Source organism: Phascolarctos cinereus, unplaced genomic scaffold (assembly GCF_003287225.1).
Source record: "Phascolarctos cinereus isolate Bilbo 61053 unplaced genomic scaffold, phaCin_HiC Scaffold_5;HRSCAF=322, whole genome shotgun sequence".
NCBI classification, from domain to species: Eukaryota; Metazoa; Chordata; class Mammalia; order Diprotodontia; family Phascolarctidae; genus Phascolarctos; species Phascolarctos cinereus.
In genome coordinates this window covers 56,665,014-56,782,751 of record NW_027555958.1, presented here as the reverse complement: position 1 = coordinate 56,782,751, position 117,738 = coordinate 56,665,014, and the positions used below count along the sequence as shown (strand labels likewise).

The window sequence follows — 117,738 nt, the reverse complement described above, 5'->3', positions numbered from 1 at the left end:
ACTCCAACACAGCCGAATTTGCCTTGTTCTGTTCCTCACAAAGGACCCTCCATCTCTAGTCTCCATGCTTTTACCCTGGCTGCACCTTGCATTTAACTTCTTTGCACATATTTCTAGCCTGGTTCACTTGGGGTTTACTGGCAATATCTCTCTCAAAGACCAATCACTCTAGAACTCATAGATTGCACAACAATAGGTCCCTGACCAAGTACCACTTAATGGTTGGTGTTGGGGCCCTCCTGGCTCAAAGTGAATGTAAACAGCAACTGTTTCTTTTTTGGCCGGCAACCCTGAGGGTCTTCCCCTTCCAGTTTGGTTTTTTTTTTATTAAAGGGGCCATCCTTTGACTCCCTTTTTTTTTTTTGTTTTGCTTTTAGGTTAGGGTTAAATGACTTGCCTAGGGTATCTGAGCCAGAATTTGAACTCAGGTCCCCCTGACTCCAAGGCCAGAGCTCTATCCACTGCACCACCTAGCTGCCCCCCCCTTAACTCACTTCTTAGAGAGGCCTATTCATTGAATGGGCATTACCTCACTCAAAGTGAGAACCTGAAAAGATCTTAGCTTAAAGGACCAGGGTCTCCCTTTGCATCCTGAGCCTTCTTCAGTCCTCCTGATGAATATCTGGCCTCTGGATCCAGATGGCTCTGGAGGAGAAAGTGAGGCTGGTAATCTTGCACAGCCCTCCCTCACTCAAAACAAAGTCAATTTCAAGTCATGTCACCATTCTGATGCCATGATCTTCAAATACGAAGGAGAAACACAATTTATTTACTTTATATTAATGCTTAATATATTTATAAATGCACCTGTCTTCCCCTTCTCCCTTCACCCACCATGAGATGATTGAAAGCTTCCTGAGAGTAGGGATTGTTTCATTTTTGTACATGTATGTCCAGTGCACTTACATCCCCAGTGCCTGGAACATAGTAGGTTCTTAATAAATGCTTGGTGATTGATGGATTCTCCCTATGGTTGAACTCAGCTCCTATAATAAAGCATGTTATAGTAGATGGTGTTAGTGTTGGAGTCAGGAAAATCATGGTTCAAATTACATTTCTGACACTGTGATTATGGACAAATCACTCTTTCCTAATTTATCTTATCTGGAAAAGAGCAATGGCCATAGTGCACTACATATCTCAGAGTGGGGAAGAAAACACTTTAAAAAAATTTTTTTAAATCATTTTTAGCATTCTTTTCTTTTTAAATTTTGAGTTCCAAATTTTCTTCCTCCCTCCCACCCCTCCCCCACACAATGAGAAGGTAAGCAATATGATATCAATTACACATGTGAAGTCATGCAAAAGATGAGCTATATTATAAACAATAATAAAGTGAGAAAATTGTATTTCAATTTTTGCTCAGAGTTCATTATTTCTCTCTTTGGAATTGTCTTGGATCATTGTATTGATCAGAGTAGCCAAGTCTTTCACAGTTGCTCATCGAACAATATTACTGTGCATGATCATCTCCCAGTTCTTCACATTCCACTTTGCATCAGTTAATATAGGTCTTCTCATGTTTTGTTTTTTCTGAAACCATCCCCCTGGTCATTTCTTATAGCATAACAGAACTCCATCACAATCGTGTGCCACAATTTGTTCAGCCATTCCCCAGCTCATGAGCATCTTCTTGATTTCCAGTTCTTTGCCATCACCAAATGAGCTGCTGTGAATATTTTTGTATGTATAGGTCCTTTTCCTTTCTCTTTGATCTCTTTGTGGTACAGAGGGTAGTAGTGGCGTTTCTCAGTCAAAAGATCATGCACAGTTTTATAGGCCTTTGGGCATAGTTCCAAATTGTTCTCTAGAATGGTTGAACCGGTCCACAACTGTACCAACAGTACACTAGTGTGCCTGTTTTCCCCCATCCCCTGCAGCATTTGTCATTTCTGATAGGTGGGAGGTGGTACTTCAGAGTTTTTTTAAACTTATATCTCTCTAATCAACAGTGATGTAGGGCATTTTTTCATATGACTATGAATACTATTATTTCTTGTAAAAACTGCCTATTCATATCCTTTGGCCGTTATCAATTGGAGAATTGTTCTTATTTTTATAAATTGGATTTATTTCCCTATGTATTTGAGAATATATTAGCAGAAAAGCTTGCTGTAAACATTTTTGATATTACTTCATTGTATGATACCTTTTAGCAAAATGTAATTTCCCTGATTATCTCTTTTAATTAGGTCTGTTTTTTGCTTTCGCTTTGTCTCAGGTCATGATTGCTATTCCTGACCTTTTTACTTCAGATGAAGCATATTAGATTCTGCTCCAGCCAGTTGTTTTAACTGCCTTTCTGTTTCAAGTGTGTCTCTTGTAAACGACGTATTGTTGGATTCTAATTTCTAATCCGTTCTGCTATTTACTTCCATTTTATGGGTGAACTCATACTATTCACATTCACAGTTAGGGTTAGTGTATATTTCCCCCTGCCATTTTCTTCTGTTTATTCTCCTGTTCCTCTTCAAATGTTTATTTTATTTCTAACCACTGTCTCCCTTAATCTGCCCTCCCTTTCATCAGTCCTCACCTCCCTCCCATCTCCCTTATCCCCTTCCCTTCCTATTTCCCTATTTGGTAAGATAGATTTCTATACCCAACTGAGTGTATAGCTATAGTCTTCCCCTTTTGAACTAATTCCAATGAGAGTGAGGTGTAAGCATTGTTTGCCATCCCTTCCATTTTCCCCTCCACTGTAAAAGCACTTCCTTGCATCCTTCTTTCTCACCCTTTCATTTTTTTTTTTTGGAGATTATCCCAACATACTCAACTTAACATTTGTGCCTTCTGTCTAGGTAAACTTCTAACTGCCCTAAAAATGAGTTACATGTATCATTTTCCCCTATAGGAATGTAAACAGTTTAACTTTATTGAGTACCCTATGATCGCTCTTTGATGTTTCCTTTTTTATGCTTCGCTTGAATCTTCTGTTTAAATGTCAGCTCTGGTCAGGAGTGCTTGAAAATCCTCCATTTCATTGAATGACTATTTTTTCCCCTAAAGATTATACTCAGTTTTGCTACAAAAGTTATTCTTGGTTACAGTCCTAGCTCCTTTACCTAATGGAATATCGTATTCCAAGCCCTCCACTCCTTTAACACGGAAGCCACAAATCTGGTGCGATCCTGACTGTGGCTCCACAATATTTTTGATTTAAAGTAAGTTGAGCCATTCCACAGACCTCTATGTAAATCGATTTTTACATAATGCAGATTTACTCCCAGAAGTGAGGAAGGGAGGGAGGCAAGAAGGGGGCTGTGGGTGGTGCAGAGAGGTGGCCAAAACGCAATTCAAGAACTTGGGGGGGGCGGAGTGCAAGGAGCAGGGACAGAAGCAAGAGCAAGAGGAGGCAGTCAAGGCCTGGCCAGAACCAAGAAAAAGAACAAGGGTGGGAGGGGCAGACAGACACAAAGGGGCTGGACCCAGATACATAGAGGAGAGGACAGGTGACACACAGGGGCTGGGTACAGATACATAGCACTGAGCACAGATGGGAGGAAGAAGACACACAGAGCCCGATAGGTAGGCAGGTAGGCAGAGCGAGACCAGGGCCTTGTCTCTCAGTGCCAAAGGTCTCAAGCCAAGCCCCTGATCTGACGGTGGTCTGTTCTTTTGCTTTCATTTGGAGTTTTGCTTTTTTTGTTTGGTTGTTTGTTTTGGTGGAGGGAGACTGTGGAATGCCAAGCTGAGGGACAGGAGTAAAGAGAGAGAGCGCACAGCACTTTCAGTAAAGTTAACGTTGGTGACTTTTGGGAATATGGATTTCTTTCGGATTCTTTATGTAAAGTCAGGTTTGCTTAATGCAAACGTATGTGACAGGAGAAGTGTCTTTGGCAGTTTTCACATTATTGGCTCCTGAGTTTATGTCTTGGTCTTCCCTGACATTGTAGTAGGCTCGTACAGTCAAATTCTTTTTCTGTTGTTTACAACCCGTTTTTTTCTCCAGCCCATTTCTTGACTTTGAACTTCATGTTAAAGTTGGGCTCTGCTCCCCTGGGGGTGGGAAGGCACTGTTCCAAGCTTCAGGCGCTTTTGCGCTGCTGTTTTCACAGCTGGTTCTGGGGGTCTGTGAGTTTTTGGTGCTTCCAAGGTGATATGATCCGAGAAGAGGTGTGGTCACTGCTCCCCTGGTCTGCTCTCTGGTCTTTACTCAGGAAGGGCCCTTGCTTTCCTGAAGCCACAGATGCTAGTGCTCCTCCTTGCCTTATAACTACTCCCTAATGACGGACCACAAGTGCTCCTTTATTCCCTGGAACTGCAATCCAGAACTGTGTACAGGCGATAGAGTTTTCAATCAGTGCCAGCTGTACCCGGTGCCAGCAAAGGGGCCCCTGTAATCTCTTTGTGACCACTTTTCCAACCCCTTTACCATCTTTGGGCTGAAAACTCCAGAAGCTACTGCTGCTGTTGCCATTGTTACAGTTGTGACCAAGGTCTGTCCCTGGTACTTCCACCTGGCCTCCATCTTGGTGTCACAGACCTCTGCTGCCAATCTCCTGAGTTTTCTTAGGCTCAAAAAACATCTCACCCTAACTTTGTGTTGGTTCTACCACTCTATTATTTAATTTGAGGCCTTATTTTACAGTTATTTAGAGGAGAATGTTGAGAGAGTTCAGCTGAGTTACTTCCTCTAATCCATCATCTTAGTTCTGCCCCCAAGAAAACACTTTTTAAACCTCAAAACACTATATAAATGTGCCTAATTATTTTTTTTACCCTTTCCAGCCTAAAGACTGAACTATCTGCCATACCTACTACTTAAGTGAAAAAGTTCTTGCAAAAGTCCTTAAATAGTTTGACTTTAAGAGCCCTTTTTTTGGCCACATTCTCCTTGACTTCAGCATGTGGCATCTCCTGATCACCTCTTTGTGAAACTTGGATTTGAAGACATTCTATGATCCTAGCTTTTCTACAGTCTTGGACTCCTCTAAGATTTTTTCCTTCTTCCACACCTTAAGAATGAGTGTCTCAAAGCCTAAGTACTTGTACTTGGCCACCTGGTTTTTGCAAAATAAAAAGGGTTCATCACTCTTGACGAACTCTTCCATTTAAAGTGATTATGGATGGGCGGAGCCAAGATGGCAGAGTGAAAGCAGTGACTTGCTTGAGCTCTTCTCCAAACCCCTCCAAATACTCATAAAAAATGGCTCTAAACAAGTTCTGAAGCAGCAGAACCTACAAGAAGACAGAGTGAAACAAATTTCCAGCCCAAGACAACCTAGATGATTGATCAGAAAGGAGCGCAGCACAGCACGGCGTGGGTGCACAGGGCACAGTGAACCTGGAGCAGGCCTCAGAGGACTGAATCTCAGGCAGCTGTGGCAGTTTCCAGACTCCTCAATCCACAAATGCCAAAGTCAACTTAGAAGGTCAGTGGGAAAAGTCTGTTTCTATCGGTGCTGAGACAGGAAGGTGGGGTTTCAGCTCCATTCCCCAAAAGCATGGCCCTGGGGAGCAGCAGCTGCTTCCCGAGCTTCCGGCCCACAGACTGAGGGGGAATCCAGTGGCTGATCAGAGAGGGACTGCAGGGATCTCTTTGCCAGTGCTGAGGCAGGAATCTCTTGCTTTGCCCGTGTTTGGATCTGGGTCACAGTTCTGGGCAGCGGTGCTGGGGTGAGGAGGAATGCTGGTGTGGTAGAGCTTGGAGTGGCTGTGGAGAGGAACCCTTCCTCACAGTTACAGGACAGAAAGGAATACTTGTGGTCACAGGCCAGGAAAGGAGTAAACACCTTGCCCCTTATCATACCACCTTGGAAGAACTGAAAATTTACAGGTCCCTACAAGTATCTCTGAAAACAGCTGTACAAACCCCAAGCTTGGGACAGTACATTCTCCACATTGGAAGCAGACTCTTACCTTAACAAAGAGTTTAAAACTCAAGTAATTGGCTGGGATCATGAGCAAGCAGCGCAAAAAGAGTCAGACCATAGAATCTTACTTTGGTGAAAAAGAAGATCAAAATATACAACCAGAAGAAGACAACAAAGTCAAAGCTCCTACATCCAAAGCCTCCAAGAAAAATATGAATCAGTCTCAGGCCTTGGAAGAGCTCAAAAGGGATTTTGAGAAGCAAGTAAGGGAAGTAGAGGAAAAACTGAGAGTGATGCAAGAAAATCATGAAAAACAAGTCAACAGCTTGCTAAAGGAGACCCAAAAAAATACTGAAGAAAATAACACCTTAAAAATAGCCTAACCCAAATGGCAAAAGAGGTCCAAAAAGCCAATGAGGAGAAAAATGCCCTAAAAAGCAAAATTGGCCAAATGGAAAAGGAAGTCCAAAAGCTTACTGAAGAAAATACTTCCTTAAAAATTAGAATAGAGCAATTGGAAGATAGTGACTTTATGAGAAATCATGACACAGTAGAACAAATCCAAAAGAATGAAAAATTAGAAAACAATGTGAAATATCTCATTGGAAAAACAACTGACCTGGAAAATAGATCCAGGAGAGAGAATTTAAAAATTATGGACTATCTGAAAGCCATGATCAAAAAAAGAGCCTAGACATCATCTTTCAAGAAATTATCAAGGAAAACTGCCCTGATATAGTAGAACCAGAGGGCAAAATAGAAATTGAAAGAATCCACAGATCTCCTCCTGAAAGAGATCCCCAAAGGAAAACTCCTAGGAATATTGTAGCCAAATTCCAGAGTTCCCAGGTCAAGAGAAAATATTACAAGCTGCCAGAAGGAAACAGTTCAAGTACTGTGGAAACACAATCAGGATAACACAAGATTTAGCAGCTTCTACATTAAAGGACCACAGGGCATGGAATATAATATTCTGGAGGGCAAAGGAGATAGGATTACAACCAAGAATCACCTACCCAGCAAAACTGAGTATAATCCTTCAGGGGAAAAAATGGTCATTCAGTGAAATAGAGGACTTTCAAGCATTCTTGATGAAAAGACCAGAGCTGAATAGAAAATTTGACTTTCAAATACAGGACTCAAGTGGAACATGAAGAGGTAAACAGGAAAGAGAAATCATAAGAGACTTATTAAGATTGAACTGTTTACATTCCTGCATGGAAAGATGATATTTATAACTCATGAGACCTTTGTCAGTATTAGGGTAGTTGGAGGAAAAAATTATATGTATGTATATGTAGATAGATAGATAAAGGGCACAGGATGAGTTGAAGATTAAGGGGTCATATCTGGAGAATAAAATTAAGGGATGAGAGAGGATTATACTTGAAGAAGAAGAAAGGGAGAGGTAGAATGGGGTAAACTATCTCACAAAAAAAAACAGAAAAGTCTCTTACAGTGGAGGGGAAACAGGGGAAGGTGAGAGAGAATGAGTGAATCTTATTCTCATAGGATTTGGCTTAAGGAGGGAATAACATACACATTCAATTGGGTATGGAAATCTGTCTTACCCTACAGGAAAATAGGGGGAGAAGGGGACAAGAGAGCAGGGGGATGATAGAGAGGAGGGCAGATTGGAAAGGGGGTGATCAGAAGCAAATACTTCTGAGGAGGGACAGAGTCAAAAGAAAGAATAGAATAAATGGGAGGGCAGGATAGGATTAAGGGAAATAGAGTTAGTTTTTCACAACATGTCTACTATGGATGTTTTGCATAACTGCACATGTACAACCTATATTGAGTTGCTTGCCTTTTCAATGAGGGTGGGTGGGGAGGGAGGAAGAGAGAAAATTTGAAACCTAAAGTTTTAAAAACATATGTTAAAAAAAATGTTTTCACATGCTACTGGGAAATAAGAAATACAGGAAATGGGGTACAGAAGTCTCTCCTGCCCTACAGGAAAATAGAAGGGGAAGGGATAAGAGAAGGGGAGAGAGATAGAAGAGAGGGCAGACTAGGGGAAGGGATATTCAGAATGCATGCCATCTTGGGGTGGGAGGAGGGGGGAGATGGGGTATAAATTTGGAATTCAAAAACTTGTGGGAGTGAATGTTGAAAGCTAAAAATAAATTTATATTAAAAAAATTTTAAAAATAAAAAATAAAGTGATTATGACATCTGTCTTAAAGACTTCCAGTTGAAGGCTGGATGACCACTTGTCAAAGATATGAAAATGATTCTCAGTCAGATACAGAGTGTGGTAGAGTACAGGGGGGTCAAACTCAAATAGAAATGAGGACCACTGAATGATACATAAGGATTCTTGTGGGCACCTACTGCCTTAGAAAACCATACATTTAAATTACTGCTTTTATTTTGTTCTGTTAACCACTTTCCAATGTCATTTTAAGCCCGCCAGCCATGCGTTTGACACTTTTGGCATAGTGCACTAACTGACAACGTGCTGGACTTGGAATCCAAAAGACTTAGATTCAGATCCTGCTTTGGACACCCCCAAGTTGTGTGATATTGGGAAGCTTACGTAACCTTTCAGACTCTGTTTCCTTTTCTGTGAAATGGTGATAAGGTCTGTATTTTATCAAGTTATGAGGCCCAGTTGAGATAATGTACATGAAAGTACTTTACCAACGCTGAAGTGCTATATGAAGCTGTGATTATTATGGCCTCTGAAAGTTCCTTCCCAATCTAAAATTCTATGGCTCCCCTTCAAGCCTTGATTCCATAGTTTTAGACTTGTGGATATTTAGAGCCACAGATCAAGAGCTGGAAGGGTCTTCGAACCTTTGTGCTGTTTCACAAACAAGACCCTCCATCTCTCAGCTTCAGGCATTGTCTCTGGCTGTCCACCATGCCTGGAACACTTTCCCTACTCTACTCTAATTACTGACTTCCTTTAAGCCTCAATAAAATCTTAACTTTTTACCGAAAGACTTCCCCAATCCTTAATTGCTGTGCCTTTCCTTTGTTAATTATTTCCTATTTATCCAGTATATAGGTTGCGCTCTCTCTCTCTCTCTCTCTCTCTCTCTCTCTCTCTCTCTCTCTCTCTCTCTCTCTCTCTCTCTCTGTGTATGCATGTTATTGCATGTTATCTCCCTCATTAGATTGTAAGCTCCTTGAGGACAGGGACTGTCTTTGGCCTCTTTTTATATCCCCAGATAACAGCAGAGTGCCCGGCCCATTTATTGATTGATTGATGTGGCTGCTCTTCAAATACCTGTAGATGGTTATCATGTCCCTTTTTCCAATTCCTTCAACTGATCTTCAAATGGCCTGGACTCCAGTCCCCTCACATTTCTAGTTGTCCTCTTCTGGACCATCTCCAGTTTATCAAAGGCCTTCCTAAATTTTGGTGCTCTAAACTGGGTTCCCTGATTTCCTTCAAGTCCCAACTAAAATCTCATCTTAAAGCCTTTCCCAACCCCTTAATTTTAGGGCCTTCCCCCTGTTATTTCCCATTTATCCTGTATATAGCTTGCTTTGTATATATTTGCATTTTCTGTCCCTCTTCCCCCATTAGAACTACTTGAGGTCAGAGACTGTCTTATGCCTCTCCTTGTATCCCAGTACTTAGCACAGTGCCTGGCACATAACAGGTGCTTAATAAATGTTTATTGACTGACTGAGCTGAATATAATACTCTAGTTATGGTCTGACCAGACCAAGATGACAGCAGGACTATCACATTAGAGCAGCAGGAGATCATAAGGAGGAGAAGGGAGGCAGTATATGTTCTGGCTGAGTCCAACCACCACCAGCACCACCAATACCACCCCGGCTCTGACTACCATCTCCCCTTAGGCCCTGATGGAGACACCCAAGAGCCTAGGAATAGTAATGCTTCCAGACCAGCATCCTCAGCTGTCGTCCTGGGAAGCAAACTCTGGAGATGCAGCTGGCATAGGTGCTACAACCACAGCTACTGAAGACCCAGGAGAGGAAGGTCTTGTCACCACGGTCCTTGGATTGTCCAATTGTTCAACGTTAGAAACTGGTATTTCATTTAAAAAAAAATTTTTTTTTTAGGCAATTGGGGTTAAGTGACTTGCCCAGGGTCACACAGCTAGTAATGTTGCAGCGTAAGAGGTTGAGAGGTTGTGACCCCTCAAAGACTGGAGTACAGGACGGGTCGTCTGGAATGAATTCACAGACTCAAGCATTCTTCAAGCCAAGGTGGCAAAGTTTATTGTTACGCTTTTCAGCAGGCAAGGATTCTTAAGGATCCTGCGAGAGACTGAGAATGCAGCTAGGGTTCATATGGAAAAGAGCATGGGAAAGGAATGCCAGGGACACTGATGAAGTAATCCAAAGGTGCAGGTGTCTTTGGGGGCTATGGATGGGAAAGTACAGGGAGTATACCGGACAGGGAGGGAGATGATAGAGGTATGGATCTTTGGAGTCTGGCAGGAGGAAGAGTCCTTGGGCTGGCCAAGGACAAAATCCTTGGGCTGGGCAAGGCACCCCTCTCCCTCTGTCTTGATGAGAGAATGTTCTGCAACAAGGGAAAGCTTTCTTACAAGACAGGAACTACTAAAGAATTGCGAGGCTTCCAGAGACATGATCTGAGGGCTGGGGCCTGAGCAGCCCAGCTGTGTAGCTGTACCAGGGAGAGAGATAAGAGTCGTGCTGAGGCCCATGCATGAATAACTGCTAGGCACAGCGTCCTTGGGCTGGGGAGTGGTTGTCAGAGACAGTGTTTCTGAGGCTAGGGAGAAATTGGGGTACAAGTACAAGCACCCAAACACAAGTACCAAAGCACCCCATCAGTAAGTTATGTGTTATGTGTCTGAGGCCGGATTTGAAACTGATATTTTAACAGTGGAAATGACATTAGAGAAGAAGCATTAATACTGCACTGTCACTTCATCCTGAGGACCATGGGAGAAGGAAGACAATGCCTTAAATCCAATTCAGTCAGGCTCTCACAGATTGGACAACAATAGGTCCAGGCCCAAGCACTACTTAATGGTTACTTTTTGAGCTCCCCTGGCTCAGAGTGAATGTAAATAGTAATTGTTTCTCTTTTGGCCACCAACCCTGAGGGTCTTCCCCTCCCAGTTTGATTTTTTTTTAAATTAAAGGGGCCATCCTTTGGCTCACATCTTAAACCGGCCTGTTCACTGAATGGGCATTGCCTCAGGCAAACTGAGACCTATTAAAGACCTCAGCTTCAAGAGGCCAAGGTCTCCCAAGTGCTTCCTGGGCCTTCTCCAACTGAACTGATCTATGTCTTGCTACTGGATCCAGATGGCTCCAGAGGAGAAAGTGAGGCTGGTGACTTTGCACAGCCCTCCCTCACTCAAATCTAATTCACTTCCATGTCATGGCATCATCATCCTGATGTGATGGTCCTCTTTATGAACAAAAAAGATAAACCACACACAAGGACCATCCATGGGACCTTTCCATCTACCTGGCAGCTAAAGTACAGGAATTGTCTTACTTTTCTATTTGTGTCTCTCCAGCATTTACCACAGTGCTTTGCTCCTCCCCCCCTCCCCATTCATTCATTATGCCTCTCTTAATGTAGCCCAAGAATGAATTAGCTTTTTTGGTGCATATCTCACAGTTGTCTCCTTGAGTTTGCAGTCTTCTAAAACCCTCAGATATTTTTCAGAGAAACTGCCTAACGATGATTTCTCCATCTTGTACTTGTGAAATCTGCTCTGTGAACCCAACAAGGCTTTACATTTACTACTACTATTCAGCTGCTTAAACTCAACACAATGTTCTAGCCTGGGATCTTTTTGATTCTTGTCTGTCATCTAGAATTCTTTCCAAATGACCTGCTGCCTAGCTATGCCTGCCCCATCTTTACTTGTGAAGTTTATGTTTGAATCCAAGTGTCTTTACACTAACCTGTTAAATTACCTCTTAGCACATCTGGCCCTGGCTCTTGACAGGTTCTAGCCTCTCAAGGTCTTTTCAAGAACTGATTCTTTCATCTATTAGGTAAGTTATCTCTGCTAGTTTTGTGTCAGCTCTAAGCAGGATAAGCATGCCATCTATGCCTTTATCCAAGTCCTTGATAAAACAAAGGAAACATGTTAATTAGCCTCCAGAGTCAAGCTTAGGTCCCGGAAGGATCCACTGAAGACCTCCTTCTGTCTTGTTGCTTGGTCAATTAGTTGTGTGTGACTCTTTGTGACCCAGTTGAGAGTTTTCTTGGCAAAGATACTGCAGTGGTTTGCCATTTCCTTCTCCAGCTCATTTTACACGTGAGAAAACTGAGGCAAACAGGGTTAAATGACTTGCCCAGGGCCATACAGCTAGTAAGTATCTGAGGTTGAATTTGAACTCAGGTCTTCCTGACACTGTTGAGGTTTAAGGGTTTAGGAGTGCTGGGACCCCAAAATCACCACACAGGTCCTGCCTGAAAGAATTCGACCCAAGCCTTCTTTCGGCCAAAGATAAGATTTATTAGAACATCCGTCATATTGGGCAAACTTTTAAGGAATCTAAGCATTTGTATCTTGCACTGATTTTTCTGGATCTTGTCTTCTCAACTATCACCTCTAGGATACAAATTCCTCTGGCAGTTAAAGCTGTTGTGAGCAAAGTCTGACTGAGCCTAATCCCCTTATTCTTTGGGTTTTAAATTGTAAATTAGACACTTGCAATTTATCTAGTAGTTTGTTTTGGTTTTTTTTTTTAAATAAGGTTCACTTAGCCATCATTGGGAAGGGATATTCATAGTGAGGGAGGGATTATTCATTCAGGATAAAACATTGACATTCAATTGAACACAGTTTCCAGAGTGATTCATGCTCTTGGCCTGTGGTCATAAACCAGAGGGAGAAGCTTCAGCCCTTCACATCGTGGCTGTTTTGTTCCCACTAAAGTAGTTGTTTACCCTTAGTTCTCAAAGAGGACCATGACATCAGGGAGGTGACGCCATGACATGAAAGTGAATTGGATTTAAGTGAAAGAGGGCTGTGCAAAGTCACCAGCTTTGTTTTCTTCTCTGGAGCCATCTGGGTCCAGGGGCAAGATAGAGATCAGGATGACTGGAAATGGCCCTGGATGTGATAACAGACTTTGGCCTTTTTAAGCTAAGGTCTTTAACAGGTCTCAGTTTGACTGAGGCAATGCCCAGTCAGTAATTAAACTGCATCAATTAAGTCACATCTCACAAATTAGTTAATTTTTTTAGGAATTTAGATGTAAGGTTATTTGGGTCATCTAAGTTTAATATTCATATTGGTTTTCTGGTGTTTCTTTAAGCATAACATAATTTCCATGTTTATTTCTGCACATATTATGAATTTTTACTTTTGCTTTGTTTTATAGTGTGATTGCTATTCCTGCTTTTTGGATATATCTAGTGTATAGTCAATTTTGTTCCAACCTTTTATTTTGTATTCTATGTATGTCTTTGTTTTTTAGATATATTTCTTGCAAGCAACAGACTATGGGGTTTCATTTTCTTATCCAACCTGTCATTTTTTGCTTTTACTGGACTGTTGGATACATTCACACTTCAAGTCACGAGTTAAATTTCTGCTCTCTTCCATTCGTGTCTCTTGTATTGCTTGAGTTTGGTTTTTTGGTTTGGAGTTTTTTTTTTTTAATTAGGCTTTTTCTTTGGTTCCTCTTTCTCTTTTAAGGCAGCCTTTTGTCTCTTAAATTAATCTGTTTTGTTCAATCTACCTTGATGCAACCCTATTCCCATAGTCTCTCTTCCGAACTCTCCACCTGTTTCGTGGATTTATTTATTGATGTTGTTCTTTAGTTATCTAATTCTTTCTTTTCCCCTCTTTCCTCTATGAGTGATTAGTTCAAAATCTCCCCTCCTTCCTCTTCTTTGCTTTTGTTAGTTTTTTTCCCTTTTCTGCCCCTTTTTCCCAAGAAGGACGGCTTTTTTTTATCTTGCTCTCCATTAATTCTCTTCTCTTTCTATTCTGAACTTTTATTCTTTGATTCATAGTGTGACTAGTACTTCTTTCATCTTTGTGTTCTTCATGTAATTAAAGTTTCTGAAGCACCAAGTCTGAGCTACTTTTAAAAACTTCTGTTTTGTCTTCATAGATCATATTCCATTGTCCCTTTTTTCTCTTGCGTTTCACTCATAGAAGCTGGAAGTAATGCGGATGGAAGCATCGTACCACAGTAGAAATTACTCTGTGTCGCAAATTATGTGGTTCTGTTTTAGCTCCTGGTCTCCCCAGGATCATTCTCCTTTCCATCTGCCATGCAGTCTCCTTCCTGGGTCCATGTTCTGTTCTCTCACCCTCCTGAGTGTCAGTCGCCCCCAGGAGCCCCAATTTCCCTTCCCCTGAGGCAGGATATTGTCCAGAGAGACATAACACTCTCTCCAATGAAACGGTCTCTCTAGCTGTCAACTCCCCCCTGACTAGAGGTCCCTATCTTCCATTACCATAGGAAAGCTTTTCCGTGGAAACCTCATGCCCCCTTTCTTTCCCCTTGTTCTAATCTCTCTCTTTTGCTACCTCTCCCCTTCTTCTATACCTTCTCTTCTTGTCCAGTTACCTCAAGGGTAGGTTATCTTCTTCTCATTGTTTACCCATGAAATTGATTACAATACATCACACACTCTGTGCTCCTCTTCTTTTCTTCCCACTTATGCACCTTCCTGTTCTACAGTTTAATTCCATAAAATATATTGATTCATCTATGGGGAGGTGGGGAAGGTTGTGAGGTTTAGTCCATGGTGTTTCAGGCCTGCTCTTCCATTTTACAGATGAGGAAATGACTTCCTTAACATCACTCAGATACTATTGAAGGCTGGATTTGAACTTGGGTGTTCCTTGACTCCAGGCCCAGCGTTCTATCTATTGTGCCACTTAGCTAGCTAGAAGGGGAACTAAACTTGTTATTTAGCTCCAGGGGGTGGAACAAGGAACAATGCATGGTTGGAAAATGCAAAGAGAAAACTTGGACTTGATGTGAGAAAAAATTCCTCACAGATGCAGCTCTCTTTCTCTTTCTGACTCCTTCCCCTTTAATTGATTTAATTACCATTTCCATGCTGATGATTCTTAAATCTAACTATCCTGCCCCAATTTCTCTACTAATCTTCAATCTCACATCTCCATTTGCCTTTCAGACATATTGAACTAGACATCCAGTAAACATCCTAAACTCAACATGTCCAAAACAGAACTTATCAACTTTCCCCCTAAACCTTCTCCCCCCGCCCCTTATCATCCCTATTACTATAGAGGGCAACACCATCCTCCCATCCCTCAGGCTTACAACCTAAGAATCATCCTGGGTTCCTCACTATCTCTGAACTCACCCCATACCCCAGCTATTATTGCCTGTTGATTTCACCTTTGCAACTTGAATGGGATGTCCCAGTGAAGGCTCCTCAGTGTAATTAAGGTTTGGGATAAGGCTGAGTGGGATGAGGGGTCCCGTGAAAACTTCCTAGAAGAATAAATAGAAATTGTATTACCTCAAGGCAGGCATAGCAGCCCAACAGGCCTAAGTTTCAATTTACTAGAAATCACCTGATATACAGAATTCAACCCCAAGTACCTCCCCGCCCATGCCATTGTTCAGTAGTTAAAGTTTGCCAAGCCTGAAACTCCCAAAGAAGCCCCCTCTGTATCTTGACCTGACTATACAGTACAGTGTCTAGTTTGATGGCACATCTTTAATCGCTTCTTTGGTATTACTTCAGCAAACTAAGGGGCTAAATACAGAAATGTATATTGTTCTCTATGTTATGTTTTCTGTTTCCATAGATTGTGAGCCAAAACATTGGCCAGTTGGTGGGAGGGGGGATTTGCCCATTAGGGCTATTTAACCAGGTCCTTTGCTCCTGTACTTTGTTTCCCCTCATCAGAGCATTCTGGTGGAGGGACACCCAAATCTCGAGATTTGAAATAATAATAATAATAATAATAATAATAATAATAATAATAATAATAAATTAACTTTCTGTTTCTCCTTGGATACCTCTGTGTGTTTTTTAATTTGAGTGGCATCCCACACAAACTTCTTGGAATACCATCCCTGCTTCTCCCCTCTGACACAGCCACCACTCTGGGACCGACCTTCATCACCTCACACTTTGATTATTGCAATAGCCTGTCTGAAGTCTCCCCCCATTCTAATCTATCCTCCATTCAGCCACTAAAGTGATTTTTCTAAAGTGTAGGTCTGACCATATCACTCTCTCCTACTCAGTAAATGCCAGTAACTCCCTATTGACTTCAGAATCAAATACAAAATGCCAGTAGCTTTTTATTACCTCCTTCATAACCTGCCCCCTTCTACCTTTCCCCTCTTCTGACACCTCACTCCCTGACACAGACTCTTTGATCTAGTGACATTTGTCTTCTAGCTGTTACATGAACAAGACACTCTATCTCTCAGCTCTGGGCATTCTCTCTGGCTATCCCCTATTCCTGGAGTGCTCTTCCTCCTCTGCTCCAACTACTGACCTCCCTGGCTTCACTCATCTACCCCCATTCCCTATCCTCTTGCAGTGGCAAAGCAGAGTAAATGTGTTTTGCTTGTTACAGCTGAGAGGTGGATGGGCAGGGGATGAGACATTCTGGCAGAATCTCTGCAGTGTGGAGAGAATCCCTGAGTGGGTCTCAAAACACAAGCCTGTGCAGTAGGTGCTGACCCTGGGGCACAGAGAAGTCTCTAGCTTAGGCAGCCCAAGCTCCAGTCGCAGCCACAGTCTCAGCCATCCCTCTATCTCCTCTCCACCAACATGGCTCTCTTTCCAGCAAACTGACCTTGCACAAGGTGGACCTGAACGGGATAAGAGTCATCATGCGGGTGGATTTTTATGTTCCCATGAGGAACAAAGATATAAACAGCAACTAGAGTCAGGACTACTCTTCCTAGCATCGATTACTTCTTGGATAATGGAGCCAAGCCCATTGTTCTGATGAGCCACTCAGGCCAACCTGATGTTTTCTCCATGCCTGACAAATACTCGTTGGAGCCCGTGGCTGCAGAGCTCAAACCCTTGCTGGGCAAAGGTATTCTGTTCCTGAAGGATTGGGTGGGTCTAGCAGTGGAGAAAGCTTGTGCTAACCCACCTAACAGTTCTATCATTTTGCTAGAGAATCGTCGCTTCCATGTAGAAGAAGGAAAAGGCAAAGATGCTTCTGGGAACAAGATCAAAGCTGAGCCAGCCAAAGTAGAATCCTTCTACGTATCCCTCTCCAAGCGACAGGGTGTCTATGTTAATGACGCTTTTGGTACTGCTCACCACACCCACGGTTCTGTAGTGGGAGTGGCTCTGACTCAGGAGGCACGTGGTTTCCTCACAGAAAAAGGAGCTGACTTATTTTGTCCAGGTGGAGATCCCAAAGAGGCCTTTCCTGGCCATCTTGGGTGGAGCTAAAGTTGCTGACAAAATCCAGTTGATCAACAATGTGCTAGATAAAGTCAAGGAGACTTTATTATAGGTGGTGGAATGAGTTTCATCTTCCTCAAGGTGCTCGACAACAGAACTTCCCTTTTTGGTGAAGAGGGGGCCAAGATTGTCTTTGACCAATGGCTGAGAAGAATGGCGTCAAGATCGCTTTGCCTATTGACTTCATTACAATGCACAAGTTTGATGAGAATGCCAAGACTGGACAAGCCACATTGGCCCCTGGCATCACTGCTGGATGGATGGATTTGGACTGTGGCCCTGAGAGCAGCTAGAAGTACTTGGAAGCTGTGGCCCCAGGCCAAATATATTGTGTGGAATGCACCCGTTGGAGAATTTGAGTGGGAAGCCTCTGTTCCAGGAACCAAAGAGCTAATGAACAATGTGGCAGAGGCCAAGTGATGAGGATACTACTGCTTGCTGTACCAAACGGAACACTGAGGACAAAGTCAGCTGTGTAAGCACTGGGGGTGGTGCCAGTCTAGAGCTGCTGGAGGGCAAAGTCCTCCCTGGGGGAGCCACCCTGAGCAATGCCTAATGGATTCCACTGTCCCGCCTGCTGGTGCCTGTGCACAACCCTTCCAAGGTGACCTTGCATTGCTTCCTGTCCCTTTCCTTGGCGTTAGGCAATTTTCTCCCTCAGGCCTCAAGCAGTGGCCAGAAGATGGGGCAATGAGAGCCCTAGAAGCAGCTCAACTCAACTTTGTGGTTCCTGGGTATGCCTGTTGTCAGATCTCACTTGAGCTCATTTAGTGTGTCTAAACCATTGTTGTGATATGTATTATATACATGGATATGTATATATATAGCATATATGTATATAATACATATCACATATTTGTATTATATATGTATCTATACATTGTGTATATGTATAGATGTATATGTACATATATTTTATAAATACATGTATTTATTTCTATTTTGCCTTTAGAAAGAGAAAAAAAAGCTGACGCTGCTGTTAGCTATACTCTCTTGAAATAGTTCTGTTCAGCTTTGTCAGCAGCTGTTTTTGTCATTACCCATACACAGTATGGAAACAAGAAGAAACTCCAGTTTGGGGGGAGGGGGGAAGGTTGATATGTTAAATAAACTTTTCATAAAAGTTCAAGCTCAAAACACACACACACACACACACAACACACACACACACACACACACACACATACAAACAAGCCTGTGAGTCAGTTTGAGGACCCCATCTGAACATGGAATTTGGTTGGGGAGGGGTACTAAGTGAGTTTAGCATTCTTCTATGTTAATTCATAAGGCTGCTGCCTTGTTGGGTTTCTTGTTTTCTTTTCCTCTAGTTTCAGCTGTGTTCTAAATGGTACATCATCCCTCTTTAGGGGATTTTGGAATCAGTGGGGTTTGGAGAAAATGTTTAGTCCACCATCTTGTTGGTCACATGACCTTTAAATCGAGCAAATTAAATCCTGAGCAGTTTCAATTTGTTTTAAGGAAAAACCAGTCTATATTTAAGGGGTGGGGTGGGGTATGACATTAGGGCATTACTCCCACCACAAAATGTCTTCATACTTGACTCTCATCTGTCTTTCCAAACTGACTTCACATTTCTCTCCCTCTCATCTACCATGTTCTGGAAAGCAATTTGAAATTATACTAAAAAATGAATAAGATGCTTGTATTCTTCAACCCAGGGCCTCCAAAGATCAGAAGGTCCCATAGCACATATCCATCATGGCACTTTCTGTGGTAGCAAAGAGCTAGAAACAAAGTAGATTGACTAGGGAATGGCTAAATAAATTATACATGAATGTAGTGGATTACTACCACATTATAAGGAATGATGAGTGGGAAGAATTCAGAGAAGAATGGGGAGAGATATATGAAGTGAAGCAGAGTTAAGTGAGCCTCACCAAGGAGAACAATATACATTATTGCAATATTGTAAACAGAAAGAATGACGTCTAAAAATCCTAAATATTGTCTTGTAACGACCAAGTATGGCCTAGAAGAAGAGATGAGAAATACCTCCCTTCTTTACATTTGAAAAAGAAAAAAGCCAACTTGCTTGCTGCCTCCGTGTCTCTGCAGAGGCTATCTTCACATGGGAAGTGCTCACACTTCTCACGTCCTCACCTCTTCAATCAATCAACAAGCATGGATCTGTTGCTGTGTGCCAGGGACTGTGTATAGAGGAGCCCTTGTAGACCCCGGCCCCCTGATCCTGCCCTCCTGGAGCTTACATTCTACTTCTCAAAATCCCTAGTTCTCTTCAAGGCTTCTCTGATCCTCCTCAGTCTTTAGTAATTTCCCACCTGGTGCCAGGTACTGGGGCAAGAAAGGGATGAGGAGAGAGAGGCAAAAATGAAAACAGCCCCTGCCCTCCAGGACCTTACATTTTTCTGCCTTTTGTGTTTTTAACTAATTTACTAATTACATATTTCCTAATCGGTGGCAGTGTTGTCTTCCTTCCCTCGCTGGAATTGAGGACGAGGACTGGGTTTGCTTTTGTCTTTGAATCACCGATGCCTATGCACAAGCATTTAATAAATGCTTCTTGAATTATATTCAACTGGCTTCTAAGGATTCTCAGAGCAGGGATCACGTCTTATTTCTGTATCCCTGGGTTGGATGCTGCAAACAAAGTAGGATCATCAGTTTGTGGAGTTAGAGACAGAAGGGATATTAGAAATTGCCTAGTCCAGGGGTGGGGAACCAGCGGCCTCGAGGCCACATGTGGCCCTCTAGGTCCTTGGGTGTGGCCTTTTGATTGAGTCCAAGTTTTACAGAACCCCTGGCCTAGTCCAAGGCCCATGTTTTACAGATGAGGAAACTGAGGCACTGAGCAGGAACGCAACTTGCCCACAGTCGCACAAAGAATAAATGGCAGAACCAGGATCAAAACCAGGGTCACCTGACCCTAAACCTAGTGGTCCTCCCACTGCACCATGCTGCTGAGGCATTCAATAAACACTTGGCTGAATAACACAATGGTCCTTTTCTATTCTTCTTTTCTTTTCTTTTTTTCTTTCTTTCTTTTTTTTTTTTTAGGATAGGCAATGGGGTCAAGTGACTTGCCCAGGGTCACACAGCTAGTAAGTGTTATGTGTCTAAGGCCAGATTTGAATTCAGGTCCTCCTGACTCCACGGCCAGTCCTCTATACACTGTACCACCTAGCTGTCCCTCTATTCTTCTTCTGTGTTCCTGTTTCAAGTCAGATTGACAAGCGACTATTGGGACATTTAAGGACCAAAATGGTTCGGTAAGAAGCCCTGCTTATGAAACAAAGCCACTTGACAGCACTTTCCCTGTGACTTACTTGTAATGAGAAGTCTGAAGCTGAAGGCATATGGGAACTTTGTAGCATGTCCCCGGCTACTTTGATTGGTGGTTTAACTACAGTATTTCATCATTGTTGCAAAAATGAGCTGAGTCCCTAAAAAGGAAGTAAGTACAACAATGCAGTCCAACGTTTTTTCAGTCATTTTACCAGAGTTTTGCTTCTAAGGTAAACTCATTTTTTACACTTCTTTCTTCATTAGTCTAAAAGAAATTGTTCTCCTAAAGAAATCATCAGCTAAGTAGCCTTTCTGTTCGTTTAAGTGGTAAAATCTTGCCTGTTTATATATATTTTGTTTTGTTTTTTAGGAAGAGGTTCTCTTTAAATGGTTGGGAAATACCATCGTCCTAAAGGGTGAAGTTTGTATGACTGAAGCGCTCCAGGATTTAGTCAAACAAAAATTGTTTTAAGGTATATTTCACTTTATCAATGCTTTGATTTTGCCAAATATTTGGGGTTTTGAAATTAATTTTCAGTTGTTTCCTCTTTTTTCTCTGTGTGCATAAGTAAGAAACAAGCTCTTGGGGGGAATTACATGGCTTTCTCCTTTTTTATGACTTCGGAGAATGAGTTCAGTGGCTTTAAATTTATTTCACAGGGATAATGTTAAACCAATCAATGAATCAACAAACATGTATTAATCATCTGCTTTGTGGCAGGCACTCTGCTAAGTGCTACAAACACAAAGCAACAGTAAAACCAGTCCTCTGCCTTTATGCCTTCTAAAAAGAGAAATACCACATACATCTTGTATCTGTACATACAAGATACAGAGTACATGAAAGCCACAGAGGGGAAAGCACTTGTACCTGGTGGGTCTAGAATAAGTCTCCCACGGAAGGTAGCACTTCAACTGAGTCCTGAAGGAAGCCAGGGAGTCTAAGAGGTGGAGGAAAGGAAGAAGGGAGATAGCCAGTGCAGAGACACAATGTGGTTTGTGAAAAACAGTAAGTGGCCCAGTGGACCATAGAGAGCATAGTGTGGAATAATGGGTTCAACAGTTGGAAAAGTAGGAAAGGGCCAAGTTGTGAGGAGTCTTAAATGCTAAACAAAGAAATATACATATATACATATGTATACATATATATTTGTAAATAGTTATTTTATTTTTTCCAGTTGCATGTAGTCTTCAACATTCATTTTTATAAGATTTTGAGTTTCAAATATTTTTTCCCTGTCCCCTCCCCAAGATGGCAAGCAATCTGATATAGGTTATACATGTGCAATCATGGAAACATAATTCCACATTGGTCATATTGTGAGAGAAGAAAGTTATTTTAATTTGCATTTCTCTAATCAATAGCGATTTGGAGCATTTTTATATGACTATAGATGGCTTTAATTTCTTCATCTGAAAATTGCCTATTCATACCATTTATCGATTGGCAAGTGACTCGTATTCTTATAAATTTGACTCAGTTCTCTACATATATTTGAGAAATGAGGTCTTTATCAGAAACACTTGCTGTAAACATTGTTTCCAGTCTTTCTGTTTTCCTTCTAATCCTGGTTGTGTTGATTTTGTTTGTGCAAAATCTTTTTAATTTAATGTAATTAAAATTATCCATTTTGCATTTCATAATGTTCTCTATCTCTTGTTTGGTCATAAATTCTTCCCTTCTCCATAGATCTGACAAGTAAATTATTCCTTGTTCTCCTAATTTGCTTATGGTATTACCCTTTATGTCTTAATCATGTACGCATTTTGACCTTATCTTGACAGAAGGTGTAGGATGTTGGTCTAGTTTCTGCCATACTATTTTCCAGTTTTCCCAGTAGTTTTTTGTCAAATAGTGAGTTCTTATCCAGAAGCTGGTTTATCAAACAGTAGATTACTATAGTCATTCACTACTGTAACTTGTGTACCTAATCTATTCCACTGGTTCACCACTCTATTTCTTAGCCAGTACCAAATAATTTTGATGATTGCTGCTTTATAATATAGCTTTAGATCTGGTATGGCTAGACCATCTTCTCTTGCATTTTTTTTTATTAATTCCCCTGATATCTTGAACTTTTGTTCTTCCAGATGAATCTTATTATTTTTCTAGCTCTATAAAATAATTTTTGGTAGTTTGGTATGGCGCCGCATAAGTAAATTAATTTAGGTAGAATTGTCATTTTTATTATATTAGTTCAGCTTATCCATGAGCAATTGATATTTTTCCAATTGTTTAGATCTTACTTCATTTGTGTGAAAAGTGTTTTGTAATTGTGTTCATACAGTTTCTGGGTTAGTCTTGTCAAGTAGACTCCCAAATATTTTATATTGTCTACAGTTATTTTCTTGCTGCTGGGCTTTGTTAGTAAAATATAGAAATGCCGATGATTTGTGTGGGTTTATTTTATATCCTGAAACTTTGCTAAAGTTGTTCATTATTTCAAGAATTTTTTTAGTTGATTCGCTAAGTATACCATCATATCATCTGCAAAGAGTGATAGTTTCGTCTACTTGTTGCCTATTCTAAATCCTTTCATTTCTTTTTCTTATTGCTAAAGCTAAAATTTCTAGTACAATATCGAATAATAGTGGTGACAAGGGGCATCCTTGTTTCATCCCCAATTTTTTTGGAAAGGCTTCTAGCTTATCACCATTACAGATAATGCTTTCTGATGGTTTTAGATAGATTCTACTTGTCATTTTAAAAGAAAGCTCCATTTATTCCTATCCTCTCTAGTGTTTTTAATAGGAATGGGTGCTATATTTTGTCAAAAGCTTTTTTTTGCACCTATTGAGATAATTGTATGATTTCTGTTGGTTTTCTTGTTGATATGATCAATTATGCTAATAGTTTTCCTATTATTGAACCATCCCTGCATTCCTGGTATAAATCCCACCTGGTCATAGTGCATTATCCTGGTAATAAATTGCTGTAATCTCTTTTATAATATTTTATTTAAAATTTTTACAACAATATTCATCAGGCAAATTGGTCTATAATTTTCTTTCTCTGTTTTGGCTCTCCCTGGTTTAGGTATCAGCACCATATTTGTGTCATAAAAGGAATTTGGTAGGACTCCTTCTTCACCTATTTTTCTAAGTAGTTTATATAGCATTAGAATTAATTGTTTTTTAAATGTTTGGTAGAATTCACTTGTAAATCCATCTGGCCACCTGATTTTTTCTTAGGGAGTTCATTGATGGTGAGTTCAATTTCTTTTTCTAAAGTAGGGTTATTAAAGTATTTTATTTCCTCTTCTGTTAATCTGGGAAGTTTATATATTTTTATAAATATTCATCCATTTCACTTAGATTGTTAGATTTATTGACATACAGTTGGACAAAATAGCTCCTAATATTTGCTTTAATTTCCTCTTCATTGGTGATGAATTCACCCTTTTCATTTTTGATACTGGTAATTTGGTTTTCTTTTTTTTTTAAATTAAATTAACCAAAGGTTTATTTATTTTATTGTGTTTTTTTTATAAAACCAGCTCTTAGTCTTATTTATTAGTTCAATAGTTTTTCTACTTTCAACAGAGGAATTTGCATTTGATCCTAGAGGTAATGGGGAGCCACTGAAGTTTATCGAGTAGGGGACTGGGGGAGGTAGTTATACAGTCACACACATCTTCATGTTAGGAAAATCACTATTAGCTGTGTTGAGGATGGATTTGTAGTGGAGAGAGGAATCCATTAGCAGCTATAGCAATGGTCCAAGCAAGAGGTAATAAGGGTCCAACTGGCATGGTAGTTTTGTGAGTAGAAAGAGAGGAGTATATGTGTGTGTATGTATACGTATATGGGTACAATATTGAAGAGAAAAGAATTCCAAGATTTGGCAACTGATTGGATGTGTAGAGTAAGCAAGAAAAAGAAAGTCTGGGATAACACTGAGGTTTCAAAAGCATGTAATAGTTGCATGACCTTGGGCAAGTCCTTGCTCTTCAAATATGTCATCTGCAACATGAGGGAGTTGGGCTAGGTCTTCCTTAAGGTTTCCTTCAGCTCTCAAAAGACAGATTTGATTCTATGATTCTTGCATACAATCTCAGACACAGGCAACTGAGAACATCTCTACCTGCCAAGTTTTGACCCTGTCCTTTTCTTTTTTTGCTTCAGAGGAACAAAAAAAAATGGGATCAAGTGTCTCCAAACCAATGACAAGCACTGGTAAGTTCTGGACACGCAACCCCACTGTCTTTTTCAGTCAGCCCTTGTCATGAGCCTCTTGGAAGAGCCTGGGCTCGGGGGCAGTTAGGTGGTGCAGCAGATAGAGCACCGGCCCTGCAGCCAGGAGGATCTGAGTTCAAATCGGCCTCAGACCAAACACTTGACACTCATAAAATAAATAAATAAAGAGAAGAGCCTGGGTTCTTTTGATTTAACAGGCTATGGTCACTGGGAACAAGCGCTTGAGCAACATAATGGGAAACCACTGATCGTTATATCCCTGCAGATGTGAAAATAATTTCACTATGGCCCTAAGAGGTGAAAAGAGGGAAATGAGAGTGACACTGCCCTTGGTCTGTGAATATGGGATGGGTCCTGTTCTCACTTATGTAACAGCTAGAGGAGATCTAGGGTACAGTTCATTTGTCCCCCTGCTGCCTTGAGTGGTCACAGGTTTTCTAGTTATTTCTTATATGTGGGGTGGGGGAGGGGGGATATTTTCAGAATAGGTGTTTTCCCCTTCGACTCTGCTATATCTTCTTCTTCTACTGTCAAATAGTGCTCATGGAATACAAATAACCCTGCCCACTAAATAGGAACTTTAGCCTTTGGAAATGACGTGTCACATGTCCTCAGTTCTCAGTAGGTTAAGGACAAGAACTATAGAAGAGGATGGGAATAGGCAGTCAGTCTAGCACAGGGGGTCCAGGAATTAGTTTTCTTTTTCTTTTTTTTTTTTAGTATCTTAACTACATTTCATTAGGTTTCTTTAGCAATTCTGCCCATTTTGTGCATTTAAAAACATTCTGAGTAATTCTGGGTAAGCCATAGGTTTCAACAGGCTGCCAAAGGGGTTCTTGATACAAAAGCTTAAGGACCCATAGTCTAGCAGAAACAAAAAATGAGCTAGAAATTGAGGCAGATGGGGTGGGAAGAACCCTAGCCTTGGTTCTTACGGTCCATTACATTCCCATATAAACTCAGAAGACATAGGTTTGAATCCTGGCTTGACCACTTACTGGTTGTATCAGCTTGAACAAGTCAGTTACCATCTCTCTCTGGTTTCATGACTGTAAAACAAGTTTGCATGAGTTTCCTCAGTTTTCAAGACTAAAAAAAACAAGTGGGTTGCACTAGATGGCTTCTGCAGTCTGTTCCATTTGTAAATTGATCTATGAGCCCACAACCTCAAAAATTTCCTCATTTGTAAAATGAGGGGGTTAGACCAAGTGATTTGGTTTTTTTGGCTTCCAACTCTAACATCCCATGATTCTGACATCGAACTTAGTCCTGGTTTTGTTACTAGGCTTAGGAAAGTCACTTTTATTATTTTTAATTATTTATCACTATTATTATATTCAATTTTATTATTAGCTAAATAAAACCATATTAGGAATGCACATCTACTGTCCCTTTTCCTAACCAACAAGAAAAAAAATCCTATATTGCATTTCAATTACAATTATTTGTTCTTTTTTGGCTTATCCACATTGTGCCATTCTATTTCTGCAGATAACTGGCAGTTGATTACATTCAGTTCAATTTAATAAGCATTTTTTGAGCACCTCCTATGGGACAGGCATTATATTACCTGTTGGGAATACAAAGACAAAAATGAAATAGTCCCTGCTGTCAAAAGCTTACATTCTACTGGGGAGAAACAAAATGCACTTGTATACAGAAGATATGCTGAGTAAATTCAAAGTAATTGGGGGGGAGGGTGCAGCGGAGAGAGGCAGAGAATTAAAGAGAGACAACCAGAGAGAGAGAGAGAATCAGAGCCAAGGTAAAAGACAGTGAGAGGAGAGAGAGAGAGAGAGAGAGAGAGAGAGAGAGAGAGAGAGAGAGACAGAGAGAGACAGAGAGAGACAGAGACAGAGACAGAGACAGAGACAGAGACAGAGAGAGCACTACAAATGTGAAAATAGGAAAAAGGCCTGCTGGAGGTAGAAGGTAAGCTGAGCTAAAGCTAGGGATTCTCTGAGGCAGAGGAGAAAGCATTCCAGCCTGTACAAACACATGGAAAAGTAGGTAGGTCAATTTGGCTGGAATACAGAGCACATGAGGGGGAGTCACGTATAATCACTCTAGAAAGAGAGATTGTGAAGGTCTCTGATTGACAGACAAGAGGCTGTTTTTTATCCCAGGATCCACAAGAGCGTCTTGGGCAGGGGAGCAGGACGATCCGGCGTGTTCTTTTAGACATATTTTGGCACCTGTGAGGGTGGGTTGGAGCAGAATGAGGCTGGAGGCAGGAAGACCATTTGGGAGGCTCATGCCGTAAATCTAGGCAAGAAATTATGAGGGACTGCACTAAAATGATGGTGTGTGAATAAACAGAAAAGGGCATGTGGGAGAGCCCTGGGGAGATAGAATTGACAGGACTTGGCAAATGGACATAGAGGGGTGGGGGAAGGGAAGAGTCAAAGGTGACTGATTCTGAGGTTACCATCTTGGTTCTAGATGGACAAAATAGCTAATGTGTAACACAGAGCATAACATGATAAGGTCTTTGTGATTACATAGTCCCAACTGGCCTTTATCCCATCCTCTCCCATCTTCTCCAGAGGTTTGCTCTGTTGATCATCGTCCCCCTCCTCCCCAACTCTTTAAAATCTTTAGTCTTTTTTATCTAATACCTTCTTCCCTACTGTGAAAGAATAATGACTCCATGACAGAAATAGGGAGGAGGGAGGGAGCAGCTTTGGACATGGAGAGTTTGAGATGCTTATGGGACAGCCAGTAATGCAGGATTAGTATTGAGGCAATGAGATTAGGGAGGATGTACAGATTTGGGAGTCCTCTACATGGAGGGAATTGACAGTCTCTAGGTCCTGATGAGGTCTCTCTAAAAGAGCTTGGAAAGAAGAGGAGTCAGGATGGAGCCCTTTAGTCAATTAGTAAGTGTTTGTTAAATGCTTGCCCTGTGCTAGGAACAAATAGCTCTGAATCACTTCTAAGTGCTAGGGATATAAGCAACAACAGCCCCTCTCCTCAAAGTTTACAGTCTAACAGGAGACAGGCTATACACACAGAAGCATGTACAGTAAAGGTAACCTGAGAGGGAAGGCACTAGGCATTGGGGGGCAGGAGGGCCTTCCACACAAAGGGCCTTGAGCTGAGTCTTAAAGGAACCCAGGAATTCCAAGAGGTGGCATTGAGGAAGGAAGAGATTTCAGGCATATGGGTCAGCCAGCACAAAGCCGCAGAGAGAAGGGATTTGGAGCATTGTGAAAACAGCAAGAAGAGGCAGGAAGGCAGGAGGGGGCTAGGGGGTGAAGAGCTTTACCTACCAAAGAGTTCCTATAGGGTGACCCAGAGGTCTCGGTGCAGTTTTAAACTTTAATAGTGATAAAGCTCTAAGACTTGTGCGACACCCTGTATTTGATTCTGGAGGTTGCAGGGAGCCCCTAGAATGTATTGAGAAGATGGGTGCAAGTCAGGAAAACTACTTTGGTGACTGTATGTGTGGAAGAGGGATTGGAGACCTGAGGCAGGGTGAGCAGGGTGGAGGCTGTGGGAATGGAGATAAAAGGAGTAGATGACCCCCAAAATGTTGTGAAGGCACAACAAAGGACTGGACAAGATAGGTGAGGGCAAGCAGTCAAGGATGGCAGTCTCAACCTGGATGATTAGGATGACAGTGTTTCCCTTGGTAGGGAAGTTAGGATGAGGAACGGGTTTGGGGATGGGAGATAACGGGGGTCTGTCTTGGTCTCCACAGAGAGTAATGCCTTGATGATGACCCAGGGAGCTTAGAAGCAGTCAGATGGACAGAAAGAACTAGGAGAGGGCAGCGTAACGAAAAGCCAGGTAGAAGAATGAATCCAGGGAGGACGGAGACTGGGGAGAGCCCGCTGAGTTTAGCATTGGCAGCCTTGGAAGCCAGATCCAAGCTGAGGAAGGCGAGGCGGAGACAACTAGGATAGACAGCTTTTTCTAGGAGTTTGGCGGTGAAAGAGAGGATGACAGCTTGAGAGGCTAACAGGGCCAACGGGTACTTTTTTTTAAAGGCTAGGAGAGACCTAGGCACATTTGTACACAGTAGGGAAGAAGGTATTGGATAAAAAAAGACTGAAGATTTTAAAGAGTTGGGGAGGAGGGGGACGATGATCAACGGAACAGACCTCTGGAGAAGATAGGAGAGGATGGGACAAAGGCCCGTTGGGACTATGTAATCACAAAGGCCTTATCATGCTATGCTCCATTAGTTAGTTTATCCATCTAGAACCAAGACCGATGAGCGACCTGGTAGTTCAGAGTGGGGGGAACCATACTGGAGCAAGTAAGAATTGATTGCTGTAGCCTTTGGTGGATATGTATGGGCATATATGTATATGTGTGTATAAATGTGCATATATATACCCATATATATGCAATATTCAAACACATGTACATTCCCATACTATGTGTGTGTGTGTGTATATATGTTTATATATACACACATGCATATACATGATTATTTCTCCTTTTCCTGTGTCAGCCAAGGTGAAAGATACAGGGCAATATCAAAACCTGAATGAACTATGTGCCCTTACTCATTTGCACAAATACTGTATGAAAGTAGAATGTAAGCTCCTTGAGGAAAGGAATTTTGTTTTTGTCTGTTTCCCCACTTCATGCTTGTAAATTTTACTTGTAACAGCTGACATTTATATAGCACTTCGTGGCTCATGATTCTTCACTCGCTTCTCATTTGATCCCAACAGCCCTCTAAGACAGGTATTCTTATCCCCATTTTACAGATGAGGAAATTGAGGCTGAAAGAGCTTAAATGTCCTGCCCAGGGCTGTAGTAAGTATCTGGGGCAGAATTGGCATCCAAGTGCTTCCTAAGACTAGTGTACTCTCTAGTGTGGCCTTCTGTCTTTTAAAGATGTTTTTGTTTGTTTTTATAGCTAGTCAAGAATTTGAGAGTCCCTACTGATCTAATTCCCGGTTCCACTGGCATTAAGTCTTCACCTGCAGCCATCTTCTGAGGTACGGTGGAGCCCCTCACTGGACAAAGGGTTCCTTAACATATATTTGTAATTCCATTGTAGAAAAACCACACGGCACATCAACAGAAGCCACACACACTGATATACCAGATTGCCCAACTATTGCTCTCGAGAAGTAAGTTATCTCTGGTCCTCTTTACCTGGGGTCAAGGATGTGTGTGGTTTTGTGTGGGGAGATAACAGCTCAGAGACGAAAGGGATATTGAAACCTCGTTAGTTCTCCAGACCTTCCCTACCCTGCAATTTTATACCTTGTCTTCCTCCATTAGAATGTAAGCTCCTTGAGGGCAGAGACTGTCTTTCTGGTATTTGTATCCCCAGGGCTTAGTTCAGGGGTGGTATGCACTTAATGCTTGTTGACTTGAACTTTAACAATTTATGCCTGTGATTCAGTGATGGCTAAGAGAGGTAAGATTAGGGTGATAAGGATAAATTCAGTGAATAAGGTTTATATTTTGTGAGTGTTCTCATAGTAAAACAAGGCTACATTCTGGCTTGGATTTCAAAGGGCTCATTTATCCCCTGTTTGCCAAAACAGAATATACCCCTACTTATTTATGGCATTTGCTGCTGGGGTCCTTCTGACGCTTCTGGTCACTGCCATCATCTGCCTCATCAAGAAGAGCTGCCCCAAATGTAAGTGGTCCCTAAAAGAGGTTCGAAGACCCTTCTCTCTCTATAGAACAGCACTTGTAAAGTGATCTTCCTAAAGTCAAGTCCTCCCCACCCCACAATTCCAGTGGTTCCCTGTTACTTCCAGGATCAAACAAATTCCTCAGTTTGGCTTTTAAATCCCTTTACAAGCTGGCCTCTTCCTAGCTTTCCAGTCTTTTTATAGTCTATGATCCAGTGACATCGACCTTCATGTTATTCTTCACATAGAAGGTTCCATCCCCCACCTGTGTGCCTCCTCAGTCTTACCTTCTAGCTGACCTGGCTTCCTTTAAGACTCAGAAGTCACCTTCCTTAAGAGGCTTTTACCGTCCCGACCACTAGTTCCTCCCCTTTGAAACTCCATTTATCCTGTGTGTATCTCACGTGCATATAGTTGTTGGCATGGAGTCTCCGTTATAGAGTCAGCTCCTTGAAAGCAGGGACTGCGCTTTTGCCTGTCACCAGTACGCAGTGATATGTGGCATATATTCTAAACTAAGAACTCCACTACTTTTTTAGTGAGTAGATGACTGGAAAAAAAACCCCAAAAAACCCACAAACCACGCTGCCTTATCTCTCCTCACCACTCCCTCAGGACTGGAGATTCCTATTCCCGACTTCTCCCATCAGAGCCCCTAAGTAGGTGCCAGAGGGAAGCTAGCTTCCTCTTTCTCCAGGCCCCGTTTGTAAGGTCTGTGCCTCTTTCTCTTTGATCTTCTGACAGATCCAACCAGCAGCTCCCAGGCAATTTCCCGGGCCTCAGACCCTTCCCACAAGGTAAGAGAATTCTGTGATCAGAGGACATTAAGCCAAAATGCCTTTATTTACTGCATGGAATGAGCAAGTTTAAGATCATCTGAGCCTTGACACTTCCATCTGGACTTTATAGCACCAGAAGTAGGAGCAGCTTGGGCTTTTTGGGAAGCTAAGGGAAAGGACTCCGAGAAGGACTCTTTCTAATGCCTTTACATGGCCATTAACCCTGCAATCCAAAGCTTTCCAGACCTCTGGTTCCTGCTACCCTAATGTCCTGTTTCCTCGGACAGGTTTTGCTCCAATGGCCCCCAACTCTGAATCTCAGTCACTTCTTCTATTCCATATCTTCCCTACAGTGTTGCCCCACTGCTGAGGAAGCCCTTACCTGTGCTGATGTGTCTCTCAAAGATTCAGAAGAAGACAGAGTCTGCTTTGCGCAAAACCAGCGAGAAGAATTGGAACCCATTGTCTATGCACAAATCAAAGTGCAAACCAAAACCAGCCCTGCCACCAGTGGAAGTGGGGAGATCCGCTAGACCTGATGGCCCTAGCCCGGGACCGTTTTCTCTTTTCCAGATTTTGGTCCCCTTCATCCTGTGCGTCCCAACAATCCCTATATGGTTGTGACATATTTAAATACTTAATCTAGTAATTTTTTTTTTTGCTTTTTTGGTGAGGCAATCAGGGTTACGTGACTTGCCCAGGGTCAAGTCTGAGGCCAGACTTGAACTCGGGTCCTCCTGAGCTACCCCTTATCTAGTAATTTCAAAAGTAGCCGTAGAAGGGATTGCAGATCCTCTGGCTTTGACTCAGTCTGTAAGATCATGGAAGGTAGGGACTGTGTCTCTTTTGTAGACTATTACAGCTATATATAGCATATAAAGTTCAGTGAGTGCAGTTAATGGTGTTAAGTGACTTTGGAGGAGCAGCTGGAAAATTCACAATAAAGACACCTTACACAAACTTGGATTGTTTCTTGATAGCCTGTGCCTGAGCCCTCCAAACTTTCTCTAAAGCTCAGAACCACAAGATCACAGGCCCTTAGGAAAGGGAGTCAGTTACCACAATGGTGAGGAAAAGCCAGAAGCCGGAAATGGGACCAAGTGCAATTTCTAAGGAATTAGGAATCTGAGGTAGAAAAGAGACAGAGGAAGAATAATCTGAGTAAAAGTCATTACACCCTTCCTCTAACAGCAGACTCATAGGCAAAGAAGAGGCTACCGTGAGGGAAACCAAGTTTGGGAAAATGGTTAATACTAAGCAGGAAAATGGAACATAAGCTAACCCCACCAGCCCCATGATGGCAGTGGAACCTAAGAGAATGTTCCCCTTTGTTTCTGCTGGGCTGTTTGTCTAAGCAAGGGAGCTGGGGTTTTTCCCTAACTTCTGTGTGAGGTCCAATTCCTTATCCTCCTCTGTTGAAGGAACATACCTTATAAAGATATGAAAAAACGGAACCATCCCGTGATTCTCTGCTGCTTGTTGAGAAATGAATCAAGCTCCTCTTTCCTCCGCTTTCTTGAAGAGGGCTCAAGGTTCTGCTTGTTTATTGGAATCAGCAAGCCCTTATATAGGGGGGCATCTCACCTGTTTTCTTTCTCCGTGGTTGTGGGACCTGAGGTAAGATTGGCCCCTATGAGGATTAGAAAATTTCTAGCTCAAAAGCCCACAGTTCTTAAAACTGGCCCCAGATGCAGCAGGCTTTGTCCAGTCACCTCTAGCTTTTTGTTGTTTGCTTCTAAGACAGCCAAACAGAATCATAGGGTTCCAGGCACCTTGACGGGTCATTTGGCCTGCTAGTTTAAGAAGTGTGATTGTAAGATTCTCTAGGTGATCAGCAGTCTGGCGTCCCCTGGTGTTAATGTTTGTAATCTGACTTCTGTTTCCAGAATGAATTTATAGTTTACTCATGATATCCCTTACAGGTTATCTCACTCATCAAAAGCTGTGCCATTTAATTCTGGTGAAAGTTGGTGGCCTACACAGCCCTGTGCTCTGCTGAAGGAGTCTGCACACCAAAAAAGTATAAGAAATAAATAGCCCCATCCATCCACCAGACTCCAGATAGGGTTAATCCCTAATCATCTCTTAAGATTTAATGGTATTATGACCTCCTACCTAGGATTCATGGAGCTATTTTCAAGAAAAATTTCTGTTGAAATAACCTATTGAGATTCCTAGAGAAACCTATGGTACCCTCCAGTACATTACTGTTTTATCCAGGAATTTAACGGCTTACAGAAAAAATGTAGACATTCCTCTGGGCCAAATAATCAGATTTCACCCCCTTGACCATTTCTACTAATAGAAAGTACCTAAGTAGAGAGGTCTTTGGGTTGTTTTCTGGTTGCAGCCTTGATGAAGATGTTTTGCCTACCTGTAACCATCATTTATAATCATTTGCAAATGGAGTTAAAGGCTGAGAGATTGGTATCAATTCCTGAGACCTGAGCCAGTAACCATGTGATTCTGCTACGGCATTATTTTATTTCTGATTTCTGTTTTTTGAGAAATCTTCCATCACATCTGTTCCCATGAGCCTTTTCTTGCATAGTCAGTTGGCCCAAGAAGGACTTCATAGAGTCATCTACTTTGCTGGAGAAAGAAAGAGATGGTTGAATTGAGATATATCACCTGCCACTACATACAAAGAGCCACAAACTTTTTGCATATACCTATTAAGGGAAATGAATTTGCAAAGCTATGCCTCAGGACTTCAGTCAAAGGCCACTTTTCCAGCCTCATCAATGCAAGAGAAAGCTTGCTTATTCTGAATTGCTCTGGCTTAGGCCCTGAATATATCACTAGTTTTCGGAAAGAAGCATTCAACTGAGCTCATTCAGAAAATTTTCAGGGTTTTAATAGAGAAGAGTTTGGGGAAACAAGTCACAGCTATTAGCACCACTCCTCACTGCACCACTTAACTAACGCCCCCTCATGCTCCCCAGAATGTAAACTGGACTAGAGCAAAGACTGTCTGATCTAAATTTTGTACATCCCTCAGCACCTAGCCCAGGGCTCTGCACATGAATGCCTCCATTTCATAGGTGACTAACCAGGCTCAGACACTGTACCGTGCCTAGGGTCCCACCGAGATTAGTGATGGAGCTGGAGGACTCAGAGCTCCTAGCCACTGGAACATCCTTAGTTAGGTCTTCTGCTAAGCTACCCTGATGCCCTTAGGTAATCGCTAGGAGCTTTCAATCAGAACTGAGAAAGGTCAAGACCTCTAGCCCCAGCTCGGCACAGTAAGGGGGGAGAAAGCCCAGGGCCTTCTCTTTTAGCTGCTAAGGGCTCTTCATTTGACCTACAGCTTTGGGGGATAGTTCCAGGGGTTCTGAACCCAAAGCATAGAGTTAGCTGAAAGCATAAATCATGACATTCCCCATGGTTAGGGCCTAGCTACTACAGAGTAACATAGTCAATAGAGTATTGAGCTTAGAGTTGGGAAAGTCAACCCCAAATCCCACCTCCATACTTCCTACTTCTGTGACCAGGGGCAAACCTATGGCCTTGAGGTCCTCAAGTGAGGCTCTTTGATTGAATCCTTCACCGAACAAATCCCTACAGATCTAGAGGGCCACAAGTGGCCTCTAGGCCACAGGTTCCCCACCTTGACCTAGTCTCTCCTGGCCTCCATTTTGTCATTTGTAAAATAGGGATAATAATATTCCCAAAGAGTCCTTGTGAGGCTCAAATGAGCTAAGTCATAAAAGCACTTTGCAAATCTTAAAGGATTTAAAAAATATCAGTTCTTATCATTCAGCTATAATAAAAACCTTTGAAGATTTTGTTTTGTTTTCTGATGTCTGGGGGATTTACTGTGTTAAGGTTCCATCATTTCCATTTCTATAGAGGGGGTCTCAGGCTAACTGGCCTCTCTCCCCTCCTCCCCCTCCTCACATCCCCAGCTTCTACAGATGAGGCCTCCAGGGTGTAGTGTAGGCCTTGTGCTAAATTCAGCCCACCTGACCCTGGGCTGTTACAGGTCACCTAAAACTTAAAAAAAAAAAATTACCAAATTAGCTAGCACAGAGGATTTAGCAGGCTATCAGGACCTAATGACTTGTCTAACACTACAGCTGTGTAACTAGATGGTAGTAGGGTTAGATCAATGAGTAATTATCCTTGAAGTTGAATGTAATTAATTCTAAAATTACATTTGTGTGGGCTGCATAAATAGAGATTTCTGATTATGTGGTTCATTACTGGAAAAATGTGGATGTCTGCATTCTAGAGCCTCTTCATCCAGGCCAGGCTATTTCTGGGTTATTGGGATTAGTCACCCACCAACAACCAGCTACCAAGCATTAGAATGAGCACTTGTGTCTAAAGTTGTTCCTCTCCCCTATAAATACTAGAAGTATTGGGAAAAGCATTGCATAGCTAGCCTACGAGAGCTGCTAGACAACGAAGCTTCCCTTCCTCAAGAGGATTTTTATGTGAGGGATGATAAAATAGCTGGGCTATGACACAGGCCTTCTTGGTTGTCCCAGCATGCTCCCTCTCTCTGTGTGTCCATATGGAAAAAGAAGATAAATACACTTAGTACTTTCTGATACTTAAGTGCCAGGAATTTTGTACTAACTGGAGGCCCAGAATTAGTTCTGGGGCACATCAAAATGTAAATAACTGGAAGCAGAAGCAAACCTTCTAGTTGAAGCACCCCAGAGGCCCCTTTGTGGTCAGGGCCTTAATACCGTTCTCTGCTGAGGAACAGAGAAACTTCTGAGGCCCACGCAAAGAGCCACTGTCAGGCTGGGGCCTGGAATAGAACAGCAAATCTGGAGGCTTACCAGAGGCTTGGGTACCATGGGAGACGAACCAAGGCTGTGATCTCCGAGTTTAATCAGGACCTTACCTGTGGAAGCATAAGGACACAGGGAACTTTAGAACATAGTAACTCTGGATGGCAAAGCCTACAGCTGCCTCCTCCTCCTCCCCCTACTCACAATTTCAATCTGGTTTGCCGGAGGCATAAAAGGGCCCTGAAAATCTTCACTCCTGCAGTATCACCAGGAGTAAATACTCTAATCTCCATTGGATGGGGCCTGAACTTCTTTAAAGGGAGCAACCAGCCCCTTCTAGACAAGGGTAGAAACTCCTCCCACAGCTCTTGGGCTGAGAAAGCCTTTGGCCTCTGGTTGGCATTGTGGAGACAAACTGAATTCATATATGCAAAGAGAGCACTTTGCAAACTTTTATATCATCTAAATACCCAGGACCTGCATATTTTCCCTGGATCTCAGGCTGGCTTGCTCAGGTCTCCAGAGCCAGGTGGCTAAAGAGAAGCTTTCCTTCACTTGTCTGGGAGCCAACCCTTTGCCGTGGGAACCATTAGCAGGGGTGCCCTTGTGGCTTCTCCTGCTTCCTCCTATCCCTGCTCCCACTACTTACAACTTACCCCAATGATGCTTTTGAATTCGCTTCCTCTTGAGTAAAACAGCTGCAGTGGTGATGACCCCCATCCCCATCATCAGGATGCAGATGGACAGGATAGACAGCCTCAAAAGGATCACGGGCTGGTGACATGTTCTAAAGAAAAAAAAATTGTCTACCTCATTCAAAAGTTCACAGCCAATACACTCATATGTTTATTGCTTGCTTCTCCTTTTCATGACATACACATCTTCACTTCCACCCCTCATGCCCTACCGTACCCAAGCCAACCCCTCTCTGTGCACTAACTGGAAGTTACAAGGACTTCAGGGAAAAGGAAAAAAAATCCTGATTTATCAGTTACACTCATGAGTACAGTAGTAGGGGCTGAGAAGATGATAAAAGAAGAGAAAGCTCAGTGGCCATCCCTGAGGAGTTGACAGTCTAGGCAGGGAACAGGTCATCGACAAAAGCAATGAGTCAGAAGGGAATGTCTTGAGAAACGCACTGGATCTGGTGTCACATGGTTTGGGTTCAAATCCAATTCTACTACTACTGATGTGACTGTGGACAAGTAATTTTCTCTCTCTAAGGCTGTTTTCTTATCTATAAAGCTTTTAATAGTGGAACCATCAGGGACAGGGAATGGGACAATAGGGGTGGGCTCGTTGGAGTAGATCAGGAATTCTAAACACAGACACCCCCCCACCCCCCCTCTTTGGCACTCTGCTGAAATCTATGGACCTTTTCTCAGAATAATATTTTTAAATGTGTGAAATAAAATATATCATATTACAAAGGAAACCAATTATATTGAAACAAAGATGCTAAGTTTTCCCATCCAAGTCCACAGATCTCCTTAAATCCATCTGTCCACGGCCCCTTTGAGACTTCAGGTTAGGGACCCTTGGATTCAACAATCTCTAAGGTCTCTTCTAACTTCTGATCCTACAACCTTCTCTTTCCATGCCTAACTTTCCCTTCAGTTCTTGACGCACCTGCTGCGATTTCCACTATAGCCAACACCACTGTCCTTGCAGGTTCTGTTCTGCCTCCTTTGTAGATCTGCATCAAAGAGAAGTTTGTGTTAGCCTTTGCCACTTCCCTCCAGGGCCCTTTTACCTGGAGGCTAATACTCAGCTTGCTACCAACTAGTGCCCTGGGAGCATCGACCCTGGACTTGGCGCTGCGTGAAGGGAAAAGCTGAAGGCGTGGGAGCCAAATGCTGTCCTCCAGGGGTCTGCAGTCTTGGCTAAACGTTAGTCTGACAGCACCTATTATGTCCTCCTTAAGCCCATCATCAAGGAGTAGGCAACACAGCTTGTGCAGACAGAGAAGAAGGGGAAGAGTCTACCAGGTGCCAAGCACTGGGCTACGTGCCTTATAAATATTGCCTCTTTTGATACTGTTTGTCATCAGGTGCAGGCTATCGGCACCAAGGGTAGACATCATCAGACTGGGTCTTGGAAGAACAATTTTCCTACTACAATGGAGAGGATCAGAAGCCAGCAGCAGCTGAAGGGAGAGGTTAGAGTCCTTCCAGTGAAAAGTCAGGGACTCTGAAATAAGCGGCACTGACAGAGGCTTGAAGTTTCCCAGAACACCAGTCCCAGGCAATGCCGAGCCTCCACTGGCAGAAACAGACTCGGGTCCTCAGATTCGACAAAAGAAACACAGAGTCAGCTTTGATGAGTCTTGCCTTGTTTTGCTTTAGCGTATTCACCAATCAGCTTTTTGACCTTAACTCTGTTCCCTAACTTGGCCTCCCTACTGGGAAGACTCAATTAATTGCTAAGTAACCACTGTGAAAGTCAGTTGCTTGTTTCTGTTTCCCAGTGTAAACTACTAAATAGGTTGTCCCACCCAAATCAGCATGAATCACTTTTTTTCAGGGCCTAATCATCCCTGGGTGGATTAGTCATTGAGGCTCCAGATGTGCAAGGCCAGACCTGGGAGTATAGCATTCACTTAGCCACCATCATCAACCTCCCCATACACCCAACTCCAAAGTACTATAAGGCTCACATAATTATTACTACCCAAAAAAGTATTTCCCATTACACATATACACATATAGATATTTTTGTTATTGTTCAGTCTGTCCAACTCTTCATGACCCCATGGACCATAGTGTATCAGGCCCTTCTGTCCTCCATTATCTCTCAAAGTCTGTCCAAGTTCACATTTGTTGTTTCCATGACACTATTTATCTATCTCCTCTGTCATCACCTTTTCATTTTGCCTTCAATCTTTCCCAACATCAGGGTCTTTTCCAATGAGTCCCATCTTCTCATTACTGGTCAAAGTACTTAAGCTTCAGTATTTGGCCTTCCAGTGAATAGCCTGAATTAATTTCTTTAAGGATTGACTGATTTGATCTCCTTGCTCTTCAAGGGACTCCTGAAAGTTTCTGCAGCACCATAATTCAAAAGTGTCAATTCTGCTGTGCTCAGCTTTCCTTATAGTCTTACTGAACAAAGGTGGAGAAAATCACTCAGCCATTCTGGCTGGATCCACTATGAACTTAGGTTATATAACCTCAACTGGGCTTTCATTGCTGCCAGGCAATCTTACTGTACCTCCCTTATCAACCATGATCCCACTCTTCACAACAACTCTTCCAAAAATTTTCATCCCTCCTCAAAGCTCCCGTGGCTCCTCCTTCCTCTACTTTTAGCTGAAGACCTGGCCTCATATTTTACAGATCAAATTAAGGTCATTTACCCACGAACTCCCTGTTCTCCTCTCTTCTTCATTTCCTATTGTTCAGGTACCTCTTGTCCTTTTTTCCTCCTTCACCTCTGTTTCACTAGATGAAGTAGCCTTACTCCTTTCCAAGGTTAACCCTTCTACTTGTTCAAGTGATTCCATTCCATTCCCTTCTGTTTCCTCTAATGATAGCCCCCTCTGTCATATCCATTTTTTCACTTATTTTCTCTCTCCTTGTCTACTGGCTCCTTCCCTACTGCTTCCAAATATGCCCATGACTTTCCCAACCTGAAAAAACCTTCACTTGATCTTTCCATCCCTGCCAATAATCATCCTCAATCTATTCTGCCCTTTGTAGTTAAATTCCTCCACTTTTTCCTCCTCTCACTCTCTCCTTAGCCCCTTACAATCTGGCTTCCAGTCTTATTCCACTGAAACTGCTCTCTCCTAAGTTGCCAATGATCTCTTAGTTGCCAAAATCAGTGATCTTTTCTCAGTCTTCATTCTCCTTGACTTCTCTGTAGAATTTGACACTGTTGATAACTCCCTTCCTTGACACCCTTATCTCTCTAGGTTTCAGGACACTGCTGTCTCCCAATTTTCCTCCTACCTATTGACCATTCCTTCTCAGTCACCTTTGCTGGCTCCTCCTCCAGATCCTCCTTAACTAGAAGTGTCCCTCAGAGTTCTGTAGTCTTGGGCCTTCTTCTCTTTTACTCCTACACTACTTCAATTGGTGATCTCATCAGCTCCCGTGGATTTAATTATCATTTCTATGCTGATTATTTTCAGATCTACCTATCTTGCCCCCGTGTCTTTGCTGATCTCCAATCTTGCATCTCCAACTACTTTTCTGACATCTTTGAACTGGATGTTCAGTAGACATCTTAAATTCAATATATTTGGAACATAACTTCCTTCCTCCTAAACCTTCCCCCATTCCTACCTTCCTTATTACTGGGCAACACCATCCTCCCATCCTGCAGGCTCACAACTAGGAATCATCCTTGATTTTTCACTATTTCTCACCCCGCCCCATTTCCGCCCCCCCCCCCCATACAAGCTGTTGCCAAGGCCTTTCAATTTCACCTTTACAACATCTCTTGAATATGCCCCCTTCTCTCCTCTGACATTGCCACCCCTCACCCCCCTGACCTGTCCGAGCCCTTATCACCTCATGCCTGGATTACTGCAATAGCTGCTGGTGGTTGGGGCAGGGGGAGAGACAGTCTGCCTGCCTCAAGGTTCTCCCCATTCCAATCCATCCTGCATTCAGCCACTAAAGTACACTGACCTCCCTATCATCTCCAGGACCAAATTCCTAAATGCTGTTTGGCATTCAAAGTCCTTTACAACCTAGCTCCCTCCCACCTTTCCAGGTACTTTCTGATCCAGTAACACTGACCTCCTTGCTATTCCTCAAACAAGACACTCCATCTCTTGGCTCTGGGCAAATTCTCTGCCTGTCCCCCATGCCCAGAAGGCTCTCCCTCCTCTTCTCTGACTTCTGGTCTCCCTGGCTTCCTTTAAGTCCCATTTTCTACAGGAAGCTTTCCCTAACCCCTCTTAACTCCAGTGTTTTCATTATTTCCCATTTATCTCTACGAAGCTTGCTTTGTATATATTTGTTTGCCTACTGTCTCCCTGGTTAGACGGTAAGTTCCTTGAGGGCAGGGATTGTTATTTTGTTTCTTTTAGCAGAGTGCCTGGCACACAGTAGGGACTTAATGTTTAATGAATGAATGAGCGAAATGCAGAGTGCTGAAAAAGAAAAGCAACCAATTTGGGGGTGACTGTGCATCTGCTGTGGGTTTCCCCCTGACTCTTCCTCGTTTTCAGCCCAAGGCTACCTGCCGTGTCTCTCACACCATCGACCACGACCAATTCTGTATAATCCATGTAGTCCCTGGCATAGTCCCTCTGTATGCCACACCAGTACCACCCTGTGTCCTCCTTGGCAAGACATGTCAGGGTGATGATGAATTTCATTCCCGTGTCCTTCAGAGCCACACAGTCGGTGCTGTTAGATGTGGAAGCAATGACAGTGCAGTCGTTGCGATAATAGCCTCTGCACCAATATTTGGGATAGTCCTTGTAGAACGGGTCATAGCTGCAGGTGACAGAAGCCTTATCCTGTACAAAAGCTTCCTTGACCTTTCCATCCATGACCATAGCATCTGCAGGGTTAAAAAAAGAAAGGAAAAAACCCACTTTTCACCCTTTCAAGCATCATGGTGGGCCCTGTCCTCCCAGTTTGCAAATCATTTAATACCTTTCCCTGCCTTTATCAAATGTTTTTATTCCAGCATTCCAGCTAAGTCTATTCTCTACATAGGGAGTAAGTTTGTCCATCCGTATTTGGCCTGTTGTCAATTGCCTCATTCAGACTTGAGGTTAGAAATTATTGCTTTTTCTCTCTCCTTCATGTCTGATTTCAACACTGTACCTAGGTAGCATCAGTTTAGAATTTGCTAACAATTCTGCAGGTCGAAGGTCATCCAGTTTTCTCAACCCCAAGGTTCTTTTGGTCTCCCATGCAAAGAATAAGGAAGAAAAAGTAAGCCCACTTATATCTTATTTCCCAACCATATCTCTACCTTTGTTATGAATATGTGTTGGCCAAAACCCTTTTCCAGACTTAGAACCAACATGATTTAGAAGACAGAGTTCTCCACACTATGAATTTGGAAAGATTCAAATTATGTCTTAATAAGGAGTCTTGAAAAGCATGTACTATCCATTGTCCCCTCACCATCCTCCTATTTCCTAACCTCATAGATAAAAAAAAAATTAAAAATATTGCCTCTTTCACATAGTGCCATAGAAAAGGGAAATGAGAAAGGTTGGGGATTTTTTTTTCTTCCTGTGACTACAAAAAGTTTAAAACAGTATGTGTAGGAAAGCCTTTGTTGTGCAGTTTCCCTAGTTTGGGTTTCAAGATGCATACAGTTTGGTGTTGAGATTCTACTGTACAGCGTATATCAGCTAGTGAAAGAGCCACACAAAATGGTCTTTCTCACCCAAAGTTTAGGAAACAGTCTCAAGAAGGAAAAACAATAGTAAAAAGATCATAGCTTTGAAAAGGGTCATCTAGTCCAACCCCATCATTCTACAGTTGTGGAAACTGGGTTTTAAGAGCTTAAATGACTGGCACAAGGTCACAAAGTTAATGAGTGCAGCATGACTTATGTGTTTTGCATGACTACACATGCATAATCTATGTCAAATTACTTGCTTTGTCAATGGGAAAGGAAGGGGAGAAGAAGAGAATTTGGAACTCAAAATTTGAAAAAATAGAAAGTTAAAATTGTTTTTACATGTAATTGGGAAAAAAATAAAATTTTAAACTAAAAAAAAAACACAGCAAAGTTAGTGAGTAGCACATCTGAGATGTGAACCCAGGTCCCCTACTTCCAAAGCACCAGGAGAAGCACACAGCTCCCAGCCCAGTCTATCATAGCCATCTCTGCTCATCACCCTGCCTAATATGGCCTGTTGGCCTTCTCGAGCTGTCCTAAGTGAGGCTCACTTTGAGTGGCATCTCTCAGAAGTTCTGAGCTGGGTCCCTGAAGGGGATGAATATAAAGAGATAAGATTTTGAACTGGAATAGACCTTGGAAGTTATCGAGTTCAATGTGCTCACTTTAAAATGAGGTTCAGCGAGGTTGTGACTAGTCCATAGACACACAACTGGAGAGTGTTGGTGCCAATATTAAAACTCATGTCTCTGAACCCCAAACCCAATGCTGTTTCCACTTCTGAGAATCACATTCCACTTTTTGTGTATGAGTGTGCTAACATTAGACAGGGGGAGCCTGGAGAACTGAAAAAGAGTGACTCTCAACCCTCACTTTGGCCAACGGTTCCAAATTGCTTCCCCTACTTAACCTCTTGTCAGAGCTAGGAATGGGGAGTCGTATGGACCATCCTGTGTTGGTATAGTCTGCAAACATAATCGGCGGCCCCTGAATCCCTGGCCCTCCGTTACTGCGCTGGGAATGCTCCTTCCTGGACTCTTACCTGTACAAAGAGCACCCAGAAGCACAACGAAGAGCTGCATCGTTCAAGAACAAACTCCTGGCAGGAAAGACGTGAAAGCAGTCTGGAGGGACTCCCAGCCTCTGTGGATCGCTGGATCTGTTCAAGGGAACACAGACACATCCGAGCTCAAGTTCCATCCTTTTTGTCCTTGAAACAAACCTCAGAGGACAGTATCTCACTGAGAAACCAAAGAAAATGTCTTGGACGATTTGCACGTGGCTGTGCTGTCCCAGTGTATTGCTTTGGCTGCTACCCTCATTTATGCCATTTTCACTCCTCAGACATGACTATGCCCTCCTAATTGGCCTCCTGGTCTCCAGCCTTGGTATACAATTAGGCTTCTTACTATGTGACCCTTGGCAAACCTCATACCCTGAGCCCGAGCTTCCTCATTTGCACAGTAAAGTGGTTAGAATTAACCAGGGGATCTCCATGTTTCCTGCCACCTCTAAATCCTATGAAAATTCCTTTGAATACTCAGCAAAATTATTGGTTGGGTAAATTCTTTTGTCACCTTCCCTCTGCATATGACTAATTCTTTGAAGCAGAAAATAGCAATTACCAACCATCATGCCAACCTTCTAGAAATGTTAAAATGTCAGGCTTTATTTATTTATTTATTTTTGGTCTGGGTTGTCTCTTAAACTGAGCAAGTTCTTTTGATTTATAAATCTTGCCTTCCTCTGTTCAGATGGCAGGACCTATCCACCCTCAGTGGAGGGTATAATGGAGGGACATAAAACACTCCATCTTCCCCCTTCAGGCATTTTCCCTGGCTGTCCCCCACACCTAGAATGCTTACTTCCGTTCGTCCCTGGCTTTCTTCAAGTCCCAGATAAAGTCTCACCTTGTAAAGGAAGCTTTTCCCAAGCCCCCTTGCCTTCCCACTGGTGATTACCGCCCCCCCCCTTCAATTTACTCTCTATATATCTGGTTCAGAAATAGTTGCTTGCATGTTTTCTCTCCCATTAGATTGTGAGCTCCCTCAGAGCAAGGATTCAGTTTCATCTTTTTGTGTGTTTCAGGAGGGTTTGGTTTTTGTTTTTGTTTTTCTTTATCTCTTCAGCACTTAGCACAGTGCTTGCTATTTAGTAGGCACCTAATAAATGCATTTTTCACTAATTCCATGATACAAAAATAGGATCGTCGATTTTGAGCTGGAAGGGATCTTAAAGGCCACAGAGTTCAACCCCCCCCCTTTATTTTTTGGTGAGGCAATTGGGGTTAAGTGACTTGCCCAGGGTCATACAGCTAGTAAGTGTCAAATGTTTGGTCTGAAGCCATATTTGAACTCAGGTCCTCCTGACTTCAGGGCTGGTGCTCTATCCACTGCGCCACCTAGCTGCCCCCTCAACCCCTTCTTTTGACAGAGAAGGAGGCTGAGACTCTGGGAGATAAAGATGACTTGTCCAGTTAGCCTATAGCTAATGAGCATCTGAGGCAGAATTTGACTGACACCGAGTCTGCTTCCTGCACTGCCTCTCATTTGCTGACTCCCTGTCAGTTTTACCTCCATGTTTCTCACACCCATTCCCATCACCTCTTGCCTTGACAGTTATAATAACCTAATTGCTCTCCCCTTCTCCAATCCATCCTCCATACAACTGCCCAATTAATCTTCCTAAGAGACAGATCTGACCATATCATGCCACTGGTCCAAAATCTTCCTTCAGCAGGTCCCTATGTTGGCTCTAGGAAAAGATAACACGCTCCTTCGACCAAACGAGATCCTATTTGTGAAGCACTTGCCACAATGCCTGGTGCACACATAGCAGCTGCTCTATAAATGCTTGTTCCTTTCTTTCTTTTTGCCTCCTCCACCACCCCCTAGTCTGACATTTAAAACCTCTCCACAATCTAGCTTCCTCCTACCTTTCCTGGCTTATTCTACACCACTCCCCTTCATGCATTCTATCTTCCAGCCAAACTGACTGTCTCCCAAGCTGGACATTTCATCTTCTAACCCCGTGACTTTGCTGCACAGGTTGTCTTCCCCCCCTTTGAATGCAGTCTCTCTTCACCTCCACATGCATCTTAGACAGCTTGGCTTCCCTTTTCAGTTCTAAATCCATGGTCCTTCAAGGCTCAGCTTAGGGACCATCTCCAACACAAAGACTTTTCCCATCCTCTTTATCATTAGTACTCCTCCCCCCTTCAAATTACCTTGTCAGTCAGTCAATAAGCATTTGCTAAAGGTCTCCTAGGTGCCAGGCACTGTGCTAAGCACTGGGGATACAAAGAAAGACCAAAGACAGTCCCTGCCCTCAGGAAGCTTACAATCTAATGGGGAAGACAACATGAAAACAGAAGTTGAAAGTGAGGGAGGGAGGGAAGGATGGCAGAAAGAAGATACCTGGCTCAGGAGCATGATGAACAAGTCCAAAGAAGTGTAGATGAATGGGAAATGAAGAAACGGCTGGCCTGGGTGCCCTCCTCCAATGGACCGTTGGAGAGAAGTTCAGAACTCCAGCATCCAGTCAGAGGGAGGGAGGGTCAGTAAGGGATACTGACAAAGCCTGAGCTGAAGGATCTTATTATATTTACTTTGTCAAAACATTTGGGAGGCACCCTGTTTCCCAGAGCTAAGGCCCAGTAAGCAGGCTATTCTTTGAGCCTGGCATGACAACAATCCTTTGCACTCTGGATGATCTCATCCTCTGGCAAAGCGTATTGTTTTGACCAAGCACCAGGCATTCACTGCCCCTTATTTCCCAGGGACTTGAGAACCATCCATCACCTTGCTCGACTTGTTCACAATCCCTATTCCTTGTAGCAACTAAGTGAACCAAACCAGGTACTGTACCCTGCTGTGAGACAATCAACTTGGAGACTGCTCCCACAGAACCTAGGAACATGTGTGAGCCTTCCATGGGAACAGCTACTCAACACCTAAAAAAGATTATGTCACAATCTAGCCCGCTTACATATATAAGCATTGCCTGTACCCTAACATGTTAAGCCCTTCTTCTCAGGAGGGGGGACTTCTTTGCTTCCAAGTAATTTTCCTCACTCTGAAATAAAGTATACTGCTACTTTGCATGCTGACACACCTGACTCTAGCCTGCTCCGTTTGGCTCAGCCATTCTCAGGTTAAAGACCAGCCCAGTCTGCACTGCATTCAAAATTCTGTTGACAACTTATAATTACATCCACTCAAGTAGAAGGTAAGCCTTTTTAAGGACAGGGGCTGGTTTTCATTTTTTTGTTTTTGAATTCTTAGAGCCTAGTATCTTGTACTTTGGAATGCATTTTGGTATGTACCTGACTGTGGAAAATCTGCCCTCAAATGTAATTCTTCCAAAATTTATTGTTCTGCTATGCCCAAAGGGCTATAAAACTGTGCATACCTTTTGACCCAGCAATACCACTTCTAGGTCTGTATGCCAAAGAGATCATAAAAGTGAAGCACCCACATGTTCATAAATATTTACAGCAGCTCTTTTTGTGGTGGCCAAAAATTGGAAATTGAGGGGATGCCTATCAATTGGGGAATGGCTGAACAAGTTGTGGCATATGAATGTAATGGAATACTATTGTGCTATAAGAAATGATGAGCAGGCAGACTTCAGAAAAACCTGGAAAGACTTACATGAACTGATGCTGAGTGAAGTGAGCAGAACCAGGAGAATGTTGTACCCAGTAACAGCCACATTGTGTCATGACTGACGTTGATAGACTTAGCTCTTCTCAGCAATGCAAGGATCTAAAGCAACTCCAAAAGACTCCACATCCAGAGAAAGAACCTTGGAGTCTGAATGTAGATCGAAGCACACTATTTGACCTCTTTTTTTCTTTTGTTGTTGTTTTTTTTGCTTGTTTCTTCTTTCTCATTATTCCTCCCATTGGTTCTAATACTTCTTTACAACATGATTAATGTGAAAATATGTTTAATATGAATGTATAAGTAGAGCCTATATCAGATTGCATGCTGTCTTGGGGAGGGGGAAGGGGAGGGAAGGGAAGAAAATTGAAAACTCAAAAGCTTATGGAAGTGAATGTTGAAAACTAAAAATAAATAAATTAATTTAAAAGTTTATTGTTCTAAAATAGGAGTTCTTCACCTTTTCTTGTGTTGTGGACCCCTTTGGCAGTCTGGTGAAGCCCAAGAATCTCTTCTCAGAATAATGCTTTTAAATTAATAAAAAAAATACATATGTATAGGATTACAAAGGAAACCAATACTGTTATGTATATAAACAAAATACTGTTATAAAATATGTGTGTATATATATATACATATATATGTGTGTATATATATACACATACGTGTGTGTATATATATATACATATATGTGTGTGTATATGTATATACAAACACACACACACATATATGTTTATGGACCAGAATTTAGAACCTCTGTTAGAGGATTACCTGTGGCACTGAGAGATTAAGTGATCTGCCTATGGTTCCACAGCTAGTACACATACCATGCACAGTTTGATCCCAAGATTTCCAAGGACATTTCCAAGGGGTTCAAATCCAGCTCTTTGGACTTCCTATTCCACTACTCTTTCCACTATTCCATGTTGAGGAAGGACATGGGTTTGGGGGTCTGTTTCCTTAATGCTTCTCAGACAATTTTACATCTTCCTTGGGGAACTAGAGAGGGTGGCATGGACTATTTTGGCCAAAAGGTAGTTCATAGGATGGGTACTAGGCAGTGCCACAGTGCACAGAGTGCTGGGTCTAGAGTCAGGAACACTCATCTTCCTGAACTCAAATCTGGCTTCAAACACTTAGTAGCTGTGTGACCCTGCACAAGTCACTTACCCTGTTTGCCTCAGTTTACTCATCTGTAAAATGAACTGGAGAAGGAAATGGTAAACAACTCCAGTATTTTTGCCAAGAAAACCCCAAATGGGGTCACAAAGAGTCGGACACAACTAAAAAATGACTGAACAACAATGAAGTTCATAGGAGGTAAACATTTTCCCTTTGATTGGCTAGAGAAAAACCAGCACAGATAAGCAGCCCAGAGTTTGTTACATAAAATGAGGATAGAGGGTGAATTAGGATGCTAATGATGGTCTGGGAATAAGATTAGAATTAAAATAAACTCTTATGGTTAAATATTAATGAGCAAGGTCTGCTTTCAGGTTTCTTTGCTTTTAAAGTAGAATGTAAGTTTTTTTATTTTTGGTCTTTGCACTTAAAGTGCCTTGTACAATTTTCACATTTATTGAGTTGGTTTTTAAAGAACAATCTTCTCTGTGTTATTTAATCTTTGATCTCTTTTTTTTTCAATAAAGTAATAATTTTAATATGAAAGTGAAAACCTATGCATGGTACAGAGGAGAAACACTGACTCCAAAGTCAGAGGAACTGGGTTCAAATCCCACCTATGATTCTTACTATTCATATAACCTTAAGCAGGTCCCTTACCTTCTAGGGCCTCAGTCTCCACATCTGTAAAGTGAGAGGGTTATACTAGATGACCCCTGAGGTCTTTTCTAGCTGTTAACCCCATGATCCTGGCAGACTCCAACAGAAGAATACCCCCTCCCCATTCTTCAGGTATTTCCAGGGCAATGAGATCACAGGATTTTAGAGTCACAGTCCACTTCCTTCATTTTACAGATGTGGAGACTGAAGCCACAAAGGGATCTTAGGATTTTACGACTAGAAGTAGCTTGAATTCATAGAGGCACCAAGGGGAAGAGCCAGGATTCAACCTCAGGTTTTCTGACTCCAAATCTGGGGCTTCCCATTATATCATAGAGCCTTAAGGTGACAACTTTGTGACAACCTATCTACCTGTCTTAATACACACACACACACACACACACACACACACACACACACACACACACACCCCTTAAGTTAGGATTGTTGTTTGGTTATTTCAGTTGTATTGAGTCTTCTTGACCCCATTTGGAGTTTTCTTGGCAAAGATACTGGAATGGTATTTCATTCTGCCATTTCCTTCTGCAGGTCATTTTACAGATGAGGAAACTGAGGCAAACGGTGTTGAATGACTTGCCCAGGGTCACACAGCTAGTAACTGTCTGAGGCCAGATTGCTGCTTCCTTTTAAAAATCAATTGTACTTACTGCTGCTTAGCCTGAGGTATGAGGTAGCAGTGATAGCGCTGCCTACTCTACTGTTGCCTAAGTTCCTTCCATGAGATGAGAAGTGAAGCCATGAAATAGGGCTGGGGTTGGGGAGAAAGCTCAGCACCCTGCAGTAGAGAGGTTCCGTCCTATGGTTTGGGATATAGGGGAATGGCTCATGGGATTGAAATGTGCTCCTTTTAGCCCAGGAACAAGGATCCAGAGGTTGTGGGGAAGAGGACGAGAAATACCCCCTCTCTCCTTCTCTCTCTCTTTCTCTCTCTCTCAATCTCTGTGTCTCTGTCTCTTCTTTCTTTCTTTCTTTCTTTCTTTCTTTCTTTCTTTCTTTCTTTCTTTCTTTCTTTCTTTTCTTTCTTTCTTTCTTCCTTCCTTCCTTCCTTCCTTCCTTCCTTCTTCCTTTCTTTCTTTCTTTCTTTCTTTCTTTCTTTCTTTCTTTCTTTCTTTCTTTCTTTCTTTCTTTCTTTCTTTCTTTCTTTCTTTCTTTCTTTTTTTCTTTTTCACAGAATCATAGGGCTCTAAGCTGGCCATGCGCTGGCTGCAACCAGCTGTGCTGCTGTTTCTCAGGCAACCCTTCCCCAGGCAAGCAGCTGTGCTATGTGTTAAGGTATCATCTTTTATTTGATCAAGTATGCCCATAAGTTAACTCAGTAGGTCAAACCATCATTCTATTCAGTCTACTTCCCACCCATCCTTCCCAGTAGGTATTAAGAACAGGGCTATTGTTAGGAGAAGGGTGGATACAATGGGACAGAACTCAATCATTGTCCAACATGTTTACCACCTACTGAGTCTTGTGGTTCCCATTTTAGAGATAAAGAAATGGAGCAAACTCTGGCACTTATTGCTCAGATTTCCCATAAGATCAGAGGAGAGCAGCGTACTGGTGGGTGAGTTTTCTAATAGCTGCCGTCTGGAGTCCTATCCTCTTCAGAACAAAGACAGAGGGGGACGCGTAGATCCAGTCAATGAGATGATGAGCCAAAGGACCCCCTCAGTCTCCAGCACGGGAAGTGATGAGGTCAAAGGGACTGGCAATTGTCATTCCCAGGCTTTCTATTCCTAAGTTTGCTCCGTGCTCGAGGAGTCAGAAGGTACGCATAGGATATAGGATTTGAGGATCAGGAGGTAGGTCTCCTTGAACTTTTTTATTTTGCAAGCATACACAATGGGATTCATCATGGAGTTGGCATGAGACAGCAGGATACCCAAGCAGAGCAATTCTTGGGGTACGTTCGTGTTAGGGAAGAAATAAGAAACACAGTTGATGGTGGACAGAGGCAGCCAGGATAGAGCAAACAAGAAGAGGATAAGAAGCAGGGACTTGGCTGTCCTGAATTCCCTCCCATAGAATGCTCCTGTCTCTTTAGAGCCAGAGAAGTTCTGTCTGAGCTTGTTGCGGATAACGTAGAAAATGTCAACATAGATGGCGCACATCATGACCAACGGGATGAGGATCCAGGTGAAAAAGCTGAAATAGACCATGTAGTCCATCCTCATAACCGAGCGGAAGCGGCACGGGAGGAAGCTGGCATTCCCAGAGGAGCCCGGGCTCATTCTCTCATTCCAACCAAACATAGGGACCAGCCCAACCAAGATCGACACCAGCCAGCAGAACCCCAGGGCCATCCATATTACTCTCTGAGTGATCACTCTCTTGTATCTGTTGGGAGGGGAAAGAACTGATAGTTTTAAGGCAGAAATTCCTAGAGGTGGAAAGTAGAGGAGAGAAGGAGAGACGGGGAGGAAGGAGACCATGTATTTATCCTCAGCACTTTCTAAAGAGCAGGCTGAAATTCTCTTGTTTCCAAGCTCGAATAGTATAGATACCAGAGCAGGAGGAACAGAGGAGTTTTAAATAAAAATTTCCACATCCTTCTTTGGGGATATTTCCTTAAGGCAAGAGTCATATTTGGAATGGATAGGGAGCCAGCCCGATGATGTCACTACAACATTTGCAGCATAGGAGTTGTGAAAACAACACTGGGCCTGTAGCCAGAAGGCCTGGACTTGAATCCTGGCTCTGACAGTTAATAACCTGTGTGATCTTAGGAAGGGATCGTCACTTGTGTGGGCCTCAGTTTCCTCATCTGTAATAGGAGGAGTTTGGACTTGATCTCTAAATCTTATGGCTCCCAAGAATTTTCAAAATTCATGAAGATATTTTCTCCAAGAACTCTTCCATCTGCTGTCTTTGGTGAAAGGGGTGAGTTTCTAGAAGGGAGAGAAGAAGTGACTGGGGCCAAGCAATATTTACTGCAGTGGGGCTCTCCACTCCCACTTCGTATCTTCCTAGACTGTGGCTAGGTTAAGGCAGTTAAGAAAGAAGGATGTAGAATGGTAGGACTGCATCATTTGGGGAATTAGCCAAACATGGTGTGATACACAAATGCAATAGAATATTACTGTGCCATGAGAAAGGACAAGTGTGGCCAATTCAGAAAATGTCAGAAGACATAGTAACTGATAGTGAGCAAAGCAAACAGAACCAAGAAGACAAGATAACAACTACAACAACGTGAATGGAAAGATGAATACAAGGCAACTAACTATTATGTAATTATAGTGACCAAGCTTGGCCCAAGGGAGTAGAAAAGAAAATGCACACTCTCATTTGTGAAGTAGGGAATAATTATGGGAATAAAATATCATATATGATGCAAGATATAATCTACATTTCATCTGGTTTTGCTGAGCTCTTTTATTAAATCCTTATGTCTAGGTAAAACTTGCTGGGGAGGGGAATAGGAGTATATTCAGAACTGAATGTAATATTAAAATAAAAGAAATCAATAACACTTCAAAAAAAAGAGATGGAACCCAACTGATCTCTTGAGCAAGTTTGACTTTTCCACTTGGAATCCTGTTCTTTTTGCCACTTAATCAAGATTTAAACCACTCAAGAGAGAGGAAGAATTTGGTTTGGGGGACACATTTTCAAAGGACAGAACAAATAGAAAACTTTCTTGTGAGACTGAGTACCCAGTTGGGGAATGAAAGGGGGGAAAGTTGCATTTTTATAGCAGGAGACCAATTAGCATCACCTGGACTTTTTGTCTCTTTATCATTGGCCTGGGCAAATAGTTTTCTGTCACTTAAAAATTCTAGAAAATTTCATTTGAATGAAATGCTTTTGATTAGAAGATACATCGATTAGGGAGCCAATCAATCTGTGAGAACAGAGCTGAGAAGAAAGAACGCCAGGCCTTCCCTGGAGTGGGCACAGGGAGTAGGATGAACACAAATAGAGATGGCAAAGTGCAGAGTTGGGAGTGGGGGTGGAGACAGAGGGAGGTTTAGTGAAGTTATGCTTAAGCAGCAAAACTATAAATGTGGGGAGGAAAAGGTTCTAGTTCTCTCTTCCCTCCTGCTACCTCCACTGTCAGCTGGAGTCTCTTCTCCCATACTGGGAATTCATAGATTTGGAGGGCAAAGGACCTCAGAGGAGATCTATTCCATTCCTCTCATTTTATAGATAAAGAAACTGTGGCTCAGGTAGGTGAACTGACTTGCCCAAGATCACAGGTAGTACATTTCCAAGGCAGGATTTGAATCTTCTGACTCTGAAGCCAGTGCACTAGCCACCATACCACGCTTCCTACCTAGTCCCAGAGCAGAGCTTTGCATATGCCACCCTCACTCCCCATAGCAACCTCACCCTCCCCAATCCCCATCCTCCTCCCCAACTCCACAGCACAGGCAGGCAAATAGTACCTGATCGTAAGCTTGACCCTCAGGTAGCGGTCCACAGCAATGGCGAGCAAGGACATGATGGAGGCATGGGTAAAGACCAGCAGCAGACAGGTCATAAAAAGGCAGTTGTAGAAGTGAATGGTGATGCCCAAGCTAATCACAATGGCAAGAGGCATGACCAGCACACCCACAGCGATGTCAGCCAGGGCCAGAGAGACAATGAAGTAGAAGGTGGTATTCTGCAGGCCTGGGTTCAGCTTTACCACCCAGATGACTAGTACGTTGCCTACAATGGCACAAAGTCCAATAACAATCTCTACAGTGATGTATACTATGCTTCCTGCTGTCAGAGTTGTGTCGTTTCCAAGCATTTTTTTTCCAGTTGGGAGATGAGTAGGGGGTGTAGGCAAAGAACCACTTGGAGGTGGTGAGGCTGGCACTAAGATAGCAATTCTATAAAGGACCTCCCCAGAAGCCCAAGATCAGCAATTGACAAGACTCATAATTCACCCGTTTCTGTTCCTTGCCGGTGGAGGCGAGCACTCTTGGAGACACCAGGACCCTTACAGAGTATCCACTGAAGAGCAAAGCCATATAACCTGCTCTCTAAAGACTGTATCCCCACTAAGATCCTGGAAGTCTTGACGTAAGGTTCTTTGCAGACTGGAGTCTTCTGAATGTGGCTCTCCAAAGCTATTGCTGTTGCTTCTCCAAACTGACAGTTTCGAGCACTTTGTTTACTGCTACAGCTTAGACTTCTCTCCGGGGTCCATCAAGATAAGCTGCACTCTGGTGGTATTTCAGGAAGTGAGATAATCAAGGGGAAGTATTGGAACAAGAAAGATCTCTGTCTGAAGACCAGAGGGGAGGAGAGAAGAATTAGGGAAAGGAGAGAAGCTGAGTTTGTTGTAGAGATTGTTGCATATTTGAAACCCCACCAGGGTTACGAGGGAAGTGTGGAACTGGGCATGAGTCTAGATTTGGGGAACAAGGGACAAACACGTGATCGTCAAGCAGGACTCTTGGCTTTTTGCTGACTTTGCAAGAGAAGTTCTATTCAATAAACACAAATGAAACGCCTTCTATGTGCAAAGCCCAATGCCAGGTGCTGGGGAAAATACAAAGGTTGGATGACACGTGATCACTGCCTTCCAAGAGTTTATAATACATAATAAATGCATAAGAATCCTCAAGGAGCTTATACTCTAATGGAGAGGTAACACATAAGAGAGCTGAAAAACAGGGTGGCAAGAAGGGTGCAGGTGCTCAGGGAAATCACCAGCTGGTTATTGGATGTTTCAACTGGAGATCCCAAAAGGCATCTTAAACTCAACACAGCCAAAGCAGAACTCATTGCCTCCCACCATCACCAACCCACCCCTTCCCTAACTTCTGTGGTCAAAGTAGTCTGGGTCAAAGATACCACCTTCTTCCAGGCACTAATATTCACAATCTTGGGATCACCCTCAACTCCTCATTCTTCCATTACCTCACACATTCAATCAGTTGCCAAGTCTTATTGATGTCCCATCTATAACCTTTCTCACATTCCCCTCCTCCTCTCCATTCACATGACCATTTCTCTTCTTCAGGCCTTCGCCGCCTCTTGCAGGATGACTGCAATCATCTCCTCATTGGTTTCCTCCCTCCAGCCTCTCCCTTGTCCGATCTGTTCTTCACACATCTGTCAAAGCACAGGTCTGACCATGTTGCTTCTCCTCTTAATAAACCTGATGGCTTCATATCTTGTTCAGAGTCAAATACAAACTCTTCTGTCTGTTTGGCATTTAAAGCCCTTCACCGCCTCTCTCCAATCTGTCTTTCCAGCCTTATTACACATCAGTCTCCTTCATACCAAACGGACTTTCTTGCTCTTCCTTACACATGACACTCCCTGTCCCATCTCCATGGCTTTTTTTTTCAGTCTGTCCCTCACTCCTACCCATTGCTACCTTGTAAAATCTCTAGTTTCCTTCAAAGCTCAGCTCAAACCCCACCTCCTAAATGAGGCCTTTCTGGACCCCTGTCCCGCAGCCTCCAGGGCCTCTCCCTTTAAACTGCCTTGTACTTAATTCGTATCTATTTTATACACATTGATTTTGTATCTGCTTATATATACATATGTTGTCTCCTAAGGAAGCTCTCTGAAATCAGGGACTGTTTCAAACAGAGACCGGTTGTCTTTGTATCCCCAGGACCTACTGCAGGTCTTGACATACAGTAGGCTCATAATTTATATTTGCTGGTTGACTGATTGACCTTGAATTCCAGGTTAAGACAATAGGGAGCCACAGAAAGAAGGGTTTTGAGGAGGCCCTCTACGGCCTTACTTTCTCTTACATTCTCTACAGTCTACAGCAGGGGTGGGCAACCTGTGTCCTCCAGGCCACATGTGGCCCTCTAGGTTCTCAAGTGTGGCCCTTTGACTGAATCCAAACTTCACAGAGCAAATAAAATAAAGGGATTTGTTCAGTAAAACTTGGACTCAGTCAAAAAGCCACACCCAAGGACCTAGAAGGCCACATGTGGCCTGGAGGCAGCAGGTTCCCCATTCCTGCTGTAGATTGTAGAGTATATAAGGGAAATGGCCACCCCATTTTTGAAAAGGAACAAAGAATAGAGGATACAGACTATAGGCCAATGAGCTTGACTTCTTTGTTTCTGTTTTGGTTTTTTTGGCTAGGCAAATTGACCTGCCTAGGGTCACACAGCTAGTAAGTGTCAAGTGTCTGAGGTCTGATTTGAACTCAGGTCCTCCTGACTCCAGGGCCAGTGCTCTATCCATTGTACCACCTAGCTGCCCCTTGACTTTGATTCTGGCAAAAGTCTTAAGGCTTATTATTATTATTATTATTATTATTATTATTATTGTTATTAGTATTAGTATTAGTATTTTTAGGCAATTGAGGTTAAGTGGCTTGCCCAGGGTCATACAGCTAGTAAGTGTTAAGCGTGTGGTCTGAGGCCGGATTTGAACTCAGGTCCTCCTGACTTCAGGGCCGGTGTTCTAACCATTGAGCAACCTACCCGCCACCCCAGGACTTATTATTAAAAGGAGAGTTAGTGAATGTCTAGAAAAAGAGAAGAGAACCCAGGATATAGCCTTGGGAGACAGCCATGTTTAGTGGTCAGGAGATGAAATGATGGCCTACCAAAGGAGAATGAGAAGGAACAGGAAGACAGATAAGATGAGAACCAAGGGTGGGCGGCTTCACAGAAATAGAGGGAGCAAGGACGGAGTTATCAACAGTTAAAAACTGCAAAAAGGGCAAGTACAAGAGACTTATTTAGAAAGGACCTTTTAATTGGAGATGATAATTCCAATGAAATGGTGAGGTTCAAAGCCACAAGCAAAGGATGGAGAAGCAAGTGGGAGGTGAATAAACAGAGGTGACAAATCCAATCACTTTCTAGAAGTTTGGATGGGAGGAGACTGGCTAAAGGGAATAGATGGTAAGGCTAAGTGAAGGGTTGTTGTTGTTTTGTTTTGTTTTATTTTGCTTTAATGAGAAGGAAGACCTGGCCATATTTGAAGGCATTAGGGAAGAAGTCATTGGGTCAGAAGATACTAGAAATGAGAGTGATAATGGACAATAAGTGAGGGAGAAAGTCCTCAGATGGGTCAGGAGAGAATGGTTTCAAGGGCACAAGTAGTGGGGTTGGTTTTTTAGCAAGAATGGTCACCTATTCCTCTGAGATTGGAACAAAGGAGGAAAGAATGGGGATGATATGGAGGGTCTATTATGGGGGTGTATTATGGGAAAAAGAAGGAACAAAAATGAATGGCCTCTGTCTTCTAAAGAAAGAGGTGCAGTTCTTCGTAGAGAAAAATAATGGTATAGGAGCCTAGTGGAAAGGAGAAAATTTGGAATAGCCATCAGAGAGAATGTGATAGTTAATCAGGGAAGAAAGCAGAATTGGCACACAGCAATAACAGGGTCAGCTGAGGTTAAATAAATTTATGGCGAATTCAATGAGCCGAGAGTTGCATGATTTTTCTCTAGTAGCATTCAGCACCACGCAAGGAGTAGAGAAGGTTGGTTATGAAGGGAACCTAGGGTTGGGGCGTAGCAAGGCAAGAATGATGATAGGACAAGGGGGGAGGACAAGCATTTAAGTGCCTACTATGTGCCAGGCACTGTGCTAAATATTATTTCTTTTGATCCTCATAAATGTAAAGTTTTGCACTTGAGTGCAAAAAAAAAAATTCCACAAATATAAAATGGGGAAAACACAAATGGACAACAGTTTTTCTGGAAAGGTTGTGGAAGTTTCCATGAATTGCAAGGCTGAAATGAATCAGTAGGGTGACATGGCTGTCACAAAAGTTCATTCAAGCTTGGGCTGCGTTAGATGGCTTATAGCTTCCAAGAATTTGGAAGTGTTGATTCCATTTCACTCTGCCCTCGTGAGACCTCATCTGGAATATTGTGTTCAATTGTGGGCACCTTGGCCTAAGAAGGACATTGATAAAACTGGACAGGGTGTCCAGAGGAAGGCAACCAGGATAATAAAGATTATGTTCATGATGTATGAGTATTGGTTGAAGGAATTAAGCATGTATAGCTGGGAGAAAAATGACTCAGGGGTACATGATAGCTGTGTTGTGGAGGGGGGATTAAACTGGTTCTATATGGCCCCAGGGGACAGAATGAGGAACCAGTAAATTTATATTTAATGTCAGGAAAAATCTTCCCAACAATTAAGAGTTGTACATGAGTGGCTTTCCTGAAGAGATGGTGGGGTCTCCTTCCTTTGAGGTCTTCAAGCTGAGGCTAGACAACCACTTGCTGGGTTCGTGATAGTGGGAATCCTTTCATCTAGAGTTAAGACGAAATGGCCACTAAGGTCCCTTCCAACTTTCAAATTCTATGAGTCTGCAATGGTCAATGGAAGGAGAAACCCAAGTGGGGAAGACTTGGACATATTTGTAGGCCCCAACAGACAAAAAGAGAATGAAAATTAGAGGGAGATGACTATGGGGGAAAGCTGTTGGAGGAGATGGGATCAAAGACACAAGTAGAGGGGTGGCCTTAGATTGACAAGGGCTAGATCTTCATCAGAGATTAGGGCTAGGCAAAAGAGGATAGTGACAGTGTGCCCTTTATACAAACAGGGGCATTTGGAAGAGGGGCCGGTTTAGGGTAGGAGATAATAAGTTATGTTTTGAAGCTGCTGAGCATGAGATGCCAGTAGGACATCAAAGGGGAGATAACCAGGAGACAGTTATTGGTGTGGAGTTGGGATTCAGTAATCACACAAAACTCAGTAGCTGAGAACTGAAAGAGACCGCAGCAGCCATCCATTCCAACTTCTACCTCAAAGGAGTCCCCATGATGACCTGTCTGAGAAGTAGACATCCAGCTTCCACTTAAAGACCTTCAATGACAGGGAATTCAGCACCTCCTGGAATTTGGCTACAATATTCCTAGGAGTTTTCCTTTGGGGATCTCTTTCAGGAGGAGATTGGTGGATTCTTTTAATTTCTATTTTGCCCTCTGGTTCTAATATATCAGGGCAGTTTCCCTTGATAATTCCTTGAAAGATGATATCTAGGCTCTTTTTTTGATCATGGCTTTCAGATAGTCCAATAAGTTTTAAATTCTCTCTCCTGGATCTATTTTCCAGGTCAGTTGTTCTTCCAATAAGATATTTCACATTGTTTTCTAATTTTTTGTTCTTTTGGATTTGGAACTCACCACTTTTCACTTTTGAACATCTTGAACTATTGGGAATTTTTTCCTGACATCTAGTCTAAATTTGTGTCTTCACAAATTCCAGCCACTACTCTTTGCTCTGTGCCCTGAGGCCATACAAAAACACGTCTAATCTCTTACAGATGACAACCTTTCAAGTATTTGAACATAGCTATTGTGTCCCTCACTTCCCTCCCTGCATCTCCACTTTGTCATCTCTGGTTCAGTCTACGCATCCTCAATTTCTTCAACCAATTCTCATATACGAGGCCTCAAGGCCTTTCACTGTACTGGTTGGGCTCATCTGGATGCTCGAGTTTATCAATGTCCTTCAACCCAGCTATCTAGAACAGATTACAGTACTCCAGATGGGCTCTGACGAGGGCAGAGTAAAAAGGTCCCGTCACTTCTTTCTGGGAACTCTGACTCTCTTAATGAAGCCCACACTGCATCAGCTGTTTTGGAGGCCATATCATCCTTCTGTTGAGTTTGAGGCCACCAAAACCCCTAGATCCTCTTTCTGACGAGCCCTTTTCTAATCATGTCTCCTTCGTGCTGAACTGGCAGTGTTGACGTATTGAACCCACATCAAAGACTCGATTCTGGCCTGTCAGGATCTTTTGGGCTGCTAACTCCATCACTAGGTGTATTAGCTAGCCCCTCTCAGCTTCATGTAATGTGAAAGTTTGACCTTGCCATTCTCTCAAGCTATTGTCCCATATCTCTTTCCCTTTCACAGCCAAACTCCTAGAAAAAATCTGTCTACACATATCATTTCCACTTTCTTCTCACTCACTTTTCACCCTCCTTCAATCTGGCTTTTGCTCTCTTTACTTAACTGAATTGCTTAGATTACCAGTGAGCCTTGCAATTGATAAGGTTGCCAGTGAAAATGACCTCTTTTCATTCCTCTTCCTTCTTGGCCTCTCGGTAGCATTGGAAATCCTCCCCGGATACCCATGGCACTCTTTGGTTTTTTTCTCCTCCCTATACAACAGTTTCTTCTCAGTCTGTTTTGCTGGACTGTGATCTGAGTCCCTCACCCACTAGGGGGGAGGGGTGGGCCCCAGGAGTCTTTTTGGGGCCCACTTCTCTCCTCTCTCTGATATGCCCTCTGTTGGTCATCTTATCAGATCCTGCTATCTCTATGAAGATGAATTCCAGACCTCTATATCTAGCCCTAGTCTCTTCTCTCAACTCCAGTCCTATATCACCAACTGCAATTGGACATCTCCAACTAGATGTTCCATGGGCATCATAAATTCAACATTTCCCAGACAGAACTCATTATCTTACACCTCCCCCAATCATCCCCTTTTTCTAACTTCCCTATTTTGAGGAAGCTAAATAAGCATGTTTTCACACACTTGCATGCAATGAGGAGACACACATGTAGTCTTTTTTTTTCCCCTAAGATCCCTAAGTTTCCTGGTCTTCAAGGTCAGAGCTGTGGAGGCCAAAGGAATGGAGGTCCCGCAGCCCTTGCTCTCAAACTGCTCCTAGGCATTCTTCCTCTTTGGCCACTGTCCTAAGGAATCCTCTTCCTAGGACATTGTGTATTGTTGGTGTTCAGTCATGTCCCACTCTTCATGACTCCATTTGAGGTTTTCTTGGCAAAGATATTGGAGTGGTTTTCCATGTTCTTCTCCATCTTATTTTACAGATGAGGAAACTGAGGCAAACAGGGTTAAGTCACACGGCTAGCAAACATCTGCGGCCAGATTTGAACTCAGGAAGATGAACTCACTCTACCTGCTGAGCCATGTAGCTGTCCCAAGAAAAGTTTTTAGGGCATCTTTAAAGTCAGAAAATGTAATAGCTGGAGAAACCTAAAAGATTGTCTGGTTCAACATTCTGAGCTTCTGAAGACTGAGCTTCAGAAAGACTGAGTGACTTTTGCTTCAGCATGCAACAGGTTTTCCTAACACCAGGCCTGGAGTTCTACCCACTGCACCACCTAGCTGCCTCCTATTGGATATCACTAGAGTAATTCCAGTTACCATCAGGAGGCCAGTGACTCACAGAGCCTTTTTACTATGACTACATTTAAACCTGATAGTAAGAGCACAGGGCAGGAAAGATTCTGGGGACCTCATATGTAAGTCATTTTCTGGGTAGGGTTAGGAAAGGGACAGGGGAGTTATAAAATCTTGAATTAGAAGGAAATTCTGTCCTGAGAAGAAAGGGGACCATTCACAGCTACCACAGGGCTGACTCCAGGTGTGTCAGCCCCTTCCCCCATGCCATGGATTCTCTCTATCCTAAACCCAGAGAGAGGCTCAGAAAGAATGTTTGACCTGCTTCCTAACCTGAAAAAAAGGAATGATGAAGAGGAAATCAGGTCAGTATAGAAGAATAATAATGTAGCTAACATTTGCATGGTATTTTAAGGTTTGCAAAGTGCTTTTATATACACTGATTAGATCCTCATAATAACCCTTTGAGATAGGTGCTATTTTTATTCCTGCTTTATATATGTGATGAAGGCTGAGTTGTGGCAAAAAAAAAAAAGAAAGAACCCAAAGTGTAAGGAATTTGAGGTAAGGGAAGAGAGTTTGGTCCAACTCACAGTAGCATACCAACCCCACCCCCCCACCCATAATCCCTTAGGGCAGGCAGAGAGGAAGAGGTACCTATTCAAGGGTATAAGAAGGCTCAAATGAGATAATGGATATAGAGCATATTGTAAACCTTAAAGCACTATATAAATGCCTATTATTATTATTATTATTATTATTATTATTATTAGCCTTCAGTCACCAGGCTTTGGTGATGACTTCATTCTCCCAGCTTTCTATTAGAATCCTGCTGAATTCAAGCAATGTTTATAGAGCAATATAGGGATGGGCTAGTGAAAACAACTGGGCTATGGGAGGGAGGAGAAGGTATACACACACTTTTAAGTTTAAACTTCCTTATTAACACTTTCTAAGTCTAGACAATCAACAAAGCCGATAAATCAAGCCGACTTGTACCACTACCCATTTCTGAGTAAATGCTTGAAATGAAAATTTAGCAATGGATTCTTGAGGCTGGCTAGAGCTGGCTCCAGCACATCTCTGCATGAGGAAGTGATCTCATTTGGTGATGACATCAGATCCCATGGGTTCAATGATCATCTCTATGTGTAGGATTTCCAGATCTTTATAACCAGCCATAGCTTTTCTCCTGAGCTCCAGTCTGGAGTCACCAACTAACTGCCTTTTTTATATCTCAGATTGAATCTCTCCATAGGCATCTCAAGCCCAACATGTTCAAGACAGAGCTCATCTTTTCCCCAAAACCCTCCTCTCTTCCAAAATTTCATATGCTTGCAAAAGGCACCATTCTCTTCCCAGTCACCCAGGCTCAAAACCGGTGTCATCCTCAACTCTTCACTGCCCCATTGAAGTTTGGAAATTAAAAGGAATTACCATGGGGCTATTCCCACCACTGGCCACAAGATGGCATCATGTTCCTACTTCTACTCTGGGCCCCAGGCACTTTCCCCAAATCCTGATAAGCCAGAAAGTAAGAGAGATTTATGGAGTCTTAAATTGAAACTCTAAAATATTAGCCAGCTAACTGGAGCTTGCTGCTGGGGATATGGATGAGGATGAGGACGGAGAAGGGGAAGACTGGGGGATTAGAGCTGCCCCAAAGTGGCTTTGACAGGAGACAGTGGGTTTTTCCTCCCTGCGAGTTGTGTAGAAAAGGTAATCATTGACAAATAAAGACGGGATTCTTCTACGCCTTTCGTTTGGACCAGATGGCCTCTGGGGTTTAGATTTGTGCTTTGTAGCTCTCATTCCCAGATTCTGTGAATCAGAGATTCTTCACCCGTACATAAGATAGTGCCTTTCAAGTCTGGCCCACTTGGCTCACACCTACCTGTCCATTGCCCAGTGCTCTAAGACCTAGGCATTCTTTGAACTGTATCCCAAACAATCAGAGGGACTGCACCTGCCACTCCCGAATTCCACAGAGCTGGACACTGGTTTGCAAAAGTTTGCCAAGTTACATATACTCAGTCGGAACATTACTCAGGTTAGCAGTGGTCATATACAGATCTGGCTTCTAAAGCAGTTTGCTGCTGCTGTTGTTTTTTCCCCAGCTCATCCTGCCCAAGTCAAAGTTTCCCTTGCTCGTTTAGGAAGCAAAGTACTTTGTGGACCGCCCCAGATACATTCCTTATTCTAAAGTCCAAAGAGTTCTTGCAGTTACCCAAACTGACTGACTCAGCCCTTTCCTTCCCTGGTTTCTGCCTACACAACTTCCCTAATCTCTTCCTTCTCTTGACAAAATAGCCCCCAGCAACTTCTCTGAGTGGCCTTTTTCTCATAAGCTTTCCTATTTTTCTGAACCCACAGTTGCTCTAAAAAACCCCAAGTAAGTCTTCTACACATGTCCCATAATTTTTTGCTTTTGTGACTTTGCTCAAACCAGTTGATTGCTTTGAAGCAGGACTGTACCACGGGAAAAAGAACTCGATTTGGGACCACAGAAACTGGCTCTAATCTTAGTTCCACTACTTTACTATCTAGGAAGCATTAGGCAAATCATTTATAGCTTTGCGACTCAGTTTCCTCACCTGTAAAATGAGGGGGTTCAATGAGATAGCCTCCAACATTCCCTGTGCCTCTAAGTCTTATACCGAGAACACCCTTCTCTGCCTGTACCTTTGGAAAGCTTACTGTTCCAATCATGGCCTCCTACTTCCATGAACCTTTCTGTGATGTTATCTCCCCCTTTCCTCCTTGGAGCTCAAGTAGCATTTTCTGCTGTCATATGCTTATCAGAGTATTATTCCATGTTAAAAATTATTTTTTTACGTGTGGTAGACTGAGTTCCAGGAGAGCAGAGACTCTATTTTATTTAAACTTTGCCTTTCCCCTAGGTCACAGCCCAGCCTTCTGTGCACAGTAGATATGTTGGTTTGATTGATACTTCCTGAATTTGCAACTTCAGTGCCCCGAGTGCTACCCACCATCATCTCCTCCTAGATTCCCACACATCCAGAGCCCCCTCTCTTCCCCTCCCAGTTGTGATTTTTAAATATTCACATCTATAAAAGAATTATGTTTAGACTGTCCTGACCCCAGCCAGACTGGGGTTAAGCTTAATCCACACGTGATTCAAGAGGACTAACATCTGGAAAGTTCAGTCTGAGCACAAGGAAATCTGATGGGAAATAAGTTCCGGTACAAACCCTGAAATGAGATCTTTAGGGAGTAGCTTTCAAGGCAATATTTGAAATGTCAATATCCCATGACACCTTTTAATCGGATCCTTAGCTGTGGGCCCAAGTGGATGGAATGATATTACTCCCAGATATTCACCCCTAACCTACAACGGTTCTTCATTGCCTCTGAAATGAAATCCACCCCAAATCCTTAGACTCACATTCAAGACCCTCTACGGGCTGTGATTTACTTTCCCAACTTTTTCTAGTATTCCTTCCCTTCGGGTGTTTGGAAAGCACTCCCCTACTATCTAATCTGCCTCTTGCCATAACCCTATCTCTCCACAGGTAGTCAGTTCTAGCCTTTACCACCAGGACATCAGAATGTATGGTTTGCAAATAATGTGAAAAGATCAAACTGTTAAGATTTTACAGCTTTAAAATGTTATTTTTTGTGATTGACAGTCCTCCCAGTCTTTTCATAGCTAGAATCTGCTGAGCTTAACACCTACTTAGACACAATAATTAGTTAAAATTGGAAGCAGCCAAAAGCCCTTCCTCTCCCCCTTTGCCCCACCCCACTCCAGCCCCACCCCAGATAAGGCTCCCAGGCCCAGTCCTACCCTATTTCCCTGGGTGGATAGCCTTCCCAACTGTGGTCAGTGGCGTTTAGGTGTCCAAGGGTCTCCCCCAGTGGGTACTGGGGGGTGGGGTGGGAAGGAGCCCTTTCCTCTCAATTGAATTTCTCTTCATTATTTCTTGTATTATTTTTACATCATGAATTACAGCTGCTCTTCATTCCTTACCAAGTTATACTCCAGATTTTCTCTACTAATGGTCCTGATACCACTTCATCCTGGAATCCCTCCAGCCCTGGAATCCACACATTGGAAGTACCCTTGGTGTCTTCTGCCTCTCCTTCTGATGAGATGAAGCCTTCCTCTCAGAACCTTCATTTAAGGAGGACCACTCAGCCAGCTCTGGGCTGCACTCTGGACTTTCTCTACCGTGTCCCCACGTACCCACAGCGGTACCTGACTGGATACTTTCATGAGTTTCTGCCTCTCCATCTCCCACCCCCCACTTCAGCTGACTTTTATGTGTTGTCTTCCACCATTAGAATGGAAGTTCCTTGAAGGCAGGAACTATCTTTCTGCTTGTATTTGTATTTTCAGCTAAGCTTAATGCCTGGCATATAGTAAGTACTTAATACTTTCTTGTGGAATTGACTCGATTTCATTGCCCTGGGCACCAAAATTGTGAGTTATGATTCTGAACACAGATGCCACCTGCTCCATGAAGTGCTTCCTGATTCCCCTCAGCTAGATAAACTAGAGGCAGCTAGGTGGTTCAGTGATAGAGTCAGGAAGACCTGAGTTCAGATTTAGCTTCAGACCCTTACTAGCTGTGTGACCCTGGGCAAGTCACTTAACCTCTGTTTGCCTTACTCCCCTGGAGAAGGAAATGGCAAACCACTCCAGTATCTTTTTCAAGAAAACCCCACGGACCATGGGGTCATGAAAAGTCAGACACAATTACAACAGACAAACTCAACTTCCTTCTACTTCTCAAAGCCCTTGGTACCTCCTTTACTATGCACTTAAATTATAAGCAGTATTATAGTTAGTTTCTATATGTCTTATCTCCTCTACTAGCTTTTAAGCTCTAAAAGGTGGAGATTGTGACATCAACTGTGTAGATAAGTTATTCTCCCACTCTGAGCCTCAGTTTCCTCATCTGCCAAATGGGGACGATATTCATACCTCCCAGCAATGGTCAGTGGCTTCCAGGTGTCCAAGAATCTATCCCCTTGAGGTTTGTAGGGCAGGGTTTTGCTTCCCCCTCAACTAAATTTCTCTTAATTACTTCTTGTATTATTTTTACACCATGAATTACAAAGGTTATTACAAAGGTACAAATGCTCAACTTGGCACATAGTTAAGGGTATGACAAAGCTTGTTGATTGAGCAACCTCCTGGAGTTCTTTGGAGGAAGGCACTTTATAGTCCTTCAAGTTTTGCCTCTAGAAAATCAAGCTATCGGCATTCGTGTGATTCATCTTTGCACCTTTCCCATGTTCAGCACAGTGACTTCCACACAGCAGATACGTGATCTGTAAATGCCTGTCCAAAGAGCGTTTCGTCCTAAGAGGCGAGGCTAAGGCCACTGAAGCTCCTGCCTTAGAAAGCCACTTTTACCAGAGTGCCCATGTGCCGGTGGTTGTCAGACTAGATGAGCTAGTTTCCACTTGAAAGTGTGAGACACAGACTTCCTGGGTCTGGAAGGGGCAGCACTCCCCAGATCTGGAGAGGCCACATGCTGGGCAAGTCCGAGGTTTATGGGCAGCCTCTCAAAGGAGAGGGCCCATTCCTGCTGCTGGCTTTAGAAAATGAAAGTGTCTGGAGGCCTTTGTTGAAAGTCAGTCATCTCTTCCTATCCCTGCCCTGTAGCTGGGCAGGAAGTGTGCGCTTCCCCTTGCTTCTGAGTGACATGTCAATATTGCGAATGGTGCCAAGGAAACACAGGCGGGGCCTCTGGGTGGACGCTCCAGAGAGGCCCGTTGCTGGCGCCTCGGCAAGGAGGGGGGGAGCAGTGGACAAAGGGACATTCAGAGCCATAATTCTTCTCCCAGATGTTAACTCTTCCATGTAATTGGCACCGATTGTCCACAGTCCCTTTGTTTTCAATACTGCGGGAGTACTAGAGGGAAGAATCTTACAGAGAATTTGGACCTAAGGAGCCAGGCTGAGCTTCCAGCCACCTCCTACTGTCTTCTAGGGGGCCACGCAGAGCATCCTGAATCTCACCACCAGGATTCAGCCACCTCTGAGGTATAGACAGGGCCATAGTGGATGGCCATGAAACGGAGTTACTGAAGGACGGGGGCCACGTGACAGACTTCAATCTGCATAGCTGTCTCCTTCCTCAGCTCCAAGGGCCCTTCTCCCTGAAACCACAGGCTCATCCTTGACTCCATGCTCTCCCTCCCTGCTTAAATCCAAGTCTCGTCAATTCTTCCTCCGCCATTTTGATCCTATCTGTCCCTTTCTCTCCACTCACCCAGTCCCCACGCTAATTCAGGTCCTCATCACCTCTTGCCTTGACTAAATCAATAGCTTCCTGGTTGACCTCCCTGACCTCAAGTCTCTCCCCTCTCTGGTCCATCCTCCACACAGCTTCCAAAGTGATTTTCCTAAAGCATGGGTCTGATGGTGTCACTTCCTTATTGAATGAACTCCAGGGGCTCCCTATTAATTACCTCTAGGGTCAAATGCCTGGCTCCAACCTGCTTATTTGAACCTCGATATATATACACATTATTTCCCTTCATATACCCTAGGATCCAGCCAAAATGGATTCTTCTAGATTCTTCTAGAGATTCTTCATACATTATAACTCCACCTCCCATCTCTTCTCCCATGCCTGAAAAGACTTCTCCTTGCCTCTGCCTCTCAGAAACCTGACTTTGCATCAAAGCTCAGCCAAACTTTCTGATTTGAAGCCTTTCCTGATGGAAAGGCCACCCTCGAACCCCACCCCACCCCTCCAGCATCCTCCCCAAAATGATCTCATCTTTACTTTGTGTATGTTTTGTATATCACTATATATACGCATATTATCACCCCCATAGAACAGCCATCTCCTTGAACATAGGGACTGTTTGATCATTGACCTAGTACCCCCAGTGCCTAGGATGATGCCTGGCACATAGGAAGTGCTTAATAAATGCTTGTTAATTAATCTATTGGTTCATTCCACTACTGGCTGTTTCTCCTCATTTCAGAAAAACAAATACACGGAGAGGACTGTTCCAGTTCAGTGGGTCACAAGCAAACAGGACGTGGATCTAGATTTGTGACCCACCCACCTCGTCCCAGTCAGATATTCTGTGTGCTCCCGAGTCATACCAAAAAGAATCTTGCCCCCGTGCCCAAAGAGATGCATCTCTTGTCATCTTCTGGTAGGCCAAGAAGGGAGCCTGGTTCAAGCCTCAGCGGCCGTGACGTGAGTCAGGGCCATCGGAACGTTCTGTCACAACTGCTCTTTGGCCTGCCTTCCCGCCCATCGCCCGTGACTAGGGCTTTTTCTGCTGTCCCCAGGGTTGGCACCCTCTCTGCTTCCTACCAATAATGCTGCCTGTTGTTTCAGAGCAAGTGGAACAAATGACCGATGTGAACTCTGGACAATCTGCAAACTGGAAACATCTGCTGGGAGCCATGGGAGGCCTAGTGGATGGTGGGGGATGTGGGGAGGAAGGGGACGAGGAAGAAGGGCTCAGAGCTCCTAATGAGGAGGACAAAGGGTGAAACTTCTGCAGAGCCAGAAAGAGTATAGGGAAGATGGACCCAAGAGGAATCTTCTGGGACCTATGTAGCGGTATAAGCCCCCTTCCCTCACTTTATGTCAGTGATCGGCTGCCATCTTGCCTTCCTCCTTCCTTCTGTTGTGGCCAGTCCAAGATTATGGTGTTAACTCTTACTAGATCAGAGGGCTAAGTGGAGGTGGTATAGGCCTGCTCTTTTTCTAAAGATCATTTCTCATTTTAATTCCTTGTCATGCCAAAGAAAAAAGGTAGAATCTTCTATTTTCAACTGAATGGCATCCCCAGGACTAGCTTTTCTCCTGTCCATATAATATCTAAAGAGAGAACAGGTGCATTTCCTAAGACCTGGTCTTGGATTCTGACCATAACTACAAAGGATCTGCTGGGACTCAGCAGCCACCATATGGGTCTTATGGACTGATCACTCATCCCATAAATATTTGTTAATTACCTATTACGTATCAAGTGCTTTTCTAACCCTAGGAAGACAGAAAGATTAGATAAGGTATTATCTCAGCCCTCATAGAACTTATTATTTATTATACATACACAATTAAATCAAGCAAATGTTTATTAAGCACCTACTGCACGCAATTATGCTAGTTGGTGAGGATACAGACACCCTCCCCACCTCCCCACCCCCACAACCACTTCATATATTAAAGGAGTTGACATTCCACTGGGGAATACAACCAGTAATCAGATAAGAAAATAAAAGAAAATTCAAGGACAGAAGAGGCACTAACCCCTAGGGAGATCAGAAAAGGCTTCCTTTAGGAAGCCTGCAGGTGGTGATTTGAGCCGAGCCAAAAAGGAAGTTAGGCCTTCAGGAGACAAAGGTGAGGAGGGAGCCAACCTTCCAGACATCAAAGTTGAGTCTGCACAAAGGCATGAAGGTGAAAGATGAAACGTCAAGTTCTAGGAGTAGTAAGTTGGCCCTTTCGGCTATAATGTAGAGACAACCAGGATGGGTGGAAGGTCTTGAGTCTGTACTTTATCATTCAATCAATCAACAGGTATCTTTCCTTATTTTTTTTAATTTTATTTTCATTTTTTAGGCAATTGGGGTTAAGTGACTTGCCCAGGGTCACACAGCTAGTGTAAAGTGTTTGGTCTGAGGCTGGATTTGAACTCAGGTCCTTCTTACTTCAGAGCCAGTGTTCTATCCAGTGCGCCACCTAGCTGCCCCAACAGGCATCTTTCTTAAGCACTATGTGCCAGGCACTCTGCTAAATGCTAGAGATTCAAAGAGAGAACAAAACCAGCTCCTGGCCCCATGAGCTTATAGTCTAATGGGGAAGACAATACTCTGTGTGTGTGTGTGTATGTAAATACAGTACATAGAAGGCAAGCTTAGAGGGGAAAGTGTTAACAGCTGTGGAGGACCAGGGAAGGACCCTTGGGGGACTAACCAGTAGATGATTGCAATAGTCCAGGTAAGAGATCATGGGGGCCTAACCTTGGATGTGGCCACATGAATAGTGGGGAGGGAATAAATGCAAGATATGATATAAGGTCAATTCGGTAAGACTTGGTAACTGACTGGTTGGAGAGGGCATGAAAAAGGAAAAAGTCTAGGATGACTCCAAGGTTGTGAACCTTGGTGACTAGGATTGGGGTGCCCTCCACAGAAATAGGGAATTTTGTCTGAAAGGCAGGTTAAGGAATGAGAGAAGATAGGTTCTGTTTTGGACATGTTGAGATGGAAGTCCTGCAGGATATCTACCAGGCAGTTGATGATGACGGCACGAGATTGGGCCGCACGTGTAGATTTGGGAGGCTTACTCTGCCTAGAAATGATCACTGGACCCATGGGAGGTGCTGAGATTATCAGGAGAGATGGTGCCGTGCAGACTAGAGAGGCAAGAGGATAGCCATACTGCTTGATGAGCATATAGAGAGGGGTGAGCAAGATGCTGGGTGAGATCTCCAGATTCCAGTAAAGTCATTGCTTAGGGGTGGTAGAATTAGGGGAGTCTTCACGGTAGAAGGGGTGTTTCAGCTAGCCCATTTCAGCCAGACTTTCAAGCTTGCATAGGATTGCAAGAGGGAGAAGAGTGGAGGAAGGAAGGCCTTCTAAGCACAGAAAACACTGATCTGATGAGGAAATCACATGCGAAGACCTATATAGCTACATCTTATGAGCCAGTAATCTGATGGGAGAATGATAAGATGGATAAAGTGTGCATTTTTTCCTGCCAGGATCTGAGCACCCCACACCCCATTTTGAGGTTGGCTCCCAAAGCCAGATTTCTTCCCACAGGTTCTGAGGAATCATACTTCCAAGAGGATATGTCCTTCATGCTGGTGGGTGCCAGTGCGGTGGGGATAGGAGCTTTGTAAAAATTGGAGTTGAGTTGTTCAGCTCTACAGTTGGAGTTGGGGTACTCCTGCTGGGCTTCTGGAGAAATGAAAGCCGCTGAGGTTGACTTTGGATGGGACCTTCCCATAGCACAGTCTCCCTAAGGCATTCTCATTCTTTGATGAAGCAGGAAACATCCACATCCCCCCACAGAAGCCACAGTGTCAACATTTCATCACCCTCTATCTCAAAAATGACACAGGAGGAGGAGACAGTGAGACATGATTCATTCTTGCACACAATCTAAGGATGCTGGGATGCACGCAAAGCCAGGCCATGCTCTTCCTGGACTTTCTGAAAGAGACCAGCCTTCCCATGATTCATGACATGGGGCGTTCCCCTATAGCCTGTGATTTGGCTACAGCTGGTTGGTTGCGGTGATTAAGAAGGAGAGGGAGCCAGGCCAAACAGCATCTGGTTTGTCTTAGGACGGAGAATAGAATTATGGTCCCCTTCTGGGGCCATCACAAGAGACAGTGATGTTGGCAGGTCACACCCATTAACAAAATGCCGAGTTAAAATCAGCCAACTGATAACTATTCTCGAAGGCCAGTCATTCAACCATTTCTGATCCAACTAGGTGTGCTGTAATCTAGCCCATACCCTCCCATCTTGCTCAGAATGAGAGCATGCCAAAAGTCAAATCTTGGCAGGCCCAAATGATTCCTTTGGTCAGGAGGTCACCACCAGATAGTGCTATGTACTTGTAGTCTCTGTTTGCTACAGTTGTATAGACGGTCAGTCAGGCGACCCCTTCCTCTCAGAAAATGACACAGTTGAAAGTAGTGTCTCCAGCCAAAACAAACTCATAGAATTAGAATAGGTCTGGGCTGGAGCATCAAGTGCCTTCAACTTGGCCAGCACCATCCCGCCATGGCCCCACACATAGGATCTTAATGTAGAGCTGGAAGACACCAGCCCCTTCATTTTTGTAGATGAGGAAACTGAGGCTCAGAAAAGTTAAATGGCTTGCCCAGCTAGCAAACATGGGAGGGAGGGTCTGAAGCCAGGTTGCCTTGGCTCCAACTCTTCTATCTGTTCCCTGTACCGTGGTGTGATTCTTCAGCCTTTGGGTTGTCCCATGCTCAAACTGCCCAGCCAGTGTTCTCTGATCACCTACGCCTGGGACATCTCAACAAAAGCTTTGTTTGTGTACCTCTGAGACCACATCTTACAGGATTTTAAATTTTTTGTCTTTGGAAATTTCTCCGTATTCTGCTTAATGACTGCCTCACCTGGCCCAAGCAGGCAGGCCCTAGCTGTGCTTCATTCCCTTCCTACTACATGCCTATCATCTCAACAATAGAGCGGGCCCTGGAGTCAGGAAGACCTGAATTCAAATTTGGCTTCAGATACTTGACAGGAGCTATGTGACCCTAGGCAAGTCACTTAACCCCAATTGCCTCACCAAAAAACAACAACAACAACGAACAGCTTTGTTTGCGAGCTCCGCTTACCACCAGCAACCCCTCCGATTCTTAAGCCATGAACAAATCAACTCTGCCTGTGCTCCTGAGAAGGCTGTATCGATCTACTCCCCTACAGCCCTTCTTGCCATTCCTATAACTCCCTGGACCAAAATGCCTCTCTCTGGCCATCACAACCCTATGTGTGTGGTTCTCTTTCCTATATTAGAATGCTTTAATATTTGTATTCCCAGTGCTTATTTATCACATAGTAATGCTCAATAAACGCTTTTTTTTATTCATTCATTTGTTCTTATATGAGAAAGTTAGCCCAAGAAGAAAGGTGGTCTCAGAGTGTTTGAGAGTTAAGAAGGTGAGGAAAATATATGCCACCAAAAGGCTTAACTTAAACATTATCCTTCCCCATCAGTCATAAGGTGGAAGCTCAGAAAGAGCCAAGCTCAGGCCGCCCAGGGAGGGCTAGCTCCAGAGCAAGTCAGAAAAGGCCAAAAGAAGCTGCTCAGCCCCTGCTTATCAGCTTTGGCAAAGCTGTCTTCAAAATCCCTGTCTTCTCTGCAGAAGCTTCCGTACTGGTCTAGCATCTGTTTCCTGTTCTAAATTTAAACAATCAGGTTAGTGAACTTGGAAGAGTATTTCAGTCACTGAAGGGACAAGACCTTCCCAAAGAAGGAGGTTGTGGTGGCCTTGCCTTCGGTCTGGGGAAACCCATGCAGCAGCACTGAGGCTGAAGCCCTAGGACCCAGATGTTCTTTCTCTTCAACAGCTTCCGCTAAGAGGGGCCAGGGCTCTCTTCTCTCCTCTCTGGGGTTGAGAAAATCGACAGGTTGAGCTTTTGCATATTATGAAGTAATTAAATCCCAGAAGAACAGAGCTGAAACTAGAAGGTCATGCTGCCTTTGGGGAAGAGGAGGTGGGCCACAGACCCACTTTCTGCCTCAAACAATGCCAGTTTCTCAGAGACCAATGAAACCATCCTCTTCATACCTGGCCTACTGACATAAGGATGCAACTCCAGGCACATGCAGAGACTTCCTGGATAGATTTAGAAACAATATAATTGAGGAGAATTCTCACAGATCAGCTTAGAGAAACAGAACATCTTTCAAGATGAGACAACCATTTGAATCAGAAAAAGCCAAAGAACCTTTCCTTGGTCCTCCTGGCTCTCTGGTCTTGTGTTCTAGGCATGTACTAAGCCTCATGTAAACCTTAGAGATCTCATTCCTATCCCTAAAGGGGGAGCAAGGTATTGCAATGAATAGAGCACTAGGCCCTGAGAGTCTGGAAGACCTGAGTTCAAATTCAGACCTCCAATACTTCTTAGCTGGGTAGCCCTGGCCAAGTCACTTAACCTCTGCTTGCCTCAGTTACCTCATCTGTAGAAGGAGGGGTAACAATAGTATTTATCTCCTGGGATTGTTGGGAGGACCAAATGAGAAACAATCATAAAATGCTTTGCATAACATCTGGCACAGAGGAAGTGCTATATAAAATGTTACTTATTATACTTAGTATTATTACTCCTCTAGGAACTGTGATAACAATGAGACTCAGGCAAGTTGGAAGAAGGGCCCAGAGGGCCTCTGGAGACATCAAGAAACTACTAGTTCAGCATTTTTATCAATGGCATAGAGCACAGAGTCAGAGCTTGAAGTGACCTCAGAGGTCATCCAGGCCTTTAGCCTGCCAGTCAGTCAATAACCATTTATGAAGTGCCCACTATGTGCCAGGTAGCATGCTAAATGTTGGAGATGCAAAGCTAGGCAAAAGATGGCCCCTGTCCCCAAGCAGCTCACAGTCTAATACAAGCTTCTTCATTTTATGGGTGAAGTAACTAATGCCCTGGGAGGTTCCATTGCTTCTCCAAGGTCATACAAGTAATAAGTGCCAGAAGTTGGATTTGAACCCTCCTCCTATGACTCCAGAGGCACAGTGCCCATTCTGTGACTCCACATAGCTATCCTGGTAAAGGCAGAGAGAGCATGAGCACCGAGCTCTGGGTGAGAAAAAGCTGAGAGGAACAGCTACAGCTACTGCCATGGCAAATTCACACAGAAAGGGATCCCTGCTGGCCCCATAATGACTTAGAAAACCACAAACTCACATCATTTGTATTATGCTTCAGTTCATTCTGTTAAATATTTCCCAATTACATTGTCTGCTGGTTCAGGCCACACTCAAGAATTTTGCTGGAAAGCAAGCATCTCTGGGTCTGAAGTCTGACATCTCTGCTGAAAGACCAAATCAGTATCCAACAGAATTTCAACAAGATAGAATTTCGGACTAAATCAAATCAAATGAAATTTAAAAAGATTCAATAATAAGTCTTACATCTGAATTAAAAAAAACCAACTCTACATGTTGAGGAGACGTAACTAAAGATACAAGAATATTAGTAGACTACAAGCCAAATGAGTCAACGATATGATGAGGCACATTATTTCAACTCAACAAACTTAATTTATTAAGTATCTACTGCAGCTAGGTGGCACAGTAGTGAAGAAGACTCATCTTCCTGAGTTCAAATCTGGCCTCAGTCACTTACTAGCTGTATGACCCTGGGCAAGTCACGTCACCCTGTTTGCCTCAGTTTCCTCATTTGTAAAATGAGCTGGAGAAAGAAATGGCAAACCACTCCAGCATCTTTGCCAAGAAAAGTCCAAAAGGGGTCACAAAGAGTGGAACACAACTGAACAACAGCAAAAATATGCAAGGCTTTAATGACAGAAAAATAAAAAATTAAAAGCAGCCTCTTCCCTCAAGGAACTTATAGAAACATAATGTTCAGAACAATGAAAGCTTTTGTTTGCAATGTGCTCTGTCTTGGTCAGCCTACATCTGGAGTATTACATTCGCCTAGAAATGAAGGATGAGCTCAAAAGGCCAATATGACTTCATCAAAACAATTCATGCCAGACTAACCTCATTTCCTTTTGTGACAAGGTTACCAGACTAGGGGATCAGGAGAAGGCTTTAAATATATTTTGCCTAGATTTCCACTAAGCATTTGGCTACCTTTGTCACACTATCCTTTGGAATAAAAGAAGGGACATTTGCTTATCATTCTTGCAGTTAGGTTGAACTCTGAAGTGGGTGAATGACTGGACCTTATAAATGATCATTAATGGATTGATGTCAAGTTGGAAAGGATTTTTCCTTGATTCTGATATATTTGATATTTTTATGAAAGACTTAGATGATAGTATAGATAGCACTCATCAATTTTCAGGAAAAAATAAAGGTGAATGGTACAGCCAACATATTGGATGATGGACTCAAAATGAAAAACAGTACTGACAACTTAGAATGTAAAAAGTCAAATCTAGTAAGGCAAAATGTAATAGGGATAAATACAAAGTCCTAGACTTGATTTTCTTTTCAATATCGCCTTTACAAGTATGAGATGTGGAAAAAAATCTGGAGGCTTAGTGAAATGCAAAGTCAGTATAGACCAACAATTCAATATGGCAGCCAAGTCCTACTCCATTCTTACACATGGTTGCATATGGCCAGACAGGACTAAATGTCATCCTTATTTTTGGCACCTGATAGTGGAACAATGCTTTAAAAAAAAAAACGGCCCGGGATCACCTCTCTCCTCCTCCACTAGAACCCAGATCTGTACACACCTCCCACTCTCCTCAGTCATGGTACACCCAACACAAGATTCTGGATTTTCTTACTGGAAGTGGAAAATGGGTGACTGTTTGAACCGTTCATGCCCTGAACTTTGCAGCTGCTCTGACATTTCTGAGTTTAATTCATTACTTCTGTTTTGACTCATTGCTCACTGACTGAGAAAGATCAGAACTAGCTGATAAAGACAAGGCCAGTTTCCCCTCAGTCTGACTGACTGTTTTTCTTTCCACTCATAGAAGATACCTGCTGTTTAGGACTTGTCCTGAATCTAGGAAAGAGTTCCGATAATCTTCTGCTCTCTAGGAGCTGGTCTACAGCCAGACCCACTGACTTGGATATCCGATCTCTTTCTCCATTAAGAAGCTGATCTTGCTACCAGAATCATATATTTTCTCAGCCCAGCTCTTCTCACTACTAGCTACCAACGTTCTCCAACTCTCCACTGAGGCCTTCCCAAATCCAAGTGTTCAACCTCTAGGTACTACTTATCTGAGCAGGTTCTAGGTCTTAGACTTTTAGAATGAGGCTCTCTGTGTCCTACGCCACTCTGACAAGCCAGTGAATTTACAGTTTGCTTGACAGCTCATATCCCGGAGGACTGCCATAATAAGGCAACTTGATTCTGGGCAGAGACTGTGAGATGATTAATGGACAGCAGTGGTTTCCAAAGATTTCTCCAAAGTTGTCTTCTTGTGGTAACTTTGCGTCTAATCCAGAGATAACAAAGCTCTCATACTTTTCAGAAAGTCATTGTTCAGAAAGGGCCATGGGTCCAATTCACAACTGGATTGTACTTCTGACTGTGAATTTTGCTTCCTTTACAGTTGAGAATTCAGGAATAAAATGTAAGGACAAATAAAACAGACTAGACTTGCAAACTAGAGCTCCTCTAGCCACCTAAGTAGTCCTCTACAAGACATGAACATACCTCTAAACTCTTTCCAATCACCTCCTTTTCTCTCTCTTACTCACAGACTAGTCTCCCCACTATAACTGAAACCACAGAGAACCTATTGCGTCAAATTCTAATCTCTGTATTTTTTTCTCTGTAGGTAGCCTTCTCTTGTTCTACTCCTAAACCTCCCCTCCAAGACTTAGTCATAAACCATAAGATCATAGGCTCAAAGACTGAATTGGAAAGGATCTTAGAGACCATCTAATCCAATCCTCTCTTTTCACAGATGAGGAAACTGAGAATCAGAGCATTTAAATAACTTGCCATTGATTGCTCCTAAAATCTGGCATCTGATCAACTAAGAACTTCGTATAAACTCAGGCAATACTGAGAAAAAACAATCTTAAAAAAATGTTATGCAAAAAAGGGGGTTTAAATTGCAGATATGGATTTTTTTTTTTTACTTTGTTAGTGTTAGCTTCTCCTCTAGTTGTTGAAGGGACTTGGGAGTCCTTTTGCCCTCTCCAATAACTGCACCTTGGGGCGGCCTTCATCAAAGGAAAATGACTCCATTCCTGTACCTCCTCTGAAAGCTCACATTAAGTGACTGTATTGATGTCACTCATACATTCTTTCCAGCCAGAGATTAAGGAAATCAACAGGCTCCTAACGCAGCCAGGTAACGAGATACTCTGGGAAATGTTTAAAATTGTTTCTCTCAGTCTCAGGATCATCAGAATTTAGAGCTGGAAGGCAGCTTTTCGGCCACCTGACTGAATCCCCTCATTTTACAGATGAGAAGACCAAGGCTCAGAGAGGTTAAGAAACTCACCCATGGTCACACAGCTCAGAGGTATCAGAACCATGATCTGAAGCCAGGGCTTCCTGCCTTCAGACTCTATGGCTTTAAAGGTTGCTACTACATCATGCTGCCTGTCCAGCACCAAAACTCCACAGACAAGAATTTCTGAGGCCAACTAGAGTCTTCCATCCTGGCCATCCAAACCTCACTGAAAGGAGATGAGCTAGGTTGCTCTGTCACACAGTCACTGCCACCCTCAAGGTCTGCTCAGAGCTCCCAAGGGGCTGTGTCTGGTTCATCTGTTCATTCTGTCAGGGGCAAGACTTCCAATGGACACAGTGCGAACCACCTGCTGAAGATCTCCTCTTAGAGACTCTCATGGAGGGACAGGGTGGTGCCCAAGGTGGTAACTCAAGGACCAAGAAAGAAGGTGGCACAATGGATAAAGCACCGGGCCTTGCATTGTCATTGTTCAGTCATTTCAGTGACCGCATATGAGGTTTTCTTGGCAAAAATACTGGAGTGGTTAGTCATTTCCTCCTCCAGCTCATTGGACAGATGAGGAAACTGAGGCAAACTGGGTTAAGTGACTTGCCCAGGGTCACAGGGCTGGTAAGTGTCAGAGGCTGGAGTTGAGCTCAGGAAGATGAGTCTTCCTGACTCCAGGCAAGGCACTGTATCCATTGTGTTACCCAGCTGCCCAGGAGTCAGGAATATCTGAGTTCAAATACAGCCTCAGACACTTACTAGCTCTGTATGACCCTGGGCAAGTCACTTAACCTCTGTCTGCCTCAGTTTCCTCAACTGTAAAATGGGGAGAATATCAGCACCTACCTCTGAGGGTTGTTATGAGGATAAAATAAGCTAATGTTTGTAAAGCAACAGACACATAGCTATATATATGCTATATAAATGTTAGCTATTATTACAAACAATCCTTAAAGCACTGTTTAACAGCCAGTGAGAAACCACACTCATGTTAACTAGCCACACAATATGGAAAGACACTGTCAGACTGAAGAGTACTCCTCAGAGGCCAATCAGCTCATCCTTTCCCCAGGCCTGAGCATTCTACCCCCTCATCGGCTTTCTCCAGGCAGTAGGAGGAGAAGTGTTGGCTACAAGGTCCTGAGCAAAGATCATCGAGGCTATCGTCTCCTCCTCAGTGAGTGGTTTCCACAGTTATCAGCAGTGAGCTCAGGGACACCACTAAGGCAAGTGATAGCCATCCTGTTGCCCAATTGGTGGGCAATTGGTAAATATCTGACTCACTTCTCATTCACTGGGTCTTAGAATAGAAAGCTCTGAGAGGAAAGGAGAGGAGAAGAAATGGATCTCTTGGCTTACATATCACGAAGAACATTAGAGAGGATCTTGTCACTCACCTGTTCCCTAAGCTATAAATGAGACACTTTTAGAAACTGACTTTGCTACTTTTCCGAGCCCTGTGGGATATGGCAGCCAAAAGATTCAGGGTGACCTCAGGCTTCATTCACAGAAGGGCTGGTAGAATGCCCAGCCTGAGGGAGGGGATGGCTCCGGAGGAGTCTGCCCTGGTCAGACCACATCTACAATACTGCCAGTACCTCAGTGACACAGCCAGTTCTGACCATCCCATCTTTGGAAGGACATGTATGTAGATGAGGACAATGAAGATAGTGACACATCTCAAGATCATGACTCAGGAGAATCAGTTCAAAGAACTGGGGGGGTGTTTTAGCTGGGAGAAGAAAAGATTTAGTAAAGGCACACACGCCAGCAATGTTTAAATGTCTGAAAGGACATCCCTGGGAAGAAGGATTAAATTAATTGTTGACCACTATGGGGAAGAATTAGGATAAAGGGTGGAAGTGATAAGAGGAGAGTTTTTGGCTCGGCACAAGGAAATGCTTCCTTACACACCTGTCCAAAAATGGAATGGGTCACCACTTCTGAGAATCCCCTGTCATCAGAGGTCTTCCCCCAAAGCTAGTCGGCTGACTGTAGGAGGCAAGGAATTTGCAGAGGTCTTTACATGGAAGGACAAACAGAACCAAGGGTTGCTCTCAGTCTCAGGTTGCAGTAGTGAGTCGGGTGTGAACCTGGAAATATACAACACCTGGGATGAGCACAAACATTAGCTCCTTGACAGCAAAAGAAGACTTCTTTTCTTTTGCCTTTCTTTGTAGCCCCTGTGCTTAGCACAGTGCCGGGGACATAGCAGGCGCTCGATAAATGCTCATTGACTGCCTGAGTGACATGAGTCAAACAAATTATCCCTTTTGACTGGACCAGAATGAACCCAGCTGAGACAGTGAGAGGCAAAAGGCAGATCTCATCCACGAGTATACAGAGAGACTGAAAGGAACGTGGGCCCTAGACCCAGGAGGTCCGTCTCACACCTGTGCAGAGGAAGGGACTTGGAACAGGGTGAAGTAGAACCAACTCGGGGCTCAGACAGTGAGCCCTCCCCCTTTCCCAGCCCCTGCCCACCCAGTGCTGATTTTCCTGCTTTGGCCTTCTCAGTACCCACGTAAAGCTGTGGCTACAATGCATGGAAGCCCCAGCCCTCTACAGTTAGGTAGCATTTACAATCTGGGTTGATCCTGTGCCAGATGACCTCTGGGGTTCTTTTTTAGCCCTAAATCTATGATGCTATAAGCTTACCAAATTAAGCATTCCCTGACCCTTAAGGCACAATATAAATGTCAGCTATTTTTATTATCAGTTCTATTTATTATCCCGGCTGTGCCCTGCCTTAATGTGGCTTCCTAAGATACCAACCAGCCAGTCAGAGAAGATCTTCAACACAGGGGAACTCTGGTTCATTGTCTCTGATCAGGTGGTCTCGAATTTGTGCCCATGGTTGCTGTTTATTAGCAGAAACCAACTGGCTAAAGTGCTACCTGACTAGTAACACCCTTCCCATTTTTCTCTTTCTTTCTTTCTCTCTTTCTTTCTTCTTTCTTTCTTTCTTTCTTCTTTCTTTCTTTCTTTCTTTCTTTCTCTCTTTCTCTCTTTCTCTCTTTCTCTCTCTCTCTCTCTCTCTCTTCTTTCTTTCTTTCTTTCTTTCTTTCTTTCTTTCTTTCTTTCTTTCTTTCTTTCTTTCTTTCTTTCTTTCTTTCCTTTCTTTTTTGGGCCTTCCCATTTTTCTATGGAGGTTGAAAAAAGAAGTACAAACAAAATCAATTCATGTACCTGATCGTTAAGGACACAGTGTGCACTACAAAAATCTAAGAAAATCTCATTTGTAATCTATCCCCCCCCCCAAATAAATGACGATAACAATACTTCAAGGGAAAGATACTGTTCTTGCTCTAGCCAATCCTCCTTCCAAGTCTGCGCTGTTCTCTAAATGCTGCTCTTGTGGTACGAGCCGAATCCCTTTGCTTCTTAAACTGTGACCCACACTAGGCCCTGGGAAAGGGGAAAGGTTACTCATGCAAGTCACTCTACGAGATGCCAGTCCGCCCGCGGCATCATGGCACAAAACTAAACGGACTCAAAAGACCTTCCTATGAAATTCGACGCCAGCCTGCTTGCTGCCGTGACCTCTGCTTTCTCTGAGAAGGACAGAGAGAGCTGATCTGAAAGCAGCAGGTCTGCGAAGGGAGCTCCTGCAATGCCCACATCGCAGCGAGGCTGCAAAAGGCGGACATCGCCAGCAAGGTGCAGTGGCGGCTGAAACCCAACCTCCCCGTGTGGTTGTGGGTGGCCCTATTTGCTCACAGTACCTGTGCGGCAGAGCGAGAATCAATAGGAATCTGTCCTTGCTCAGGGACGGGGAGCCCACTCTCGCTATGAAAAACAAACACCCTCCCTCCGTCCCAGCGTGGCTGATCTCAGGGTAGAAAGAGGATTTGTGGTCAAGAAGTCGTTACTACCTGAATAAAAGCACACAAATCATGCAGAACACCGAGTTTCTATGCATACGCGGTGCACAAATTTTCTTTTTTCTTTCCAATTTGCCTAAAGCATAGGTATGACCACATCACCCCACTTTTCAACAAACTGCAATGGCTCCCTATTACCTACAGGATCAAATAGAAAGTCCTCCTATTCTCCTTTAAAGTGACCTGCCCTCTAACTCTGTATGTTCTCATACGTACTTACATATTTACATGTTGTCTGCCCTGTTATTTATTTGCATTTATTTATTAAGCACCTAATACGTACCAGGCAATGTACTAAGTGATTTACGAATATTATCTCATTTGATCCTCACAACAACCCTGGAAAGTATTTGCTATTATTATCTTCATTTTTACAGTTGAGGAAACTGAGGCAGACAGAGGTTAAGTGACTTGCCCAGGGTCACACAGCTAGTAAATGTCAAAGGTCAGATTTGAACTGACTTCAGAGGCTCCTGTCCACTTTTTATTGTTGTCTCGACTGAGTCCTCAGTCCTCTGCTCCCCATACTGATTAAATCACAGCACAAATTATTCTTTCCACTCAACCCAACCCAGGTCTCAGCATTGGGCTTATATTTGCATTAAGGAGGGGTGGGGGTTGCATAGACGTGTCAGTGTTTTTATGTGTTTATATTCTTTCATTATAAACTCCCAGAGGCAGCACCGATTTCCTTCTTTGGTTTAAAGGTGCTCATTGTCCTGTGCTCAGTATCTGGTTATTATAATTGATCAGTTCCTGCTATATTCCTCCTCCCCAATCATTTGTTCTCTGAAGGCCTTCAAAGAAGAAGCCAACTCTTTCCTGACTTGAATAATGACCCAGGTGGAAAGGATGAGGTCCACAGGGGAAAGCAGTGTAGAACCTGTCACGGGAATAGAGCTGTGGAGTAAGCCTTGGGGAAAATACACTTGATGAAACTCTAACCTAATGAGGGAGAGGCACACAGGCGGCTTGTGGGAACATTCCCGTTCTTTCACAGTCACCTGTTGGGTAGCTGGCAACCGTAACAGGAAGCTAACAGATAGTTCCTGGAAAAAGAAAATTTTCAGCAGCTAGAACAAGAAAGCAATAAGAGTTTCCCCCAGACAGGAGATTCAGAGACATGGCCACTGTATTCACCCACCACTAAATGACTTATGCCCCATGGGCGGTTTCTTTTCATAAAACTTCCCCAGGACCCAGGCTGTCCTAGAAATAAACACAAAACATTATTCATACAGAGGCCAAGCTGAGTTTTCAACTCTCCTCTAGAAATTTTTCCCAAAGATAGATAAGGCCAGAGCAGTTTCAAAAAGCATTGAATTAAAGTCGATAAGCAGCAGGGGCACTCACAATCAGATGCATTTCAGTTTGTGGTCCTATATGAAATTAAACTAGGAACAGCACGTGGTCCCCACCTTCTCAAAATCTCCTTCTATGCCTCACAAATACATGATGACGTCGGGATGGGATTCGTAACTGAACGATGAGTCCAGAAGGATACATGTTATTTAAAAGGCACAGAAAAGATATACCTGGGGAGTACAGGGAACCTATCTAGAGAAGGGTAGATTAAAGAAACAGAAGTCACAAATTTCATCCGATCACCTAGACAGGAGAAGGAATTAGTTGAGGAGTTTGGGAAACAGATCACACATCCAGCGTGGAGGAGGCAGGATGTTATGGGGATGGGGAAATGTCAATGAAACAGACATCTGTAAGAGCTGAGAAATTCATGATTTGCCTTAATGATAATTTCATTCTTCAAAGGCTGAAGCAAATGATAACAAGAACTGTTCCTCTGGACTTGATTCTAACCAACAAGAAAGAACTGGCTCCCAAAGTAAAAATGTTAAGAACTTTGGGGACAAGTGACCATTTCATCCCAGAGAAGGAAAGGTCACCTGGGCATACTTTATGTGCCAATTTTATTTGGGGAGAACAGATTTTGGAGTACGGAGAGAAAAAAGATGGTTATAATCCAAAGGTCTCATATCAGGAATGAGGGAAGGCATGTGAACCCAAGAGTGACAAGGAGCTTTTGAGAATAAAATTCTGAAGACATAAAAATGATTTCATTGATGCACCTGGTGGCACAATGGATAGAACCCTGGGCCTGGAGTCAAGAAGTTTAGCCTCAGACAGTTACTAGCTGTATGAGCCTGGGCAAGTCACTTAATCTGTTTGCCTCCGTTCCCTCAGCTGTAAATTGGGGAGAATAATAGGACCTACCTCACAGGGTTGCTGTGAGGATCATATGAGGACTTAAAAACATTTTTTTAGCTCCAAATTCTTTTCCTCCCTCCATTCCCACCCATTAAGAAGGCAAAAAATACAATACCCCCATAAGACAATTTTTTTTCAAAATCACAGAGCACTGCCTGACACATAGCAGATACTAATTAAATGCTTATTCCCTTCTCTGCCCAATGAGAAGGAAGAGCTGTCTCAAGAGACTGCCTTGACCAACTCAGATTTTTAAAAGACATGAATAAAAGATGCAAGCAAGGTGGGAGTAATATACAACAGTTTCACGGTCCTCTAAGATTAGCATCTAGATCACTAAAACCTAGAATAATTTGAGATTGGCGATCAATGCTAACCCATATTGGAAGCCTTTCCAGTTTGGTAGCTCTACCACAATTTCAGTCCACTGGCAATGACCTTTGAGAACCCAGGGTCTCTTCTACACGGAGATAAGGTATTGGAAAACTAGTGCAAGAGCTAAAAAACTTAACCATAATTAAAATGATTTATTTATATGCACATATATGTACATAAGTGTGTGTGTGTGTGTGTGTGTGTGTGTGTGTGTGTGTGTGTGTGTGTGAAGAGAATAGAGGTAAGAAATACTAGCTAAGACACTTGTCCAATCAGGTTGTTCCCATCAAGAATTTTTCCATTGAGTCAGGGGAATTGATGGGTGGGTAGTTCTAAGGATCACTAACACTCGGCTCTCTAGAAAATGTTCACCTTAAAGATCTGCAGGTGAAGCCTTTGCACCCCTCTGGATGTCTCCAAGAGTACGACCTCATAAGTTCAAGAGGACACTGCCCATCAACACTGCAGAAATGCAGTTGTGTTCTCCCAGGCTCTGGATGCACAACAGCCTCATTGTGTGGAGAGAAAAGATTGAAGTGAACTGCAGATTTGACTGCAAGCAAATCTGAACTTGGACCTCTAGTACACACACTGCCAAGTCAGAGCCCAGGGCCCCTCCTTCTCCTCCCTTCTCCATCTCCCCAAGAGAACTTAATTCCATTTAAGTCCTGGAGCCCTGGCAAAAATAACACTAGCACCAGCGCTTCCATTTATGGGGATGGTATCTTCCAAACCAGTGAGGAATTAACCTTCAGATCACCAGCTATTCAGCTCCTCTCTGGGCCTTTCTCCTGTTTTGCCTGGGTTCCTATGTCTTAGAGGAGAAGTGATCTCTAAGCAAGACATTTAGGTTCCTATGTCTTAGAGAGCTGATCTCTAATCAAGACATTTTGGGTTGCTTCCTGAGTGGCTCTGTAAGGAAAAGAGTACTAAAATCATCAGCTAATCATTAAAACTCAGAACTTTACAAGTGGAAGGGATCTCAGAAGTCATCTAGTTTCATCCCACTTTTCTTAAAGAGGACTGAATTAGTGAAGTGGTCCCTGATCAGAATGTAAAGATCCAGGGGAAGTTACCTGGAAGGCATCAAAGGACCAAAAAAATCGTAGTGAACTTCTGCCTCCCCACCCCCAACATGCTTTAACTGACCCTGCAGTCTGTTATTGAACAAACCCCCAAGTCAAAGTATTTTACAAACAACAACAATAAGCTGAAATTTATAGAGTATATTAAAGTTTGCTAAACATTTGTAAAGAGGACAGGCATTTTTTTTTTGCCGTGAATGTAGGGCAAAAGTTTCCAGTTCCAACCCTCACCCTCAGGTGCCCCTAATTGTCTCCTCGAAGCCTAGCCACACACCAAGGCAGTTTGTTTGGCCTGGGCACTCTCTGTTGGAGGTGTGATGGGAGCTGAACTGGAGAACAAAAAGCAGTGATCAGAGCCAACTTCTCAAAGACAGCAGGAAATGAGGATCACGTAGCAGGACCGTGCACACAGCCTGGCCTCTGAGACAGGGAAGAGGTGAAAGAGGAAAGAGCTGAGTCTGCTTGACCTAGTCGAGAGTCAGGACTAGGGGGGCCTTTCTGTGAGTGGGGAGGAGGGTAGAATGTGGAACATTTTAATAGCTGCCAGAGTGACCTCATAGTATGTCATCCAGATTTGCTATAGGTCTTAACATTTTTTTGAAAAGGCATTCATTACTTAGCTACTCTGTTCAACACAATGATCTGAGACAATTCCAAAGGGCCCATGATGAAAAATGCTATCCATCTCCAGAGGGAGAATTGATGGATTCTGAGTGCAGATTGAAACAGACTTTTTTCACATTTTTTTCTTGCTTTTGTGTGTTTTCTTTTGCAACGTGGCTAATACGGAAATGTGTTTTGCATGACTTCACATGCATAATCGATTTCATATTGCTTTTTTTCTCAAGGAGGGAAAAGTGGGAGAGAGAAATTTGGAACTTAACATTTTAAAAAATTAATGTTAAAATGTTTTTAGTATAACTAGGAAGTATTTAGTGAAATAAATAAAAATATAATTAAAAAGAAAGAGAAACCGAATACATTAGCCTCAGAGACATGTCAGCCTGGGGCAGTCTCACAAAAGGGCAGTAACATTCCCTTTGAAGGAGAAGTCACCATAGACGACAGCTCCAGAAGGGACAATCAAAGCAGGAAAAGGTAGCTTTGGAGACAAGAAAGAGTGGCACCTGCACATGCCAGGGGAATCCTTGGAATGTAAGTTCCTTGAGACTAGGGCTCCTCGTATCTGTTGCATTTAATGTTCCTGGTGCCTACCCCTAGGCACAACATACAGGGCACGTGCTCAACCAGTTCTTTTCAACTGATTGATTCTGGAACTGAAACAAAGCTCAGAAACCTGAGGCATAGCTGGTTGCTGAAAGATGGGTTCAGTGAAAGGTAGGTTAGATTTGGAGTCAGACTTCGGTGGGCATACATCCCAGCTCTTGTGTGATGTTGGTCAAGTCCCTGACCCTCTCCAGGCCTCAGTTTCTCCATCTGTAAACAAAGGGATTGGACTAGATGGCCTTGATGGTCTCCTCCTTTTCTAAATCTATTATCCTCTGATCCCACATGTCCCAGCCGAGATGCACCCCTTCCTCACCTAGTTTTCCAGTTTGCATTCTCTTTCTCTTAGGTGTGGGAGCTAATGGGATAATACAACCCAGAGGTATTCTCAAGCAGCCCACAAAACTCCCCAGCGTGGCCCAAGTCAGATGAAGACAGAATTGAGAGATGTTTAATGAAATAAAAATACAATATAGATAATGTTAATTTGTGGTTTTCTAAGTCAAGCATGCCTCCTATAAGGATCAGTTCCTATTCGAGTTTGAAACCAGTGCGGGAGCCCACTTGTTTATGGGAGGAAATGATGCCAAGAATGATTCAGCTGCTTGATTTTCCCTTATCATTCACTTTGCTGTTGTGTCCTAATTAGGTGATTTGTTATTTGATTTACAATTCTTGCCTAGTCTATTGATTCAGAATGCACTGGATGGGGCTTAAGCCATATTCAGATAATTATGATTACCCCCAACTGCCTCTCTGCTATGCCTGGGGTATCAAAAGTTTCCAGAATCAAGTAGATTCCATGATTTGATCCTCACAACCAGCCTGGGAAATGGGAAATTTAAGCATTATCTACAGCTTAGCTGAGACTCAGAGGTTAAGTTATTGGCCCCTCTTTTCACAGTTAGTAAATATCAGAGACAGGGCTCACACACAAGCCTAGTGCATCTCTCCTACCAAGCTCACATAGTACAGAAGCACAGCCTTTCAGTCTAGAACATAAGTTTCTCTCCGTGCTGCAACAGTCACTTGATTCAGCGCAGTTAAAAGCATCCTGGCCTTTGATTTGGAAGGCTTTTGTTTAAGGCTTGTCTTTTCTGCCGTGAGTTGTATGACCTTAGGCAAGTCACTTACCTTTACCAATAAAATAGGGATTCTTTGTAGTCATTGTGAGGAATAAATGAGAAAAAGTTTTAAATGCACTCTATAACCCTAAAGCACTCTACATATGTATCAAAAGGCTTGGCACCTTAGGGATGATGAAGCTTCCAGCCAGGCAAGTGTGACTCATCCTTGAAGGAGATCTTCATCTGCCACTGAGCTGGAAGAGCCTTGACTCAGTGAGCCTTTAAAAGAGAGCGATCCTCCCTTGGTCTCTTTCTCTTCCCAGCTGTAGATCACGTCACATCTATTTGAGTCTATTCCTGGAGGGGGTCGGGGAGAGGATGGCTTTCCTTCTCCCACCCCACAGAAAAGGTGACTGTTGTCACTTGGCAGCTAACTGGAGGGGGCATTTGGCTAAGAAAGCTGAGATAGGCTTTGAGACAGCAAAAGTGGATAGAGCACTGGGTCTTGAGTCAGGAACACCTGAATTCAAGTTCTGCCTCAAACGCTTATTAGCTAGGTGAGTCTGGGCAAGCGACTTCACTGCAGTCTGCCCGTTTCTTCAAATGTAAAATAGGGATAATAATAGCACCTGTCTCTCAAGAATGTTCCGAGGATCAAACGAGGTAATATCTGTAAAACTCTTAGCCCCGTGCCTGGCACATAGATGCTTTATATGTGCTTGCTCCCTCCTCCAGCTTCATTTTCCATTTCGCATTTCTTTTCCTGGATATTGGTGATAGAACAGCAATCCTGCGATACATGTGTCCAGTCTTGGAAGCAACCTTATGAGTTACAAAGGTTCAGACATCCTGGTGGGATTTACCCAAAGTGCTGGTTGTACTTTGAAAGGAGTCCCTAGTAGCTCTTGAAGAAAAGGAAAACCGGCCTGAGGAACTCCAAGCCCTGGCATCGGCTAGCCAGAAGACACAGACTTTGAGGGAGATAGTTCAGAGCAAAGGTGAAATATAAAATGCTTTTTTGGCAGCACTGCAAACAACATCAGGTCTTAACGTTTCAAGTATCAACCTCCCAGAAGAGGTGGGGTTTTTTTTTTAACATATATAATCAGGGAAAAATAAAATATTTTTTAAAATTAGGGCTTATCAAAAGCACTCCTGGCATCCAATTTGTGTGATATGAAAATCAATTTCACTTCACTCCACAATTTCTCTAATCCCCTTAATTCTGACACGTGGGAGTATGGAGCCACATATATGGGTGTTGTTAATATATTTCAGGTGCCAAGGTATTCTGTGACTATATAAGTTTGGGAGTCATTGATTGACAATATGCCTAGTCTGCTGTGATGTGTTCATGGTTGTCTTTTCTTGACAAATAAATGATTTACTGTTTCTTTGAGAGCAGATACCATGTCTTCTTTCTCTGCTCTTCAGACAGTGCCCAGCCCAGTGGCAGTCCCACTTAATATTTGTTGACTGATTGAAAGTAGTCAGTAGTGTGATAAAACAGTTGTCCCTTCTGAGCCCCCCTCCCCCAAAGAACAAAACTAACCTTCCCAGTCTCTCTCAGATCTGTCCCCTCACTCCACTCACACAGACCCTGGTCCAGGCCATTATCACCTCACTCCTGAACTACAACAGCCCTCTGGTTAGTCTCTCTGCCTCATTGCTACCCATTCCAATCCATCTTCTATTCAGCTGCCAAAAAGATCCAGTCTGACCGTGATATCCCATTCAATAATCTCTCATGGCTCTTTGTTACCTCCAGGATCAGATATAAAATCTTCTCTTCAGCATTTAAAGCTCTCGATGAGCTAGCCCTCGCCCACCTTCCCAATCTTTTTACATGCACTTCCCACCTAAATATAGTGATGCTGACCAACTTGCTATCCCTCACACACTACGTTTCACGGCCTGACTCTGAACCCTTGAAGTAGCTATCTCCCACACCTGAAATGCTCTCCCTCATTTCTACCTTCTGGCTTCCCCAGCTTCCTTTAATATTTAACTTAAATCTCACCTTTCATGGGGGGGGGGGCTTAACCACTCCTCACCCCCACCTCTTTTCCCTTTGAGATAACTTTTTATTATTTATAATATATATTATATATATTCTGTTATATATCACATTATATATTTATTCACATATATTGCACGCTTATATATATATATAATACACATATACATATACACATATATTTGTATTTACATGATTATTTGAACTCCTTGAGGTCAGGGACCATGTTTTTACCTTTTTTTGTATCCCCAAGTGCTTAACCTGGCACACAGTAAGCATTTAATAAATGCTTGTTGCCTGTGGCAGAGCTTCCAGGGGCAGGAGGAGACAGTCCTGCTGAACTCTGCCCTGGCCAGCCCACATCTGGAGCACTTGTGTTCAGCTCTGGGCTCCACATATTAGGAAGAAAATAATAAGCCGGAGATTGAACAGAGGAGGGCAGCTGGGGGAGATGCCACATAAGGACTGATTGAAGAAAGCGAGAATGTTTATCTGGAAAAGTCAAGACTCAGGGGATACGTGATAGTTGTCTGACAGTATGACGAAGGGCAATCACGTGAGAAGGCGAAGGGAACAAACATTTATTAAGTGCCTACTCTGTGCCAGGCATTGTGCTAAGTGCTTTTACAATTAATATTTCTTTTGATCCTCACAACATCCCTGGGAAGCAGGTGCTATGATTATCCCCATTTTACAGTTGAGGAAACTGAGGCAGACAGGGTGAAGTGACTTGCCCAGGGTCATACAGCTCGTAAGTGTCTGAGGCTGGATTTGAACTCAGGTCTTCCTGACTTCACTGAGGAGCCTTCATTTTTGCTCCCACAAGGGGGACTAGTCTTTGTTTTATTTAACTTCATGAGGCATAGCTGAAAGCTGCAAAGAGAAGAACTTGGGCTTGATGCTGGGAAAGACTCCTTTTCACAGCTGTCCAAAGAGTCTACAAGCAAAGACCAATGCCCACTTGTCAAGACTCTTCTCCTGGGATGAGGTAGACGAGCGGGGCCACCAAAGTCCCTGGCGACTCTGGGAATCTGACGCGTGAAATTGACCAGCCAGCTTTGCAGAGTGATGGGCTCAGCCGCAGGCTGGCAGAACGGACTCTTTTTCTGCTCTTTCCTCAGCTCCCTCCAACGCCCACTGGATCAGAGTCTACTTTTCAAGGCCAGGTGGGAGGGGGAAAGGACAGAGAGGAGGTTCTCAGTAGGAAACAGGGAAGCTCCGTGCTCTGGTCAACCAAGTCTGCCAACTGCTCTGAAGGGGACGTGGGGGGTTCTGCCATGTTGCGTAAAATTACTGGGAAGTTCAAGAGCAACTGGGACCTGAAAAGAAAGCATGCCATCTGATTTCATTCATAACATTTTCGTTCTTTAACATTATGTTTCCCAGGGAAACATCACTTGTTTATCAAGCCTAAGGGAGACAGAGCCAATCTGGAATGAATATATTTTAAAGATGATTAAAACAGCTTAGTTTAGTAACATGAGATTGTGAGGGGCCATGATCATTTAAGTGAATATAGAACTCATCATTTTTTTGTGGAATCATTTAAACATCTATTTAGTTTTCAATACCATAGATCCGTTTCTGCCTGGATGGTTTTCTTTCTAGCCAAGTAACTTCTGTGAAATCTGTAATTTTACCTCCCAGACCATTTGTTCATTGCTTATATGCTTACATGATATTTCTAACTCATTTTTAAGAAGTTTCACTAGAAAGCTGAACATAATAGGATGTTTCACGAAACTGCCACTAATGTGTGTGTTATGTGTACACACCACACGTGCATATATGTGTACATATGCATATATACATGTGGAGAGAGGCAGACAGACAGATAGATAGATAGTAATGTTGAGGGTGTTGTTATCATAGAAGTTGTGCCAATCTCACTGAAAGACTTGGCTTATCTTTCTGGCTAATCCTAGAAAATTTGTTTAGGCTTTTTATTCATATCCTCATTTATTGCATGCCTTATTTTCTTTGGGGGCGGCTCCTGGACATTCTATCTCATCACTTTTGAAAGCTCCCTCCCTCCAGGTAACTGGGCAATTTGTTTGTAACTTAATAGTCTGAGAAAGTTGCCTGGGGAAGGCACCAAGTGTTTAAACCATTTGCCCAGGCTCACAGAGCTGGTATACGTCAATACTCAGGACTTGAACTCAGGTTTTCCTGACACCAAGGCAGCCCCTTCCATGCTGTCACTATTAAGTTACTACATACGATGGGTGTGTCTACCAGCTCTGACCAAAGAGCCCCAACCTGCTTGAGTCAAAAAACATTTGCTCCCTTTGGAACCAAGTCCACAATGTCTCCCATAGAAAATTAGTCCTACCCAGCCAAGCCAATTCCTTTTTCATGTACAACTATTTTATCAGCCAGGTGACAGCAACACTTGATAGTCATGAAGCACGAACCAAGAAATAGGCTAAGAAATCCTAAAGTCTCAGGAAGTATGTTCCTATCAGCACCCTGAGGAAGAAATAGGTCTCCACTGTCTCCGGCATCTACCAAGATAGGGCTATGTCAGGAGGTAGCTGGGTTTTTGTTCAGTATATACGGAGCGATCTGAACTTTTTATGCTTTTCCCATAGCCACTTGTGGATGTCCTGGCAATGTGGGCATTTGTTTTCCTGGACAACTTGGTGGAGGTCACGCAACCCTGTCTTCCGTCGTCTCTAGCCCCCAGTGACCTCGTCTCGGCCAGTCATCCGAGAGTAGCACAGTAGGAGCTCTGATATCAGCCCAAGGAAAGCGGAGCAGGGTTTTGCCAGCAGTTGAGTTATGGGTGTGGCCGGCAGTAGCCTTGGGCAGCAGTACCATCTTCTCTCCCACTCCTGAGGCTGCCCACAGGCAGGTGACAGCTAGGAGAAGCCAAATTGAAGGAGGGCTGTGGGAGGGGGCTGGTGTTTTTCAGTTTGGTTATTCTGCTCTTCTTGCAGAGTTTGGTTTACATTGGAAGGTGAGATAGATCGGGGATCAGAGTTGGAAGAGACCTAGGAGACCATGGGGTCCAGCCCCTCATTATACTGATGAAGAAGCGGAGGCAGTGAACCTCAAGGGTCCTCTCTGTGACGCAACAAAAGGGGAATCTCTTTGCTGCTCTTGGGGAGCTGGTCCTGGATGTCTCTGCATTCTTCTGTATTGTGTGCATCCCTGAGGAAGTCTCATCTGCCTGGTCATGCTAGGCCATCCCCAAGGTCCTGGGCGGAGAGGATGGAAGGCTCACTGACTTAGAGCCGGAAGACATCTTAGAAACCAGAGAAGTCCAGTGTCTTCATTTTCCATAGGAAGAAAGTGAGGCCCAGTGATCTGGCCCAGGGCCTGAGTCAGGATTTGAACTTGGGTCTTCTCAACTACAAGTCGGGCATCCTTCCTCTACCCCAAAGCTGTTGGGTTTTTTTTTTAATAAAAGAGACTGAGGAGCAGGATATCAGAATTTTAAAGGGCTTGGGTGGTGCTGAATCAATATCAGAAGGTCCCAGCTCTGTCCTTGCCCTCATCTCCCAAGATAAAACAAAAACCATTCTCCATTTTCTTGGGTGTGCCAGCAGCAGAGAGGTCCCGAGTAGCTGGAGCTTATAGGACCCCGATGGCAACTTTTACCACTCTATCAAAAGAAAGCCATCATTGTGCTTCTGGCAATAACACCCTTAAAAACAGTCTTTCCTCTTTAGAGTATCAAAATCTACAGGCAGTGTTGTGGCACCCTGGAAAGAAGACTGGCTGAGTTCAAATCTCACCTCTGCACTTTACTACCTGGGCAAGTCCCTTCACCTTCCTAAGCCTCAGTTTCCTCATCTGTAAAGAAGTGGAGATTGGAGTAGACAACTTTGGAGGCTCCTTCCAGTTCTGGGTCTATCATCCTAGGAAACGGTCTTCCTGAGCATTACCAGATTTTTGCCATGAACTATGTAAATTCAACATAAGATAGGAATTCAATCATTCAACCGAAGATAGGAAGTGTGCATTTGTAATCTGCCCAGGGGTTTCCACTTTTGGCCATAACAGAGGTCCCCCTCAACACAGCCCCAGCACTCGGCACAGTGCCCGGCATAAAGCAGGTGCTTAATAAATGTTCATTGAGTGAATGAATGAAAAGGTCCGAGTGCTTGTGATGCTAAGACAAGGGAGCAGATCTTCCCTAGGGGAAGTTTCAGGATGGCAGGATTCTAGGGCCCTTGTGGCAGGATATCCAATTATGTCAGGAAACAAATCCGGAAATACTTTTTTAACCTCTCCCTTCCATTTGGCTCCCCGTTTTCTTTCCTTCCTTCCCAAGGGCTTGGCCCCTGACTCAGTCTGTCATATCACAGTCCTGAAGGCCCTTGAAGCCACGCCTAGAGGGCCTGTTATGAGCAAGTCAATCCTTGCCCATATTACATATTTGTAGAGAGCCTTTCCTTCCAATCAATCGATAGACATTTATTAAGCACCTATTATATGCCAGGCATTGTGCTAACACACAACAGATTCAATTTGGTGAGTATTTATTAAGCACCATGTAGGTACCAGACACTGCACCATTGTTGTTCAGTCATTCCCTGGAGTCCGGATCTATGTGATCCCTTGGACATTTTCCATAGGGTTTTCTTGGCAAAGATATGAAAGATTTGCCATTCCCTTCTCTAGCATTTTACAGATGAGGAGTTGAGGCAAGTAGGGGTTAAGTGACTTACCCAGGGTCACATGGCTAATAAGTTTCTGAGGTCAGATTTGGACTCAGATCATCCTGACTGCAGGACTGGTGCTCCATCCACTACGCCACCTAGCTACCCCAGGCACCACAGTAGGCAATGAAAATACAAAGATGAAATCTAAATAGTTTCTTCCCTCAAGGAACTAGCAGTCTCGTGGATTTAATAAAAATAATAGTTAGAATTTATGTAGCACTTTATGGTTTGCAAAGGATCCCTACAACAACCCCATGAAATAGGTGCTATCATCCCCATTTTACAAAAGAGGAAAGTGAGGCAAACAGAGGGCAATGACTTTCCCACTGCCTGTCTGAGGCAGGATTTGAACCCAGCTCTTCCTAACTTCAGGTACTGGGTTCTAGCCACTACTCTACCCACTAATAGTCCAGCTTGTCTTTGATCTAGACTGTCTTCAGAGGTTGCATTGCATGCACACTTTCCATTAACTAAGAGCCCCACGATAAGATTCAGCTACAGCCTGATGAGTAGCCAGTGTTGACTCCCACATCATCTTAAAGAAAATTATCTTTGGTCTCTGCATCTTGTACTACTACCAACCTTGGGAGCAGGCCTCACAGCTGCAACTGGGCCTCCAGTAATATTATTCGTCTTTGTATGGTTGTGTGTGCAGGCTTGATCCTTCCACCAGCTCAGCTCCTTTCTGCTGAATTTAAAAAACAAAGAAACAAATACAAAATTACCATTTTAAATGTGAAGGTAGAACAGAAACCAATGGTGTAAGTGCACAATCTTCCCTCTCGAGTTTTATGAAAACTAGGTCAATTTTAGATAGATAGACAGATAGATATATAGAAATAGCTATAGATATCAAAATATATAGAAATGTATCTATCTATCTATCTATCTATCTGTCTGTCTGTCTGTCTGTCTGTCTGTCTGTCTATCTATCTATCTGCCCAGATGGAAGTGATAGCAGCTTGTTCTGGGCCTTGAATCTAATTCAAAAGGATTTCCAGGGAGAGAACTGGCTTCTTGTGGAAACAGGAGTCAGTCGCAGTTTCTTTCTTTCTTTTTCTTTTTTTAACTACTGAGCCCACAAAGGCCAAAATGCAATCCGTCTGAGATGTCCTAGGAAAATATGCCCTTTATCTGTGTAACCCACCAGTCAACAGACATTTATTAAGTACCTACAATGTGACAGGAAATATGCTGAGCATCAGGGATAGAAAAAGAGGCAAAACTCTTTGACCCAGCAACACCACTTCTAGGTTTGTATTCCAAAGAGATCATAAAAACAGGAAAAGGACCCACACGTATAAAAATATTTATAGCAGCTCTTTTTGTGGTGGCCAAGAATTAGAAATTGAGGAGATGTTTATCAGCTGGGGAATGGCTGAACAAGTGTTATATGAATGTAACGGAATATTATCATGCTATAAGAAATGATGAGCAGGTGGACTTCAGAAAAACCTGGAAAGACTTGTATGGTCTGATGCTGAGGGAAATGAGCAGAACCAAGAGACCATTGTACACAGTAACAGCCACATTGTGTGATGACTGACTTTGAAAGACTTGGCTCTTCTCAGCAATACAATGATCTAAGACAATTCCAAAAGACTCATGATGGAAAATGCTATCCGCATCCAGAGAAAGAGCTATGGAGTCTGAATGCAGATGGAAAGATACTATTTGTTCTCCTTTTCTTTTGTTTTTTGTTTTATTTCTTCTTTCTCATGGTTCCTCTCATTAGTTGTAATTCTTCTATACATCATGACAAATGTAAAAATTTGCTTAATATGAATGTTTAGGTAGAGCCTATATCAGATTGCACACCATCTTGGGGAGGGGAGAGGAGAGGGGGGGAATTTAAAACTCAAAATCTCATGGAAGTGAATGTTGAAAACTGAAAATAAATAAATAATTTTTAGAAAAAGAAGCAAAAGAAAATCCCTGCCCTCAAGGAACTTTTCATCTAATAGCGACCTTGGGAAAATCACTTAACCTCAGGTTCCCTCAATTCTAAAGTGAGAGGGTTGAACCAGGACCCTCTAACGTCCCTTCCCACACTAGATCTATGTAAGCTTCTTGAGACGAAAGAGTATTTCATTTGTTGTGTCCCCAGAGCCCAGCACACAACAGGCCCTTAATAAATGCTTGCTAATTAATTGATTATCCTATGATCCTCTAATCCACCTTTCCCTCTGACTCAGAGGAGCTAGCATTGTCAGATGGCATTGTCTCCTTTTCTCACCTTTTCCAAGGACACTTCCCTAGGTGTCTCCTTTGCTTCCATTACATCATACTTTGAATTTTACTTTTCTCTGAATGTTTTCTATCCCCCTCCCCCCGACTGAATGTAAACTCCTTAGGGACAGGGACTGTATAATTTTGATCTTTATACAGCCAGCACCCAGCACAGTGGCAGGTCACAGGCACTTAATGTTTGTCAAGCTGAATTAAATGGAAACAATGTGAAGTGATGTGATGGTTGTAGAAAAAGTTGGGACTAGGAATCTAAACACAGACATTTGAGTTCCAGCTTCTGTTTTGCCACAGGTCACGATCATGGTAATCATCATTTATAGGCTGAACGCATCATGGTTTAAAAAGCACTTTACCACTATTATCCCACTCGACCCTAATAACAGCCTGTGAAATAGAGATCATTCATTCCTGGTTTACAGGGGAGGCAGAGGGTTTTGAAGTGACTTGCCCAGTGTCCTATAGCAAGATGGAGGCAGGATTTGAATTCTAATCTTCCTGACTCTGAATACAATACCCTGAACGTTAAGCCACCCAGCTGGCTAGCCTTGGGTAGCATCACTTACCATCACTGGTCTTTTTTCCACATGTGTAAAGCTCTTGCAGACCTACAAACATTCCTCTAAAATATACAAGCACCAAAATGTGTCCTTTCTTGAGTTGAGGCATTACATATTACAAATCTCATACGGGTCATATATGGGCATTACATATTACATACATGTCACAGACACAGGCATGACTCTTAGGCCTTCTCAATCACATCAATCCATACATCTTTAACTGCCCCTTACACCATGAGAAAGAATATTCTGTCTCTCCAATGCTCCTTGTCTCCCTGCCTTTAACACGAACACCATTTTAACCCCAACTCCATTGCTCTCTATACTTGATGTGAGCAGGCCATCCCCACCCGAGCTAATGTCCCTCCAACCCAGCCTGTTCACCACCCCATCCCTGTTCTCACTGGGTTCTCTCTACCTCTCTCTCTCCTGGTATGTCCTGTAGAATCCTGCTTCGTTGGAGCTAAATTTTCATCTGTGTCATCTTTTTCTTCTCTCTTCTCTCTGCCTTCTCCCCCCCTAACAAACAGCTAGCTTTTATCCTGAAAGATTCCAAGTGCCCCACTGCTGCCTTCTCCCACAAGGGCCTCACCTTCACCTCCTCTAGGAAAACAGAGGAGCTCCACTTTGCCCTCCGTTCCTGATGCCACTTCCAGACTTTCAGGCATCCTCCCTCTCATGATTCTCTGCTATTTGGAGTCCATGCTACCTATAGATAACAGCCTTGTCTCTTCGTCTTGCACCATGAACCATCATTGTTTGGAACTCCTGGCAAGCAACTCTCTCCACCGATAAGGATCTATATTTCTTCCAGCACTTATACCCTAAGAGTGTAGCCTGGGGGAAACTTATGAAAGTTTAAATGACTTTCCTAGGGTCACACAGCTAGTATGGATCAGAGGCACTACTTAGTTAAACTGTATCTTCCTAATTGCAAAGTCAGCCCTACGTGCATTATGCTATCCTTCCTCAACTTGTCCAAGGTTGGTCTTTAAGAAATATTTATTGTAGGTCTGTATCCTAAAGAGATTAAAGAAAAGGGGAAAAGACCTGTTTCTACAGAGCTATTTGCAGTGACTCTTTTTGTGGTAGCAAAGAATTGGACATCGAGGGCATGCCCATCAACTGGGGAACAGCTAAATAACCAGTGGTATATGATTACGAGGGAATACTATCATGCTATAAGAAATTATGAGCAGGAGAAAAACCCCAGAAGACTTGTGTGAACTGATGCAAAATGAAGTGAGCAGAACTCGGAGAACATTATACACAGTAACAGCAATATTATAAGGATGATCAACTGTGAAAGACTTAGCTATTCTGATCAAAACAATGATCTACAACAATTCCAAAGGACCCTTGATGAAAAATGCTATCCATCGCCCACAGAGAGAACTGATGAACTCTGAGTACAGATTTGGGTTTTTTCACTTTTTTTTTCTTGCTTTTGTATGAACGTGTGTTTTCTTTTGCAACATAGCTAATATGGACATATGTTTTGCATGACTGCACTTGCATGATCAATATATTGCTTGCCTTCTCAGGGGGTGGGGAAGGGTAGGAAAGAGAATTTGGAACTCAAAAGCTTTAAAAATGAATGTTGATAATTTTAAAAATATAACTGGGAGCTATTTAATAAAATAAATAAAAATATATGTTTTTAAAAAGAAATATTTGTCATGTATGAGTGAACTTCTAGCCAGGGGTGGGGAACCTGTGGCCCTGAGGCCACATGTGGCCCTCTAGGTCCTCAAGTGCAGCCCTTTGACTGAATTCAAACTTCACAGAACAAATCCTTATAATAGAAGGATTTGTTCTGTAAAACTTGGACTCAGTCAAAAGGCTGCACCTGAGGACCTAGAAGGCCACAGATTCCCCACCCCTGTATCTAGCCAAATACACTGGCATTTCCTCTCTCTTCATTCTCCATGCCTCCACTAACTCCATTCTCAGATCTCTCCCATATGCTGCTACCCAACTAATCTTCTTAAGCCCTGCTTTTATCATGTGATTTTTTTTCTGCTTCAAAACCTATAATCTCTCATTAATTCCTACTGCATCACATCTAAATTCCTCTGCCTGGTTTTCAGGACCCTCTATCATTTTGCCCTACCCCTATTGCATCTTCTTTGCTGCTGTTCCTGAACAAAAAGGCTCTTCTACTCAAGCTGGGCTCTTTACTGTCTTCCCCACATATCACATTCATTTTTCCACCCGTGTGAAATGATGAGGTGAAATGATATCACCTTATAAAACTAAGATCCCTCCTCACAACAACTCTGCGAGGGAATTAGTAGGGCAAATAATACTATCCCCATCTTACAGATGAGGAAATTGATTCCCTGAGACAGGTAATGACTTGCCTGTGATCACACAGCTAATAAGGCCTGAGTCAAAGCAGCTAGGTGGCTCAGTGGATAAAGTGCTGGGCCTAGAGTTAGGAAGACCTGAGTTCAAGTCTGGCCTCAGACACTTACTAGCTATGTGACACTGGGCAAGTCACTTAACCCTATTTATTTCAGTTTCCTCATCTGTAAAATGAGCGGGGGGGGGGAATGGCAAACCACTCCAGCATCTTTGCCAAGAAAACCCCAAATGGGGTCATAAAGAATCAGATAAGCTCTCTCTTCTGTACCACCTTGAAACACACAAAGGATCACAAAAAGCACCCCACTTCTTTCCCCAGTGTTTACACACCTTAAAGCAATATAGAATTTGGACCTCTTTTTGGAGACAGCAGCTAGGATGAAGTTTTGAGATCTCTGAGCCTGGAGTCAGGAAAACCTGAGTTCAAACCCAACTTCAGACATTTGCCAGCTATACGAACCTGGGCAAATCATTTAACTTCTCTCTGCCTCAAATGGATAATAATGGTACCTATCTCTCAAGGTTGTTCTGAAGATAAAATGAAATAATATTTCTAAAGCACTTTGGAAACTTAAAACACTATATAAATGCTAGATATTGTCATCTTGGAAGCAAAGTCATCTATTCCAGTGATCTCTAGGCTTTTTTGATCATGCATGTATCAGTAAAAAAAATTATATACACACACACATATGGATACACACACACAGAGATACACACACCTACATGGTTCAGTGGATAGAACAATGGACCTGGAGTCAGGAAGACCTGAGTTCAAATTTGGCTTCAGACACTTAGTAGCTTTGTGACCTTCATCAAGTCACTTAACCTCTGTCTTAATCCACTGGAAAAGGAAATGGCAAACTACTCCAGTATCTTTGCCAAGAAAACCCCATCGACAGCATTGACATGCCTTGATCCACAGGTCATGAAGAGTCAGACACAATTGAACAACAGCTGAAGTATTATTGTGTATGTTAGAAAACTTACACACACAACAAGAAGTTTTAAAACATAAAATATTTGATCCGAGAGTCAATAGGGAACCTCTGGGATTTATTGAGAAGGATAATAGTAACATGGTTAGGAAAATCACTTTGGTAGCTGTGTGGAGGATGGATCAGAGAAGGGAGAGAAGTGAGACCATTTAGGAGATGGTTACAATAGTCCAGGAAAGAGGTGAATCAGGGCTTGAGCTACAATTTTGTCTGCGTGAGTGGAGGAGGGGACGGATGTGATAGGCAATGATAAAATCTGACAATTGTTTGAATGTTCCGGGTGAGTAGAAGTGAAGAATTGTAGTGTCTTGGACGGCATTAGATAGGGAAGTTCCAAAGGAGGATAGCTTTGGTTGAGAAGATAAACGTAATGAGATCTGCCGTGCAGATTGCAACACATCTAAGCTAGCTCATCCTGTGTGACTCATTCTCACCCACTGAAAACGAGAAGGGTGCGGTGGGGTCTTACTCACCGGCCATTGCCCCAGATCCCAGAAACTAGCACCTGCTGAAGCCAGGAAGTAATCTGGGGTGAGGGGGCAGAGGGCAGGAGCAATTTGGGGAAGGGAAGGTGGCGGGACTTTTGCCTGTGCAGTTTGCTTCAGGGTCCTGGGTCACATTCGGTTGTAACTGTCCCGAGGAGCTACCACACCCGTCATAAATCACAGGAGGCCTGTGGAGGGGCTGGACAAAGCGTAGGGGTGTTGAGCAGTAGGGGGGATTGTGCGCTTGTGAAGCCCTTGATTGCTGTAATGGAAAGGGTGGAGCGAGACTCATCTTCCTACCCTTTCAATGATTAGTCACAAAACCTTGGGGAATCTTGCCACATCTCCCCAGGACCTCGGGGCCCCTACTTTGGAGACCTTTAGTCTGGTGGTTAGACTTAGAATTAGGAAGACTTGGGTTCAAAATCCGCCCAGGCTTCCGTTAGCCGAAGGATCCGGGGCTGGCTCCCAGAGCCTGAGACAGTTCTCTGAGATTATAAATTGCAGAGCAATTGCAGAGGGGAGTATCTTCACTGAATTCCCTACCGCGATGAAATCACTTGTGTGGTCCAAAAAAAGAAAAAAGAAAAATCGAGGATAATAATAGCACATATCTCAAAGGCCATTGTAAGGATCAAACCAGAAAACATATGCAAAGCCTTTGCCAAGAATCAAGCTTTATATAAATGTAAGCCGGCATTAGTATTAGCGTACTTGCACACAGTAGGTACGCAGTAACTACTTTTTCATCAGTCTGTTGATCCAGTTACAGCCACTGGCAACTGCAGAACTCCAGATTCTAGGAGTGTTTCTTCAGCCTGGTATAATTTTATCATCTATCTCCAAACACACAGTGACAGTATCTCACAGACTTCACCTCTCTCTCTTCCGATTCGGGATAAAATGTGTCCCGTGCGCTCTCCCTCCTCCTCTCCGCTCCCCACCAGCCTCAGTTGCCATCTTCAGCCCTGTCCGCTAGTCATTTGGCTCTAAGGGCCTCTGATGGCAGCCTCGTTCTGGGGTGCCACTCCCTGAATGTGGAAAATAATGCTTAGGGCTTTTCATCTTCAAAGCACCTTCCGGATAAACAAGCATTAACTTAGCCGGACACTGCCCTGTGCAGCTGGCCACTCTCATCATTCTTCCTCATCTCACTTCACAGAGGGACAGACGACAAGCACAGTATGAGACCCAACGACTGAGCAACGTGCCCAAGGTCACAAGGTGGGCCAGGAGAGCGAAGGAACATCTCCCAACCCTTGCACCCCAGACTCGAATATTCTACCCTCCTCCCCCACAATTCAGAGATAGTGGTAGCAATCGGCAGATTTCTCTATTTGGGTTAGGCTGATCCCTTGTTCAGCCGGGCTTTTGTCTGGAGATCTTTTTTGGTCTCCTACAATCATCAGAGGTCTTCTCTCACTTGGGGCAGCTAGGTGGCGCCATGGTGGATAGAGTGCTGGGCCTGGAGTCAGGAAAACTAATCTTCCTGAGTTCAAATCTTATCTCAGACACTTCCTAAACTGTGTGACCCTGGACAAGTCCCTTAACCCTGTTTGCCTCAGTATCCTCATCTGTAAAATGAGTTGGAGAAGGAAATGGCAAACTACTTCAGTATCTTTGCCAAGAAAACCCCAAATGAGGTCATGGAGAGTCAGATATGACTAATCCATAAAACAACTTCTCCCACTTCCTCCTAGCCCCCAACATTATTTTGTATTTACTTTCTATAGGAGAGGCAGTGTGGTACAATGAAGAGAGCTGGTCCTATAGCTAGGAAGACCTAAGTACACATCTGACAAATACTGACTGTGTGACCCTGGGAAAGTCACTCAACCTCCAAGTACACTAGATAGCTCTCTACGGCTATAAATAGCAGAGAAGGTACTGATCTGCACTGGCAGAAGGCATTTGCTAAGTCAGGAATTACCTGTACCCATGAAATCACAGGTCTAGTCTCTCTTCTTGCTTTAAGTAAAATATACTTAAGTTCATATTTCATATGTGATTAGATCTGTGCCTAAGTTATATGTCTCCCCAGCTTTTCTTTTTCTTTCTTTCTTTTTTTTTGGCTAGGCAATGGGGTTAAGTGACTTGCCCAGGGTCACACAGCTAGTGTTATGTGTCTGAGGCTGGATTTGAACTCAGGTCCTCCTGAATGCAGGGCCGGTGCTCTATCCTCTTCTCCACCTAGCTGCTCCTTAAGTTGTATGTCTCAATAACAGACTATGTGTTCCCAAGGGCAGGGATTGTTTTTTTATTTTTATCTTTGTAAACCTAGAACTTAACACAATGCCTTGCAAACAGTCAGCACTCAATAAATACATGAGTTAAATTGAACAAAATTGTCTCCACATGAAATCAAGCTTCAGGGTCTACCCAGTATCCCTCCATCAGCTTTTCAAGCATATTTGGCTTTCTTCTCCTCCCACACCCTGAACTAAACCCAGTAACACTTCTCAGATAGGATCGATGCTGGACACTGGAAGGAGTTTGTCTTCATTGTGAAGATCTAAGGCTCTGCCTAGATCAAGCCGCAACAAACTTTTCATGGCCCTTTGATATGCTGAGAGGCAAAAACCAGGGGTAGACTTGAATTTTCCCATTTTTTTGTCCTCTGCTTCCTTTCCATTTCCTAATCAATCTATGAACAAGTATTTACTGGGCACCCCATCCAGTTCCACCAACAGGGGGGATTATAAGACAATAATTGCTCACAAGCAGGGCCTTCCAGGCTAGTTATGGATGAGGGGTGGGTGGGAGGGGAAAGGCAAGATATGGACCCAGGCATGAGGTAGTGTGATATCACAGAAAGAGCTCTGCATATGGAGTCTGTTTGTTGTCTAAGACACTTGCTATCCTTGTGACATTGCTAAGTCCTTTACTCTGAGCCTTGGTTTCCTTCTCCATAGAATGGGAATAATGCTGTACTGGGTTGTAAGGAAAACACTTTGCAAACCTTAAAGTACTATGGAAACGGGAATTATTACTAATAAAGAACAGTACATAATAGTGTTCAATAAAGTGATTGTTCTCCCTAATTTTGAAGGTTGCTTCAAAATTATCCCTCACAAAATCTTCATTCCCATTCCATTTCCCTGACAAATTCCTTTCCCTCCTTTCATTTGACACAGCTCCATCCCCTACAATTTCCCTGGAGGCTCCTGAAGTTAGGGCCAGGATCTTCTTGGTTCCAAAAGGAGGTATAAATTCAAAGACTTAAAAGACCTCTGAGTTGCGTGGGTTTTTTAAATAAACAAATTTAGCTCCTCTCCTCTCTGATGTGTTTTGCCAATGGGCAGGAAGCCTAGAGTAGCAGCAGCCTGCTCTGGCTGTTCCTCCCATTCACTTTCCTCCCTGGCACCTCCTTCCTTTTCTTCTTCAATACAGAACTCTTCTAGAGTTTCTTCAATCCCAACCCTCTGTGCCAATTGGTGGTCACCTCTGCCAACTGCCACGGAACCTTCCATCCCACCCATTCCATCATCCTTACCCTTCCCCCACCCTCCAACCTCTCAAGGGAGCTCTTTGTGTAGCAAAGAAGGAAAAGAAAAAATATCCTCCATCTCTACAGTTTACCACCTGGGGCAAGTAATTTCCAGCTACCTGTCACCAAGTGCCTCCTATACACACGTCATTGGATGTCCTACGTTCATCTTAATCTCAACATGAATTTGCGATCTTTCCTTTCAACTCTTCCCCTTTTCCTAACTTCTGTATTTCTGTAGAGGGCACCACTATTCTTCTGGTCAGCCAGGTATACAGCCTCAGCATCACTCTCAACTCTTCCCTATCCCTTGAACCCAAGTTTTGTTGAACCCAGTGCCTAGTACATAGTAGGTGTTTAGTAAATAACTTTTGATTGTTAATTGGTCTACAGTATCTTTGGAATCCATTCCCCTTCTCTCAACTAATCCAAGCCTTCATCAGCTCTCACTTCATCTTCCCAATAGCTTCCTAATGGGTCACCTGACTCAAGTCCCTTCTGTTCTCCAATCCATCTTCCACACAGTTGCCAAACTGATATTCCTAAAGCACAGATCTCACCATGTCACTCCTTTGATTAAAGGAATTCCATTCTTCTTCTTAAGATATAGTACAAACTCTTCTGATTGACTTTTAAAGCCCTTCACAATACGGCACCAGTCTACGTTTCCAGGTTTATGACCCATTACTCTTCATGTAATCTATAGTCCAAACACACTGGCTTACTTGTTGCTCCTTATGCACTATATTCCATCAGACGGTTGTCCTTGCTTTCAGTTCAGCCACCACAACCATCATTAAGGGGAGCAACTCCTGTAGAGAAGGAGCCAACATCCCTACCATCACCAACTGCCAACCAACTGCCATCAGCTGGGCAGCCAGTTCAGCCTAACTGAAACAGCAAGGAACCCTGAGGAAAAAGGAAGTGACATGTGTCAGATGGGTGAAACCACTGACTATCATCTCCCTTCACACACTGGTGGAGATAGCCCAGGATTCAAGAGCCCAGAAGTAGCAGCACTCCATCTAGAGCACTAGCCCTTATCGTCAGCCCAGCCCCCCACAGTCATCATCCAAGGACTCAACCCTTGTGGAGATGGACCCTGGCAATTATCTCTGCCGATCCTTTGGTCCAGTCCCTACCTGCTCAGTGGCTGCTGCTACTGAAGACCAGGAGAGGAAAGATCTCATGACCAAGGTCTTTGGCATGGCCAAATAGCTCAACACCAGAAATAGACTTTCGGTGGCACAGTGGATAGAGCACAGGCCCCGAAGTCAGGAGTACCTGAGTTCAAATCCAGCCCCAGACCAAACACTTGGCACACTTACTAGCTGTGTGGCCCTGGGCAAGTCACTTAACCTCAATTGCCTAAAAAAAAAAAGAAAAAGAAAAAAGAAATAGACTTTCCCCCCCAATGGAAATGACTTTAAAGAAGATGAATTACCATTTCCTTTGCTGCTGCATCGTAAGGGCCATTGAGTTTTTCCATCTGATTTGCAATAGATTCCTCCTATATGTATTGTCTCTCCTATTAGAATGTGAGCTTTTTGAGAGCAGGGACTCTCTTGCTTTTCTGATAGGTTTGCTTGCTTTTTCAAATAGATTTTTATTGATATCTTTTATTCTTGTATCTTACAGAGTTCCTCCTCTATTCCTCCCTGCTTTCCAGATAGTCATCTCTTAAGACAAAACCAGAGGCCCAGAGAGGGGAAGTACCTTCCCCAAAGTCACATGGTGGAGATACGCTGGAACCAAGATTCTGACCCACCAGGTACTTAGGCAGCACTGTGCAGAGATCACAGTACCTGGAGCCAAAAAGACCTGAGTTCACATCCTTACTACTGAAACACTTACTGAGCTGTGTGATCCTGGGCAAGTCACTGAACCTCTCTGTGCCTCAGTTTCCCCATTTATAAAATGAAGGATGATGTCTCGGGGCTTTCGAGCTTTAAATCTATGATTCTATGAACTACAAATTGTGTCCCACACTATATTGAGTCCTTATACAGGCAGCTAGGTGGTGGAGTGGATAGAGTGCTGGGAAGTCAATTCAAAAAGACCCCAATTCAAATCTGCCCTCAGAAACTTACTAGTTGTGTGTCCCCAGGCATATCACATAACCATTGTTTACTTCAGTTCCCTGAATTGTAAAATGGGGTAATAACAGTACCTACCTCACAGGGCTGTTGTAAAGTGCATATGAGATAATATTTGAAAAGTGCTTAGCACAGGGTCTGGCAAATAGGAGATGCTATAGAAATGGTCATTCCCTTTCCTTTTATATCACAATGCCTCTTCAGGATGCATTGAATAGTACTTCTATAGGGGTCTTTTCACCACCCAGAAACACACACACACACACACACACACACACACACACACACACACACAAACAGTGATATTGTTTTCCACTGTTCTTGGGTGGGTAGTGAGACAGGGAAAAGAAGGCAGGAAGAGGGAAGAACAGCTCCTCACTGGAGTCTATACAAAAGCCAGACTCCAGAAGAAATAAAGGATGCAAGGGATGAGCCCGAGAAGCCGTGTTTCCCCTGATCTGTTATGATTATAAGTAGTATTTGGTGGGAGGAAAACTCTCCTGGAAGTAGACATGGAATATCTTGTTTTATTTTTAATTAAACGGAATTTTTTGGAAGCCAGTCCACTACTTACTGCCAGACTCACAGCCCTAGTTGTATTCATTTCCTTTGATCAGAAAATGGCAGGATGACAAGATTGTCTTCCTTAAAAATAGTCCCAGGGAAGGAGAAATCTATTTGAAGGTGCTTCCTCCCCTTCCTGTGGCAAGTAGAGAACTCATAGTAGAGAGGAAAATTTCGTTTTGCAGAGTCCGATGTCCTAACCTCAGCAACAATTTGGGAAGGCTATTTTTAGGGGTCCTTGTGAGGCTATTTCTCATATACTAACTGAAGCAGGGACTAAAAATGGCTCATACAATATTGTCCAGAATCAAAGGTGAAAGGGTGAGAGGAGTGATATCAGGGCATTGTAAAATGAGGGGGAAGGGTTGTCAGGTGAAAGGGGTCTCAGAAGACATCTCTTCCTGCCTGCACCTCATCAGTAATCCCCTTTACAACACAACTGACAAATGGTCAGTCACCCAGCCTCTTTTTCTTTGTTGGGCAATGGGAGTTAAGTGACTTGCCCAGGGTCACACAGCGAGTAAGTGTTATGTGTCTGAGGCTGGATTTGAACTCAGGTCCTCCAGAATCCAGGGCCAGTGCTCTATCCACTGCACAATGTACCCTCCTCCTGCCCCCGCCTCTTCTTGAACACCCCTAGGAAAGGAAACCTTCATTCCAAGCAGTCCATTCTGTTCTGGGACAGGTCTAATCATTTTACATGAAGCAGGAATCTTTCTACTTCATCTTTTCATCATTGTTTTGCCTTCTGAAGACAAACAGAGCCAACATAATCCCCACTAACTTTAGATACCGAAAACAGCTATCTTGTTTCTCCCTCTCGCCCACTTGCCCACCCACTCAAGTCTTCTCCATGTTAAACAACTCCAGTTCCTTCAACACAAACAAGAAATGCTAACCATCTCTTTTTTTAAATTCTTTTTTATTATGCTGAATTTGAGATCCTATTGTTTTCCTCCAGTATGTAGTTCCTTGAAGGTAGCAACTGTTTCTCATTTTTGTCTGTCTATCCCAGGTGCCTATCATAGAGCCTGGCCCAGTGTGGACATTTAATAAATGTTTTTGTTGAATTTGAACTATCTCACATACTTTTGCACTATCTGCTCCACTTTTACCATCTCTAGCCCAATATCGTTAGCTTTTCATGATCTTGTCTGAGACCTCTCCTCATCTTCTCCTCAACTTATGTTGGAAGGTCCTTGAGGACAGAGTGTTTCTTGGTGTTTCCTATATGTACATGACCAGCCTACATTCAGGAAGTTCCAGAAAGTCAAGAAGGGAAAGTATGCTTTCAATGAGGCTCAGTGAAGGACAACTCCTTTGTTAGACTGTGTGCCTGAGTTTGGGCTTCAGTCACTAGGGTCACTGCATTCTTTCAGCCTCTAGCACAATATACTGTGCACAGTAAGCACTCAAAAATATCATTGATTGATTTACCAGGGACACTGTGTGTTTCATTATTTATGAAATGCCTACTATGTGCAAAACGCTGGCAGGTTCTAAGGAAGTTACGAAGATAGATATGACATTTCTAAACCAGTACAACCGCACTCTCTTCTACACTCAAATCCCTCGCTTCCTTCTCCTATCTTTACTCGCTAGACCTAAGTCTTGGATCATTTCCATCATCCACCTCTTCCAACTGGATCTCGTACAAATTTATGTTATCTGATCTCAACTGGCCATTCACTGAAACAAGACAATACTTCTACTCCTCCCTAACTGATTCTCCATTCCATTTTCCACAATGGCTATTCTGGACCTTTTTTTCTGCCTTTTTAAGCCTCTAACAGTACCTTTTCCTACCCTTTCAACTGATAACCTGGCCTCACAGTTTATAGAAAAAAAAATCTGGCTATATACTGAGAACTCCCTCTTCCCTCTTCCCTCTTCCCCCTTCCTCATCACCTGACAACCCTTCCCCCTCATCTTACTACTTCCTGATTTCCTTTTCCTCCTTTATTCTAGTCTTAGGTGAAAAGATGGCCCTTCTCCTTGCCAAGGCCAACCCCTCTATACATGCACCTTTGATCCCCTTCCATCCCTGTCTTCTACAGTACATTTTTCCCATTATAACTTCCCTTTCTCTAATTGTCAATCTTTCCCTAACTACTGGTTTCTTTGTAGCTTCCTATAAACCCTCCTTCCCAAAACCCTCATTAGAGTCTACCATCCCTGCTTTCATCCTATATCTCTCTTCTCTTTCTCGGCCAAACTACATGAAAAAGCTATCTACACCTCCTGCCAGAGAGGTGATCAACTTAAAATGCAGAGAGTCATACATTTTGGGAAATGGCCACTGTGGAAATCTGCTGTGTTGGACTATGCGTGCTTCTGATTCTGGTTTTGTTTGGGGGAAGTTTCTCCTTTTACTCAGTGGGGCAGAGGAAGAGGAAAGTGGTAGGGAAAATAGACTATAAATGTGTACGAAAATAAGGAAAAAAAGAAAAAAAAGAAAAAGCCATCTACAGTTGGTATCTCCACTTCCTCTCCTCTCATTCTTATTAACTCCTTTTATACTAGCATCTAGTCTCATCACTCAACTAAAGCTGCTCTCTCCAAAGTTATCAACAACCTCCTAAATCCCCCAATCTGAGGACCTCTTTCCAATTCTTATCCTCCTTGACATCTCTGATGCATTTGACCCCTATCTCCTGAATGGTCCCTCATCCTTGAGTTTTCAGGATTACACTCTCTCCTGATTCTCTTCCTACCCATTCCTTCTCAGTTTCCTTTATTGATTCACCATTCTTGTGACACCTATTAACTGTGGGTATGCTCCAAACCTCTCTCTCCTGGGCCCTCTTTTCTTTTCTCTCCACACTTTCTCTCTTAGAGATATCATCGGCACCTAAGTGGTTCAAATGTCATCTCTATACAGATGACTTATTTATACATCCTTTCCTACACTCTTCACTAAGCTCCAGTCTTGCATCACCAACTACCTATTAAACAGTTCAAATTGAATGTCCCACAGGCAGCTCAAACTCAATACATCCGAAGCAAAAGTCTTTACCTCTTTCCTCCTCTGAGCCCAGCACCTTCCCAATTTCCCTATTAGTTGGGGGTACTACCATTCTAGTCACCCAGATTTGCAACCTCAAGGTCATCCTCACTCTCACTCAAACCATATGTCCAATTAGTCACCAAGTCTTGACATTTCTATAGCCATTACAACTCTCACCTCTGACCCCTTTCCCTCCACTCACATAACCACCACTCTAGTTCAGGACATCATCGTTTCTCACCTAGATTATTTCAATACTTTCCTAATCAGTCTCCCTACCTCAAGGCTGTCCCCACTACAATCCACTGTTGCCAAAGGGGTTTTCCTCAGGTGCTGCTCTCTCCTTGTAACTCCCCTACCCAACCTGTTTCAGTGGCTTCATATTGCCTCTAGGATAAGATATAAACCTTCACAACCTGGCCCCAACCTAACTGTCCAGCCTCATAGACATTACTCTTCTCCCCATGCCATGATCCAGCCAAAATGACCTCTCTGTTCTTCAGTCACAGCAGTCCATCTCTTGGTTCCTTCTCTCTAGACTGGCTGTCCTCTATGCCTAGAATATACTCCTTCCTCACCTTGTTCACATAGACTTCCTCTCCTTCAAGATGGAGCTCAAGTACCTCTACAATAAAAAGCCTTTCCTCATCTTCCCACTGCTAGCTCCCTTCCTCCCCAAGCCACCTTGTATTTAACTGTTTTATTCTTATTCTTTATATTTATTTTGTCTTTGGTTTTATAGACACTTGATGTCTCCTGCATTAGATTATAAACTCCATGTGAGCAGAAATTATTTCATATTTGCATTTGTATTCCCAGCACCTAGCAAAGTAGCATATAGTAGTCACTTAATTTAGTAGTCACAACAATTAATGTTTGTTGATTGTCAGTCAGCAAGCATTAAAGTGCTTACCAGATACAAGGCACTGTGCTAAGCACTGAGGACATGGTGGTTGCCCTCAGGGAGCTCATATTCTAATGAGGAAGACAGCATGTAAGTAACTGTAAGATATATGTAGAATAAATGGGAGATAATCTCAGAGGGAAAGCATGGTGGTTGATTAAATGTTCATGATCAGCGTGGGTGCAGAAATAATGGTCCAGGTGGCATTTATTAGTCCCTCCTTTGGGGTGGGGATGAGCAGTGTGGCTGTGCTTATGACATTGTTTGCTCCCAGTTAACAAATGTTTAGTTTCCTTATCTTGGGGAAGTGTAATTGGTCCTGCTGCCAACCCTGTGCCTGCTTGGTTTTGGTGTTTATAATAATTAATGAAGTCAGGCTTCTCCTCGGCAGCTTCTCCAGGGGCCTCCACGTTGGCCTCCAGCCAAAGGGCCATGTTCTCTACATGATGGTAGGAGAAGGAGAGTGAGTAAAAATGACCTAGCCCCAGGTTACTAGGTAACCCAAGACAAACATCTTTATCTGCCTTTTTTTTTTTAGGCAGTTGGGGTCAAATGACTTGCCCAGGGTCACATAAGCTAGTAAGTGTCAAGTGTTTGGTCTGATGCCAGATTTGAACTCAGGTCCTTCTGACTTCAGGGCTGATGCTCTATCCACTGCACCATCTAGCTGCCCCGACAAACATCTTTAATAGAGCCTTAAATATCTGCCTTACCCTGGCCTGATGGTGATCTATAGCCAACACGCATTGTGTTTCAGAACACCATTACTTCTTTTTTTAAAATTTTTGTTTTTACTTTTCAGTAAGGCAATTGGGGTTAAGTGACTTGCCCAGGGTCACACAGCTAGTAAGTGTCAAGTGTCTGAGGCCAGATCTGAACTCAGATCCTCCTGACTCCAGCACCGGTGCTCTATTCACTGCACAAGTTAGCTTCCCCCAACACCATTCCTTCTGCGTAAATGGCAGAGGAAGGGCAATAGACTTCCTGGAATGCCCAAGATCCAAGCTGGGGATAATTCTGTAGGACGATCAGACCTTGGCCTTGTGGCTTATGAGGTGACTTTTCTAGGAGGGAAATTGGAAGGAAGGGGTGAAGAGGAAGGAAACATAGAGGTCCAGACCCCTAGAAACTTTGCCTAATATCATGACAACCTAGGAATTTGCTCAGAGTGCTCCTTGGAGAGCATATCAGCCTACTCTTGTCAGAGCCTCTCTTTGCACTTTTCCAACCTAAAAATGTTATATAAATGCTAGCTATTCTTGTAGGTAGGATTCCACTTTACAAAGAAAAGATCATCTCAGGTTATATATCCTGCTTAGAGCAGGTAAGAGAGGGAGGAGATTTCAAGAATTCAAAAGGATGGATCAACCAATTATTTCTCCCTCCCTCTGCTGATCTTCTAGAACACCTGTTACCTATATCAGTCACAGAATTGCAGAATCACAGATCAAAAAACCTAGAAAAGGGCCTCAGATACCACCCAGTCAAAGCCTCTCATTTTCCCTTCATCTGACATTTAATCATATGCTCTCCTATATATCTAATCATCCCAGCAGGACTAAATTATTTCAAGGTAGGGAGCATGTTTTCTATATCTCTGTCTCCCCCATAGAAATCTAGCATAGTGCTTTGCACGTAGTAGGCATTTAATAAGTATTTATTGAATGAATGAGTCAATCAGTTCTTAAATGGGGCTCCAGTTATGATCTTTGAAATATGGCGTGGGGAATTTGAAGGTTATCCAGAGAAGAGCAACCAAATTGACTGAGAGATTGAGGGTAAAGACGATGGTGTTAACAACAATGAAATAAGACCATTTAGCTCAGCTGGTTAAAGGATGGTGTTAACATGACAATGTTATAAGAGTTTGATCCTCACAGTTAAATCTGCACAAAGAAAAACTCTTTCCCCTCTGCCACAGTCTCTATCTCTAGTCCTGGTCAGCTATCTCACAAATTCATGCCATTAAGACAGTACAGATGGTTCAAAACAAATCTCTTACAAAAACAACTCAAGGCGTGTCATCAGACCTAGCCCTAGACAAAACTGTGAAGCAATGTTGAAGACACTAACTGAGTTTCTCCACCAAGTTGGATAAGAAGATTGTTCTGTTATCTTGCTAACTTTTCAGCAATGGATGCTTGGTGGGCTGAACCCCATTGAATAAACAGATAATTTTGTTTAAAAGAAAAGCATCTCATGAGGAGTAACAAGTCCTAAGACTTTGGGTTAAATTTCTAGCTCAATAAAAAAAAATACAAATCTACCAAAATGACTTCTATAGCTGGAGAATGTAATTTTTTTGTGTGAGAGATTAAGTGACTTAAGTCACACAGCTATGAGTGCTATATGTCTGAGGCTGGCTTTGAACTCAGGTCCTCCTGACTCCAAGGCTGGTACTCTAGCCATTACACCACCTAGCTGCCCCAGGAGAATATAGTTCTTAACAGAAACCCTAAAGACAAAGATATCATTAGAGTTATATGACCAGAAAAAAGGTGGGTCAGTAATGTAGAGAAAGTAAGAGATAATCAGTAGACAGCTCATATTCATTGGTATCCATGGAAAGACCTAAAGAAAGCAGCCCCTCCCCCCTAGTAGACCATCAATAAAGTATTTTATAGGAGGATCACAGAACCAGAATTTAGAGCTGGAATGGACTTCAGAGGTTATCTATTCCAACCCCCTCATTTTGCAGTTGGGAAAACTGAGGCCCAGAATGATATACCCAATTTCATACAAGTAGTAATAGCAGAACTTGGATTTGAACCCAGGTTCCCAGGCTCCAAATTCAATGCTTTCCCCACTGTAGCACAGCATCATAATAATAACAACAATAACGGCTAACATTTACATAGAACTCGAAGGTTCACAAAGTACTTTATCATCTTATTGGATTTCTACAATAACCTTCTGAGGAATGTGTTGTCATTATCCCCATTTTACAGATGAGGAAATTGAGGCTAAGAGGTTAGGCAACTTGCCCAGATTACACAGTTTATGTCTGTGATAGGATTTGAACTCAAATCTCCTTGATTCCAAATCCAGCACTCAATTCACTATACCACACGGCTTCCTGGAGTTACACAAGATGGGTGTGGATGAGTTGCCCTCTACATTAAGGAAGGGAGTATCCACGTCAATGAAACTGATTCATGAATTTGATTCATCAAAATAACCCTGAGCTATAGAAGACACACAAGCATTCTGGCAAAGAGGAAGTGGCTTTGTCTCAATCTTCTTTCTTCTTGCCCTGAATGAAGCTAGAGGAAATTTCACCACTGTGTTGAGTACACTTCAAATTCTTATCACCCAGCCTCTCCTGGGCCCTCACTGAAGCACATCGGTTTTTTTTTAATTCCTCTCTAATTGATTCTCTGTCTCACTCTCTACAGAAGCTATTCTAAACTTTTTCTTCCTTGCTAAAGCCCCCTATGTTTCTTCCTTCTTCCCCTCAGCTGAAGACCTTGATTCTTTTTTCTAATTGAAAAAATTGAGGGCATTAAAATTGAGCTCCCTTTTCTCCTATTCTCTTTATCTCCAAACCCCATTGACATCATCTCCCACACCCTCCTCCTTTCCCCCAGTTTCTGACAGTGAGGTGTTCCTCCTTGCCGAGGCCAACCCATCTACACGGGCACTTGGACTAATCCCTCACATCTTCCCCAGCAGGTTGTAACTTCACTCATTCTCCTTCTCTCTGGAATCATCAGCCTCTCCCTATGAACTGGTTTCTTCTTTACTGCCTTCAGATATGCCCAAGTTTTCTCCATTCTTTAAAAAACAAAAAAATCCAAAATATTCATTAGACCCTACCATCCCTTCAAGCTATCATCCTATAGCTCTCTTCCCTTTTCCAGCCAAATTCCTTGAAAAAGTTGTCCATACTCCTTGTCCCACATATTCAATCTGTTGTCAAATTTTGTCATTTCTATATATACAATATAATGTGCATCTATTGTATATATGTCATACAGCCACCATCCTTGATCAGGCCCTCTAGACTACTGCGATAGCCTTCTGATTGGTCTCCTTGACTTACGTCTTTTCCCATTCCAATTTATCCTCCACCTCCTGCCAAAGCGATTTTCCTAAATCATCAGTCCATGTCACACCCCTTATTCAATAAACTAATGGCTTCCTGTTACCTCTAGGATTAAATATAGAGTCCGCTGACACTTGGTTATTTAGCTAAACTGGCTTGCTTGCTGTCCCTCTCTGTGACACTCCGTCTCCCTCTCTGTGCCTGTTCACAGGCTGTCCCCAGTGCCTGGAACACTCTCCCTTCTCATTGCTGCTGCTTACAGCCCCTGGTTTCCTCCAACACTCAGCTCCAATCTCAGTTTTTCCCGGAGGCACTTGCTGATCCATCCTTACAACCCCATTGCCCCCTAGTGCCTTCCCTTCTGAGATTACCTTCGATCAATACTCTGCATGTGTAGTTTTTTATTTCCATGCTCCCTCCTCCATTAGTATGTAAGCTTCTTGAGGGCAGGGACTTTGCCCCCCCCCCCCAGCACTTAGTCCAGCGCCTGTCACATAGTAGGCACTTAATAAATGCTTATTGACTGACTGACTGACTGACTAATGGAATTAGATTACCTTCTGGCCAGCTTTGCTAAAAGACCCTCAAGGCTTTCTACCAGAGAGGGAGAGAGACAGGCAGACAGTCTGAGGCACAGAGACAGAGACAAAGAGAGAAAAGCTGCTTCTGGGTTTTCCTCTGCCTGCAAGTAAAGGACTTCTGCCAGCTGCTTGCCACTCCACCCATCAGGAAGTGGGCCAAAAGAAAGAGCCAAGAAAGGGAAAAAGAGGCTCCTTAGAAGACCTCTATGTTGTTAAGGCCCACCCACTTCCGGTTGAGTCAGGTCATGCTTGTCAAGTTTCTTAATGGTCAGAGGATTCCCTGAGTATTGAAAGCAGTTTCATACCTTCTGAATTCCAAGATCTAGACCAGATCTGAGGGACAGTGAAGGTGTCCCCCCCCAACAGCCTAGTTTTGAACTGAGGAGAGCCTGCCCAGTGAACAACAGAAAATTGCCTCCTCCGTCCAGTCCCACTTTCTGTCTGGAGCAGAGTTGAGAGGCAAGTCGTTAGGATCCCCCCACACCCATTCCAAATTGCTAGAAGGTAACAAACTCCATGACAGTTGATAGGGATGTGTGACCAGTGCCCAGGACAAGATGTCCGTAGCAACATACTCACAGCAAGCTCCCATATCTGCTCTCCAGGTCAGATTTATTCCAGGGTGCAAGGTGATGTAGTTCAGGGGGAGGGAAGGAAAGGAAAAGAAAGGTAACTGAACTGACAGAGCATCACTGAGAATCATTCTTACCCCTTCTCATTGAGAGTCCGGTCTTTGACCACCACCATTTTTCTAGCTCTTGGGGAACATGGGCTCACTCAGGGGAAAAAAGCCATGTGAGAGAGCAGAGCTGTAAATAAGCAGTTTATGAGCCTAGCAGACTGGATGCCCACCCCCTCCTTCAATTTGCTCTTGAGATTGAAATAGGAAAAAATTCTGAGATTCTGCCTCTCCATTCAATGTAATGAATAGAGAGGGACTTCCTAGTCATGATCTGGCTTTCTCTTGTCTTCTTTTTTTCAGTGATCTCTCCATGTGGGTAAACCTGGAGTACCTCCTCTCAACGTCTTCATTTCCCATTCTCAGGGTCTTGCCCCAGGGATCTCTTCACTCTGCAAGATCATTTCAGCCCTGGAACTCCTACCTCATCAGGACCCTGTGCCCTGGAGGATCCTTCCCTCCCCCCATTGGAAGGAGGAGAGCTCTACTCCCAGAACCACCATTTAAGGTTCAAGCCAAATTAACTTTCTCTTCATTTCCCGTTTCTGGAGCCCAACTCAACAATTTCTTTGTTTTCCATTTCTGGTCCTCTGTACCTTCTCCACCCTTTCTACCCCCCCCCCACTTTTCTGTTTTCTGTTTCCTTTTGTAAAGTGCTTCCCCTATTAGCCTATATAAGTGCCTTTAAGGACACGGATTGTCTTTTGCTTTTCTTTTTATCCCTAGCACTTAGCCCAATGATTGGCACATAGTAGGCACTTAATAAATTATTATTGACTGACTGACCTTCCTCCTACCCCAAACTTCTCATCTTAGTCTCAGTTCATTGTCATGTCATTACTACTAAGGGCTTTAAATTCTGAACGTTTTGAAGTCCCAAAAGAATGACTCTCTAATGGCAGAATTTGCGCTGTAGTAAGTGATAGCTGGGAGATATTTTAGGAGATTAGGTCTTCTGGATACTCTTCAAATTATACCATACACATGGCTGCCTGCTCTACTTGATTGCAAGGCTGGCCCTATGCATGTCCTTCTAAGGATAGTTCAGCAGCTTTGAAAATGAAGGTAACATACTACTTACACTGGTGAAGAGAAGGCAAAGGAGGAGGTAAAATAATAGTCTCTACATACATAGTAAAGAATAGGAGGGCTTAGAGTCAAAAGAGTTCAATTCTTGGCTTATTAACTGTGATTGCGAGAAAAATCCATTATCCACACAGAGCCTCCATTTTCTCATCTATAAGAAGGGCATAAAAACACTTGTGCCATCTTAACCTGCTCCTGAGAGATAGTGGGCTATATAGTACAGAAGTTTCTAACCCCTTTTAGCATCAGGACTATTTTTAATGCCAAAAAACTTTACAAACACCCACATGATAGTGGTATTATAAGTAGTACCAATTGAGAAAATACTTTAGGAACCCTTTAAAATTATTTTTATTCATCACAATAGTACCCACATACACTTGTGTGTGGCATATTGTTAATCAGTCTACAGAAGATACATTTGCTTATTTATCATAGTGACCCCTTGGACTTTTGCAATGACTCTGTGGCCTCCCAGGGTCTGTAACCACTACCCCAGTAGTTCCCAACCTGAATCAGGAGTCAAATACTCGGGTTCTCATTCTGGTTCTCCTACTAACTGATTGTGTGACCTTGGGCAAGTCAAGTTCCATTTCTGGGCCTCAGTTTCTTCATCTATGAAATCAGGGGTCTGAATCAAATGGTATATAAGGCCCCTTCCAACTCAAAGATTCTATTCTTCTGTGCCCCAGGATTGCTGTGGAAATGCTAGAAGTCAGGACAAAAAGTGAAACTAACTTATATTGGGCAGGAACAAACTTCCTGACTAGGGAGACCCTTTAAGACATATGATGGATGTTGCATGAGAGACTAAAGAATAAAGAAGATGGTCATCAAGTTGCTGTCCACTCACAGAGTACCTT

General features: G+C 43.2%; 2 protein-coding genes and 1 pseudogene across 16 annotated transcripts; 2 read left to right on the top strand and 1 right to left on the bottom strand.

The window, feature by feature from the left end:
- Positions 1-9,644: 9,644 nt before the first annotated feature.
- On the top strand, positions 9,645-17,758 carry LOC110216482 (phosphoglycerate kinase 1 pseudogene; annotated as a pseudogene).
- A 2,808-nt stretch (positions 17,759-20,566) lies between these two features.
- Positions 20,567-31,993, top strand: CUNH1orf162 (chromosome unknown C1orf162 homolog). 5 transcript variants are annotated; one of them, XM_078154955.1, is made up of 9 exons: positions 20,567-20,675; positions 20,816-20,918; positions 23,483-23,518; positions 24,571-24,621; positions 29,367-29,415; positions 29,663-29,735; positions 30,159-30,256; positions 30,999-31,051; positions 31,387-31,993. In XM_078154955.1, the coding sequence occupies exons 5-9, from the start codon at positions 29,367-29,369 to the stop codon at positions 31,564-31,566; spliced, it is 453 nt and encodes a 150-aa protein (XP_078011081.1). In that variant the 5' UTR covers positions 20,567-20,675; positions 20,816-20,918; positions 23,483-23,518; positions 24,571-24,621; the 3' UTR covers positions 31,567-31,993. The 5 variants fall into 5 exon arrangements, with proteins under 5 accessions (XP_078011081.1, XP_078011078.1, XP_078011080.1 ...); XM_078154952.1 differs by having other exon boundaries at positions 30,129-30,256; XM_078154954.1 differs by lacking the exon at positions 29,367-29,415 and having other exon boundaries at positions 30,129-30,256.
- A 1,499-nt stretch (positions 31,994-33,492) lies between these two features.
- ADORA3 (adenosine A3 receptor) lies at positions 33,493-104,846 on the bottom strand. Of its 11 annotated transcripts, XM_078154949.1 has the most exons (9): positions 104,639-104,843; positions 94,349-94,454; positions 46,749-47,286; positions 43,139-43,255; positions 40,969-41,295; positions 37,408-37,474; positions 36,435-36,565; positions 35,827-35,891; positions 33,493-33,625 (listed from the first exon to the last, which is right to left on the bottom strand). In XM_078154949.1, exons 4-9 carry the CDS (start codon positions 43,176-43,178, stop codon positions 33,614-33,616), a joined length of 642 nt encoding a protein of 213 aa, XP_078011075.1. In that variant the 5' UTR covers positions 43,179-43,255; positions 46,749-47,286; positions 94,349-94,454; positions 104,639-104,843; the 3' UTR covers positions 33,493-33,613. The 11 variants fall into 11 exon arrangements, 8 of the variants coding, with proteins under 8 accessions (XP_078011075.1, XP_020857263.1, XP_020857302.1 ...); XM_021001604.1 differs by lacking the exon at positions 46,749-47,286; XM_021001643.1 differs by lacking the exon at positions 46,749-47,286 and having other exon boundaries at positions 94,349-94,451.
- Positions 104,847-117,738: the final 12,892 nt, after the last annotated feature.

Coding starts and splice junctions, on each gene's coding strand:
- CUNH1orf162 (XM_078154952.1), top strand. CDS start 29,367: ATGAGGAAATTGAGGCTGAAAGAGCTTAAATGTCCTGCCCAGGGCTGT. Junction 29,736..30,128: donor CCAACTATTGCTCTCGAGAA/GTAAGTTATCTC, acceptor TGGATTTCAAAG/GGCTCATTTATCCCCTGTTT. Junction 31,052..31,386: donor CCTCAGACCCTTCCCACAAG/GTAAGAGAATTC, acceptor TCTTCCCTACAG/TGTTGCCCCACTGCTGAGGA.
- ADORA3 (XM_021001691.2), bottom strand. CDS start 53,292: ATGCTTGGAAACGACACAACTCTGACAGCAGGAAGCATAGTATACATC. Junction 50,892..52,942: donor AGGGTCAAGCTTACGATCAG/GTACTATTTGCC, acceptor CCCTCCCAACAG/ATACAAGAGAGTGATCACTC.